The 144,179-nt window shown below is 40.0% G+C and overlaps 8 protein-coding genes and 1 pseudogene across 16 annotated transcripts in view; 7 read left to right on the top strand and 2 right to left on the bottom strand.

The window, feature by feature from the left end:
- The window catches only part of nrip1b (nuclear receptor interacting protein 1b), a 35,649-nt gene extending 31,986 nt beyond the window's left edge, over positions 1–3,663 (bottom strand). For all 3 annotated transcript variants that reach the window (XM_038707772.1, XM_038707774.1, XM_038707770.1), the window contains exon 1: positions 3,397–3,663. The gene's annotated coding sequence lies outside the window, so the exon portion shown is untranslated. The remainder of the gene's footprint in view (positions 1–3,396) is intronic.
- Positions 3,664–27,137: 23,474 nt separating this feature from the next.
- Positions 27,138–45,365, top strand: samsn1b (SAM domain, SH3 domain and nuclear localisation signals 1b). Of its 4 annotated transcripts, none has more exons than XM_038709488.1 (15): positions 27,138–32,995; positions 34,607–34,741; positions 35,670–35,713; positions 35,899–35,939; positions 36,144–36,224; positions 36,518–36,615; positions 38,142–38,277; positions 38,378–38,772; positions 41,199–41,276; positions 41,435–41,587; positions 43,079–43,205; positions 43,477–43,628; positions 44,101–44,301; positions 44,416–44,566; positions 44,938–45,365. In XM_038709488.1, exons 1-15 carry the CDS (start codon positions 32,972–32,974, stop codon positions 45,129–45,131), a joined length of 2,010 nt encoding a protein of 669 aa, XP_038565416.1. In that variant the 5' UTR covers positions 27,138–32,971; the 3' UTR covers positions 45,132–45,365. The 4 variants fall into 4 exon arrangements, with proteins under 4 accessions (XP_038565416.1, XP_038565415.1, XP_038565413.1 ...); XM_038709487.1 differs by having other exon boundaries at positions 27,138–33,285; positions 41,435–41,560; XM_038709485.1 differs by having other exon boundaries at positions 27,138–33,285.
- Positions 45,366–46,556: 1,191 nt separating this feature from the next.
- Positions 46,557–72,894, bottom strand: gdpd5a (glycerophosphodiester phosphodiesterase domain containing 5a). 3 transcript variants are annotated; one of them, XM_038708928.1, is made up of 16 exons: positions 72,572–72,894; positions 67,268–67,441; positions 62,261–62,364; positions 61,944–62,037; positions 61,795–61,854; positions 61,610–61,708; positions 60,694–60,787; positions 60,151–60,296; positions 58,054–58,136; positions 55,971–56,121; positions 55,202–55,432; positions 52,501–52,646; positions 51,026–51,173; positions 50,569–50,651; positions 48,911–49,023; positions 46,557–47,927 (listed from the first exon to the last, which is right to left on the bottom strand). In XM_038708928.1, the coding sequence occupies exons 2-16, from the start codon at positions 67,382–67,384 to the stop codon at positions 47,836–47,838; spliced, it is 1,761 nt and encodes a 586-aa protein (XP_038564856.1). In that variant the 5' UTR covers positions 67,385–67,441; positions 72,572–72,894; the 3' UTR covers positions 46,557–47,835. The 3 variants fall into 3 exon arrangements, with proteins under 3 accessions (XP_038564856.1, XP_038564854.1, XP_038564857.1); XM_038708926.1 differs by having other exon boundaries at positions 72,577–72,894; XM_038708929.1 differs by having other exon boundaries at positions 55,211–55,432; positions 72,577–72,894.
- Positions 72,895–79,456: 6,562 nt separating this feature from the next.
- On the top strand, positions 79,457–83,745 carry serpinh1a (serpin peptidase inhibitor, clade H (heat shock protein 47), member 1a). The gene is made up of 5 exons (XM_038707897.1): positions 79,457–79,630; positions 81,085–81,706; positions 81,788–81,886; positions 82,419–82,651; positions 82,759–83,745. Exons 2-5 carry the CDS (start codon positions 81,109–81,111, stop codon positions 83,059–83,061), a joined length of 1,233 nt encoding a protein of 410 aa, XP_038563825.1. The 5' UTR covers positions 79,457–79,630; positions 81,085–81,108; the 3' UTR covers positions 83,062–83,745.
- An 814-nt stretch (positions 83,746–84,559) lies between these two features.
- On the top strand, positions 84,560–96,214 carry acer3 (alkaline ceramidase 3). Of its 2 annotated transcripts, none has more exons than XM_038707899.1 (11): positions 84,560–84,703; positions 87,810–87,920; positions 88,129–88,181; positions 88,407–88,459; positions 88,917–88,998; positions 89,109–89,144; positions 92,318–92,376; positions 92,487–92,588; positions 92,940–93,044; positions 93,130–93,175; positions 93,309–96,214. In XM_038707899.1, exons 1-11 carry the CDS (start codon positions 84,601–84,603, stop codon positions 93,318–93,320), a joined length of 762 nt encoding a protein of 253 aa, XP_038563827.1. In that variant the 5' UTR covers positions 84,560–84,600; the 3' UTR covers positions 93,321–96,214. The 2 variants fall into 2 exon arrangements, with proteins under 2 accessions (XP_038563827.1, XP_038563826.1); XM_038707898.1 differs by having other exon boundaries at positions 93,267–96,214.
- Positions 96,215–100,147: 3,933 nt separating this feature from the next.
- On the top strand, positions 100,148–111,000 carry LOC119894759 (matrix metalloproteinase-18-like). The gene is made up of 10 exons (XM_038707425.1): positions 100,148–101,476; positions 104,886–105,142; positions 105,707–105,855; positions 105,946–106,071; positions 106,916–107,077; positions 108,022–108,151; positions 108,283–108,419; positions 108,566–108,725; positions 109,994–110,094; positions 110,351–111,000. Exons 1-10 carry the CDS (start codon positions 101,345–101,347, stop codon positions 110,482–110,484), a joined length of 1,488 nt encoding a protein of 495 aa, XP_038563353.1. The 5' UTR covers positions 100,148–101,344; the 3' UTR covers positions 110,485–111,000.
- Positions 111,001–112,448: 1,448 nt separating this feature from the next.
- On the top strand, positions 112,449–116,654 carry LOC119896105 (collagenase 3-like). The gene is given in 11 exon segments (XM_038709589.1): positions 112,449–112,593; positions 112,814–113,061; positions 113,150–113,298; positions 113,545–113,673; positions 114,427–114,588; positions 114,735–114,864; positions 115,443–115,576; positions 115,693–115,852; positions 115,958–116,061; positions 116,158–116,226; positions 116,229–116,654. Coding segments are annotated over 11 exon segments (1,428 nt in total). The 5' UTR covers positions 112,449–112,494; the 3' UTR covers positions 116,273–116,654.
- A 7,477-nt stretch (positions 116,655–124,131) lies between these two features.
- Positions 124,132–126,973, top strand: LOC119895926 (annotated as a pseudogene).
- A 4,740-nt stretch (positions 126,974–131,713) lies between these two features.
- Positions 131,714–135,528, top strand: LOC119895928 (collagenase 3-like). Its single transcript, XM_038709344.1, has 6 exons — positions 131,714–131,837; positions 132,365–132,522; positions 132,660–132,907; positions 132,996–133,132; positions 134,277–134,400; positions 135,093–135,528. The coding sequence occupies exons 2-6, from the start codon at positions 132,427–132,429 to the stop codon at positions 135,127–135,129; spliced, it is 642 nt and encodes a 213-aa protein (XP_038565272.1). The 5' UTR covers positions 131,714–131,837; positions 132,365–132,426; the 3' UTR covers positions 135,130–135,528.
- Positions 135,529–144,179: the final 8,651 nt, after the last annotated feature.

Genomic DNA, 144,179 nt, shown 5'->3' with positions numbered 1-144,179 from the left:
CATGCAATCTGGCTCGGTTGTGGCATCCAGACTTGCACGAACGATACCGCGGTCAACATATCACTTGTGTGTGTTTGAAATCCATTGAGCGGTAAGAGGTGTGTAGGAGGAGGCACAGGGAAGTGCAAGATGCTAAGTGCCAACATCCTCTAATTAGTAAGATACTGAAAGGTGATAATTTCAAACACACTGATGAAGTACAACACGGACTAGTCTTGTATTGGGTTTTTTTGTTTTTTTGTCTTGCCAATTGGAGATTGATGTTTTAGTCCGACGCTGAAATTTACAGCATAATTGTCGGGGTGTAAATCTCTGCCCAATAACAGCAGTAGTATCGAGGATTGTTATTAGTAGAGAGTGTCTACTGAATAAACAAACAATAAAGAAAACAATAAAATGATTTGGCTTAATGCATGCTCCACACAAATATTATAGAGCCCAAACAATTAGAGAAATGAGCTTGCGGCCAAAAGGTCTGCGGGTTGAATCCTCAGTGGGCTGACAAAGTACGAGCCTGTAAGTAGATGAGAAATGCACTTCTATTCCTCAACATCTACTGTCAAAGTGCCCTTGAACAATGTTCGGTGGCCAACAACACAAGTTCTGGGCAGCTCCCAGGTCTATAATAAATCAAAAACGCTGCAGTAAATGCATGACACTTGTTCTGGTAGATCGCACATTAGTTTTGTTTTTTGACGAGTATCTCAGCGATCAAAAGGCATGATGCCGCCCTCAATTTTCTCTATGCTGTGTCTCATGCCATTGTGACTGACAGCTTTACAAACAGTGGGGTTTGCGTTGGCACAGTGGTAGTAGTTAGAAAGGCTGTTAGTAGAGATAAGTGCCTGGGCAGGTACTCCTGCATCTGTGGCATCATCCCTGTATGGAAATACACAACTTCATCACATTATTTAAAGGGGGAAAGGAATGTCACTGAGTGGGGACAAGCAGTGTGATTCTGTCATTACTCCGTGTTTTTTATGCTATAACAAAATATATCATCTATAAAACAAGTGCAAAAAAAATGATGCGGAGAACACACCTGAATGAGCACAATCACACACACACACACACACACACACACACACACACACACACACATCAAAATATGCCACTTTCATACAGCAGCAGTGTTGTTTTGATGGCAGTTAAGATTTGCTGTCATGAAAGGCAGCGACTGGATAAGAGAGTAGAGTGCAGAGTCCGGTCTTGTGACTGTTCAGCAGCCTCGACATCATTTGCATTTGGCCATTTGAATGTCCTCTGGTTCTGTTGCAGGCTACTGCACATCACTCAACAGCAGCTCCCTGGACAATAGCAGATGGCCCAGTCAAATAAAGCTACATCCAATACATATGATCCTTTGAGTTACACCACGCTGGCCAGACCACTGAAACAAAAGTGCTTTTAAAGTGCAACTTTAAAGTCGGGCAATAAATGTGCAGGTTTTAGTTATCTGTGGCAAAAGAGAACAAGCTGAACTACCTTGAACATCTTGTGTAAGTTCAGGTCAAATAATTAAGCAGCTTAAATGCTCAACAAAAGAAAGGCTAAAAGCCAGACCCCCAGACACAGACAGTATTTAGAAGGCTTTAGAAAAGTTTGACTTTTCTCCACATTACTTGAGATTGTTAGTCAAAGTTACAGTGGTTCTGTGAAAGGTAGCACATTAACTGAACATGCTGTATATATATATATTTTTTTGCCTCGTATTACGACATCCAAACAGGTTGCTGCTAGGAAGCTTTGTAAATTGCCCTTTTAGAACCTGAACTGAAGATGTACTCTGCCCTCATTCCTGTAACTCGCAGCAAACTTCAGCCCCTGACCTTTTGCCTCCACACAGATCCAAAGTCCAATGAAGCAATAGGACATTTCAGGAAAAGAAACACCAACGCAAAGGCCATTCAAAAAGCCTTCCTGGCAGTAAGTGGAAAACATCCAAGTCTTTGAACTCTATCAAAACATATCTGACATGATGACACAGTGATGTGACAGGCTGAAACAGACCAACTTCAACCAACTGCATTTTGGTCTGCAGACTGAACTATCTTTCCAGAAACTTGGGAGGGACTAGCCAGTGGTTACAGACAAGTAGATTTTGTTTAGGATGTGGTATAACAAGGCAAAACAAAACGACCGTTAATGGGGATCATTAACTAAGCCATGAATCCAGATTATGGCTGTTTATAGTACATTAAAAGGCCAAATGTTGCCTTCATACTGATTGTAATATAGACTTGATGTAACAACAGACAGTGGGACAATGTTTTGTAACATTTTTATCTATCTTCGTCTTCGCTGTATTTGCTGTACATTAGTACCACTGTCACTGAAAATTATATTGCGGACAGCATCTGAATATGCATGGGAAACGTAAGACTATTTCAGACAGTAAACAATTTATAACCAAATTTCAACCCCAAATAATTAAGAGTAGAAAGCTCACAGTGTGTGTGTGTGTGTGTGTGTGTGTGTGTGTGTGTGTGTGTGTGTGTGTGTGTGTGTGTGTGTGGATAACAAGGGAGGTTTCTCATTAAGTAGCCTAACGCACCCAGGACAAAGCTATATTTTAACACCTTGAGCCAGCTTTTTAAGCTCAACATACACCTACACCAGTCCTTTACAAGGCCTTGAGGTTCATTTAAAAACCTTCCCAGATCTTTTTAAGAAGCAGCACTTGCCAATAGTAATTTACAGAATAGTGCAACTGTGAAGTGCTTCCCATTGGTGGTGCTAAAACTACTTCAAAATAGGAGGCTCTTTTCTGTTTTGACCCAATGTGATGAACGAAGTGATACTAACGTTACATTACAACTCCTTTGATATGGACAGCCCGACAGGGTGTAATGTCATTACATTGGCCCACGGGGTGCCATTATTCATTGAGTCAGTATGTGACAGTGGCGTTACAGTAGCCGAAAATACACTTCGAAAATGAACCGGACTGTTTCATTTGATTCAGCCGCGGTCGCTCTGTGTGTATGAGGATAAATGAACTAGAATTGACATTCATGTCAGCAGATTTTCACACCGATGAATACCTCTGGCGTAGGCCTAATTTACTGTTCATATGCTGGCCAGGGAATACAGGCAGTGGCCTTTATTACTAAACGACTTTGTGGGCTGAAACAGGAGCCTATAGCACCGCACACAGCCAGGTCTATTCTCCACTTCTTTATGCAGCGTTTTCAGCGCTATATCCATACGCGCCTCCGCTCGCTGTACGACACACAGCCTTCCCTGTCATCGAAAAAAAAAACACACGCTACAATCTAGTATATCCCTCGACACCGCGTCCCTTATACCCTGGTATATTTTCACCCCATGTTGTGATATTAATTCTCCAGATATGACAGTGCGTTTATCTATAGCACGTAACGTTGGAGCCCCTACCTGCGTTGTCCACCCCACACTCAGCCGGAGAGGCGCATCGTTATTATTCGACAGGAGGAGGCAAATCCAATTAAAATGGTCGCATCCGTCTTGACACTCTTTGGCAGGAAACACAAATGGCGAGGCAGGCTTTAAAAATCAAAATTTTAGTCCAAAAAAAATGCCTCAGGTTTTTATTTTATTTTATTTGCGCTACGACTGTGAGCGAGCTGTGTAGCGTGTAGTCTGTGGGAATTGTTTATTCTCAGAGTCCCCTCGCTGTGGAGAAGTGAGCGGAGACAGCCACACTCCTCCTACTCTGCCTGCCGCTGACACCACCCTTAAAGGAACAAGCCTTCACTCTGCTGCTGCACAAACAATAATAACATTTATATTATTAATAATAGTAATAACGTGCATTAATGGCCAATTTATTGGGTAATATTTTTACATTAATTTAGGTGTTATTAATCATAACTAACTATTTTGTACGTTTTATTGTAAATTTATTTGTTTTATATTGTCAAAATGAATAGTAGTGGTTCCAGTAGTAGCAAAAACTATGACAGGGACACTACTAGTGGGAGCAGTAGTAACAATGGCAGTTGTAGCTGGATTAGAAGCACCAGTATGCTGTATTTCTGCCCTTTTTTAAACATACAGGCAAATATCAGCAGGACAAAGAGTCAAACAAGGCACTTTTGAAAGTTCTTGAGTTTACAAACAGACAAAGATGCTAAAGTGTGTGTGTGCAGTGGAGTGCAGCTCTGGAGGAACTTTCCAAAGTCTGAAAAAATAACCCTGATGACATCAGAGATCAAAGCCTGGGTTGGACATTTACCAGGCAGGGGAAGTCCAAAGAACAATACTATTAAGTTGCATTATGGGAAATGTAGGAATCAGTGTTGAAGATCAGTGAAGATTTACCCATTGTGAAGAAGGCTAAAAATCTAAATATCTGTTTTGACCATTTGTTTATAAAAGTGACTTTCACAAGTATCTTCACCGTGTGGACGTGTAATACTAATCAGAATCAGAATCAGAAGGAGCTTTATTGCCAAGTAGTATTTTACATTTACAAGGAATTTGCCATGGTGACTAGGTGCTACACGTAGACAAACATACAGCTGACATAAATAGATGTAAAAACATATAAATATGGAATAAACAGATGCAAATTATAAAAGAATAATAGAACAATGCGTAGAGGTAAAACAATATGCCAGATATTTACATGTGCATTACTCTGGGTTTGCATTGTGCAGATATTATTACAGGAGGAGAGGATTTGTATTTATATATAAATTGATAAAATATAATAATATAGAAGAGTATGAGTGACACTTGGCTGCATATTTTTAAGGTCTGCTCAAATCTAAAATTTACTGTAACCTGAATATTAATGTCATATGCATGACACAAGTAATGGAGGCTCATCCTAAACCCATGATTCTTTTTATTTCTGGAATATAGATCGTTCTTCCTTGGGTCAACATAAAACATAATGGTGGAAAAATGTACATAGTTACCACATAGTACCATAGTACCACAGTTACACCTTTGTACACAATCTCCATGTGTTTGGTCTCGTAACAAACAGTCAAATACCACTTAATAGGCATTCAGAAATCAAAAACCTTAATGGAGTGTATATAATAATTCCTTAACCTATCCCCTTGTGAAAAATAAAACATGTGTTAAAAAATGGACTTTATTTAAATAAAGAATTATGTAAGAAGTGCCCCAACCAACCTTTTAGTCAGCATTTCTAAACAAATCATTAGGTCTCTCCTTGGATGACGTCCAAAATATAAGAGCTAAAAGAATTTATCTGCCACAGTACTGGAGATTTACTACCTGCCTCCCGCAGTAACCAAGTGGAGAAAATGAACAACATCAACGCAACCGAGGTGCCCTTGAACAAGGCACTGAGGCAGCTCCCAGGTGTAACCGTGTGTCACTGAAGTGTGAAGCCGGGTGTCATTCACAAACAGCAGATGGGCCTATGCAAATTACTAAATTACTTAAAATATAATTTCATGTTTTTCTGTCATCATTATGAAGAAATGTTTTTTTCCACAGTAGATCAGTGTAAATCTAACCTTATGATTGTGCACCAAATGCTTCTAAACAACTTTTTTTCTTTCTTTTCTGATATTGTGTGCTAATCTGTGCTATCAAGTTCACTGGCCTGCAGTCTGTCTTCTCACCGTGGCCTTGAACAAAATGTCTCTAAGGACCTGGGGAACATCAGAGTTCTCATGAATAAGAACACAACAACATAACCTACTTCTACCCATCCCTGTCTCTGTTTCCCTTTTCAAATCCAGAATTGGGGGTAGTGTGTGTATGTATATATGTTTGTGTGTGGGGTGTGTGTGTAGCTCCTCCTCCTCCTCCTCCTCCTCCTCCCACCACTGCTCTGCCATCACATCATGCTGTGTTATTGGCCACTTGTATTCAGCCAGTTGGATACTGTGCCTTCTAACCTGCTGTAACCCCACCGCGGTGTTTAAACAGTAATTCAGTTCATTGCCAGTAATATAAACAGAGGCGGCACTCAACATGTCAGTCAGGTAAATTGGATAGTTTTTTTTTACAAGGCTGTTGTTCACAGTAGGTGTTACCTGCAATTTGCATTTTGAGCACAACAGCAGTTAAAAGTCTGATCAAAGTTCTCGCCAAAGTGCTATTCATAAAAAGTTGATGTTGCAGCGTTTACTGTTGTTGTCTGATTGCACCACGAGTGCTGCTCAGGACATTCATTTTGTGTTTGGCCTGAAGTTAGATGAGCAGACTGGCTCAGCCATTTGGATGGTATCTCACCTTGTAACCTCTGACCTGGAGTGACCTTTAATCTTTGAACTTTGACCCCAAATGCCACATAAATGGAGATACAATATCCTCCCTTTCATTCCTTCCCCCAACCAGAACGGGCTGAACTTTGCTCCTGAAGCTTTCCACAGAAATGCGGTTCTGGAAACTCTTTGACCTGAAGTATAGGGACATATTGTTGCTAACAAAAAAGTTAGAGGCCTTTTTTGGAAAACATTTTGTCACATTCTGTGAGGAACTGTGGGAAAAAAGGTCGGGTACAGATGTTGGCTGGTGTTTGGCTTGCTGTGGCTAGTGACAAAAGAAGTGAAGAAAACGGAAAAGGGGTGTTGCTTTATGAAAAGGGAAGGTTAACAAGCCTTTGAACATCATTATGAAACGGATGTTGATGTTTAACAAGACTGACTTTTTACAATCTTGTTAACACAGTGTCATATTAAGTGTATAAAACAGTGCCAGGGTGGGATTTTGTAACTGAACAACAGAAAATGAGAAATTCAAATTCCAGGTGTTTTCTTTTGACAATGAGAGACATGAGAAAGGCAAAATTCAAGACTTAAGAAAACACACGAGTCATATCCTCACGTAGAATACGGTTTTCTCTAATTAAACAACGTCAGACATAGGGATTAGGGATCATAGCTAATTAAAACAGAAGAAGTATTTTGTGGAGCAACGTCACTTAAAACAGAAACACTTCAGTTGACAAACACATATTTCAAAACATTGCACTCTGTATAACAGTATGATATAGCCAATTCATCTGTGACTCACCTTTCACGTCAGCATGAGTTCACTGAGCGGTTACTGTGACAGATTATCATTCAAATCTTTAGAAGTGATATGCAGATTTTATTTGTTCCTCCATCTAAGACTGACCTCTGTCCTCTTTAATATTGGTTTTCTATACACTTATACTGTACGCCGCTGAATATTTCAAGGTAAAAAAAAAACCCAGATAGATGGAAAACATATGAGTGCGTGGGCAGAGGTCAACTCTGCAGTGGCGTTCTCTTGGCCCAGTAGTGCAAACAGTGGAGAGTTTAGATTCAGACGCCTGATTGTCTCAGAGGGAGGGAGCCAGAGTGTCAGCAGACATTAACCCTCCACCTTTGACCCCTACTCCCCAATTTCAGCCACAGTGACTCCCAAGGTTTGGAGTGAAGGAGGGCCCTCTTGGGCAGGAGGCAGGTGCGAGCTGCTGTGGGAGGGCCTGCTGGAAGTCACACCATACTGTAACCTTTGAACTAGAACGAGTGGGATGGTTGTGACATTCCTCACGTATACAGCTGCAGGGAAGGTTCTACTACAACCGTGTGACGCAGCAAAACCTGCACACAGAGAAACAGATGTGGCGTATTTGGATTCTTCAACTGTTTTGCTTGAAGAAAACCCTGCCAGGGCCACACAGTTAATTCCACTAAGTAAATAAAGGAATAAGCAGGTAAATCGACATTCATTTTTTAAAGTAATTGTGACAAGGTCAGCGCCGGAACTTGAAAAACATTGAACAACGTCATGAAAGTGACATCTCTTTACAGCCTTGTGATGAGTGGATTATTCATTAACGAGTGAAACGGTCTTTATTGGTGCCGCAAACTATGGGCAGAGAAGAAAATGCGCGACCTCTGTTCAAAATAAACAGACAAGAGTGATTATGACTGGATTATGGCAGACATGCTAAACAGCCATCTCGGCCGCCTCAGTAAATATTCCTCTTTTGTCCTTGAAGGGTGTCAGGGAGATGAAACTGTGTCTGATAGACAAGCTAGATAATTCCAATACAACACAGCAGTGCGCTTAGAAAGGAGATACATGAATGTCACAGCTGCCACTTTCACAAAAAGGTGTGCAAAACTACTGATTCAATATGATGACCCCATCTCTCCAATTTCACATTATTTTCTGATCAGACTCACCATCAGTACATTCTGTGAGTTATTTAAGTTTGCGCTGCCAGGAAAAGTGCTCCAGGAAAGCAACATTATATTTGACTGAGGTCATCATGGGACATTGAGAAATATCTTCTGGGGTTCTGACGCGCGGATAGTTGATACTACAGTCACTGTCCAGGTATGTCAGTGTTAGTTAGTGCAGCAGCTCCGTGTTGAGTTTCTCTGGGGAGCCAATGATCTGATTGAAAGGATCCATGCTCAGAGCAGCGCCCTGCGAAGGGATATCATGATGTTAGTCTCACAATGGGGATGGTATCTGCTTTCTTATTCAACAGTTTCTTCAGTCTGCTTCTGGCACAGAGAAGAATAGGCTTTGTAAACACCTATGTCTTCCAAAAAAAAATTTTAAAAATCTCCAAGGCCATCTTGCCTGGAGCTGTTTTTTAAAGGTGCGACTACAGAAATGCTATTCAATAGTCTGCATGACCTGAGCACACATGGAATGTAAAGTTTAAAAGTTGCGACAACTAGTTTGCTCCAAAAAGGACATCCTCACTTATTAAAACTGTTCATTTCATCATTTTGCTTTTACCCACCAAAGCAAATATTCTGCCAGGGAATCAATTGTAAGGCTGCTGACAGCAGTGGGAATGTTTACATCTCCCTACGCCTGTCCTCATATCTAATGCTAACCCATAACCACTTGCTCTGAAATAGAAAAATCAAGAGGAATTTTGGAGTTGTTTTTGGATAACTGTCAAAGTATGGGAAAACAGGTCACTGCGTACGCGTGGCTGCCTCTGTGTGAGAGCATGGAGTTTATGTGTGTGTGTGTGTGTGTGTGAGAGAGACATGGTAGGAATAGGATAGGCAAGACTAGGTCGACTCCTATGTGGGTGAGCTGCCTCACGTCCCCCTGTACGTGCACTGGCCCTGCATCTTGTTGACCTAGTTGGTGCTCTTTGACTAATCCCTGACGATTCTGCGGGTGGTCTGGGAGGAGCTCTCCTCCAGTTTCCTCTGCATTTGAATATCAGATGGCAAAGGCGGGGCCTCGTGAAAAAAAAAAAAACACATCTCAGAACTGCCAAGGGATTTGACTGGAGCGCCTGCCAACACAACACGCAATGTTTTTTTAGTGCTCCCTGCACCTCCTCTCTCTCTCCCTCTCTTGTTTGCTATCATGGGTCTTCCTCTTTCATCCACTTGTCAGACATAAAAGGCACCCATATTTTCTGCCCATGCTGACCCGCTGGTTCAAAGTGACACTGATACTTTCATTGTGTTTGTGTGTCCAAGTGTGTGTGTGTGTTTTTTCTGAGCGATTAGAGGACCGGGTTGTAGTCCTGATCATGTAGCCGTCCACATTACGCTATTCAGCTATCAGTGCTGGTGTCTCAGCTTACACGTGTAACAGGAGTTTTCCCACAGACACACAGCTGACATGCTCTCTTCTTGTATGAGGTTTTATTACTTATGTTTGGGTGATCCAATTACTCTTTCACCTTGTGGTTTATGGCTCTTCTAACCCACTTGTTCACCCAGTATGGGCCATTTGGAAGCATAATGAGTCACAGATATGCTGTTAATACATACACTGCCATATTTCTGTGAAACAATGTCAGGATGATGTTCGGCTGGGAGTGAAAGTGTAAAAACAAGCCTCTAAGCCAGGTTTCTGGCATCAGTTTTTGATATGATAGTGGACATGTATTGTAAAATGAGCATATTTGTTTAACATGTGTGTGACAAATGAAGCAGTAGAGCAACGACTAATCCGAAGTCAAAGCTGCTGTGTTGATGTTGGTTTTACACTAGACGAGCTGCTTTGTTTGACTGAGGCTTTACTGGGAGGACACAGCGGGGGCTGAGCTAAAGAGTCAAATATCAGGGACAGAGGCACCTTACTGTCCCTGCTGCACTCTTACACATGCACTCACACACACACACACACACACACACACACAGATGGCGGTGAGCAAGGACAGTGAAAACACAGCTCGGTGTCCCTGGGCCCTCGTCCTTCCTCCACCCATCCACCACCAGCCGTTCCCACGGGGCCGTTAACATCCTATTGACCCTGCTCACTCATTATCAGATCAGCATGGAACACACTGGGGCACTTTAACCCACTCTGTATACACATACACACATCCTCGCACTCCACGTACACGCTGGTCGCAAAATGCTCTGCTCTCAGAACAGTGTTTTGGCCCACTGCTTCATAGCAACCCTACCCTCAAACCCACAGTGGGGCACTAAGCTAGCTCCAGCGATCACTCCTCTGTGTTGCTGCGTTATGACAGAGTGCTCCACTAGGAGCTCAACGCCCACTGGTACGTCTCCTCCACAGATGCTGGCTGGTCCCGTGGGATAGGCACGGTTTCCCAGCATCCCCCCACTGATTGTCAGTAAACGAGTTGACATAAATGTAGTGTGGCTACTAATGAGCTGCCACCCACTGTCAGTTCCTTAAGACCTGTCAATATAAGACTGAGGTTGATTTGAGCTCATTACAGTAAGCTGTCCAACAATAGATTAAAGCATAAATGCACTGTATTTTATTCTTTTGATGGCCAGATCATCAACATGGAAAATATCTCACCAACATTAGAATGCAGTGTGGACATGTGTAGTCTGTGATGGCCCTTTCTACCAATTGAAATTCATGACAGGTCTGAGGTAGTGTGATTCTCATGCAGGCACAAAGCCTGCACATCTAATGTTTATTGATAGCAAAGCCTACATAGGCTGTTATTATTTCAATGCAGTATGGGAAGGCTTAGTTTTAGTGTCTGCATCTGTGTGCGCGTGTGCCGCCTGTGTGTATGTGTACACGGCTTCAGTGTTTGTTTGTGTCACACAAAAAACAGATTAGTGAAAACACTGAGGTAAAATAAGCAGCCTGACCTTGCTCTGAAACTGAAAGGCAATCCTCTGAATGATCCGCGGGTCAGTAGCTTTGTCCTTCAGACAGTTAAAGTCTATCCTTCTCATCCCCTCCCTCCCCCTGCCTGTCTCACTGTTTCCTCCTCTATCCCTCTCTCTCTTTGCCTTTCTTCTACAGTAGTTCCATTCACGTTAAATCCCTCTTTTTTCTGCACCTTATATAAAACTTATTCTCCTGTATTCTCCATCCTTGCAAAACTGTCTGCGTTAATGTGACACACACACACACAAGAGCGCTCACACACAAAAATGCATTCAGAACTCTTGATATGCATGTCATCTTTTCATGTCTGGTCTTTGAACACGGCTGTTTGTGTTATTTCAAGACGTGATTGTTCATCATGACAAGCCGTGATGGCACTGATGTGTCTGATCTGCCGCTACACCTCAAAGGCAGACGAGCAAGACGCAAAGGCAGCAGCAGATACTACCAGCCATATTAAAGACTTCCCCCGCAAACTCTTTGAGCTGTGAAATGTTTGACGCTCTAAGAGTGTAGCCAAAGCAGGTTGCCAGGTGAGTGCTGGCAACGCCCCCGCCCCCCCTGCCCTCCATCCCTTCATGTATAGGATGCCTCAAGAGTTGCTGCATTCACTGGAAAATGCAAGTGTGTCAGCAAGTTCCAGATGTCAGTTATGCAATGTCTAATTACAGCAAGAAGCATGGCTTGTTGTGTTACTTAGCAAGCGTTTGTGTGTCTCTGGCTCTGTGCACACATGCATGTTTAAGTGACAGCTCACTGGAGATAAAATGGACAGGCTTGTTTGTAGGGCCATTGCTTGAATGCCCTATTGTATTTTTTTGTTAGCTGTAAATGTGTTCCAACAATGTTTGAATTTGTTAGGGTGTGCATGTTTGTGCCCTGCAAAACTTCCAAAAGGCAGTCTCATAGAAAACTATTTATCTAGATAACAAGGCTAAAGATTTACAGATACACTAGTGGCTCTCTGAGGCTGCAGCTTTTAACTAGATACTAACATTTTCATGTGCATATGCTAGCATGCTCATAATGAGATGTTTAGCAGGAATAACATTTAATATGGTCACCTTATTAAATTACTTAGTGATACACGCTAACATCTGAGGCTGATCGGAACACCATTTGCTTTGCAGGTATTTGCTTATAAACCAAAGTATTAGACAAATTTAAGGGATCACAAACATTATTACAGTTCATTTTGAGGGGAACATGAATTGTATGGCAATCCCTCCGAAAGCTGTCGATACATTTCACTCTGACCCAAAACTGTCAACCTCATGGTGGGGTGAGATGAAAAGTCAGGGGATCCCCAAAGTCTGCAGGATTAATTCCTCTGGAAACAATAAACTTGTGGAATAAATTGAATGAACCACCCGGCAGAATAACATTGCCATTCATAGAACTCTAATGCTTTAGATTAGTTTGCGACACACTGTGAAAATTCAACAACTGAACACCGTCATTCAGTTAAATTGTGTCATCTCAATGGCCAAGCTGGCCCTGATGACATCACCAGGGTTATCTTTCTCAGAGTTGACAAAATAGCTCCAGAGCCCCAGAAGCCATCATACATTTTCCCAGGCTAAATTGCATCACTTATAGTCTACTGACCTTAAAGTGGAAATGGGGGAGTGATTCTCCCCCTTAACTAATAACAAAGTAACAAAACAATAGTTTGAACAAAACAATAGTTTGAACTTAGATAGTTTCTAAATAATCTTCTGTCATAGGTGCCGCAAAACTGAAAGGAAAGATCCCAAACCACTGAGCTGCAGATATACAGGGCAGGAAGATTACCACAGATTCTGGAGTTAACCAGGGTGAACAACTCATTGAAAGTTTAATCTCCAGATCATGAAGGAACATTACCTTACTTCAGCTAATTCTGTTTCATGTGATAAAACCAGCTAGAGATGGATGGACAAATGGATGGATATCACTGCCACCCAGCATCATGTAGATATGTCATTCATTTTCAGTCGTATGCTGATGACAATCAACTGTATGTTTACGGACAGCGGCTCCGAATTGTGCCTTTATTTATTTATTGATCAGGAACAGTACACAGTAATTAACATCAGTGTGAAGTAAATGTGTCAGATTAGTTTAAAACCAGGAATGTCAGCAAAACCAAATGCTTGAAACAGCAAATATGCCTTGGACATTATGTGTGAAGTTACCTTAGTTACAAATCTGACATTTATTGCTTTTAGGGACACGTCTTGATAACTAACGAATTGCCATTAGATTTGGTTCAGACATTCATGTTCTCCTCAGGATGATCTGTAATAACTTTGGTGATCACTTAACTTTTCATCTAGCCCCATCATAAAGTCAGAATTTTAGACCAATACTTTGATTATGACCAAATACCTGACATTCCTATCAGTCTCAACTGGACTTGTGGTGTACTGACTGTGTGTCTAGTGCTAATAAACAAGTGCTAACAGGCCAACATGCTAAACTAAGATTTTGAACGTAAGCATTATTATTATTATCAGCATACACTATTTCAGGTGTTATTTCAGGTTTGATCATTTTGTTACTTTCCAGTGCACATTCCCTTGTAAACATGTGTGACAGAGGACACAATGGTGTTGTGCGATTTGTTTTGTTGCTATAAAAATACAGCATATTTACAGAACCTGTGCAGCCTTTAAAAACATATTTCCATTAATTGGGAACTGACACAATTGACTGTATTGCACATTAAATTAGTGAACCCCTTCCTTTTGTCCCGACCTGGCCAGACAGGCATTTCTTTTCTAAGCTTGACCTTTAGCTGTGTCCAGTCTGCCTCCTTCCCACAAGAATAGCTCTGTGTGGACCATCACAAACAGAAGGCATCCCTCATCTTGAAATGCAGAAAACAAAAACAGACACGGTTTAGATCAGGCATGTACTTCTGCATGAGGCATTTGTTGAACATTTGAGGGAATCATATTCAACAGAGCTCTTCGAACACAGTTCAAGCAATGTGTTGATCAAATACAGGGTGTCAGTGTGATTATAAATACAGCTGTGTGTGCTGTAATGTTAAAAAAGGCGATTGTGTTATTAGAGCACACTGACCCCCCCCCAACCCTCCCGGCCAACCCCCAATCACCTCCACCACTGCCAGAAAATGACGGATCGATCGAAGAGTGACAGCAGTGAGGAAATAGAGAGAGATTCAGGATTTACATCATCCTCTGACATGCTCATATAAACGCCCCCCAATGATAAAGAGACTACACTACGACAAGGACACCAGTCCTCGTTTAGCAGCTCACAAGTTAAAAGATTTGCCATCTCCCCTCCCTCTTTCACTCTCTTTCTCTCTATCTCTCTCTTTTAGCAGATTTCAGTGCAAAGCATATAACCTTTGTGAATTATTTAGTTTATTGACCTCTGCGGGGATTTAATATGAAGGTCGTTTCCTGCTGGCAGAGCGAGCGCCGGCGGGGTCCTCAGGTGACACGGCCAAGGTCGCCCGTCTCCCTCCAGTTAATAATATATTTGTCACACGCAGTGTGTTAGCCCCCGACACCGCACTACTGCCTTCCACTTGATTAGTGCAACCAATAAGGACTGCCAAAGATAATAAAGTAGACATTGGCTTAAGGAGATGTGTCAAATGTCCACAGCATCTCTCTCTATCTCCCCCCACACAGATACTCTGAGCACGAACACACACACACACACACATTCACACCCTCTCTTTCCCTCCTCCTCCTCTCTGTTCTTGTTTTATTGTTTCCTAGATGAAGGTTAAAGGGAGATGCTGAACAGACAGAACAGCCTGAGGGCCGTGGAGGGCCTGGCTGCCTGGCTGCAGCAGGCGGTGCTGTGGGTACCAGCAGCAGCCAACCTCTGCACCTTCCTCCGTCCCTCCACAAGGCCATGCAGTGCACTGGTGTGTCAGAGGGGCAAGAAGGTGAGTCGCCCAGAGCCACAGGGGCAAGTGGGTTACCTCATCTGTTGTACAAGGGGGGCAGTAGAGAGCTGCTGGGCCCTGACCGTGCCTGTCACTGATAATAATCACAGAGAGCTATGGAGCCTTATTAGCACTGCCGTTTGGCTTAGACAAAATGGCGCCCCATAGGTGAAACCCAAGTGAATTATGGCGAGGAGAAGGAAAGCATTGCAGCAGGGGTGGCAAATATATTCTGGCACGGAGCTGTAATGAAGTTGGTGGAGTCTGTGAGGATATAAAGCAGGGGGTTTAAATCTTTAAGGGGTGAACAAGCCTTAAGTGCAACATTATTGATTTGATTGTATGAGTGCTGGTGATAATGGAGGATACAGGAGGCCCAGCAATGACAGGCAGATGATGGTGGTGGAAAAGGTGTTGCAGTCAAGGCTGGGCCACAGTCTGTCTCCTGTTTGTCCTTTTCCTGGAATAGTTTACATCAGGAGGTCACTGCAAGGTGAGTCTGACAACCATATAGGGCAGACACATGTGAGATACTGAACATAACACGCTGACAATGTGATGAGTAAGGTATTACAGACACACATACGGGTTGTACAAAATAACAATCATTGTGCAATATGGTCCAATATAAGAACACCAAAAACTATAAACTTAAAAATAACCATAGATTACCAGCAGTAAGTGTCAACAACCAGTGTCAATAAAAACTGAATTCCAGTTTATTTTACCTCATTGCAACACACATTCAGTTTGTGTTGGTTGAGAAAATATAATCTAAAAATATAAAATAATGCTGCAGGTATTGTTTTTAGTGCCCACCCACACAGATATTGGACCAATTATATTACAATACCAACATCATCAGTAGGAACTACTAATGTAGGGACTGGTAAATGTGTCATTTACCAAACAATAATGAAACATTTTTTTGATGTTCCTCAGGCAATGCCTGCAGAAATGTGCACCCAGTAGTTTTGTTCTGCTTTATTGGAGTTTCCTGGAAATCAAACAACAAAAACAAAGCCCCATTGAAATCATCACATGTAAGAGTGCGTCAGCGGGAGTTGATGAAGCTGATATCATCCCAAATTAAACAGAGGAGCGCAAGTCAAGATGGGAGGTGAAATCTGCCAGAGCATTAGCATGATCTATGATTCGGCTGGTGGAAGGACACAGAACATTTTCACAGAATGAATAGATTTGTTGAGTCTATTAATGACCTTCTATTCTAGACCTTTTTCTCTATTATCTGAACTGCCCAGCGCCATCCATAACTCGGCCGATCGCTATCTTATAAATCATTGTTCCTATCCCCATCTTTGCTCCATCATGACAATTAGGCTCAATGCTAGGATTCGTGTTTGTTAAATCCAGATTAACTCATCCCACCACTGCATCTATAGAACATATGAGGAGGATTAATGGATACAATGCGCTCCATTATATTTGAGACTGTCTTGTGTCAGAAGGAATTAAGATTAGAGGGACCTTAATCGCTGCTGTTAGCCCTAATGCTAGAAGGTGACACTAGGACTTTATAAAAAAAATCACTTCCCTTTGCAAGTATTACTCCAGCCATGCCCTAAAATTGCTGAACACAACACTAACGGCCCGATATACTGGATAAAGTGGTCAGTTTGAGCATGTTACTTTCAAATTTGACTCTGTGTGTATGTAAAGATAATGATCCCTTCCTTTGGGGATCCCTCCTGCAGGGCTGCTCCAAGCATATGACTGGAGAGGTCACCAGTGCAGACACTTATTGGCCTATTCATTAAGGCGGACTGGGGCAGAAGTCTAGGGTAAGGTCTCCACTTCCAAAGTAACTCTGTGGCTCAGACCTCATTTGCAATCAGACAAGCCTATTGTAACAGCAAATAAAACAATATTGATTTTGCAAGTGGCAACGGGGCTGCATCTTATTGATCAGGATCAAGCACTTATCACTCTCCAGACCCAGAGTGTGCCAATGTTAAGCGCAGGTCTCAGGTCTTAATTACGACAGTGGCCTTAACATGGTTCCTCGCCTAATGATGCTCCAATAACACCGCTGCTTTTGACCTTCCCTATCAGCTGGGCAGACAAAGATGCTGTTCCATTAACACAAGAATGATTTTACTGTTCAATCATTTTATAAACAGAACTGACCTATGTGGGATTTTCATGTTGCATATCTAATATTTTACGTATCTCCTGTTGTATCTTCTTACACTGTTCAGTCACTCTGTCTGTCTATAGATGAGCAGGTGAGGTATCAAGATGATGTGTAGTTTGTGCGTCACGTGGTTGATCACGGCAAGGCACTTAAACCCATGTGGAAATTAAGTAAGTAAATTAACTCAAATAGTGTGGTAGTGTACTTGTACTCCACTATATTTCAGAGGCAAATGTTGTACATTCATCTTGTAGTCTACAGTTCTTGCTTTGCAGATTAAGATTTTACACACAAAATATATTTTCACATTCTACAATATGATATATAGATTTATAGATTTCGCTACCCAACAGTTTATAAAATAGATACAATGGCCTCAACTGTGACTAGCTACAACATTAAAATGCTACTTCATTTATGTCTCCGAAAAGAACCATTCTGTCTAACAAATACCTTTACTTTGGATACTTTTAAGTACATTTTGCAAATAAAAGATGTGAGTACTTCTTCCACATTCCTTAACCCCAATTTGTTCATTCGTGGTTAAAGGGTAAATCTTGTTTGTTACAACATAGCTTGTGTCAGTAATAATAGCATTGTTATCAATTACTTGCAAATGGAAAATTGCAAAAAAAAAAAAACACAAGCAGGCAGACACTTAGACAGGTTTTAAAGAAATAAAAGAAACAAAGGCAAATTGTAAAATTGTTACCCAGACTGTCAGTCTATAAACATCCGTCACCGTTTACAGACTGACCTGCTGGTTACCACAGCTGTGTATGCAGCTTTCTTGCGCAATGACTGACACTTGGGAATTTTTAATAATCTAGGAAAACTGTTGGTTTGTTTGCAGCCTGTCTGATCCGATTGTCCCTTTGTACAATGTTATAACCAACAGAAAGGATTGAAAAAAGTATAAAGAGTATTTTTTTCTTTTGCTTACTTACTAAATAAATCAGAATTGTTCTTTATGTCGCTTAGGATCCAAACATGATGTAAATGCTTTTCTTTCTTACTGCCAACAAATCCCATGAAAAGACCAAAACCAGCAGTACCTTAATCTGTCTCCCAGTACATTCTGACATGTCTGAAGACATAAATGGGTTACAAGTATTTCATTTTTTATAAACTAAAAATAATTTCCTCCAACTGCAGGCAACTCTAGTTTTTAGCTTAGCTGCTCAAACAGCAGTAAATTGTGGATTTGCTGGGGACTATTTCTAACTGTGGATTAAACACAATTGTACGGGCTAGTGAGTGTTTATATACTACAATGTATGTAGGATTGACTCTAAATAAACTACAGTGTGTGTGTTAATGGTAAGGAAAGAACATTCAAGGCAACGGTGTGGCTCATTGATGTGTTTAAGTTTGTGGACAACAATGAAGAATAATATATATATGGCTTTGGCAGACAATACTATACTGGTAAGATCACTTCATTTTTTGTTTTGTAATGGGACTGGGAATGGTTGACAACAACAACAGTAATATATAATATTACCAGAGATGTCCCTTAAAATGTAAAACCAAAATGAAAAGGCCTTGGGAACAGATTGCAGACACTCTTTTGCGTCTATAAAGCACTAGAAAGTGCCACTGTGTCAACACAGCAGTGAGTATTCAAGCATTTCTAAGACAAATCAAGCTATTTGCATGTTGCGGTCATCAACTTGTTGTGCTAGATGCTCTCACACGAGGCTCTGTGACTCATCTCACTTAAGTTCAACCCAACCTCTGAGTCTGCTGTGGCTGAAGCCTTGGCAGATGATCGCCCCCAGACTGAGATAAACATAATGAGAAAAATAAAATGCAATTATCCTTTAATAGACACTCAGCCATTACAGATACAAGCCCACTGTAGCTTATGGTAATGACATGCACCTTTTGCATATGCGTGTATATTATCTGCCTTGGAGGTAAAGAAGTATGGTTTTGATTCTGGGCGATGTCATGCTGTCTGAAAGATGCACTGCATTATGAAAATAAAATAAACCATTCAAAAACTCATGAATATATTTACTCAGCCCTGCCAGGTCAACAAACCTTGATAAGACCATGAAAGAAACAAACACACTGCATGCACAACTAACCATAATGTGCAGTAAGTAGAATATATTCCCAATATGAAAGATGTCTTAGACATAGTTAAGATCTTCCTAACGGTGTATCCAACGTGACAGCGAAGGGTTTTTACAAGCACAGCTCCAGATTTGGCCTCTGTCCGTAGGGATATATTAAACAGTACTCCCTGAATGTACCGGGGATCTCAGTCATAGATTAGCGAGCTACCAGGGAGCATTGCCACTCAAGGTTCTGCTGCCAATCGTTGAATCTCGATACTAGGTCAATCAATGGTTCCTCTGCCCTCGCTCCACCTCTCTTTTTTTTTCTTTTTCACTCTATCTCTCTTTCCAGTGATCTTCTCAGATCAGTGGAGGAGGGAGAAAAATCAATGGAGTAAAGTAATCACTTGGCGGAAGATACAGCGAAGGCCCGCGGCCCGCCCAGCTACCTGAGTTCCATTTCACGCATCAGCAGCTGCAACACAAACACACAGCGCTAGCCTGTACTCCCATCTTAAACAACATGAGCTCCGCGACGCTCTGTACCCCTTGTGACCTATTCCTCCCCAGAGGAAACTCCCAGATTGCACTGCAGTACACCACCACCGTCTACCCAATAGCTGGCTATTGATCTGCAGTCCTACACACTCTGGCTCTGACAGCAACGGCCATACCACATTTCCAAAATGCCATGTGGCAAAAATATGCCTCCCTGCCTTTGACACTATCGGCTAATGCGCACAGGGCATGTCATGTCGAGCCCATACGGCTGCTGTTCAATAATGCAATAGTTTTTCAGCCCCACGTCTACAAAAAGGTGCAGTGAGCCATTTAATAAATTAAACAAAATGGCTCCATTTGAATTGAGTCATTCACCATCAAGTTGAGGAGTCTGGCATGTGGCTGATGATGCAAAGCTAGTTAAACTTTTAGCCCTTTTTTTGAGTGTTTCTTCACTCATACGAATTATTCAACCTCTGATCCCGCTCTCTCTGGCTAACATTTGGAGCAGCCTCCACCGTATGCCTGCTATTACCTTTGGCTGGCTTGAGAGGAGAGTGGGTGGAGGGTCACAGCGGGTGGCAGGGAGAAGGAGCCATGGGTGGGTATTTGTTTAACAATTCTAAAATGCAAATGATTGAAGAGCTGCTGTGCTAACAAAGGACCTGAGGGAGAGGTCAACAGTGTTTCAGAAGGTTTGGGCAAAGGAGGGGTGGCTGCTGCATTAAATCCTAACTAGACAGATTTCAGCGTGTCCCTAGGTCTCAGCACCCATGTTGTATATGTATGGGGTCAATATAGGCCACTAATTTCTGGTGGGGTTATCCATTTTGAGCTGACCTTGATCAGCTTTAGTAGCTTTATTAGTTTGCATAGGAGCAGAGGGGAGGCGGGACTGCAGCTGTGAACTATGAAGTAGTCAGCTTTTAATATACTTATCCGACATGGCAAAATATTACTTTGAGGAAGAGGATAAATAGGCACTAGTTAGTGTAGAAAGTGGGATGAAAAGGGCATTGAAAATAATCAAATGCAAAATACTGAATTTAAATGACATGTTCAAAAAGAAAGGGGGGGGGGGGTGAACAATTGTTGTGTGAGGATGAGAGAACGACTGATCACACAAAACAGCATGCCGGGATTCCAGTTTCAGTCTTACATTTTTATTTGAAGGATAAATGAAATATCTGGTGATATGCTATATAGCTCTTACTATCAAGAAATCCCAACACTGAATTGATTCTAGTATTGCCTATCCAAAGGCTGATACACAGACATCTTTCATCTGTGCCTTTGCTCCATTATTGTCCAACAACTATTATAAACTTCAATCAGTGAGCCTCACTGTTGCACTGTGTGACATATTCCTTTATTACGGTGAACATGGGCATTATAGTATATTTTAAGTTTATCCCACATTAACTATTTCCTCCTGTTTGGGTAACTACAGCGTCCAGCTGCTTGACGTAATGATTAAGCATTCTTAAAGTGATGTATTGACCCATTTTTAAAGATTTCCATGTGTTTAGTAAAACAGATGGGCTTGGGGTTTAGTTCCTCTTTAGCAGGGTGGCAAACTAATGCATTGTTGGTTTTGTTCTTTCCGTGGTATTTATTGACAGTAACAACAAGACAAGAGTCTGCAGCCATGCTAGCAAAATGCTAACAATGACAATGCTAACAGGCTGACGCTAAGCTATAATGCTTACCATGTTCACTGACTTAGTTTACTGTTCTAGCGGAAATTTGCTCAACTTAAGTGACGCCATACGTCATGTGCATGTCATTTTGGGCTGGACTGGATTCATGTAAGTAGGGTTCATTCTCTGGCCACCACAGATGTCTGTATAAAACAATTAATTCTGATAGTTGTTGAGATACTTCACTCTGGGCCAAACTGATGGCCCAATCGACATACCAACATTGTGAGCCGTGCTGCTAGCATGTCTAAAAACATAAATATTGCCAGCTTTATTCTTTATCTGATGACATTTTGTCACTTCTCATGTGATAAAGCAACTTAAATAATTCTCTACATATTTGTTAGGACCATATGTTTTGGAGCGTGGTCTTTTGGGATTAGCTATGCTAATTGTGTGGAATATAAACTGTGATTTTGTTAAGGGCTACCACGAAAAACTAAAATTCTCAACAATGAATTCATTTATTTGCTTTTTGGTGCTCTTTGTTAAATGTTGCACCCTTGCTTCTGAAGATGTCATTGTTACCAGGCTTTTTTATTATCCAGCTGAAGGTTTATTGTTTGTAAAAGTGTTAGTCTGGATGTATGGCCATTTATTGAGGACAAGCTGAAGTGCTGCCTAAATGCTAACAGTCCCTGTGACCACAGACCGTTCTGTCCTTTTTGTCACAGACTAAGGCACATCTTGATCAGGTTCACTCAATTTAAGTAAGGTATTTGATTTGCTTTGATGGTAGGTAGGCTCAATTAAACCTGACATATATCAAAGCAAGACACCATCTGCTGTAATGTTTTTGTAAGTATGCTTCCTTAATCTCACCCTCTCTTTGGCACCTCCATGGAGAATATTTTCTCTGTGAAGTTCCTTTTGAGACTTCTTCAGGCTAGTGAGCCCATTGTCTTTATAACCTTTTACTGTATGAGCTTTCAGGGCAGGTGTATCTCATTCTCTGCTGTCCACTCAGAGATACTTGGCTAAACATTTCCCCAAAACATGCTTCTTCTGTACTATATCAGGCAGAGTTTGTAGAGCGGTGTGGCCCTACGCTGCTGGAACATGGTCACTGTGAAGGCCAAGTCCCTGGATGTTGACAGCGGAGAGATTACTCAGTGGCAAACTTTAGGCTTCTCCTGTAGCTTATAGGCAGAACATGTTCCTGAGTGGCGCAGGGTCACCCTGATCTCTGATGACTCTCCCCCTCCTCCTGCTCTCTCCCTCGTTCTCCCTCTCCTTGTCTGTGTTTTTTTTTGTGATGTTATCTTTTCACTCTCCTCCCACTCACTGCTGTTCCCTGAAGCTGTCTCGGGGATGAACGCCTCATTGTTTTTGTCCTTGCACTGCTTTCCAAAAGTGCGTTACTGGATGTGGATGTTGAGCGGCTTCATACTCTGTTTGACCTTTTTGTTTTTAAGGGGCGGGGGAGGTCATATCTAGGCCAATTACACTATGCAATTATACATTTCACTTAGAATTTGTCAAAATTGTCTTTCATTCATGGGGTTTATTACTAGAAACAGTTTGTTGCCTGTCCATGAGCTGTTACGCACGTTTTTCCATTTCTCTCTTTAACCATGTTTTGCTATATTCGACGTATACTTGTGCAGTTATCTGGTTCTGTACAATTATTACATTTAGGAAATGCACAGTATGACTTATAGAGCACCATATTGTTTTTGACAACTGCCAAGTTACTAATCAGTTGCCTTTCAGTTGTTACATGTTCTCTGAAGCCGTCTAGTGCCACATGTTGAGGTGCTATCCATCTGTTTACCCAGGTTGTGTCTGTTTATTTTTTATTCTGATCATGCACGGCACCAGGTTTCACACAAATCAAGTGCACCTTCAGATGTCGTCTCTCCACGGGGGGCTGAGTGATCGAGGAGGAGACGCGGTGCCTTCTCATGAGGGCTCTAAAATTGATGTGCCCTTTTGGCTATAGTGAGGGTGACCTTAAAAAATCAGAAACACTCAGCGAGAGACACAGCCACTGTCTCACTGCTGATCAATCTCAATCCTCCACTCAGCTCTCCTCCACGCTATTCAGACTCTGAAGCAGTCAAAGACCAAGTGCTCATGTGCTTAAAGTCTTGTTATGTGCAGGCAGGTTGAGAGAATGCCACACAGCCGTGCAGTCAGATAGTGTGCGCTTTGTTGAATATTGAGTGAATGTCTTGTGCATAACTACATTATGTCAGATAGTGAGACAGCCACGATGGAAAAAGAAAGCTATTAGAGAGGATGTGTGAAGTAGCAGATGGTCCCAGAATTCAAATGGGGTAGGCCCTGACTACGACTGACAAGTTACCAGTATCTGACATTGTCTCAGAGTAAGAATATTGGGGGGATTGTCTTTTAAGCCCAAAACAAAATGATGCAATCAAACCTTTTTATTAACGCTGGGCTCAGGAATAATTGTTGCACATTGGCTGGCTTTGCATTTAGTTATTTGATAATTGCTGTTGTCCCTGGAGATTTCTCATTAGGGTGTTGACCTTGGGGAAGTGCACGCACCATTGACATCTTAACTATAGACTGGAACATGCTTGCATAATGCACATGGAGGGACACTCTGATCGCATTGTCCGCTGAGAGCCAACTGGAGCGGAAAAGGCAGTGGAAGTTCAGGAAGCGTGGATAAAAAACTGAATGTGATGAAGTGCTGCAAGGGCAAGACGTCTTCAGCGACCCTTCTCCCCCCCCCCCCCCCAACACACACACACCCACACACACACACACACACAATTGGTATTTCAAACGTCACGACACACATACACGCTCCCTATAGCCTATTACCTCAACCTGCCTCTCCACCTCCCCCTGACCCTGTCACCACCCCCCCCACCCACCCAACTCATTACTCCCTCACCACCTATCTGCCACTGCTCTCCAGCCCTCCACCTGTTCTCTCCCCTCGTCTCATTCTCGCTCGCTCCCCGCCGGTCGGCTCTCTGTTGATGTCAAGGTAGGCAGCGTGGTGAGTAATTCTCCCAGTGATACCAGGCTTCTGACCTTTCATTGCACCTTAAGGAAAGAGGGATTTCTCTCCCTCCTCACCAGCGTCACTCCTCATCGGCTGTGACGGCTCCCGGTGCATTCTGGGGCTTTCAGCCTGGCCCTGGACTGGAAGGAGGACGGGGGGGGGGGGAGAGTTTGTTGGGGGGTGCTTATGCTGTCACAGCGCAGAGTGTCAGGCCTGACCCCCCAGGTGGCCTACAGGCTGACAGCAGACAGACCTGCTATTTGTTGCCTGAAACACCTCTGAGGAAGATGTCAGGTGGCATCACAGCCGCACATTACCTGCCCCTGAGGCCTCTCCATGCACTGCGCCTTCGCTTTTATGAACAACCTAAATCCAAACACTGTACAAGTGGCATACATCACATCCATTGTGTCCATTCAGTTGCCACAAGCTTTTGAGCTTTGTACGATGGCCTTATTTGGAGTTTGATCGAAATCCTTTTCCATCCTTAACCGCAAAATCATCACCTTAAAGATGAAATCTGTTTGAAACTCCTTCTCAGGAAGCCAGACGGTGAATTGACCCTCCATGCCACTTGACGATAGACATAATCCTGTGTTTAGTCTGAGCTCTCCTGACAGTCAGCACTGTTGTTCAGAGCTGGGGGGGGGGGGGGGGATCTAGTGTTCTGTGGTTTGCCATGAGAGAAAGGTGTTTGATTTCCTCCCCTGCCAGCATTAACGCTGTAGAAAACACAAAGCCAGAAAACACATTTGATAACATGCCATCCCGTGGAATGAGATGAGATGAGAAAACTCGAGGCGAAACCAGGAGGTGTACAGGGAGCATCAGCGGCGGTTCAGTCCATGCAGGGGTTAGGGGATTCGACAGAGCTGAAGTGTAAGTCACAGTAATAAAATATGTACCAGGACTTAATTTGAGATCCTGTCTATGTCCTCCCCTCCTTCTGGCCTTCAAAGCCTCTTTTCTGCAGCTTTTCCTAATTTATACCGAGCCAGAAGAATGGGTAATTGCTCACCAGAAAACAGGTTTATTTTGCTATCCTATTAAAAACACACATGGTGACAATGTCCTTCCTGTGCCGCCATGCGATCAGAGAGGCAGCACTAATGCTCTCTGCTTCACACACTTGAATGCACACGTAGGGGTGGGAATCTCAAAATTAGAAGTGGGATCACACCGGTCTTATAACAAGCGACAGGTTTTTTTTATATACTTTTTTTTTAAGTGGGTGTTGGTTGTTGTACAAGCCTCTTGCTCAGTCCTAATTTCCTCATGGTCCCACAGTGACAAACCCTTTGTCAGCGACGGGGGCTTTGTAGATACATACGTGCCTTGGGGAGCGAATTTTTTTCATTATTATTATTCTGAACAATGCAGCTCACACAGGGACAGAAATGGGTCACAAATGGATTATCTATTTTGTGTTTGTTTGTTTTTTGACACCACTTTCATTGCATTCCATATTTAGATGTTGTGAGCAAGCGTTTCATTATTGGGCCTTTGATAAAGTGGTGGCTGAAACGCACAGGACCGCTTTAAGTGGAAACACAGAAACTCCTCTGAAGTACAACTGAGTTTTACAGTGAAAAGTAAACTCCCTCAAATCATGTAAGCCTGCGAAAGCCTGGGAAAGATATTGACAGGAAAAAAAGAGAACTATGTATATCCGACAATGCCTGTGCTGATAATTAAGAAAATGTTCTATACCTACCACCATTCTGTCATAAAAAGCACTGTGCTCCTGTAGCAGCTTTCAAGCAAAAGATGCATTTCTATAATGCAATATAATTGTGAACATATATCACGATGCTCTTACAGTGGGAGCCGGAGCGCCCATGGGCAACAAATACACACTTACGCACGCAGGAGGTAACAAATTATTTTCACTGTAACAGAGTAACCTGCACTTTTTTAAAAAAGTTATTAACCTGTCACATTTTGCTCCAACTTAAATCACAGAGAATACAGATTTTTTAGACCAGCACCACTTCAGAAACTGGCCAGCCGTAAATATATTCATCATACCTGTATGTGACTGCGTTAAGTTAAATGAACTGAATATTAACATGAAATCATCACATGTATATGTGATAGAAGCTTAGTTAAACCTGCAAAAACTGACTTGGTTGGCCAAGTGGGCAGCAGAAACAAGCTGTGAACTAAACACTATCCACAACAAATCATCACCGTTTAAGTTGATATGGTGAACTTGTTGCTTATTAACACATCCAGCAGATGCGGTGCAAAACTTGCTTTCCTTGTTTCTTGCAGCTTGATACATTAATGGGTAATTTCTGTGAACTGTAGCCTCAGTTTCCTGTTCTTAGCTGACAGGAATGGCACCCGGTGTGGCCCATCGGCTATTCTGCACACCTCGGTTGTAACGAGTGGGTATTTGAGTTGCCTTTCTGTCACCTCGAACCAGTCTGCCCATTCTCCTCTGATCTCTGACATCGACGAGGCATTTTCATCCACACAACTGCAGCTCACTGGATGTTTTCTCTTTTTCGGACCATTCTCTGTAAACCCTACAGATGGTTGTGTGTGAAAATCCCAGTAGATCAGCTGTTTCTGAAATACTCAGAGCAGCCCGTCTGACACCAACAAAGCATGCCAAATCCTCTTTCTTCCCCATTCTTATCCTCAGTTCGAACTTCAGCAAGTTGTCTTGACCACGTCTACATGCCTAAATGCTTGTTGAGTTGCTGCCATGTGATTGGCTGATTAGCTGTTTGTGTTAACAAGCAGTTGAACAGGTGTACCTAATAAAGTGGCCGGTGAGGTTCTGTTCACTCACTTTGCATTTTGTTAATTGATAAATATAATCCTTTAACATTAACAACACACTGTTTTTGAAAGCATTTTACTTTAGAGCATTTTTTCCACACCCGCCATAAACTTTTGCACAGTGCTGTATAATGCTCACTACTGCCCACACCTTACAATCATTAGTGAACAAAGAAGACAACAGCACCAGTGCACCACTAAATGAGCATCAACATTACAGTGCTTTGTCATCCTACAGCCATAACTTCTTTTATGGCTCTCACAGGCACACAGTGTGGGTAATTAGCCTGGCTGTCACCACACCAGTGGGAATGAAAGGGCACCTCGTGACCTCTGGGTCATGCTGGATCAAAGGTCACTTTAGGGCCAACGGTAAGACCGGTGAGCACACATGAGCCTCATTATATTTTTCAGTGTATCTTTGAGTTTAACGACCTACAGTGACACAGTAGATTATGTAAAAGAGGAGTAAACAGCAGCCTTAGAGAGCCGGAGACGAGGTCTGGCTGCCCTCTCCTCTTTGCAGCATTACTGTAAGGTTGAAGGGTGAACGTGGCTCCGGGGACACGAGCCAGTGGATGGTGATGGGCTTACTGAGAGTGACATTTAAGATAGAAATGACATCAAGTGTGGCACCGCTGTGCCCTGTGGCAAGCCACCACATGGAGACAATGTCAGCATGATCTGACTTAGCCCCAGAATGCTGTGGATCCTCTACCCCTCCCACGCTGTACACACACCCACACACATACACACATATCTCTTACACATGTCAACTGCATCTCATGTCAAGTGACAGTTAACAAGACCTGCCACCTTCCAGATGTGGATGTGCTGTTCTTGCCTTAGGGCGGATTTAGCTGCATGAGATTTGTATGAAATACACAATAAATGTTCTCCTATTTTGGGGCTTTTTTTGGGATATTCTATTTTTTAGCAGTGGGAGCACTGAAGCAAAAATCTCATTGCTGCATTTAAAATTGTATCTATCCAACTCGGCTCTACCTAAGCTAAATGTGCTCAGGATGAGCAGAGGCGTCTTACTGTAGCAGCAGTGTTCAAGAAAATAGATTTCATAACATATGAGAGCAAAACAGGGGGTGGGGGGAATGAATTACAGTTGTTGGGATGAGTGGCTGCTTCCCCAGTAAGCTCTCAGTATCCGCAAACCTCAAAATTCAATTATCTTATTCATACATGGCACAATGACCTTTGACTTAACATTCAAATGGTCAATTTCAGTAGAACTCACAGAGCCACAGGAGGCATGAGAAATTGTTTATCCTTTTGCTGCAAGCTTATCTTGAACTAGGGTTATATTTTACAAGAGATCTGTTTTGTGTCCTACATAAGTCATCAGAACTACAACTCCCAAGGAGAATGGAGATCAGATAGGGAGGTCCGGCACCAAGGACAGGGAAGCCATTTAAAGGTGACATTTCAGTCAACGCAGCAGATGCTGCCAATCTGTCTTTCCTCTGCTCTATCTCTTGCCCTTGTTTTACATCCCTATCTATTTCTCTCTCCACCTCTCCCCGCCTCTCTAGCTCACTCTCTCTTCTGGCTTTCTTTTGCTTTCCTCCTCTTTCTCATTTTGCTTCTCCTCCCTCTCCTCTCCCTCCTCTCACCATCCCCCGCTCTGTGGCGCGCTGACGAGGCAGTAGGGAGGAAGCAGTGTAATAAAAGGAAGCGCTAATGAAAGGTTGAGCGGGGTCAACGTACTCACATACCTTTGCCGGACAAGGGGAAGAGAGGTCATTTATTCCAAGGGGACAAACTGTTTCACTTTTTGACTGGGGGGTGATAAAAGTTCAAAAGGTCGTAATAAAGGACAACAGGTCGTAGCCTCTGGGCTGAGATTCTGTGTCCTGGGGTCAGAGGTCAGCGCAGGAATGCTGGGTAGATGGGAGGTTGAGAGCAGGGTCAAAGGTGTAGTCTCCATCCCCTGATTGTAGGAACACGCCTGAGTAAATTGTGAATTGTACTGTGTTATTCCTGAGACTAGAGGTCAAACTGTACCTACAGCAGCAGCAGGTTTAGGTTGAAGGTGTAACTGTGATTTAATATTATAATTACACACAGCGGAAGGCGTTTAATAAGAGCTGAAGGATCATATTATATTCAGACTGTCAAAAGAAGAATTACGGCGTTTAATTAAGCTTTTCAAGAATAACTGTCGCTGCATTGGATACAATTTATGCAACTAATATAAGATCCCATGACAGCCATTCTTCCAAGGCTCTTGCATACTCCGGCTTATTACAAAACTGATATTGAATAATTTAAATAAACACGTGTAGAATATTTAACATTGTGGAAGATAAAGCTAAAAAATTTCCATTTTCATTCTTTGCTCCTTGACATTACTAATATGAAGTACTGGGGTAGGGCACCATATTTCTGGTCACCTATTTTTCACTTGGTATAAATGTCATTTTCCATGGCTGCTTCTCAATAAAAGCAAACTAAAGACCATTAGGGCTTATTTTACATACAAACATTTTAACCATATGCAAACATCATAATCTAACCTCTGTGCACCGCCATACCACGCAGAAAGACTAAACAAGTTACTATTTCTTTGCCACCCCAAAGGGAGTACTGACCTCAGCCTGGCCACCCCTATGTTAGGTCTGGCTCCGCCACTGAATGACGGATGAGAGAAGATCAGAGACACTTTGAAATCAGTAGGTGTGACGCTGCCATCTACAGGAGCAATATAAAACAGCCAGACTAAAGTCGGCGTTCCAGTTCCAGGAAATGATACAATGACTGACAAGAGGTTAATGTGATGATTAAGATCAAAGCAAGAAGACTCTGGCAGAAGTGAGTGGGTATATCTGAAAGAAAAGGGATTCGTGGTGTTAGTTTAATTAGACTGCACAGTAAATTACAGAAGTTTGACCTGGTGATTGTTCTCTGTGTGCGAAGGGCTCAGACACTGAATTGCTCCTTGGGCAGGGAAGAGTGTCAACTACAGTAAATAGCTCAAATCTTGCAAAGTTAAAAACATTGTTAATAGCTCATGATGCATTGTGATGTTTCACCGTGAGGCTTTTTCTTTACTGTGCTTCAGTCTCTTCTGGACACAAAAGACAGCGGAGATTATTTTTGTCATTGCTGATTATTGGGTAGGAACACTCAGGGATTAAAGTGAGGCCTGCTGACTCTGTAAACATTTAAACATGTATTCCTGACCACTCCCAGTAGAGGGCAGTACACTGTTCAAACCACAAAAATGGCCTTTTGATGAGGGGTAATTATTTTCTAATGTGCATAGGATCTCTACATGATGAAACTGGTACAGTTTGAACACGTCTTGTGGAGGAGTGTTGCTATTTCAGATCTCCTTCGATGGACCCAATCATAATAATCCAACGGAAAGTGTGTTTGCATTTCTTGGTTCCTATGGGCAACAGTGAAATCACTCATTGTTTTTTCAACTGAGCACAAAGTCTGAGTGAAACATGAGCCTCCACCAAAAGGCTGTGATATCCATTTTCATATCCAAGTGTTTTTTCAACAATCTGCATACATTTGCCTCCATTTAAGTGAAATAATATCACTTATTTAATTTGCATGGACAAGAGCAATGTGTAAAACTTGTGAAATAAAAACATAAACACGTTATTTAAAGACAAATAAATAAAATGAATAGCTGTGGGGTGGTGCAACAGCTCATTTTTTCCTCTTTTTGTTTTCCACAAACCATTGCTGCCTTGTACCCAAACACAAGAAGTATTTCTTGCTCACTTCAATTTCAATTTTAATTCAACACACTTTTTTGGCAGTGGTGCTATTCCCCCAGTGATCAAAATGAGGTGGTTGAAGCCACAAACAATTCTGTACTTAAATCTGGCGAATCTTAGCAGTGTCACCATGATTTCACTGATCAGGCGCTGTATGTTTGTTAAAAATATCTGAAAATCACATTCATATTTCAATAAATATGCATGAAACAACATAAGATTGATCACATTGATGACACTGTAAACCTTCAGAAAACCTTCTATTGCAAGGTAATGTTCAGTTTTGGTAAAGAATTGTTAAAACACACTATGAATGGACATTGCAACCAACTAAGTATGTTTTTAAAATGTCAACAGACATTAATAATAATGCAGAGTATTTTTTTCTGCCACTAGAAGGAGGCCACCTGAACAGGTTTGGTCATAAAACTGCAAAGCACTGTTTGGATGTTTTGGGGCCTGACATAATTCAGCCGAGTTCTAGAGATGGCTCAATCAGGTTGACATCAAATTTTTAAACATGATATCGCAAATCAGTACCTCATCTCTACCAGATGTTCTGCAGCGCGTCACAATCCAGCAGCAGCAGCAGCAGCCGTAACATATAAATTATGCAGCCATAACATTTGAATATGCTGCAGCACTAATAGCTACTTAGAGGCTTGTGTCTTAAGCCAGATGAGCTACAATGGGCTCGAGGTGAAAGGTAGCCCGGAGGTTAGACAGACCATTACAACTGCTGAGTTGCGCTTGTAGTGGGCGGCATCCTGAAAATAGCTTTCCTGTTTCATATTAATATGTGAAATCCAAGGATTGCATCATTATCATCAGATGCTAGTGGAGTGCACTAAGAAAGGTGAAATATTAGGGACCCAAAGTCAGAATCTAGGCCTCTGCTGCTTCTTATTTTAATCTGTCCTTCGTCAGTGTCCAGACTTTATGAATGTAAAATGCTACATAGCTGGAGCACCGCTTTAATCACAAATTTAAATATGTATATACAAAATTGCTATTCCAGATTTAATTTGCATTGCAATCTATAAAATGTCATTTTTTAGTAAAATGAAACCCTTCTGCAGACACTGTAGGATAAATAACAGAAAGCCTCTTGAGTGAAATATAGGTAGCATATGTGTTTCTTATTACCATAGAAACATCGTTCTCATTGTCTGACCTAATTCTGCAGAGGAGCTCTGATCACAACAACATAAAAGGTCTTCTTTATCTCTGGATGAGAGACAAAAAAGACAGACAAGAGAAGGTGTAGACAACTGTACAGGGGAGGGGGGGGGAATCAAGAGAAGATTCACATTGAGCCTGATATAAATAATCATTATAATTATGTTATTTTCAGAAGCCCGCTCACTGGGACCACCGCCTTGAGAGAATAAGAACCGGAAGCTCAAAACTTGAACTCGTGTTTATCCTCAGAATAGATGGAAAGAAATGACTGTAATAAGAGGTTTGTATTTAGAGATTTATGGGATTTGTCGGAGTGAAACACAGATATTTCCTCAAGTATCACTACTTAGAGAGCAGGTAAGTGTGTCTGCAGCTCCCATCTGGAAACACACACACATTTGCACATTTAATACCATGTGACAAAACCTCAAAGCATATTTCTTTTCTGCATAATAACTGAAACTCATTAGTAAATTAGTTTTTCAGTAAACACAGCCACCAGAAGTTTAACCTCACTTAGTGGTTACTTAATCTCTATCAGGTCATTATCATAACCATTTCAGACACATACCAAACAAAGCTGGCCCGTGCTGTTTATTGTCTTGTTGTCACGGGTGACCTGGCTCTTCCTGAGGCCAGCGCTGGACAGCGATGGAACACTGCAGCTATTGGATTACGTGAGGGATTTCAAACAGGGATTAGGCCACTGGGATGTAGACAGCATGGGGGCTGCGTGAGCTTTTGCATCACAGGGGTGTGTTAGGGTGCATGTGTGTGTGTGTGTGTGTGTTTGAGTGGGAGGGTGGTGTGTAAAAAGTGTGTTGTGCATCCCAGAGGCCACAGTGTGCAGCTTGTCTCTACTTGGCTCCATTGTCTTTGGCACGGACCCTCAAACATGAACCTGTTCTGCCTCTCTCTGGTAAGATACATCCTCTTTTGAATTCCTGTGATTTTTAGTTTGGTCTGTCAGGAGCACTTGTGTAGTCCCTGCAGCCTTAAAAGAGGTGGTAAGCAGAGGAAACTCAGCGTGCCGCTGTGGGAGAGACTTGTGATGTTATTGTTGTTGACAAGGATCTGAAATGGACTCTCTGGGGAACGAGCCAAAATTGCTAAACAACTTTCCCTCTTTGTTAGATTCATTAGGTTCTTTAGATGCAGTCTTCCTCAGCTGCGCCTGCTGCATTGTGTTGGCTGCTTTCAACTGTAAATGTAATAACTTATCATAAGTGTAATTAATCATTATATAATGTTATAATAATCCTATTAACCTAACACATTTTCCAACAATTGATCACCTTTCTAATGTTATGTAATGTAATCACAGTTACGTATAGTGCAGAAGTAGCCTACTATTTCTTAAATTTCTTATCACCTAATATGTAAGAAATAATGAATGTGCATCTGCTTGGTCTTAACATGACAAGCTCAACAATGTGATAATTAATAACACAAGAAAATAAATCATAAAAAGAGTGCAACTTGTGTGAGATGGAAGGCGTTTATCAATTTGTTATAATAGTGGTTTGTTGTTTACATTTACAGTTGTAACACGGTTGCATATGTTCAATTAGATAATGAGTGACCATTTATAGTGGTGGATGGTAATACCATGCTGACTCCTCTTCCACTCAGTGCCAGGTTTGGGGCTTTACTCCAAATTTAGCGACACAAACAGTACAAATTGTCATCAGCCTTGTGAACTCAAAATTGTGATAACACAATAGCATAAGATGTTCTGTTCACCTGAGCAAACCAGGACAGTTATGTCAGTGGTTACACAAGTGGTCTCACTAATTAAGGTTGAACATGTCTATAAATATATGTGATTTAAAAAGAGGAAAGATAACAACTGAAAAAAATCAGATGCTTTATATCCAAAACATTCAACCTAAAACATATCAAAAGTTGTCATATCCGTATCACAGTCTCGATAGTCTAGTCTAGTTTAGATAATTGGGCTTCTTGCCCATCAGTCCCATCCTGTTCTGTTCATAAACATAATTGCCGATGTAGCTGATCCTGCAGAACAAGGAGCCAATTCACAAAGAGCAGTTTGTATCAAAAGTTTGTCAATTATTTGAGGTTGTAGCCAGGATTTTAGAAATACTAAGGGCATAAATCTAGATCCCCCCCAGCAGAACCCCACAATTAGACTCTGTTAAAATGTTATGAATACTTTATTTAAAAGAACATAATCCAGCATTTTCTTTTCACATGGCCAGACACTGACTACGTCAAGGAGTTAATGGCAGGCTGCTGACAAAAAGTACACCAAAACTATGATTAGTATTGATTGTACATGTTTGAGTGACACGCTGTGCATGTATAATATTCACACCAGTGTAGATTCCAGACCGTGTTCATCTTTGGATGATATAAGGCATTCCATTGATTTTTTACTATTCCTCCTTGATGAGCCCCAGCAACAGCATATATTCACTCTAAAACTTAGTATAGAAAGAATCAGTTGGTGTAGTATTTAAACCAGGCTGTTGTCACCATGCAGACTGATGACTGTTTTTTATTCCAGGAGGGCTCCACAGAAAGCATATATAAACCAGCCTACAGCCAAACACTAAAGGAAGTTCTACCCAAGTACCAGTGCAGTCCTGCTCTTCTGAGGCGTAAGCCTGAATGGGGCGGCTCAGATCCATCTATCAATTTTGTAAGTTTTATTATCTTCAAGTTTCACTGACCTAGTAGATATTACATCCAACAAACATTCAAACAGATATGAAATCGCAAAGTTTGAAGACACTCCTTAGATCACTTACTGGCCGCTGAAGAAGTGTCTGTGTGATACAGGATGAAAGATACTCTACACAACCACGGGTCAACCTCTGGCAACCAGAAAGAGGGTTAACAGTGGTATTGATCAGGCATGTTTTACTTATATACCGTTAGACCGGAATTTGTTCCTGCACAGCTGATGCAGGTACAAATGCAATGTAATTAAAAAGGAAACACTGAGAGTGTACAGCCATGCTACTAGTTACTAAATGCTAATGTCAGCATGTTTGAAATGGCAGTCCTAACTTGCTGATGTAAAGCAGGTGTAATGTTTCCCATGATCACCTTCTCTGTCATGGCATTAGCAGTTAGTTTCTGAGTCATGCACATACAGTTGAAGTGGTGAAACATTTGTCAAACATTAACAAAACCTCTTGCATTTAGCCTAACATCACATTGCTAGATTGTCAGGCAAACAATGACAATGCTAACATGCTGATGTTTAGTAGGTATAATGATACCATGTTCACTATCTAAGTTTACCATCTTAGCATGCTAACATTTACTTATTAGCACAAAATACAAAGTACAGCTGAGGTTGAGGTGAATGCTGTTAGACTTGCAGATATTTTAGTCTGGACCAAAGTGGTGGACCGACACTGACATCTATTGAGCTTCTTTCTTCTTTTCATGGCTAAAAAAGGCACAGCAGACACCTGCACACTCACTGTAACAATAACAGTATCCAGATCAGTTAGCCAGTGGCAAGTGCATCCTATTTATTGTTCCTATTTGTTTCTTTCCTTTTTATTTCTTTCCTTTCTGGTTTTGCTTTAAGTTATTTCTGTTTGTGTGTCAACAAGGGCCGGCCGCAGAGTACAGTAAAAGTAAAAAGGAATAACAGAAGGTATGTGAGTTTAATTAGCTCATTCTGTACAGTAATATGTTTTAAGTAATCACACACTGCACAGTGCATTTCTTAATAATCGTTCCTTTAGATTTTCTGTAGATCTGTTTGTATTTCACTCATTAAAAACCACTTATTACCCAGTAGGAAATTAAATTATTTGTCATTATTATTTGTCATTTTAGGTCATGCGTGCCAACATCACCCATGGACAATAACACATTAGGTTGGTACAAACTTATCACAATCACTGATGTTCATATTTCTAATGTTTTGAGTTTTTTTTTCATCAGATGGTATGGACTTGCAAAAGTAACTTCAGGCTCACACCACTCTTGATCCTGTATTAGGCTACATGTTGAACCTTTTTTTCCTATAGAGTTACAATGTGACAGCTGTTTCTCCTTCCCCTCCACCGTATCTGTTGCAGACAAAGACATTAATCATGTCTGCTGGATGTCATCAGGGGACAAGAAGGACTTATCTCATCAAATGAAAGTCCAGAACAGAGGTAAAGAAATATGTCTACCTGAGTAAAACCAAAGTGCTTATACCTGGAAACCATGGTCCACTGAGGTTAGAGATTAGACTGCAGAAGCAATTAATGTAGAATATCAGAGAACTTATCAGAGTGTGTGTATGACAGCTGAAGGAAGCCAGATGAAAGTACAAAATGATAAAGGTAAGAGTAGCTGGTGTTATTTACCACATATCTGGGAATCACATTATTGATGTTTATGTTTGACAATATATGATTTAGGGGGGAATAAAGTGTTGTCTGACCTGTGTGGGTTGATCCTACAGAGATGTGTAAAGCTCCCTGTCAGAGCAGGATGTTGACAAGAGATGACAGAGGGAAGGAGCTGAACTCTGACAGGACGCAGACAGATCTACAAGCTCAGGTAAAACCACGTTACTGTCACCTTATATAAAGTTCAGTTCAGTTCAGTGTGCTTTATAGGCATGAATGTTGTATTTAAACAATGTTGGCAGAGCAGTTTGCAACAGAGGTTTACATTTAAATATGACCTAACAAGATGAATCGAAGCATTTTAAACAGGCGGGTAGATAGCTGACACATCTGGAGGATTGTGCACATGTTAGTGCGTGTGGGGGAAATGTCAGTGGTTGTTTATCTTTGCTCATCTCCCACGCCCTGCTTATGTAACTGAGGAAGACTGGTAAAAAGTGAATGTGAAGTAAACCTGAGGGAGGTCAGTTGTATGTCAGCCAAATCAGATCCACTGTTGACTTTAATCTCCTTTATAATCTGTAATCTCCTTTATAAGGCCCTTTTATATCTGCTCTGTGTTCTTTAGGACACCTGGATTGTGTACTGTTTGAGGCTTTTCATTCTAACAGCTGATAGTTGAGGGGGGCATCACAACAGGAGAGCAATCTCATCCACACAAAAGGGAGCAAGTGACTGGGCAGTACCTACATGAGAGAACCTCATTATATAATTATATATTCATGACTGTGTAAGAAGCATTTCACTGTTGTAGCTGCTCGATCTGGAGCTAGTTTTAACTACTTTATACAGTTAGGTAGTTCAGGTGTTCCCATATTTGAGTTTGACCTCTTTGGACCTCCGGTGCCTTTAAGAGTTTTCTGAAAGTAACACATAGAACCTTTGAATGAAACCATTTATATCACTATGGTGGAAATGCTAACAGCTCAGGCATCTAGGCATCAGAGGGCCCTAACTATACACTGTCAGAATAATGGGGAACCACTGGTTTAATCTAGAGCTGGTCTATACTTCAAAACATTATAATATGTTTGAAAAATCTATGTCTGTTTTATGTTACTTCATACTTCCACTACATTTGGGAAATATTGTACATAGGCTATATTGTAAAAATGCAACATATTTGTGTATATAACTTAGTTAAAACCAACTCTACTTCAAAGCTGCTCACACATTGATGCATCAGTATTATCAATGTAATATTGTAAAGTCATGTATAACAATCCATCTGTCACAGGGTACGTTTTACTACAGAACGAGTACTTTTACTTGATGATACTTTAACTACATGAAGCCAAGATGTCTGTACTTGTCTCTTACTTGTATTTTAGTTACTGGTACCTTATGCATCAATGAGTAGAATTATAAATTTGCATAAAGTGGAAATATACTTACTTTCTACCACTAAATGAAGACCACCAAAATTTTCTAAATGAATAAAAAAAGAACTTGTGGTACTTCATATGCTGAATTACAAATAAATCTGACATTACATGTAGATACATTTGGCAGTAGGGGATGGGCACAATTAGAAAAGACTACTTTATCTTTTTCTAGTAATGATAGAGGACAGTAATGTTTATAAAAACTCTATTCCTCCACTTTTATAAAGCAATAATCGATGCAGTTAGTGCTGAATGTGTGTACACTGCAATGAATGCACTTATTTTTTTACAGGGGGGTGAAACTGCAGCTGACACAGCAGAATCAATACACACCACTGGAAAACTAAAAAAGTTACAGAATCTGGTGCAAACAAAGAAGGGACATCAGAGTGGAGCTGGAAAAGGGAAGAGCACATCTGAGAATAATGGTGAGTTATTGTGGATGATGTTCTTCAGCCTGTGCAAGAAGCTGCGTTGAATCTGTTATTGTTAACAGCCATTTCTGGTCATCTTTATAACATCAAACAGATGCATTGAGCAACAACAATCCAATGCTGACCTGCATCGGGCTGGGGAAGAGATCAGAGAAGAAGTCCTCTAAAGCCGCTCCGTCACCACTGCAGCAGCAACAACAGGCCAAAGATGTCCATGAAGATTCAGAGGAGGAAGGAGTGTGGATCCCACAGGCTGGACATTATCTGTGGAACCCATTTGAGTGCCCACAGCCCTGGACTCCCTTACACCACACCTGTCACCAACCTCAGCATGAACTGATGGTCGGCGGTGGCACCTTGTCTCTGCCCCGGACGACAGAATGGGATCGTTTCGAGAGTTTGATACAGGAACTGGACAGTAAACAGTCTGATCTGTCTCCTCCACAAAAGATCTGCTCCATCACAGATCAGCAGCTCTCACAAAACACAGTAAGATGTGCCTTGGTGTTGTTACTATCAGAAAATGAGACCAGATTGACAGCCTCTAACCAGCTAAACCAGCCGCGTTGTCAATGCATAGTTTTACCTCAAAATCTAGCACATTATGTTGCATATTAATGGAATTGTTCAAATCCACTTCTTCGCGTTGTGGCGGAGGTTTACATGGAAGATTGACACTACGCTCATGTCTGTTAAATATGAAGCTACATTATAAAGCTCTAAAGTTCAATGTTTTGCTTGTTGAATCCATACAAAAACCTTACTGTAAAAACAAGTTGAGCTCTATAGTCTGCTTATATGCCGGACTATTTCTTGGCTGGGAACAGTAACTTTCTGGAGTCTCCGGTATTTACCTGGCAACTGCCCCCAGCCAAGAAATAGTTCTGCACAGAACCACCATTTATAACTCAATTACACTTTGATTTCTGCACGGATTAAACAAACGAGATATAATGTGTTAATTTGTGAGCTTTAGAGTTCCTCTAAGGTAGATTTTGTTACCTTCAGACAGCCAGGCTAGCTGTTTCCACCTGTTTCCAGTCCTTGTGCTAAGCTAAGTGGCTTTCTCTTTAGCTTTATTGAAACATGGTGGAAGTTATTGCTCCATCAGCCTTTCACTCCTTCTTTCAACTATTATGTGACAGTAAACCAACACTAAGGCTGCAGTCTATGATGTCTCTCACTATTTCTGTTGTTGTCATTTCTCTGGAGCGGTCTCGCAGGTCTCCAAAGTATCATTAAACTGTGCTTTGCAGGGCCTGATTTTCTAATTGCACCTCAGAGCTCTTTAGGGAACATTTAGACTAACTGAACTGTAATTGAAATTTCCAGCTAATACTTTTAAGATATTCTGAACCAAACATTTTACAGTTTAATTTTCAGCCTCAGTTAGCACCACTAATGCGTCATAAACTTCTTTTTAATAAGATAATCATTATGAAAACAAAACAGACATGATGACGTTACACACGGCTGTATTGGAAGATGGTTGACCGTCCTGCTGAAAACTGGCAAAGGAAGTTCTCTCAATTGAGATCCCTTAGGTAGGTAGGTAGATTTATTTTGTCCCAATACAACAGGTTATAGAGTGAAATTGAGTTTGTAACTCCCTTCTGCTACGTACCAGACAATATACATCAATATAATATAATTAGAGTTCACAGATGGAGTTTGGAAACCAGGAAATAAACGGTGGTTTTAGAGCTGAACGTCAGGGAGATCCAGGAACGATTAATGAAAAGAGGCTCATGCCTGAAGAACTGATCTTGACCAGTACTAGGGAGTGAAAGTCAATTTTGACAATTAATTTTCTTTTGAGTTCTCCAATGTTATGGAAATACAACAGTAAATTACAATTTGACAAACAGCCTACATTATTTGAAAAGTAAGGTTTTCCGCTATCGAACAAGAAAGCCTTCATAAATGACAGTATTACAGTACGTGACATTTAATACAGAACTGTATAAGAATTTCCATTTTCATGACAGTGCCATGCAGCAGCATCCAGAATTAGTGTTGTACAGCTGATCTCAGGCAGGTCTGAGTAAATATGCCCAACTCATCAAGGGGTAATAAAAAGCTTCTCTGACTTTATTACAAATCCCTGGGGACTGTAGCAGCATCCCTAAACCCAGCGTCCTCTTCAGTTTCTTCTTCCTGATCACAAATATCAACTTGCTTTTTATTAGCTCAGTGATTCTTCCCTCACTAGTGATGGAGTTATGAACAGGGAGGCCGTGTTGTTGAATTACTGACTGAAATGAGACTCCACACATCAGAGCACATGACTGCATGTTTCAGAGAGAGACATTAACTCAGAATTTGTATTAAAATGGCCAAGGTATCACACTATAGGGAACAATGCACTATGGATAGGGAGGACAATGGTATCTGCTGTTGCTTATCCAACCAATTAGAGCGTGACAGTGAGGCCTCACTTTACCAACGGTCAATGTTGGGAAATAAGCCAAGAGTAAGTGTAACAGACATTCTGAGAGGAGCACTGAATGGCCGCTAGACTGCACTCATACCGTCTCCCCTTTAATGACTTGCACGACTGTAAAAAGTAACAACATGGAATAAACTGTTAAAATATATTGATAAAAATAAAAGTGAACCTTTCCCCACATACTACTAAAATAATACCTTTTTAACATAGAAAATAGTACAAAATCAGTGCAACATGACCATTCAAATACCAGACACAATATTTTGACTCGGGATATAAAAAAATATGCCATATCTAAGAACTGGATGGCTGCCAGGGTTTAACCTAATTCAGAACACAACTCATGAACAGGGAGTAAACACAAACTGTTTATGTTGATGGGTCACAAGGAGAACACACACAGTCAGATAATATGCCCATCTGTCACAAGAAAACACACATTTTAATCTCTTTTTTACCCAAACAGTCGACCGGATTTGGGAGATTTGATGTGTTCAGACAGCGCTCGCCTTTAATGAAACCCCAGGATGATGGAAGCTCTCTGGTAAGCGAACCAATCTCCTCAATCTGTCAGCTTGTCCATCTAGGAATTTAGCTTTCTCAAACATCCTGCGCACCACGCCAAAACACAGAAAATGTACACCATGTTTATTTGGCGGTTGTGGGCGAGAGCTCTTTGTACAGTTTGCTTTGTTTTTAAAGCAAAAGCCGGAGCAGATTGGTGATCCAACCAAAGTGAGGCTGCAGAGGAGGGAAAAGGAGACCTCATCACATAGTGACAGGAAGCACGTCAAGGCGTCGCCAGAGAAAACGCTGACAGCCATCAGTGTATGTCATGCACTCCACAAAGCTTATGTAAATACATCCAGTTTTCAGTTCATGCTACCTTGCATTTGCTGTGGTTCACACCTAATGAAATAACATCTGTTACCAACCAGACACTGCTGTCAGCACCACACCTGTTCTGCCAGACTGCAATCACTTGCCATTTTACAGATAGGGTCTTTATGGACTAGCGTCAAAACTAGCACTAAAAGTACAGCAGAGACTGACAGGTCCAACACGCATGCAGATGTTCAACTAGATTAACACATCGTGTTTTTGATATCTCCAGTACATCACTAATACACTTCTGTTTGGATGTCCATTTGAGATACTTCCACATGTATTTTGCCTTCTTTTAACATACAGATGACATCCCACCATCCAGCCATTTTACCGCATCTTGACCACACTGACATTACACACATTTGCAATTCATGCGTGACCAGTCAAAACATTAATTCATTAAAATGTTGAGTTGCACTTTATGATAAGAGAGAAGAACACAAGCGTTAAGTGATGCATAACTAATGTCACGATGATTTAATGCATGAGTAAATGGCGGGTGTATCATGAATTGAATTTGCTCACATAAACATCCACACATGCATTCACTAAACTGCATACATGTCGTCTGTATACTTTCTAATAACCTAAAAGCTCAAGAAGACTACTAAAGATGTAATTAAATATAACTTAAATTCATGCCTCAACTAGTCAGAAAGCTATTAGATATATCACAGGTACATTTTTAGATTTCGATTTTTAACTGATATCTGTAATGTGACTCCCATCAGCTAGTAGATGATAAAACTGCCATAATATGACAGCACACTGTCTACGCCAGTGAAACATACACGATCAATGTGTAATTCTGGCCTCTTGAAATGTCCTCTAGATTAGAGCATTAAGGCTGTTTTTCAAAAAATACATATATGTAGGCAGTTTAAAACAAAGCAATAACTAAGAGTAAAACATGCTCGTCCAGCATCCTTCACTTATACGCACTGGTAAATTGGCATACAACCAAATTATTTCTCATCTCTGGGTTCAAATTTCAGAACCCGATCAAAACAAATCATATTTTTTGTAAGATCCATACCAGTACAGTTAAAGTACAGTCCATCCCAAATCTTAAAGTGCGCTATGATGGACTGATGCAAATATGGTCCATGTGTGAAGGTCCCTGCACAGGAACAGGAAGTTAAAAGCTGAGCACAGGTAGTTGGGGATTAAGCTCGCCACACACCTCCTAGGTCTCAGCTATAAAAAGCAAGGCAACTCTTGCAGGATTAAGTATTTTGCTTGCCAGAGGAGCTGCGTGTCCCAGCATAACCTGGGATACTGAGCCGTTCCATCACATGAAGAATCAAACACAGCAGCTTAGGGCCCTGACTCAGCTTTCTGGTTGGTTAGCTTTCTCTTTTGTGTGTCTGTAGTGGAAGATAACAAATGACAAAAAAACCAAAAGCGTATATGGCAGAATAAAAATGCAACTTGTGTTTTTTTTTTTTTACTGTGCAGAACGGAAACACGCAGAAAGATGAAGCACAGAGGAGGGAAGCTGGTGGTGGGAGACCATTTACTAAAGGACACAGGCTGTCCTGTAACTCTCTGGAAAGCCTCTACAGTGGACAAAGCTCCTCATCAAGTAAGCACCTTCAGGCACAGAGCCAAGCGTACTCTTCACACCACAACCTGATGAATTATGCAATCCTTGACTGTACATGCAAGTATCCTGTTACTCCCCTTTAGATGCACTAATTTGTAGAGCTACACTGACCTCTGACAAATCAAAAAACCAAAACCTCGACTCAGACTTGGGCTGACTTATTACTGACATGTGAATGACTCAATTAGAAAATGACAGAATGGAGCGCTTGCCCTTTATTGAACCCTCTTGTTTCTCTGCTGTTCTCCAGGTGGAGTCACCAGTGGGTCAGGCTGCTCCAGTAACAGAGACAGTCTGAGGCTGGATGAGGATCTATTGTACACAAAACTGTTCTGTGGAAGAGCCAGAGTCCATACAAACTTTGTGCCAAGTCCATATGACACAGAATCCCTCAAACTCAAGGTAAACAAGTCTGGAAAGTAGATGAAAATGAAATAAACTAACTGTATGACTCAGCACTTCAAATCTAGCCGATATCTTAGTATAAAATTAGTAAAATGGAATTTTTCTAAGAAGACTATAAGTTTGGAAGATCTTAATTACCCGCTGAATCTTCATATTAGCTGAATATGTTTTTTAGCTTGACGCGAGCAATGTGGATTTTGTATCCCATCACTTATTTTGGAAGCGTATTAGGAATGGATTTCTTCATTGCCAGTATGCACAGTAGGAATGTTTACAATAAGCAAAACCTTAGTCCAATGTGTCTTGTACTAGTTCATGACTATATACCTTCAAACCTAATAAGATTCACACACACTGAACATTTATTTATTTATTTATTAGCACTAAACACAAATTATGATGTGATTAATGCCTTTTTTTGTCCATGGTCCCAGTAAAATCAATGCAATGAAGCTAAACTTTCATTCAGGTGGGAGATGTGATTGACATCATCGCCAAGCCCCCCATGGGAATATGGACTGGCATGCTGAATGGCAGAATGGGAAATTTCAAGTTCATTTATGTGGATGTGCTAACAGAGGAGAGTCCTGATACACACAAGGACACACAAACCCACAGAGTGAGACAGAAATCAACTGTCCAGGAAGTGTTAAAGCGCCTCAGTTTGGAGGTATTGTGATCTTATATGTGTGTTGGACCGATCTTAATGTAGCAACAACCGTCTTCCATACAACATGGTGTTCCTTCACCTTTTGAATGGTGTGTTGCTTTCGTGTTTCCCCAGGAGTATTCCTCGTCTCTGCAGCTGAACGGTTACCAAACAGTAGATGATTTGATGAGGCTAAGGGAGCATCACCTGACGGAGCTGAATGTGACTGATCCAGAGCACAGGCATCGTCTGCTCGCCGCTGTCGACTCCCTGCAGCAACTGCGCTGTGAGTAATGGGGAAGCCAGAAAAAGTCATCCAAGGGCAGTGTCATCGCGCACATTTTAGTGATGTGTGTTTAAAGTGGAGAAAGATGCGCTGAGACGTTTGGATTCAGAAAGGAAAAGGGACAAGTGACATTGCACCTCACACAGCAAAGACTGGGAGGGTATCTGGCTCACAGCTAAAGAGGTTAAGGATAACAGGATAACCCCAAAGAGTGTTGCTGAGAATAGAGAGGACACACGAGGATAGTAGCAGCAGACAGAGAGGCCGTTGAGCCTTAATGCGTGGCAATAATGGCTGTAAAGGATTACTTACTGCTTATCCATTCAACTCTGTGACGGTACATCCAACCAACGCGTCTTCTCTGCTTACAGCTGATAGGCAGTTGGAGAATGAGGCCAATCAAGAGGCCAAGACCCCCAGAGAGAACACAAAGGCAGATATGAACAACTGCCCAAGAGACTCCGGCTGCCACATGCCATCTGACAGCCCCGACAACAGCACAGAGGACACAGACCTTCACTGTATCTCTGAATACCCTCCACCAGCGGAGACATCAGCTCCCTGAGAATAATCCTTACTTTCCAATGCCTGTTTGATTCCTCATGTTACTGTTAAGATGACTTGTGAACCAAAAGCTGTTTTTGTTTTTTTTATTTCTTGCAGCTGTGTAATTTTTAATTATGTTCAATAATATGCCGTTGATGAGCCTTTACCACAGCTAATCCTCAACTCCACTACTGGACATGTCTATAACTTGTAAGATCATTTGTTTCATAAAATAAAACATTTATGAATTTGTTTTCTTTTTAGCAGAATTATTTTTTACTTTGGCCTATAACAGTCATCAGAGATGATCACCATGAAATATATGAATGCACTCCAACGTTATGCAACGTTACAGGTAAATTGGTTAACTGCACTGACAATCCTGTAAAAAGTAGGCAGTTTTACGTGGTACAGATGTCTAGGGCTGACACTAACAATTCTATTCATTATGAAAAATCTGCCAACTATTTTCTTGATTAATTGTTTGGTCTATAAAATGTCATAAAATAGTGAGAAATACTCATCACATTTTCCCCAGAGCCCAAGATGACATTACTGTTGCACAAAACAAACAGGAAAAAAAAGCACATTTGAAAAGCTGGAATCTGTGAATTATTAATAAATAATGATAAACAAAATGCCTTAAATGATTAATTGAATATTATATTTGCTGCCGATTAATTTTTTTCTAAATCAACTGATCAACTAATCGACTTATCGTTTCAGCTCTACAGATCATCATTTTGATACTACTTAGTGTAATGATGCAATTTTTAGTTTATCCTAATCATTTTTAAGGTTATACATGTTTGAATGTATAAAGTGTTGAGTAAGACATATTTACTACAAATTTTCTGAGCAGCTAACACGTATGTAATCATAGTGACAACATTTGATAAAAGTTCCAGTTACATTGTCATTAGTTTTGCTGGTCTTGATTATAAACCAAAGTGGACACATTATGACACATTAACACATTTTGATCTGATGATGGTGCTAGATGAAAAGTCAGAGGATCACCTTATTGTAATTAATCCTGAGGAGCAAATGAATGTGTGTACCAAATAGCAATCCATCCAACAGTTGTTGAGCTGTTTCACTCAAAACCACAATCGTCAACCTCCCAGCGGCACTAGAGGAAAGGTCAACTCACCAAAGTCAGTGGGATCCTCTTGAGATCACAAATATTTAGTACAAAACTTCAGATCCATCCAGTGGTTGAGATATTTCAGCCTGGACCAAAGCGGTGGACCGAAACACGCTGCTATATTCATTTCAAATGTCTTAACGATTAGGCACACAGTACTGGCTGCATGCATGAAAAAGCAACTGTTAAATAAATAGTTCTGTTGTAAGCGAATCCAGAAGATTTTTTTATTTCCATGTTTAGCATTTACTTTTAGTGTTTTTACATTTATTTGTTCTTCCACAAAAGACAACCTGCACAAGAGAAAATATTCCTTTTATTGAACATGTCTGCGGCAAAAGTAGTTTTATATTACCAATCACTAAACTACAAATACTATTAGACAATATTCCACTAGTCAATTAATTTAACAAAAAGGCAGCCATGTGAAAGTTGTACTAGCTAATATGACTATAAAGTAAATCAATCATGGCATGACAGAAAAGAGGCAGAAAAAAGATCAGACCACTGACCACAATATACTCTCCCCAAAGCCCCTCATCCCACGAAACTGCAAGAAAATACGTTTTCACATGTGCCCTAATCTGTCTTTCACAATTAAAAGAAGACATCAGTCTTGTGATAATAAAACCAAACATAAAATACACAATTGATTTAACCAAACCATTGAAATCCTCTCAGAGGGAAGAAAATAAAAACACGTGAAACAACTCATATTTACATCAGTTTATAATACAGGACACTACACAGCCTGTTCCTTCTGTTAAAAAAAACAACAGTGAAGTAAATCCCATGGAAAAAAACAACATTACAGTCTTTATTAGCTCAAATACAACTTTTGAGAAGGTCACTCAAGCGAACAGGGATTTTTTTCTCATAGTAGTCAGATGTCTTTGTGGCCCAATCACCACGCACATCACCACATTTGTCTGCTGAATGAGCAGCAGTCATCTTTTGGTTCCAAGAAGACGAAGCCAAGAAGCTTCTACATTTAAATGTGATTTGAAGTTGTTTTAAAATGATGATTCAAATGTTTTGATGGCAGAGAAACACAAACTCCAGTGTCACCTGCTCCATGGATTCAGTTCTGACGGAAATACCATCTGACTCAGACATTTGCCCAATGCTTAGCTAACCCCGTAAGTGATGACAACACGGACAGATACTTGCTACACTTACCAGCGTACACCTTTAAACATTGAAAGTAAGAAAATGACTTCTTACAGCAACTTTAAAGGTAAATGGCAAACTATTTTTGAGGAATGTGGTTGACACTGGCAGCCTGATGTAATAACATGGAAAAATTACACACAAAAAGATAGTACACACATTCATATTTTACATAAAACTGGAAAACTAAAAGAATAATGTGTTCAATAGGCCAAACAGAAGAAACTTTCATTGTCCTTACTTTAGACAATATTTGGTATCCATGTTGTTTTCACTTCCAGGGTAAGTTGACTACTAGGTCAGTTTCTCTGACGGGCTCCTTTTTCTTCCGACATAACCTTCAGTCAGTCAAGCGTGGAAATCAAACTTTCATCCAAGATTTTCCAGCTGTGGCAGTGTGTTAAGTTTAGCGACTGAGGCCTCCATGAGAGTATGTCGCATAACCGTTCTCAGGATACAGAGAGAGCTCCTCAGTACTGCTGAGCCCATTGTTAACTTCTGAAAAAGACGACAGAAGAAAAAAGAGATTTACTATAAATTATTACTCTCCCTACTGAACGAAATGTACCTATTTTCATGTGCTTGATTTAGCTGGAAATGATTTAGTTGGATTATAGTAACAGCTGGCATTTATATACCGAACCATCAGATCCAGTACAGTAAAAGCCCCCATGTGAAGAATTTTCAAATGTTCAACTTTGGCACCCCCAAGTGGTACTATCATACAACTCTATACTCAGGCTTCCCCCCACCTATGTGACTTGCATCCGCTTCATTATTGGGTCCAGGTGTAAAAGTCCTGCATGCAAGTGTGTATTCATGTAGCATAAGTGTGTGACCAGAGAGTAGGTGCAGGTACGTAAGAAGGACAGAAGAGAATAAATTATAGTAATAAGATCTTTAACAATATCAGATATGCTATATTATTATTATAAGCAGTGTTATAATGATGAAATAGATTTTTGATTTTAAGCAATAACCAGCTTGGGGGGGAGGGGGGCTTCTGCCATAATTGTGTAGTGTTTGGACTTGAATAGTAGTGTTGCAGTTGAATCTGAGTCATAAACTTCCACTCCTTCATTTCATTTTTGTTGATTATCGTCAGATGTATCGCCAGCTTCTAGATGCATTACCACCAACACCTGGACTGGTGTTGCACAGTAGATCATGGTGCACTGTGGGATACTCCGAGCTCTGACTACTGGTGTTGCATAGTAGTATGTGTCAAGTGTGCGTTTCAGATGTGAGACACACTTGCCTCCTACCTGGCGTGTAAACGCACATCCTCAGTGAGTCTTTGGACAGATCTTGTCTCATAATGGGAATCCTGGTTAATGTGTGCCCACCACAGAAGCTGATTTGCATGTTTAGAACCTCAAATTTTCATGGTTGTATTTCCACCTGGATTTTATGCATGTGTGTTCTGTCCAGTTACAACCTGAACCATTTCTTTCCAGGTGTGAATGTAGCTAAAGCTGCACCTGAGAATATGAGCCTCTCCTTCATGATGTTGACGTCCCGACTGGACCGACGCGTCACAGCGCTCAGCATGATCTGTTCTGGGTTATAGTTCTGCATCCCGCTTATCCTCCACCTGTTACAGCACACACAGATACAAACCATTACAAGCGCATAGAGGCAATGATTCCAACCGTGTCATTAAACCATACCAATTCAATAATGATGGTGCCAGACTGGGTTTTTAAGATACTGATACACATGAAATAATACATACATTTACTGGAATGCAGACGGAAAAAGAAAGTACAGTGAAGGAAAGGAAGGAATGGCCTTGAGGTGTCGGGCAGAAAAAGCACAAGGAGGACAGACAAGGAGGCAGAAACAAAGGCCAAGGCAGTCGCAGCAGTTACCTGATCATATGATAGCTGACAGATGCCAGGGGGCAGCAGAGGAAGGTTGCATGCAGATCAGGCAGAGCACAGGACAAAGTAAGAATGTCAAAGGAGAAAGAGAGAATGAGAGGACAGAGAGGACAAAGAGAGGTTACAGCATGGAGGAGAATCACGGAAACAAGACAAAAGATAGTAGGAAAAGAAGAACAAAATAGATAAGAAAGATAAGACTGAACAGTCCGTGTAGATGCAGCGGCCTGGACACGGCTCGGCTTAGGTCCAGTCAGACTCAGAGGCTTGTGTTAACACTGTGCAGTCACAGAAAACAATTCAAAACCTTCAGCTTCTTTACATTTGAAATGTTAATATATTCAGATATTTGCTGCTCCTGCCAACATTTAGATCACATTTGACCGAACACGTACTGAAAGCTCTGAAGTTGCTAATGAGCTGAAGAAAAACACATTTACTGTATTTCTGCAGGACATTCAGCCTAACTGTGTTCACTAAAAGAGATAACATAATTAAATATTTAAAGAATACTCAGCCACAAGAGGCTTCTCACTGCATGGAAAAATAAGACCTCATGAGTTCACCCAAAATGTAATGGTTTGGATGCACTCTACTCTTCTAGAAAGACATTCTGATGTTGAATATAAACCACAAATTAAATTGCATTCCATTGTATTGGGGTGGAAGCAGAAGTTATAATAAATAAAACCAATACTATTAGGGTTTAGGGTTAGAAACCACTAGAAGAAACTGAGAAAACTCGCTTTCATTGTAATTCAGGTGAAATAATCCTTTAAGGACACATGAATAAATCACTTGACTCCAGTGTTTTTTCGCTTGTGTTCCCCGGAAAAAAATGCACGTGTGTACTGGTTGTGGCTAATTTGACCAAAGAATAATATTTTGCTTTTGAAGTTCTATAATTCATAAGAAAAAAAAGCAAATATTAGAGTAAAGCCTGACAAAAACAAACATGATTTAATGTAATGTAAATATGTTTTTTCTTTATTCCTCTCCAGTTAGGGTTAGGGTTCCAGCTCTTCTCTACCATTACAAAAAAGTAAATATATGCATTATGTAAGTGCTTTAAACAAAATGCTATGGTGCTCATTTAGAATACCCAAGTTGGGAGAATAAATAAGGTGAGTGTTCAACGAGATTCTGTGTTTGATATCATTTTTCTATGATAGGTGCTTATGCATTCAGAGCGTTTGTTGCAAATGTCAATGTATGTTTGTCGTTTTCCACATGACAACAGTCCAAACTGTACTTACTTTTGCAAACAGAAAATCCCTATGACTATGGCGAGGGAGACCAGATCTGAAGTGATCCAGATGAAGTTGTAAGCACTCTGGCTCTGCAAGGAAAGAGAAAAAAAAGAAATGTAGTTTCCAGTCAACGCCGGCGGATGTCACCATTAACACGCATGCCTCCTGAAGCTAACACAATGTCCTGACCAAGGCAAGAGCCTGCTAGACAGCTGCTTTTTAGTTCAGATCTGTGCCCTTGTCTCAGACTCTTTCCCAGTGTCCTGTTGTTCTCTAACGCCACGCTGAGCTAAAGTCGGCCGCTGAGCTCCCTCATATTTCTCTGCGTCCTCGCCCCCGAGTCTTGCTGGGCCCTCGTCAGTCTCTGTCCTGTCTCCTGCTGTCCTCTCGCCTCGCTGCGTGACCTTGTCTGTGTGTGTGCGTGTGGTGTCAGATGAGGGACAGAGAGAGGAGAGCTGTTTACCATGAGCCAGATGGGGTAAGGCACCTTTTGGAGGATTTGGGGGGCATCGGAGGACACAGAAGGCACCCCGCTACACCACAGAATGGAGTAGAGCCAGGGCTCATTCACTGGGTAGACAGTCACGCTCACATTATTGGCCAGATACTCCCTGGGGAAAGGAAAAATACATGTCAACGCTGATGGGAGAAAAAAGCCCTCTCCCTTTCACTCCTTAGCTTCTTTTACTCTCTTATCACAGCACTCACATGACCACTGTGCAATCACAGGGAAATAAAGTCACTTTAAATGTTTTAAGCATCATAAATGCATGCACTGTGAAACACTAACCCTATATTTGTTAATCTAAAGATGCTATGCTAAGGGTGAGTATCCCAGTTGAAGGCAAAGTATGTGTCACTAGAACCTCCTGGGTCCGCTGTATACCTGTAACTGCCAAAGATGGTAAAATGTACCTGCTACTGAATGCAGTGATATTGTGATTATTTTTGCTTCATGTTGGACCTGAATATTATTTTGAAAATTCAATAGAACAGCCACGGGTAAATTTAGCCATTGGTGGTTCTAGTGTTAAAGGACCAAAACAGTGTAATTTTGAGATTATCCCTACCCATGTGAGTACAAGTACGCTGTGTATACATTTCACATATGCAATAAAGGCCCCCGAAAACATCAGCTTCTTATTGTGAGTGATGTGAGTGATAGGGTCAGTGTTTAGTTGTTTTGTCTGTGCTCTTCTCACTAAGTTGAAGTACTGTGGCTGAGGCCCAGTTGGGAAAAGGTGATGTTGCACGTTATCTCCATGCACCAATCACAGTCTGAATCAAAATCTGATGATAGCTGATGTTTGCAGGACACTATTCTGGCCAAACCACACCCACATCGTCCAGATGAAGTAATAACTGGAGTTCTTTTTTCTGAACTGTAACTTTGAATTTAGCTCCTTTAGTGATTAATTTTTAACAGTACAGAGAAATAAATGAGATTTGAAACCAAGTTTTCTCCACAAGTACTCCACCGCTTAAGTATTGCGCTCCTATAACATTGTCGACAGTTTCATCAGACTTCTCACAGCTCCCTCAGGAGACACTAAAGGCTTTATATGACTTTTATCACACATGCAGTACTTCTTCAAGACCTGGAAACATTGGAGGAGGTCCTCGTCTTTAGCAAATCTCTTTTGCTTTGGAGGAGATTTGAGTTGAAATTGCTCCTATGCTTGTTAACCTCCTTATGTTTTCCACATCCACCCAGCCAGCTACAGGCGTTACTTGCAGCTGGCTGTTTATTAATCCAGAAATAAGAAGGAGTTGTATTAAAGTTAAACTTTGCTATAAATATTTTAGTCAAAGTTACACCAGAATGGTCCTTTTGAAGTATCTTTTTTTCAGATAGTGTTGAAACAACAGACAGAACTCCTCCTTCAGGATTTTTCTGAGCACCTTCCTTGTTGCTAGGCAGTAGACGCGTGCTCTTACTGTATGTCTTTGTGGCTGGCCTTGCTGTAGCGGAGGGTCAGGCTTGTTATTCCCCTCTGCCTTATCTCTTGCATTGACAGCTTCTCATTTGCGGTCTGCTGAAGCCCTCGCACCCTCCCCCTGTCCGTGTCGGGGGTCCACGTCACCTGGCACAAACACATATGACATGGACAGACCCTGATCAGAAAGAAAATTGGCATGTGCTTCATATGCAGCGATGTTACACTTTAACGGTGCTACTTGTAGAATTTAAAATATTAATATGATGTTAGCAAAGTCATTGTGATCTCTTGGTGTACAGGAATGACAGAAGCTTTTGTTGCCAATATGGCACACTGTTTGGCATTTAAAGGTTCAGTGTGTAAGATTTAGTGGCATCTAGTGGTGAGGCTGTGAATTGCAACCATCTGTCCAGTCTACGGCCCAGTCCCAGTGTCCACCCTCACAGACTCACAGACTTCGTCCCACTGTCAAATCGTCAAGTGCGCGAGGATTTTGAGCCCTTTATAGACCCTTTTCGTAAGTTCACATTTCTGCAGACTTTGCCTGAGGGAATTGCCCACAGTTCATAGCGGTCTTACGTGAAACATGGGGGTTACCAGGGGAAGCCCGGAAGCGAGTGAAATATCATGGCAAATCCGCGTTATAAGAGAAGAAGAAAACAGTAAACAAACAAGCATCAACACCTACGATGATGTTAAAATTGTTGAAAGTTTTCTTAACTTAAGATGGAGCATAGAACACGTGAAGTCAGAGGAATGCAATCACCTTATTACACACTTAGTATATTCAACTATTTATTTAAGTTTTTGCTTAATGATGCTGTTTGACCAACAATAGTGTACTGATTATTGACAAGTATATCTTGACATTTATCTCTCCTCCACTCTGTACGGCGAGAGCCTGCAGGCAAAAACATAAAATGAAAAGTGTGTTACGTGTTTCAGCGTCGTCAAGGTAACGTGATAAAACGGCAAAGGGCTGTCCCGTTCCTGTTTACAGCATTTTGAGCCCTTGCAGCCTCTTAAACTCAATCACTTTCCAAGAGACGTCAGTAAAGTCTGTGAGGGTTCAGGGCTTAGGGGGGACATTGGGATTGGGCCAATCACTGCCCCCTAACCTTTCAAATAGCCCAGGACAGCTACGGTGGCTGACACAGCACAAAAGGTGTCTCTTCTGAGACAGCAGACAGAGGCTTCTTTAGGTATATTTATTAAGAAATGATATTTACTTAATTATTCAGTAAAACCATATGTTATTGTGACTTGGCCACTGACAGATAACATGGAAAATATAAGCCAGTGTGAAACACTGTCAGTGTTTCTGCACCACAGTCCATTATAAAGTTTATACAAATATTGACAAGGGAAGGGTCAGATTATGGTGCTTTGATAGAGACAAAAAATATAAATAAATAAATACTTTTATCACGTGCTGAAATAGATCTCAGTCATGGCTGCAACAGTTAGTCACATAATCACTTCCTCTTTTGCCTACAAAATAAAAGTGTGAGAAGCTTGTTTACTGTAATGCAGTACTGCAGTTGAACTGAGCTTTTACATGAAAAATTCAGAATGACATTAAAAGAGTTTGTAGCCTGCTTGACAGACCTCTGAAAGAGCCATCAGAAAATGTGATTCCCCTAAATGTCCTCTGCCTGGAGACACTGGGGAAATGAAAAAGCGTCCATAGGTTGATGGATGAGGATCAAACACCAAAATAAAAACACTGCAGCACATGCTGTAATGTGAGCATAAGAAACACTGCATAATCCATTTGTTGAAGAGAGCAAAAAAAAAAAAAAAAATTGTCCCAAGGTAGTGTTGAACATCCAACCCTTGGGTTATGAGCTCTGCACTTTATCAACTGAGCTAATTGAACAACATGTTGATATTATGGCTTATATTCTCATCCACCATTTAATGGTTGAAAATGTTACAATACGTATTTATAGACCCCTGCAGTATATTATTACTACTTCTTCTTCTTCTAAGTACAGATTCAACGTAGTGATGAGTGTCTGCACTGCTTGAATTGAATTGAACCTTATTTATTCTCCCAACTTGGGTATTCTAAATGAGCACCATAGCATTTTGTTTAAACACGCTCTGTACCGCTGTTTGTGCATTTTCAGCTACTGTAGAAACATGACGATGCAATGTGGCAACGTCCATGGAAGGGGGACCCGCGGTTATGGATTTAAATTGCTTCTTCTAAGGTAATAAAAACACAATGGTTTATTATGCAAGGTCTTTACACACCACTGAAAACATAGTTATGGATCTTACATTGCATTTCTGTCGATAGATCCTCAGAAATATTACAAACTGAACCTTTAAGAATACATTCCTTTTTGGTGCTATATGTCCTTGCCTCTCCCGGATGTTACTAAACGTGTGTCTAACTTATTAGGCCTGATGCACTATGTTGGAATAGATATTTACGCTCGGCTTTCAATCCTTGCAGCAGTTTGTAACAGCAGAAAGAACAGTATCTGCTAACTGTCTGTTAAAAGCAATCCTGTAAATTTTCCACAGTATTCGCCATAGTAACACACTTTGTAAAAATCCTAATACTGTAGGACAACACCAGCTGCCAATCTCAGTGACAGCTGTTAATGTACTCATGATTTACTGGGGTCACAGTACTACAAGCAGCACCTTTAATAATCAATCAAAGGAACAAATATGGAGGGACCTACAGTCCTCACCCTCTTCTGGGAAATGCCTGCCTTCTGCACAGCCCACAACGTGTCCATGAACCAGTTCCGGTAGCGCGGGTGCTCTGGTGGAGGCTTCCGGATGTTGAGCAGCGCTGAGCTGTTGGCCCTGGCCGTCAGACGCAGCATTTCCACCAGACTGCAAACCGTCTGGTTGCCTATTCTGCTCCGTTCCCTGGCTGTAAGGGTTTCTACTGTCCAGTAGGGGTCACTCTGGAAGCAGAGGACAGACACTGAGATGTAACATACACAGTGTTGTTCTGTCGAATGGTTAATACAAAATGAAGAACAACTGGCATTCTAAATGAAGTACATGCAGCTAATTTGTGTGTACTGAAAAGAAATTAATCAGCATGTGCACCCAGTTTGTCGTCAAAAGATTTGATTACATAGACCTTCATCAGCACTGTTCCACTGCACCTATATTCCATAACCTCATGTTGCTCATCAGAAAAGGTAATTCATTTCTATAGCCCTTGCACAGGAGATTTCTTTTTAACATGTTCTAGTGTTTAAACTGGGTTTCACTACATTTTATAGTCTTGCAGCACATTCTAAATATAATTTCACTGCTAGACAAATTCATCGTACAACACAATACCTGCATAATTCCTCCAGGAATCCTTCAAAACTGAAACATTTTATTTTCCTAAAGGACTTTTGATGTGGCATCATTGAAGGGCATTTTATAGTGGTCATGGAATCTGCATGAACAAATCAGGGTGAGTTGAGGTGAAGTGGGCTTCAGTACCTCCAAAAACCACTGGCCTGCGTTCAGAGAGCGAATCTCTGTCCAGTTGAAGAAAGAGGCATCGTCATTCTGTCTGACTGGGAAGACCTTACTAACATCCGTGGTTCGTCTCATGGTGTGGTCTCGCATAAGGAAGGGAACGCCGTCCGCACTGGAAGCGACAAAATGGTCAGAAAATGTTGTACTTCAATTATGATTTAGTATATTCTTTGGTATAAGGAACTATAATAATTAGCAGATGTGGAATGTGCTGGAACATTCCACATCACCAGACATTACTTCATTCAATGACACTTGGTTGTATAAAGAAATGGCTTTTATTAAATTTAAATGTTTCTACATAACAACCTACAGTATGTGTCGGCTGTGGGATTTACAGTGGGTACGGAAAGTATTCAGACCCCTTTAAATTTTTCACTCTTTGTTTCATTGCAGCCATTTTCCAAAAATCAAAAAAGTTCATTTTATTTCTCAGTAATGTACACTCAGCACCCCATCTTGACAGAAAAAAACAGAAATGTAGAAATTTTTGCAAATTTATTAAAAAAGAAAAACTGAAATATCACATGGTCATAAGTATTCAGACCCTTTGCTCAGTATTTAGTAGAAGCACCCTTTTGATCTAATACAGCCATGAGTCGTTTTGGGAAAGATGCAACAAGTTTTTCACATCTGGATTTGGGTATCCTCTGCCATTCCTCCTTGCAGATCCTCTCCAGTTCTGTCAGGTTGGATGGTAAACGTTGGTGGACAGCCATTTTCAGGTCTCTCCAGAGATGCTCAATTGGGTTTAAGTCAGGGCTCTGGCTGGGCCGTTCAAGAACAGCCACGGAGTTGTTGTGAAGCCACTCCTTCGTTATTTTAGCGGTGTGCTTAGGGTCATTGTCTTGTTGGAAGGTAAACCTTCGGCCCAGTCTGAGGTCCAGAGCACTCTGGAAAAGGTTTTCGTCCAGGATATCCCTGTACTTGGCCGCATTCATCTTTCCCTCGATTGCAACCAGTCGTCCTGTCCCTGCAACTGAAAAACACCCCCACAGCATGATGCTGCCACCACCATGCTTCACTGTTGAGACTGTATTGGACAGGTGATGAGCAGTGCCTGGTTTTCTCCACACATACCGCTTAGAATTAAGGCCAAAAAGTTCTATCTTGGTCTCATCAGACCAGAGGATCTTATTTATCACCATCTTGGAGTCCTTCAGGTGTTTTTTAGCAAACTCCATGCGGGCTTTCACGTGTCTTGCACTGAGGAGAGGCTTCCGTCGGGCCACTCTGCCATAAAGCCCCGACTGGTGGATTGCTGCAGTGATGGTTGACTTACTACAACTTTCTCCCATCTCCCGACTGCATCTCTGGAGCTCAGCCACAGTGACCTTTGGGTTCTCCTTTACCTCTCTCACCAAGGCTCTTCTCCCCCGATAGCTCAGTTTGGCCGGACGGCCAGCTCTAGGAAGGGTTCTGGTCGTCCCAAACGTCTTCCATTTGAGGATTATGGAGGCCACTGTGCTCTTAGGAACCTTAAGTGCAGCAGAAATTTTTTTTGTAACCTTGGCCAGATCTGTGCCTTGCCACAATTCTGTCTCTGAGCTCTTCAGGCAGTTCCTTTGACCTCATGATTCTCATTTGCTCTGACATGCACTGTGAGCTGTAAGGTCTTATATAGACAGGTGTGTGGCTTTCCTAATCAAGTCCAATCAGTATAATCAAACACAGCTGGACTCAAATGAAGGTGTAGAACCATCTCAAGGATGATCAGAAGAAATAGACAGCACCTGAGTTAAATATGAGTGTCACGGCAAAGGGTCTGAATACTTATGACCATGTGATATTTCAGTTTTTCTTTTTTAATAAATTTGCAAAAATTTCTACATTTCTGTTTTTTTCTGTCAAGATGGGGTGCTGAGTGTACATTACTGAGAAATAAAATGAACTTTTTTGATTTTTGGAAAATGGCTGCAATGAAACAAAGAGTGAAAAATTTAAAGGGGTCTGAATACTTTCCGTACCCACTGTATATGTGGATCTTCATTAAATATAAATAACCCAGGATTAAAATGATATTATATATACTGTGGTTAATAACCTGATCGTGACGTCTGCCTCCAGGGAGCTGGCTCCATGCTGCAGGGCTCTGTTGAAGGACACTATGGTGTTTTCTGGAGCCAGCTAGAGCAGTGAGGAGACAGACAGGAGGACTACTGTCAGTCACGGTGTGAAGAAAACACACATGAAACGTAACAGAATTATCTAAGAACATTCAGATAGGGAAACATGATGATATGATTCATGCTTTATTTAGCTTTTTTGATGTATTACATTTTATATGTTCTCTCTTAATATTTTTGGGCTGTGCCATGTCATGCCATTTACAATATATTGGTATAATTTTAACATGATAAAATATTAAATGAAATTCATATCGTGATAATGGCCATATTCCGACTTGATGTAATGACATCATACCATTACATGCTGCAACAACAAGCATGGATAGAAGTGGAAGTAATGTTGCTACCGGCTCCAATGTTCATTCCAAGATTAGTGAGGAAGTGTTTTGGTTGCAAAAGATCAGATGTACAACAAACCCCGGTAACGTGGAAGAAGTGCAAGAAATCTGTAACATCTAAAGGGTGAGAGCAGCAAAAAAAATAAATCCAAGGAGGACAGCTATTGTGAGTTCTAAACCAAAAATATTTTGCAGTATTTTGTCATGTTGTTTGGCCATCAAGAATATCTCTATCCTAGAAATACCCTGAAATAACATGATTTTACTGTAGGGCAATATCGCCTGCCCCTATATGGTTATTTGACAATGCCTGAGGAAGATCTCTGCTCTCGCTCTGTTAAATTAAAATTCTTTTGCCTTCAGTTTGTTTATTTGGATATCTGTACATACTTCTGCAGAGCATATTTTTTATGTCTGTTTACAATGGTGAAAAAACCTTGCTAAACTCCTGCTAAAGGTAACTAGTTTAGCAGAGCAGCAGCAACTCTAGGGGAATCTATTCTATCTTTGAATTAGAAATTTAAATGTGAATTATATTGCTTTCATATACACATACATATACTTATACCTTCAGGCTACTAGCAAAACAGATTTAATTCATGACTATTAACTATTAACTTAGGTTTATCACTAAAATTTACAAAGTAGTACTAGTAGGCTGTGAGAATTGTCCAAAGAATGTGTGCAGTATTGCATTTTTTAGGTATAGCGGAGGTCTTATGGCAGTGACGTTTTAGGGAATAAACTAATCAGTATAAAAAAATCATAAAGTTAAGACATTACAACCTTTATTTAACAACCGTAGAAGTTTGCCAGCCTGAAAACTTTTAGCCCTTTTTTCTCCACTTCACTGCTGCTGTATTTGCTGTCTGCTTTGGTGCAGGATACATTGCAATACACTTCCCAATAGGTAGGCAGAAAAAAACAAAGGAGCCATGAAGTCCAATGAATTAATTTCCATATTGCTGACAATGCACAGTCTTTGACTTGTGTTTCCAACGCTATTTCAGCTTTATTCAGTCATCTGTTTATAGTAGGAGGTGATCAGTGAGCGCCTCCAACTCTACAGAATCTCTGTCTATCAGGTATGTGCATAACTTTGTGGAACATAGTAATATGTTTTTAGGCATAAAAAACTTTTGGCCTGTGCTCTGTGATTTATTTAAAACCTCCACACAGCTCAGGTCCCTTGCAGTGTGTTTAGGTGTCTACTGTACGTGTACATGAGTATGTGTGTGCCTTTAAAGAGCAGGAAAACAAAGCTCTGAACATCCCTGTGCATTTGTTTATAGCTAGTCATCTGGAAAAGTATTTGCTTGCCCAGCTGTGAAATGACAGTTCAGAGTGTTGTTGACTCTCATGCTTACTGAGCCTGACAGCAGGCTCACATGCTGGAGCTGCACACCACTCTGCTCTGTAAAATATAGTGCAGGGGCATGCACACACTGAGTCTGCACAGAATTGCTTGATTTATCAGCATAAGATGTTGATGTAGCAATTCTTGGGAAGAAAAATGAGTCAGTCAAAACGTAGGCCATTTTTGCCACGTTTTTTATCATGCAGTAAATGAACACCTGACATATGAGCATATGTGCTGTTGCATATGAGCTGCACATCATCCATCTGAGCAATTAACTGGCTCAGACAGCGAGGTCTGGCAAAGCACCAACTCACCATAGGAGCTCCCCGTCGGCCAATGACGTCTGGTCGAGGTTTGAGGTTGTGGCGGTCCATGATGCAGGGGCAGTTAAATGAGAGCGGTGCCAAACAGAGAGCCAGGAGGATGATAATGTAGATCACCAACACCATCACCTGGAAGCCTAAGAGAGAGCGATATGGAGGAAGGAGAGTCACTTTATTCATCTTCAGCTCATCTACTCATCATGAAAAGAAATGTTTAGCTTTGTCTGTGTTGGTTTGTAGAGTTGTTAATCTGTTTGGAATACCAGAGGGTTGCATTCCTTGAAGGGGAAAAATCAATCAATCAATCAATGAGATGTAGTTAAACACCTTTACTGTAGCACACAACATCTTCATGTGGTTGATCAAAATATAAAGCACCTTGTCATGGAAACAGGTGGATAACTATAGCTTTATTCTCAATAAAATCATAGAAACGATCCAGTCCTAATCACTCTGTTACAGCTAAATAAATCAAAAGCAGAAATCTGCCCTGGTGATGACAGGGATCTTTACTCTAAATACAAGTCAACTTACTGGATCGCTCTCTGCGGACCACATATCCAGCTACCAACCAGCTGATAGCTGTGACTGTTGCCAGGGCTCCAATGTGCAGGAAAGGTGCTGTGGACTGGTAACAAAACAGATATACAATCCCGGTGTAAATTGATGGTTACTTATTAGAGAGAACTATTAGAGAATAGAACAGAGAACAACTTAAAGGGACCTGTAGATAATAAATAAATGACAAAAGTAGGTAAACAGTGTGTGTTCCGGGAGAAAGAAGAATTTGGCAAAAGAATAAAGTAAGGCAGACGAACAATCACACCAGATTTTATTTTGCATGGACCAATAATAAGCTGGGACTGTTACTGAATGTAACACGGGAGTTAAAAGCAACTGTGGCAGCGGAAAACAGACTGGGAGTCGTCGCAAAGTAAATACGACGACGTGCACAGCGCAAGTGTAGGCACAAGTGTTTTTTGCACGATGCAAAATATTTCAATAAAAATACAGGGTCAAAAACTCTGTCAGTAGAACTCTGCTTCTGTTTCTGCTGTGAATGACTTATATGACCCAATTAGAGCGCTAAACATGAGCATCTGCATCATCGTTTCTAAAGTCCTCCATTTTCTGCCTGTCTGCACTAAAACGCTACCCGGAGTTTTAAAACAAAAAACGGGGTAGCGTTTTCAAACTTGTCTGTTTTAGGTCTTCATTGCTGCCGTTTTAGTCTGGACGGGAGGCGCAAACGTAGCAAAAGGTCTGTGTTTTAAAACGAAAACGCAGTAGTGGGCACGGGGCCTAATTCTAGGGATCAATTCATGGAAAGTTTAGTTGCAATTTATTAATCTTCCCTTTAACTGTCACTATTCTACACTGCATATAATCCACAACAGCAAAAACAAGACACAGAGTGAGCAAAGTCATGTCCTTCTGAATCTACACCAACCTGTAGTGATACAAGCAGGATGTCCCACTCATCTCCCCATATATCATCAACAGAGACAACACCAGAGATAGTGGTGAGCAGCGTAGCCAACACGCCAATCTGTAGAGACGAGAAGGACAATGAGGATTTCAAAAGTGTGTGTGGTGCAAACCCATGGTAAAAATTTAAGATGTTAATCACAGCACCTTGTGAACCCAGTACAAGTTGAGCTGCTGGCCCAAGGATATATGGAAGAGTGCTAAAATCTGAAAAAGAAGCAAGATGCAGGGAGTTATACTGTAACTGAGAAATAAGCAAGTTTGCTAGCATTCAGAAGTTACCAAAGGACCGTTACCATTAAGAATGTGATGTAGCTGAATCCCACGGTGGTGGATGCGAGGATGGGGATCGTCTCATCCTTCCACTCTCCAGAGCGGTTGTATACCGACCTGGGGTGTGAATAGGTAAGGTTTGAATGATCTATGCTGATGGTAAGACTAATTCATGCCAATGGGGTTCGTTCTTGATAGGTTTTCAAAATACACATGTTGGCAGGTCTGGTTGCTGCGGTAACGTCAGCACCCAGCTGTTCATAACCTCATCCATCCATCCAAACATGCTGGTCACAAACAGCTTGTCACTTCCAGTGACACAGTGGGATGACTGACTTACCAGTTGAATTCGTTGAAATCATTTCGAGCCACCAACCAGAAGTACGCCCAAAAGAGAAGCAGAAAGAAAGAGCTGCACAAGATGACGAACCATGTACACTCCCACTGTAAAGGAAAATACAAACAACAGTTTACTTTTACAGATTCTATACTGACACTATTACATCCACTTAAAGGATATGAAGAGTGTGTTTTAAGAGTGTGAGTATGTCTTAATAACATACTAGAAATTACAGAACAAACTCTGAGAAGGAAAGGAAGATATGAAAACTGGTATAATCAATATTTGTTATCAACAACGGATCAAATGATGCATCTAAGGTGAAAGGGATTGGTCATAGAGACAAACCCACAGATAACCACCCCACTCTGTCACCTATCTGAGTGGACGTACTGTACGTCTCTCAGACCACTGAACTGGTTTAACAGTAGGGGTGTGACAAGACACTTAGCTCAGGAGACGAGACACAATACTGAGTTCACTGGATCGACACGAGACAAGATTTTAACACTAATTTTAAGAAATCTTCAATGCTAAAAATTTTTAAAAATTGTTAAAACTCGTTTAAAGTTTTTAACAAGGAACTTTTAGTTCACACACAATGAACTTGAGTTTGCTCATAATTGATTTTACTACTTTATACTAAGTGTAGACCTATTTGGGGACTACAGTAATTATTGGAGACAATTTCTTAATGAATTAAGCCATATATTTACAAGTGAGATATCACTTAACATATCCTTGAAATATCTCTTTGTTTGAGATTCTCTTTTATTTTATGTAGGCCAACTACCCACTTCTACAACATTTTCACAATCTGATGATTTTAACCCCTTACTGTGCGGTCTTCTGGCTTGACATGTGGGACAAAGGTACAGAGGAGAGCTTGTGCAGCAGTCAAGGACACTTCCCTTCAGTAGTTAACAGGATTAGGAATTAACGCTCTGTTAGGAAAAGTGTAGAGTATGATAGGCAAGTCAACATATCCTGAGCACTGATAGGCTTTGCACCACACCGTGCCTGGACTCACCATTTCCAAGGGCTTACGTAAGAGGCTGGGAGATAATTAGATGTTAGATGTGCAGGGAAAGAGCAGATGCACCGATGAAGTAGTTGAGTTTACACAGGACGATGAAATGAAAGGTTTCAGGAACGGAGAGGGATGAGAGGGCATGAATATGAATCAGGGAATATCTTCTGATGCAACCAGTAACAACATTACAGCAGAAATTGGGAAATGATGAGCACCAGTGGCTGTTTTTAATTGGTTTACCTGCTACTCACAGGTCAGTTGACTGTACATGACTATGGGGCACTGAGCCTGAGTCACATTGTTAATTTACCTCGAGCACCAAACAACAGTGGGAATAGTGTCCTAGATATGGACTCACAGAAACACAGCATGAAGTCAGACCACTTCCCAAAATGTGAGATTTATGTCATTCTGCCCTTGTTAGTGTTCTACATCCTGGTTTCCACTCAGAGTGGGCTTACACTGGAGGGAAAAAATCTGAATCCAACTTTAAAATAAAATGTAGTTTACATTATTTCTCAAAAAGTCATAATATTATAAAATTTAATTCCTCATTTTGCCAGAAAAATTAATCAAATTCCAGATTTTTGTTAATTAGAAATTCTCCTGTGTTCATTTACTTACCTAAACTTTAGCTATCATGTACGAAAAACACAAAAGGGATCTACAAAATGGTGCATCTGTTTTTTAAAAACAAGGTCATGAGAAAATATGTTTGAGGGTTTGTCATACATGTCCATGGCTTCTACTAAACACATTTACTACATTTCATCCATTCATCCAAAGTTACCTCCATATGACATTTTCCTGCTTTTAGCAGGCAACTCTCGATGTGCTGTAAAAGTCATTTTCAGGGGAGCTATGTGAGACTTGACACTTTTCTCCTGAGTGCTACATGGCCTTCAAAGGTCTCTCCACCTCTCCAATTAGAACTGCCAACTTCTGACAGCGCCCATAAATCCTGATCTATGTGTTGATTTCACTGACATGACAAACGTCTCCCTCCTTCTTTCCTCTGCTGATAAATTCTGTACAGAATGGCCTGTATCAAACAAGGTCAATGTCAGCTGAACATGGACACAGTAACAGATAAAGAATAATAATACAGAATGCAGATATGTATAAAGTATGAATAAAGTACCATATAAATGGTATGTGCAATGGTAGAATGGTTTGCACACATACTGTATCCATTTTCTTGGAATTTCTATATACTGTTGTGGGCCACAGTGCAAAGAGAACATTAAGCCTCCTTAATAATAACATCAGTCACACATCACTGTGTTGCAGTGTAAACAGACGGCATTTAAGCGCATGAATTGAATGAACCTCTCTGCTTATGTGTAAGCACTGCATGTGTGGCTACATGTAGCTTTGCAAATGGAAAGGGGCAGCTGTGTGCTTGCATTTTCTCCTCTTGGTCAGCACATCATCAGTGCCCGGCTCACACATTCATTAAATGGACTAATTTATGGCTGAGCCACTGGCTCTTTGTGATAAAGAAGACATCCAACAGCAGTAGCTGTGGCTGCCCAGTGGGTTTCCAACACAGCTGGGTGTCTGGCTCTGTGCTTTACACATCCAAACACTGCACTGATTCTGGTACTTGCTTTATTGTGAGGATCGTTTTCCCCAGTTACTAGGGCCTGGTCTAGAAGTCATTTAGGAATTCAGTGAAAGAAATTGGGACGACATCAACTTCTAATGGATTAGCTTTGGAAACAAACTTTTTTATTTAAAAAGATTCCTAAAATTCCTAAAGACTTTCTAAAATGAAGCTTAAATGATTGAAACTACAAATTAATTACCTTACAAACACCTTAGAAAGATAAACAAATGTTAGACTAGCATTTCATCAGTTTTTAGTGAAGCACAATTGACACTGCCCAACATCTGACAAACATGATTTAAATCCAAAGAAATGTATTTCCAAAGCTCAAAGTGGTGAACATGGTGATGCATGTCTGTAGCACGATGTCTGGCATCTAAAATATTTCCATTTGGGGTCTATCCATTTAATCAGAAAATCCAAACAAAATTTTGTGATAAAAGACTACACTAACAATAAATGGTACCTAGGCCATTTATAGATAAAAAAAGGAGGGAAACTAAGGTGAAATTCAGGGTACAAAAGCAGCCTGTAATGCCAAAATCAAAATGGACAAATGTGCGTTGCAGTTGTGTAGTTTTGTGTTGCCTTTCACAAAGCCAGACTAATTTCTTTTTGGCCTTCAGAACAACACAATGGAAAATAGTTAATATATTCCTGAGGTGTGATCAGGTTTCTGTGCAGCCTCAGCAAGACTGTGTTGTCTAATTATCAGCCTCTGTTTTGCTCTGCTGCACACTATATACAGTAAGCCAATGGCCACACACTCTCCTATTTTGCATTATAGGGTGCCTGGATGTAAGTAGCAATCATTGAAATAGAGATAAAAATATCTGTTTCCATTACTTTTGTTCTTAAGGTTTCATCATACAATCATTTAGGCTAGGATCATGTACATACATACAGTAGATGTATACACACATCAGTCATGTTTCTTGTTCTTTCATCATTACAACCTATAGGACTGCAACTTTTTATTTTTTATTTTCTTCATGCAGTAGTGTAAATTTGCAACAGTCCAGCGGGCTGATGACTGAGTTGTAATACAGGTTCCAACTAGAACAGCATCAGCATTTACACTGCACTGCAAATATTATGGCAAAATCACCTATGATTAACATAATAACCATGGTTCTCTACTCGTCCCCCTACTACAGTTACTACAGTAGTATAATAAGCAGCTGAAAGATGACACTCAAGTTCAGCTTTCTTTGTCTACTTTCTCTTATTCTGTGTCATGACTCATTCATTTTAGGACTAAAACTTATCACGTTACTTGTAACATGTTACAGTAATGCAATTAGTGTACTTTTTTCAGCAACAAGTTGTGGATTACAATTTAAAATTTTGTAATAACTTTACAGTTACTCTGTTACAGTTGTACTGGGAGATGGATGGTGGGCTAATATTGGTTTGGTCTCCGTGTTCAGTGGACAGACTGGTCTGTGGGGTGGTTCACCTCTACCAACAGAGCTGAAATGCTACTTCCCGTAATTCCAAAGTTGTCTTATACACATGTTGTGTGTTGTTCTGGACAGCTAGGTGCAGTCGCAGAGGCTAAGCTAGCTGTTGATGGCCAGTAAATCCCTCCAAAATTGCAGGATTTGTTCATTCACAGTGTCTTATTTTCTATTTCTACATGAGTTAAATTCAGAAGATGTGACATGAGGGTGTTGAAGATTTGGAGTTGTTTCAAGGCACCTTTGACAGATCTGAACTGAGTAACAAAAGTAAAGAAATGAGCAATGGCAACGCATTACTTTTACAATTCACAATTTTCAAGTAACTTGCCCAACACTTGTCCCAGCCTACTGATAATTTCAATATGTCTGAAAGACACACTGTATAATAGGAGAAGGCTGTGTTTTGGTACTGACAGAGAAGTGTCCATAGCACCAGCTATTGAATTGAAGATACGGTCAGATTTATAGGCTTGTAATGCTTAGATATAATATTTCATGATTTAAATTAAAATTTTGCCAACTCTTATACTATTTCATTACAGCAACATTCTTGCACTTCTGTTTAGACATTTAACATTTGAGACTCATGGCGCTTTTTTTTTGTTTATTGAAAAGTGTCTCGTAGAAAAACATGTCGACCATTTTTAAAGAAAAATATCTAAAAAAGTATTGATTTGGAATAAAATTCTGTATTGTATTGGCACAAGTAGTAATCAAATATTGATAATTTGATCACTCAGCGACAACAACTTGCCAAGATGCATCTACATACAATAATAATACTATAGTACTACAGTAATACGATACGATTGTTGTTGATTGTTGTTGATGTTATATATTTGAATTTTATATAAATATATTATTATGATACCCATACTTAGTGATCATTGGTATTGTCTTACCCTGGAGCTGTCGTCTTGGGAACGCTGGTAGCGTTTCCAGCGGCAACCATAGATCCCAGTGACAAAGGACACAAAGACCTGCTTCTCATAGACCTGCAAGGGTTGGTGTTTCACCATGCTCCTTCAGCCTCAACGCGCCACCAGTCCGTTAACATCCCACACAGGACTGGGAACCTGAAGAAGAACAAAGTGTTACTAAACACAACAAGCCTTCATCCGATTAGTTCAGTCTATACAATTACATTTTTAATCAACATTCCATGTCATGTCATGTTGCTGAGATATATGTACACAAAACACAGTGAATATGTTGACACTCCTGTGCTTTGTTTGGAGTAACATCACCTGTGAGAGGAAGTCAACACACTATTTAACAGTGAGTCATGTTTGGGACAGACATAATAATATAGTATATGTTTTACAGTCACACATCTAAGGATTTGACTGTGGAAATGTGGCAAATAAGCATCGACAGGTAGGTCTATCTATGGGTATGACTTGATCGTTGAAAGAGAAGCACATCTGTAGAAAGGAAAGAATCAGAAGGAGTCAGCACGCTGCCCTAAAACTCACTTCTGCCTCAGACAAAAGCTCGTTGCCTTGGTGGCAGGTAAAAATGTCTTGGCTCAGAAGGTGTTGTTTTTTATGGCTCACTAGAAGAGACGGTGTTCTGCCTTGTGACTTTTTTCAGGGTGCCTTATATCTCAAAAGAGTGCTTGTGTGTCCTTCTGACTTTTCTTTTCCATATAATTTCTGTATGGAGTATCTTACAGAAAGAATTATGGAATTCCAGTAGTTAAGCTCATGTAACCTTTAGTGTGCTATTTATATATTGTCTAAAAATAAAGCTGGATACTGGGAACAAGCTTTTAGTCTGAGCATGTGACCTTTGGAAACACCTTGTTCTGGTGAGTAACAAAGTATAGACTCTCTATGGATGGCAATGGCATTCCACCACTTTGGTGCCGACTGAAATGCCTTGGATGGCTTGCTAAGCATTTTTTTTTTTACAGACATTCATGGTCCCCATAGGATGAAGAGTTTTCCTCTAGTGTCATCACGAGGTTGATTCTTGGATAGATTGAATTTTTTTACAGATATTCAAGGTTTCTTGAGTATAAAATCTCATGACTTGGTGATCCTCTGACTTTTCATCTAGCGCCAGCTTCAGGTCAAGGTTTTACTTTGCCCAATTCTTTGGTTCATGACCAAATACCTGCAAAACTAATGACAATCCCATCAGCCTCAGCTGTAGGCCTACTTTGTGTTAAGACCATTCTAGCATGCTAACATAAAACTAGGATAGTGAACCTGGTAAGTATAACATAAACATTAGCATGTAAGCATTGCCACTGTGAGCATGTTAGCATGCTAATGTTAGCATTTAGCTCAAAGCACCACTGTGCTTAACATTAAGTACCGCTTCATAGCTAGCATGGCTCTAAACTCTCAGCTTAATTTAAGGCATTTGATTTATTGTTGGATCACATGGCTGACTGACAACACTGCAGAAAGGGCTAAATAAAGATAATAGTCCAAACTGCAAGTTCATAATTAGGGGTGCAAGAATTTCAATTATTCGTTTCAATAACGGTTAGATTAATCGACTATCAAAATAGTCGTTAGTTGCAGCCCTATTCATAATACTCTGATTTTCATGCACATACAAACTCTGCACCCAGTCGACTCAGGGTAAGCCTCTGCCCCATCAAGAGGGCAGTTTACCAAGCTAAAGGAGCCATGCCTTACAAATAGTCTTGGATCCAGGGATCCAGTTAACTGTAGAAAAGTCATTGTGATCACCTTTTTAGCCTTATTTGGTTATGCTGATCTTCACCTGATTATGGTAGATGTTGCTGCTTAGAAGGGAGGCAAGTTAAGCTAATAGGGTTATTCCATGGCCAGGGTCGGTCCACTTTAGCCGCTCAGAGCCAAGCCGTGAGACATGCGTTTCCACTACTAACTCGAAGCAGGGGCCGAGCAGAGCCATGTTATCACAGCCACAGGATTGGCTCAAGAATGTGTTGTCATCCAGTACAACAAAGCCGATAAAAAGAATGGCAAACACACAAAATGTGTCGCTCTGTAGTCAGACTGACGATTGCGCTGTGTCAAAAAACAAAGCCTCCTCGTTCATTTCAATGAGGCCTGCTTTGGTACAGCAGGGATGACTGCAGAGGGCCTGGTTGGGAAATTTAACTAGCCCACCCCTGATCTTGACACCACTTATGAAATCAGAACAATTTATTGCTGAAAGGCCCCACTGTAACCTCTGTGTCTCATCCTCTAAACCGAAAAAAGTACAGCTGAAAATAAAATGTTTTGTTTATCTTTTTTTATAAAAGGTGGCAATGAAGAGCAATATCCCGGTCAAATAAAAACAGATAATGGCATGTTTCCTGGTCAACGATCCTTAACAAAACAAACTCCTCCTTTGGACTTCTCTGAGCCGCGACATGAAGGGGGGACTGGCCTAAATCTGTGTCTAGCTGTGTCTGTGTCTTTGTACAGCAGCTAACACTGTTTCCATGTCACAAGATGTAAAACAACAACAAAATTAAATCCAACTGCTTGTTAGTACTTGAACTGTGTATCCTAAAGGTTATTCCCAGGGATAAGTGTGAACATGTCTTTAGGATTCACTGCTAACCTAAATCTTTACAACAATCTTCAAAAGAAATTATTATGCAACCACCTTGCAGAGCTGCATCTTTTGTTTTTTGACTGGTTATTATATGGGAACTTCCAGGCCTGAGGAAGCGCTCTCCTGGATTCAGAGGAATTGGCAGATGCCCAGCATTCATATCCTGACCCCATCCTCAAACAAGGGCCAACTGGAGCTGAAACCACAGGGGCCTTATTCCAGACAGGTTGGCCTATTGTCTCACGGTGGCTTTCTACCAGGATGCTATCGTCACAGAACTGTGGTCATGAGGTAAACTAGGGTCAGTCAGTCTGGGTTGAGACACTTCACTCCTCTGTTGCTGCCTCATTTCAAGCTTCTTTACAGTGAACTGAAAATAACTCCAAAAGTTTGCCTTCCCATATTCACCTTTCTTTTCCACTGGGTATAAACTGGGTAAAGCAAATAAAGCTTATTTGGTACGTAAGGTAGATAAAAGTGTTTCTGTCTGACATAATAATGGTTCATGCCATTATAGTCAAATGTTTTGAGGGAGGTGTGCAAACAACAAAGGCAATGCTCCTGGCAACAGAAAATATCATAAAACAGATCCAAGGCAAGGTACAGCAGGATTGGAAAATGATGCAACATATTCCTGGATCCAAGACTTCCATCAACACTTGACAGGAAAGATGTGCTAATAAAATTATGCGCAGCATAAACTAAGTTCTGTTGACAGTAAAACTGTGAGCAGCCACACACGGACTGGAATTGTCAGAACACACAAAAGCCTATGACCTCAGTGAATGTGAGTTTTAATGATGAAAATACACATTGGTGGTATTATACTTTGCTTTGTTAGAGGTTCTCTATGGTTCTATATGGGCTGTAAGGAGTCAGCAGTGTTAGCTGACCTGATGGTGTACTTAACAGCAGCATGAACTGTACAGTTGATTGGATTGCCATACTCTCTACAGTACTGTTTCAGGGCAAACTTAAGAATTGCACTTTTTAAATCTGATATTGCTGCGTTTACAGCCAGCAGCTTGCAAATGTGTGAAGAAGGGAGCTCTCCAAATCTTACTCTACTTCACCCAGGTTCACCAGTACTAAGCCTATGACAAAACTCGCTCCTATGTGCTTTCAGCTGGCCTGTCATTCACCTGGTTACAGGCCAGTTTCCTCTCATGAACCTGCCATTTACCTGTGAGGACTTTACTACTCTCCTCACTGCCTTACCAGCTTCCAGAAGTAGCCAGAAGTAAATACTGTCAACATCCCTCCAAAGTTGCAGGCACCTCGCTGTGTCAAAGTTGTCAGTGGGTGAGTTGTCAGTAGAATCATGGGCTCATTGAATAATAATACAATAATCCACTAAGTCTCAGCCAACCAATCACCACAGAGCCTCTGCCATATCTGTCTATTATTAGCCTTTATCTCGGTCACTGTCGCCTCTTTCCAGGCTTCCATCGTTCACTCCTTCATTAAATTTATATATGCATGCATTAATTGTATCCTAAATCTTTCAGTGGATTTAGCCAAAAATAGAGTTTCCATTAGTACCCATTATCCACACAGGGAGGAGTATGACAGCACAGACTGGAAACAAAGTTGCTGTTGAAGCCAATGAGTTTATTTCAGTAAATGCTGGTTTTTCGTAGCCCTGCACAAACCTGCATCCATCAGGTTGTCATAAGACACGAGCTTCTGCTTGTTTAAGTGAAGCCATAAGGGCTGGAGATTCAAGACCTGCCTGTTGTGAGGCAACCTCTGATTTATTAAAGATGACTGAAGTCTGATAGATAATGTAAGTGGCGCTGCACAAAGGCCAGGCCACAGATAGAGATGAAAAGTGGTAGTCTGTTATGACTTCTGCTAATCAGATTTGGACGGACCAGTGTGATTAAAGCTGGATTCATTTGCATTGCAATGATGATGGTCACTATGGTTGTCAGATTTTTGTGTCAAAAAAAATCACTAAAGGTCAATATGCTTTAAATTCCTTAATTACATATTGACATTCAGTCAAGAAAGTATATATACATGCAGTTTTGTCAATATTTCCAGTTATAATTACCAAAGAGCTTCTACATCAGGCTGATCTACATCCTCAGTTGAGTGTGTAGCCAACCATGTCAGAAAAATTATCTCAATTACAATATCTTGGTAATTGAGATAATTTTCAGGTCAAACTGTCACTTCAGTGTGTGTGTTCATGTAACCATTTCTTATTTTTGTGTATGATGTGTATGAACGCTGGTATTGCTTTTCTATTCCAAAGCTTACTTACACAACACCCCCCTCTGCAGCAGGCGCCACTTGTTGCTCAGGTAACACAAGCAGTTTCCCTTATTTCACACCTGTCAGCCAACCGTCGTGCAGGAGAACACATGCAAACCAATCATCCCACTGTGTGTGTCCGAAAAAGTAGAGCGATGTTAGACGGTCATAATGCTGCTGCTGACAGCCTGTGCTGATTGGCCACAATAGGATCTAAATCTTTGAAAGAGGTCTGATTGGGAAGAAAATGTATGAATGCATTCCCGCTTGTAAAAAGCACCCAGTGAGGACAGATCACTGAAATCAATTCCACCAATTGATCACAAAACTAAACACAGTGCCAAGTGACAGTTCCTCAGATTATACGAGGATAATCCGATAAAGTGCGCACAAACACTAACCTTACCTCCACGACCGCCGCTGTATCCTGGACAGTGAAACGTCAGAAGCTCTCGGTTAATCAGTTATTTCCACGGATGTGGACATGATGTCGTCTCTTCACACTTGGACTTTACGGATTCATATAAGTCTTTAAAGTAACTTTCAGCGGCAGTCTGAGACAGACCGAGGGCGCACATCAGCCTATGATCCGCACGAACAGCGACGGCCACGTTTAACGCAACAGCTGGAACGTTTTAAAAAACGGATGTTTTAATAAACCATAACACAGTTTCTCCTTGAACAGAGACGTGCCTTCAGTGTTCATAGAAGAGTTAAAAACTGTAATCTGTCCGACACGGTGTGGGTGGAGCTGTGGGCCCACTGCAAAAAGTATTCCAGCTAAGCGGTTTTTAGACCAACCGCTGAACCAACTGACGCGTTGAAACGGGTACTTTTTATAGTGTACTCGGTATGTGTGTCAGAGGTGGATGGACCTGGGCAGCAGTACTGCAGTGTTACTACTGGTGGACATGAGGAGACCGGCTTTTGTGGCTGTTGTGTGATTATTCCTGTTTGTGCGTGAGAATCGTATTATGACCCTAAACACATTATAGAAGGCCTATCCCTTTCTAATAAGTGGTCCTTAATAAACGGTTGGCTATATTACTGGCTAATAAATGAAAAATCTAACACATGGTCTCTTACTTTCTGGAAAGGGCTGCAGGGACTCACTTTCAAACTTGCTTCATTTGCTTCAGGGACCCTCTAAAAACTAGATAGGACTTGTTGTCTAGACAAGGTAATTACTTTGTGTCAAACAGTATAGACATGTGAAGTCACCTAAATCATAGAATTCTGAAGACTTGTTTTTTGAAGCCACTCTACTTGATAAACTGTGCAGTGATAGGAAACCTCACTCCATATGCAAAAGTCAGTTTCACTCTTTTCTGCAAATCCTATGCCATGAATTTGGCTTTGCGGATATTCAAATTGCAGAGAGAGAAGAGGGCTGAAACAGAGGAGGACACAAATGAGAAATGATCTGGAGTGAGCTGAGATTTGTACCTCTTCCTGTTGGCTGTCTCCAGCCTTGATTGTTCCATTTTGAAGGTTTTAGACATCTGATGGACTTGTTAGACAGGGAGGACACATTTTTCTCATATTGAGCAGTGTAATGAGAGGGTAAATCCAGTATGTTGCAGGTTTTAAATGTGGGTGGGGATGTCAGGAGGGAGAGATCAAAGGGGGATAAGAGAGAAATAATTTCATTAAACTTCTCTGTGGGGAGGCTGAAGTTGCCAAGCGCTGGCATCTCTAGGAAATGTTCGTCTTTCCTGGAATTTACTAAGTAGAACTACAAGGGAGGAGGTGAAGAGCTTTGGAAAGGGTTGATGGTGTACCACACTGTGAACAAACGCAAACTAAAAGAACAGATGATGTGTATGCTGCAGAAATTGGGAAAGAGATCTCACAAATCAGATTGGTTTTTTTTGTTTTTTTTCATGGATGCCTACTATTTTATAGCCACTCTGATTTGTAAGATAGACTGGGAGCTCCAAAAATTATTATAAGGATTAACTTTCATTTTTAAATTTCATTTGACTGTTTTTCCGAGCCTGGTTGTCTCCTTATACAAAGTTAAATTCAATTCTCCTGGTGAAATCTCCTTATCTCCAGAAAGCTATAAGGAAAAAACAATCTTGCATTAACCGGGTTGACATAATATTTCTGACACCATCCAGTCCCTTTGAAAGGTTTTCATCAGCCTAAGTGGTCAGAAAAATGCTCTCAACATATAGAAAAGCACGGATTTTTAAATGTGTTGATCACAATGGGGTTTGAACATGAGGATGCTGTGCACTTCTCTTCACTTTAGTGCCAGTAGACTATTTAGACATTTTAATTGACTGTAGTAAAAATGATGTAACACTCAGTTGTACATCACTGTACAAGAGCCGGGAGACTGCGTGTTAATAACACCTGGCAAAGAGATAGAGCAGATGAGTAACGTCTTGTAAGAGATCTATTCCAGGCCCAGCAGTCAGAGATTAACCCTTGGCTTGGGATAATTACGTCAGATCCTTTTAGTCCCAAACAATTTAGCAGTGGAAGTGGCAGTCCTGTCTCTTAGAGATGAAATGCATGCTGGTCCTGTGTGGAAAAGATAAATGTCAGGAGTGGAAACATGTCAGGAGAGGCATTTTAGTGAAACCTAAGGGTCATTCTAAATCTGCTTTATGTGTTTAAATTTGTAGGCAACCTGTAATTCAACTAATCACAGTGTAACTAAAATAATATCATTCCTTCCAGGTATGATGATGATAACAAAGGTATTGGTGGTGGTGATAGTAACCTACCAGTGGCACTAATAACAGTATTAAACCAGACTGCTATTTTGCCTCCAGTTTTAGTTGTTAGCTCTTTGTCTGCCTCTAGTGGTCATGGGAAGTATAGCCACTGCACAGCTGAGACTCAGCGTTTCAGCCTGCAGAGGGCACCTGTACCCACTGTATTGTTGGTCACTTCTGGCTCTTTTTTGTTATGAGCAAAACATGTGATCCTATAAATGCAACTGTCAATCTGGGTATTGTAGTGCTGCTGTGTAAACAACACCCAGAGAGTTGTTGACTTTCTACATAGCAATAGTTACTTTGAGGATTTTCAGTCAGGATTTAGTTCATCATAGCACAGAGACAGCACTGAAGAAAATTACTAATGACCTCCTTATTGCATCAGTCAAAGGACTTGTCAGTTATATCTATCGATCAAACCAGATGAAACTCATCAGTTAGCTAAACTTCAAATGTGCCTTCAGGATGTTAAAACCTGGATGACCTGTAATTTTCTAATGTTAAACTCAGATAAAACTGAAGTTATTGTTCTGGGGCCTAAGCACCCCCGTGAGGCATTATCTAAAGATATAGTTTCCCTGGATGGCATCGCCCCGGCCTCCAGCACCACTGTGAGGAATCTTGGAGTTATCTTTTATCAGGACATGTCCTTTAACTCCCACATTAAGCAAATTTCAAGCCTTTTTTCACCTACGTAATATTGCGAAAATCAGGAACATCCTGTCTAAAAATGATGCAGAAAAACTAGTCCATGCATTTGTTACTTCTAGGCTGGATTACTGCAATTCCTTATTATCAGGCTGCTCGAAAAAGTCCATTAAGACTCTTCAGCTGATCCAGAATGCTGCAGCACGTGTTCTGACAGGAACCAGGAAAAGAGATCATATTTCTCCTGTTTTAGCTTCTCTGCACTGGCTTCCAGTAAAATCCAGAATAGAATTTAAAATCATGCTTCTTACCTACAAAGCTCTTAATGGTCAGGCACCATCTTATCTTAAAGAGCTCATAGTACCTTACTACCCCACCAGAGCACTGCGCTCCCAGAATGCAGGGTTACTTGTGGTTCCTAGAGTCTCCAAAAGTAGACTAGGAGCCAGAGCGTTCAGCTATCAAGCTCCTCTCCTGTGGAACCAGGTTCCAGTTTGGGTTCAGGTGGCAGACACCATCTCCACATTTAAGAGTAGGCTTAAGACTTTCCTCTTTGATAAAGCTTATAGTTAGGGCTGGCTCAGGTAGTCCTGAACCATCCCTTAGTTATGCTGCTATAGGCCTAGACTGCCGGGGGATTTCCTATGATGCACTGAGCCCCCTCCCATCCTTGTCTCCCTCTTTATGGCTAACTCTCTCTCTCCCTCTCTCTCTCTTTCTCTCACCCCCAACCAGTCGAGGCAGATGGCAGCCTACCCTGAGCCATGATTCTGCTCGAGGTTTCTGCCTCTTAAAATATATTTTTTTTTTTACCTTGCCTCTGTCGCCTAGTGCTGCTCTTGGTGGGAATTGTTGGGTTTTTGTAAAAGGCCTAGACCTGCTCTTTTATGAAAAGCGCTATGAGATGTTTTTGTTGTTGTTGTGATTTGACGCCATGTAAATAAAACTGAATTAGAATTTAACTGAATTGAAAAGGTGTGTTTCAGTGCAGGAAAGAAAAGCTCAGGTGAGCGTTTATTCCCTTTTTATAGACTGTGGCCCTAGAATGGATCCCAGTGCTAGATTTCCAGCTACATGCCCCATCATATCTGTTACAGCTTTATACGTACCAGTAAAATGTATGTTTAGTCACCTCGGCGCTCTTGATAAACTCATTATATATGAACACTATAGCCATGATTTACTGAGAGAAACGGAGGTGTGGGGATGGGTTTGGGTTGTTTGTATTATATAACAATAATTTAAAGATTATTGTTTTGATGTTACTGTATCATCGAACTGTTCACAGTGAAAAGAAACAAGAAACACAGAAGTAAATCTCACCAAATATGATAGGGACAGGACATACATTGCTAAAATGGTTCTAGTTGTTCTGTGCAAAGTAAGAAACAAAATTAAACCTGCAATTAATATGTTTAAGTCTGAACTATTGTATCTTATCATATCTGGATTTGTCATGTCATAGAAATACAACTGGAGCAGCACAGAAATGGGTAAGATGATAGCTAGTTATGTAGTTGTAAATATTGCAACAGTGAATTAAAATCACTGGTCATAGATTTTGAATTTAGGATTTGCTAATCATTATGTTACAGAAAAACAAACACAGTCAGATGAATTATTCAGATTAACTGCTCAAGAAATCCGTTTCTTTATCTCCTGCCTATTGTGAGACAGTAATGGCAGAAAGACACAACAAAATGATACACTTTTCCTGCTTTAATAAATTAAATTCATAATTCTTTGTATGTCAGATAATATGTTCTGGATGCATTTATGAATGTTTTTCCATCCAGACCTAATGACAGCTGTATAGATATAATAACAGGGGCAGTTTTACACCGGACATACATCCGCTTCTTCTGTAACTTCCTGCTGCCTGATCCACTTCCAAACACAGAGCAACTCCCAAGCAGGGGGAGGATAAGACCAGCAAGAAGAGAAGCATGCATTCATGGGAAAAAATGCATCCAGAGCATTCAGTTTCCTACTCCCTTCACACCAAGGACTGTACTGATTTTTAATCATGCATTTAAAAATGTTTCTATAATACTGAACATATCTGCCAAAGTTACTGATTACCAAGCTTTCCTTTGTTGCCCTCTTTTGTTGTGGAGAGCTAGAATCAAGCTCCCACAGACAATAAGGGGACTGATAGAGTTACCAGGAAGAATCGGGGAGAAACTAGACCAGATCATGTCTGCCTCTCTAATCTCTCTAAAGTGTTCACTGGCAACAAAAAGCATACCGCCTCTGCAGGTTTAATGAACATGTGGCTGCTAAATTCACCACATTTGTGTTAGTGGGGTGCTTAATCTGGCCAATCCACTTGTCTGACACAATCACCCCTAACGCTGAGGTTCAGACATGTGGCTTGAGGTTATGTCTCATTCATGTTATTGTTAAATGGACTGGTAACATCCTGTTTGTGCGTTCCACCAGTGGTATGGCTGTGCAGCTAACATAATGTAACCTGATTTCCCTACAGAGGTCTCTGGTTTAAAAACAGCTGTACAATGCCTTTCTCATTTCTTAAGTCTGAGTAAATAACCGCGGCAAAGTCATCAGGCCTGAGACGTGCTGAGAATTATGAACTGAGGCATGAACTTTGAAAGACGAGGGCATGAAAGAGGCAGGGATGGTCTCATAAAAGAAGCTTTTGAGTTGCATTTTGGGAATTGTAAGATCCAGTGTTTTTGAAGCTTGGCTCATACTAGGGGATAAAAGCCAGGATGTCTCTGCCTCTGCTGTTTTGATTTTTGACCATTCTTTTGTAAATACGTCTCTTGCAAGTCCTCCAACTTTGTAGAAGTGCAAAACTAAATCACTGGAGTGCCTCTTTAACATGGTGAGTGTGCAAAATTATACTGGGTCAGAGTTAATTTTGATATGATTTCACAATGATGACTGATCACCAGAAAATGTTCAAATTAGTAAATGTTTTGTTTCTTTGTTGCTGTTTAATACATGTATGTTCTAGTCTTTCCTGGAAAAAGACTGTTTAGTTGCAGGAAATTATGCCTTCCATAATTTAGTTTGAAATAAAAACAAGAAGACAGGATAGCTTAGCAAGTAGAGCTACTGTAAAGCCACCATTGCTATAAGACAAAGAAAACAACAACCAACAACACTATACATTTTAACAGTAAGTCCAAGAAAAGAAATCTCAGCACATTACTGAATGGGAAGTGAAGCTACAGCAATGACTTTCTGCATCCATGTTGTTGCCAAAATAGAAATTAGAATTCCATTTGAGGCTCTTCAGGGATACTCCTTAAAGCTTGTGCATTTAGTTAATTCACTAACTTTAAACAGGACCTCAGCTACCCCCTCTAGTTTCTCAGAGCTGGATTGCAGAGGTGCAATTACAGGGAGGGGGAGGAAAGAAAAAAGGCAATCAAAACAAACAATAAAAATCATTAATTTACACTACTTAAACTAAATACAAAAAAGTAGGAGTACCATGAATTTTCCCCAGAATCTTTTCTTTTGCCTTGATCAGTTGCAGTAGTGAAGCTACCATAAAACTGGAATTTAAAAGCATGTGTACCACCAAGATACCGCCACGTTGGGCTGTATTTCATGTATACACAAACAAAACATGTCCACAAAATACATCATAACAAACGGAAACACCACCTTTACCTTGTGCATCACAAATACAACTCTGTACTTTATTGTATGGATGAGCAGAGAAAATACTGATGAAACTGTATTGGATACTAACAGTCTTTCAGTATAACCATAATCAGTAAGTAATGAGAGGTAGCTTTTTATGGATCACTGGGTTTTAGGCATCTCAGTGCTCCAGCTGGGCTACAGGTCCCGGCTTTAGGACCTGGAGGGGGAGGATTCTCTTCCCACTGCCCCTGCATATGGGCGGGACCGGCCTAGAAATAAGATTCCAGTGCAGAGATTTTCATGCACTGAAAACCGGGCATGACAACTTCTGCAACTGTCTCATACAATTCAGTTTCCGACCATTAAACACATTAACTTCACGTAGAGCAGATAGGGGCTGTGATCTGTTTGCAAGCAACTTGAGGAAGACCTGCTGATTTACTGAAAGAGCCTAATAAGGTAAGACACGTATTTGAGGGGGGGGGGGGGGAGTATCAGGGCAGTGTTCAACTGGTGGGAAATGCCCAGGCATGTGAAAAGAGGCCACAAAGTCAGATCTGTGATATGAGCCTGAAGACTCCATTGTGAATTAAGCAGTGGGTTCCCACAAGTTCTTGGAGAGGTTTTAAAAAGAGATTAAAAAGTAGAGGTAAATGTAAAAGTATGTTTGAGACTTTGACCTGATTGCATCTGCGACATGGGACATCTCTCTTTCATTTGTCTACATATCACACTGCCAATAACATAATGTTTCCAAAACACATTCATTTAATGATGATATATGCATACACAGTGTCTCAAGTGCATTAAAAGTACACAGAATTTCTCATCATTCATTCATACTAAGTCACAAAGATGAAATTTTTGAATGGGACAGACTCAAAATTAATGGCTTACATAATGGGAGTGGTCAAAACGTTATGAAGCCGGTAAGGATCTGCCGTCCTGAAGAACATGAATAAAAATACATACAAACCAAATATACCAATGTTCGTCACTGGGTCGTTTAAGGAAACATCATGATTTCTGAATGTCAGATGCAGTGTTACTTTTCAAGTGCTATTGAGATTTCATCGTCAGCATTTAATAAATGTATTCATTCTTATTTATTCCGTTCTAAATGTGCTAGCAACACAGAAAAGTACTAATTCAAATACCACTAAAGTAGATCTCAACTTTTAGCATTTTAATAAGGATCTCTCTCATACTGAGGTCAGATATTTTTCTATCTCTCTCTGTGGGCCTGTGTGAGCCAGTAAAAACATGTCTAGAAAGCTGCTGAAAAGAGATTTGTGTTGTATAACATCTTTTTTCTCTTAGGTAGATTGTGGTTTCCTTCATGGATTTTATTTAGAGGCTGAAACTTCTGTGACTATGCACAAGACCTCTTCTGAAAGCACACATCCGCTCTACATACGTGGACTGGAATAAATACCTCCATTGGTTGTGTGTGTGTCAGCACGTGGTTCTTTTTCCACACCACAAAGAACGAATCAGCATCCACCAGACTCATTCCTCTGTAGAGAATTTTAGTAATCTTAAATCTTTTGTGCTGCCAAAACATGCAGAACTCAGACCTATAAGAATGGCCAATGTTTTGTCTTAGATGCATCCTGCAGCTGCCTACGTGGCTGTTATGTAAGTCTTGCCTTGAGTCTTGCCTTGAGGTCTACTGGGAGAGATTTAATCTGAATGGCATTGGTTAACCCTGCTCCCCCTGCTATTATCTTTCTGCAGAATATGCAGAGTAAACCCTAAATAACAAAATGGCCTTCCTGAGTTTGGAAAAGTACGGTAAACAAGATATTTTAAGTTGAAAGTGAACAAACATCAATCCAGACATGATTTGGTCTCTCTTCGTAGGTCAGCAGATTATATTAATGACTGATGTTTGTCTTCATGTCTTCTCACAGGTTTTCTCTGATTAGCATTACACCATGTGGGTGATAAACTTGGTAGCCTTGGTCCTCCTGGCCACTTCAGCCTCAGCTGCCACCTCGGCTTCAGCAGACAAAGTCCTGAGTAACCACGCCACCATCCTGGCTGACAACAGCGCAAACTTGGCTTTCAGTCTGTACCAAAACATGGCTAAGGAAAAAAATGTTGAAAACATCCTCATTTCCCCTGTGGTAGTGGCCTCCTCTCTGGGTCTTGTGGCTCTTGGGGGCAAAGCATCCACTGCCTCTCAGGTAAAAACAATTCTGAATGCAGCCAAAGTTAAAGATGAACAGCTGCACTCTGGTCTGGCTGAGCTCCTGACTGAGGTGAGCGACCCGAAGACCCGCAATGTCACCTGGAAGATTAGCAACCGCCTGTATGGACCCAGCTCTGTCACCTTTGTGGATGATTTTGTCAAGAGCAGCAAAAAGCACTATAACTGTGACCACTCTAAGATAAACTTCAGAGATAAGAAGAGTGCTGTGAACTCCATCAACGAGTGGGCGGCCAAGTCTACTGATGGCAAACTGCCCGAGGTCACCAAGGATGTAGAAAAGACTGATGGGGCAATGATCATCAACGCTATGTTTTTCAAACGTGAGTCTGAATAAACCTGGATATGTGCAGTATTACTCTTTCAAATGCTCAAAATTAACTGATTTTTTTTTTATCTTGCAGCTCACTGGGATGAGCAGTTCCATCATAAGATGGTGGACGACCGTGGATTCATGGTCTCCCGTAGCTACACTGTTTCAGTACAGATGATGCATCGCACAGGTAGGTGGAGACTGTCCTGTTTTGAGATATATGATTAAGAATAAAAACAACCTGCGTCTGACATCACTACTTATTTACAACATGCACCCTTTTCCATAATCCCTAGCTGTAAACTTGCTGGTAGGCATGTTTTTTTTATCATCGGACAGAGCCAGGCAAGCTGTTTCCCCTCATTAACATTCTAAATGTAAATCTCAGCTAACCAGCTGCTGGCTGTAGCTTTCTTAATGCACAGACAGGGGTATCAATCTTCTCATCTAACTCTGTATTTCCCAGTATTTCCCAAAATGTTACTTAAAATTTGCAGCAGATGTTGGTCATAGAAACAAGAACTCCTCCCTAACAGCTTTTAATGCACTCCTATTCATGCCCTGTGTTGGTTGCATGTAGGTGTACATGCAATACTAAATTTTATCTGTAATACAATATCTGTAACAGCAATGCAATAAACATACAGGGCAAAGAGAAAGAGTCAGTATATAAAACAGCAAATGGTTCACTGATTTGCAATACCTTTAATTTCTTTCCTCAGGTCTCTATGACTTCTATGATGACAAAACCAATAAAGTGTCCATCCTGAGCATGCCTCTGGCTCATAAGAAGTCCACTGTGGTGTTCATCATGCCCTACCATGTGGAACCTCTGGAGAGACTTGAGAAGATGCTGACCAAGAAGCAGCTGGATACGTGGATGGGCAAGCTGCAGCAGACAGCAGTAGCCGTGTCTCTGCCCAAAGTCAGCATGGAAGTCAGTCACGACCTGCAGGTAAAAGATGCAGGAGACTACAAATGACAACACCTCAGTCTTAACTTCTGCCTCAGCTCCTTATTTATATCATCTGAATTACTCCTTAATGCTCTGCTCCCATTTAGAAACACCTCGGGGAGTTGGGCCTGACGGAGGCTGTGGACAAATCCAAGGCCGACTTGTCCAACATCTCTGGGAAGAAGGACCTCTACCTGTCGAGCGTCTTTCACGCCTCTGCAATGGAATGGGACACTGATGGAAATGAAATTGACACCAGCGTCTTTGGCACTGACAAGCTGAAAAACCCTAAACTGTTCTACGCTGACCACCCTTTCATCTTCCTAGTGAAGGACCAGAAGACAAACTCCATCCTGTTCATTGGCAGGATGGTCAGGCCAAAGGGCGAAAAGATGAGAGATGAATTGTAACCACATGTTCACCAGAGTGTCTAAGTTAAATGCCTGGTTGTGTGTTTGAGTGTATATTTTCTCCTGCAATATGCTGAGAGTATTAGTAAATGAGATGTACGGTTTGATATTGCTCAAGTGCATTCCTTTACATCACGTGCCAGCAGCATTCCACAATACATGACAGAAGAGATGTGTTTGTCCTGTGTTTTAGTCAGCAAACACTGTGCACACCCTTGATTTTTATTTTGAAGAATAATTGATATCACTATGTGGCTTTTTTTGTCATGTATCGGCAGATCACATTACGGACTGAGGACTTACATTAAGTATGATTTCCCTGATTGATGCCTAAAATGTAAATACACAGTTTTACTTTAATGGAGGAGGAGCATACCTGTGAAACATTAGGATTAGTATATGTCAGCGCAAAAGGGTTTCTGTTGTAAGCCTTATGGTGTTCAATAATTTAACTTTTAGAAAGATTTTGTGGTGCTTGCTGTTTAATTTAACAAAATGTGTTTTTATAAGTCCAAGGATCTGAATGCACTGGTCTACACTGGCAAACAAACCAAATTATGTCTGATTTAACAAGAATTATCTCTGTAACAATAACACGTGGTTTGACAATATCAAAATATCAATGGTTTTAGACTGTTACAAATTTCTGGGGAGTTTTTGCAATAAAAGTGTAAAAAAAACAAACAAGTATCAGCTTAATTTTGCATTTAGTGCTGGCATTTTCCCTTATGTGCAAGAATGTCTGTTTGCAATAGCAGTTTTTAGCCTTGGGAGTCAGGGCTCCAGTGGGAGTTCCCAGATGACATGAGCATTCCAGCGAGAGTATGTGCAACCTCCTGGTAGAACTGAATTGGCTGAGAAAACACATGACAGTATTTTGTATTGTCATTGTGTCGGTGTTCTGGGACCCTTTTCAATGAGTATAGCACGCCACCTAGAGGAAATCTGGATTTACACAGAACAGTGAGGTGTAATACAGATGGTAACCACTGTAACATAGGAGTAACAGATTTATATCAGTTTATTCGTGTGTTATTCGTAAAACACAATAGTTGGTAAAATGCTTAGAATGAAAAAAAAATCAGACGGTGTCCCAAGTATTTGTTAGGATTGCTTTATTATTGTGAATTCAAGATATTTATATTGCAAGTCATTTCTATGAGTCAAGTGAGTGCTTTAATCAATTAAAATTCTCTTGAACTGTACAGTCTGAATACAGCACGTCTTTGTAAAGTGTGTTGCAATAGGCTACAGTAGCCTATTTTTCAAGGGCTTTCCTCGAGTGCATTCGGTTATTATTCGCTTAATTTTTCTGTGTAAGAACCCGAACCAAGGAGAACAATTTACAAATTCATCACGAAGTATAATGTATTTATTTACTTGGTGCTAACACTGTGCTGTACTATCTCTGTACAGTTGGACTGGACTTTCTTTTCTGCCTTTCCGTCGCTCCTGAGGAGGAGGAGGAGGAGGAGGAGTGCACGTGCTGTGATGGGACTACAAATCCGTTAGTACCCCACAGCCTCCTCCTCTTCCATCATGGCTCCCTCGGCAGACAGGCAAGGATACTGGGGGCGGCCGACCTCAACGCTGGACTGGTGTGAAGAAAATTATGTCGTCTCTTTTTACATCGCTGAATTTTGTAAGTAAAATAGAACGGCGTCATTTACACTAAATAAAAATGTGAATTTGTGGTGCGTTTAAGGAGACTTCTGGGGAAGACCGCCATTGTGTACAGTCGCCCCTGAATAACGTAAACAAGAAGAAGCAGCAGCGGGTGTAAAAAGCATTTAGTAAAGTCGTTTGTGTTATTGTGTTAGCTCTGCTTTCATGAATGCCCTAGTGTAAACTGCATGTTAGCTAACACGGCATTTAACCAAGCAAACAGAACAAAAGAGGAAAAGGAAAAGGTGTCGAGCTCTTGAGCTGTTTTACATGCAGCCTAACGTTAGCTTCACTCTAGGTTATTATACCAGCAGTAACGTTATGTGTCAGCTAGTTACGTTATCATAGACACAACCCAGTTTAACATTATTGCACATTACCACTAATTACATTAACTTATTTGTATCAAGTCGACTCTGGAACGTGGTCTTGCCTGTTTCACTTCACAAGGTGCATAACTCAAGTCATTCACGGCACCGCTTGTAACGTGATAACATATTTTCTCCACGCTATCAGGTCGCGTCATTGCTGTGTCTTATGATAAAAACTGGTCTTTATCTTAGATTTAAACTAGGGCGTAGGTTTAGTATCAATGATAGGGAGGGACACAATATTTCAAAGTTAGGTATTATAGAGGCATTTTTGAAGGTGAACAAGGCAAATGTTATATATTAAAAGACAGTCCTCCAGTCCTCTTTCAGCTGTGATTCATACACCCTACACATTCTTTTATGTTTCATTGTATAATGGAAAGTAAACTCTATGGAGCACAATTTAGGTTATTGTCATGCCGCCAATGGTGCTCAAGATATTAAGTGATGCAACAGTTACTTACAAGGAAAGTTAAACTCAGGCCAAGTGGGTCAGAGTTTACTGCTTCTCTTTATCTCTATATGTTGTCCACGCCTTTGTGGTGCTAAACACGTTGTAATGTCCTCAAATTAGTCCTTTAAGCCACTGTAATTGTGGAGTACATGTTTTAGTCCTTCTGTATTCTGCTTTCTGTATTCATACTGTAACATTGGCATTGGTTTAAATTCAGCATGTCAAGGACACTAAAAGTTTAAGCTTTGTTTGCACAAACGACACGCTGGCCTGGCTTGATAGTTGTTGGTGATTCATGTTACAATGGCTGGAATGTGGCATTGTATATATGGAAAAGAGACACTGGCATGATTTTAATCCCCATTTTGATGAGTGCTTTTGTGCATTATCTTTCTTTTTAAAACCCCAGCACGTGGTGACAGCAGAAGACTATAAAGAGTGTCCCACAAAAAGGGTCAGGTGTCTCATCACATTCAGATGTTTGCCATGTTGCTGAAATGGGAAAAATACAAGACTCCAATGCTGTAATATTCTTGCCGTGTGATGCATTTATTATCAGTACAAGTCCACACATTTTAAAATGGTCACTATGCCTTGATAAAGGCATAAGTGTCATGTTGGTTATGAAAAAGCAGTATAATTTTTTTAACTACTTAATGTGCTGGTAAATCTAAATGTTTCCACAGCACAGTTTGTACATCACCACATCTAGAAAAGGCAACGTTAGGATCACTGCTGAGCTCTGTTTTATCAGGTACCCTGTGGGCCTGATAATAACTGGTAAGTACACAGCAATGGCCTGTGGGAGGGAGGTTTAGAAAAGAGTGAACTATGCCCATCACAATATCCAGGAGCCCAGGGTGACTTCATCAAATGTCTTATGTCCAACCAATAGTCCAAAACCCAATAATATTCACATAAAAATGTCATTCTTGAAAAATGACTTAAGCTGGGGTAGGCAATTTAGTTCAGAAGCATTTTTCTCTCAGTCCGAAAGAAATGATTTGCTGGCCTACTTACCTGCACGCTCTCTGCCCGTGCACGCACTGCGCATGAAAATGTGTTTTAGCGGAGTGACTTTGGAGGGAGGCCTGAGGGGGGGGGTGGGATTTTTTCAGTTGGTTACTTTGGTGTCTCTTGCTAGTTTTCCGACATCGCCCACGCAACTTTAAATAGTTGCTGATTCATTTTGTGTCAGTAATTTAATTAATTGACTCATCATTGCAGCTCTAAGCAAGGGTGTCACTTTGTGCTGAAATGTGGTGGGGTAATTTAAGGGCTCAGATTAGGGGTGCAGTGATACACTTGCTCCCGAAACATAGAAGATATTAGAATAAATATTCTCTACTGTGATATATGATTTGGGGATCTGGGGGTCCTCCCCCAGAAGATTTTGAGCATTAAACACTTAATTTCCTGCATTCTAGAGACATTTTCCGGACCAATTTATGATTAAAATGTCTTATATATATATAAAGGGAAATGCAAAATTCAGGTGTAAGGTGACAATACAAAATATATAAATATAAAGTAATATAATTAGTAGTAATCAGAAACTTAATTTTTTTCAGCTTAAGTTACTTTCTTGGACAATGCACACTTGTTTCTTCTATATTTAAATTGTATTGCATGTTTCTTATTGTGCAAATAAACCTTTCTAAAAGAATTCACATTTGTTACTTAACATTTCTTGTTGCAAGCAATTGATCAGTACCAATTTAACAAATACTTCAAAAAGTGGTGGGGACAAAATCAGCCATTTCAAAAAGTGGTGGGGACATGACCCCAGTGTAAATGACACCTATGGCTCTAAGAACTATTGAAAAGTAACACTGCTGTCCATCCATTATTTACTATCCGCCTGTTTATCTGTTACCTGTATGTGTAATTATAAACCCAAATACTACCATATACTACTGTTATATACTACTAGTTAAAATCACGGTTGCACAGTAATTCAAGTATTTCAGTGCTGTGAATTCCTGTGTAATATTCAGGTAATACAATAGAAAATTCACGTGTGGTGGCAGTGAACATAGCAGCAGAAGGGTGTGCGTGAACTCCTTGCAGTGATCAGGTTTCTGTAATAAGAAACCATTCATGCTGTTATTATAACGACCATAATATGTAACCCAGGCTGTCTGGCTGAACTCTCGCTGCCGTCATGCCACCCAATCTCAGAGGCCTTTGGAGGTCTTCACATATCACACAGGTCATGTCATCAGGTTGTAATTTGTCTCTGTTGTCTTTTTTAACAGGGAACACTGTCAGCAACCTGATTATGATTCTTCCTCCAATTTGTGGGGCCATCCAGACATTTCGTGACGGCCTTGAGTTTCGCTACATCTGCTCTTTCCTCGGACTGGCAGGTTAGTCTGTTGAAGCCATAAATTTCCTGGCTCTATAGTTCATTAGTGGCAACACTGTAGCAAACACAATCTTATTTACACATCGTTTTTAACAGCCTTACCGGTTGTACAGTGTTAACTGCTGATACCATCAGTCATGTTGTGAACACGTGAAAATGTCCTGACTTTCATTTTTAATATTTCGTGTGGTTGTCTGTGCGTCGCCCAGCTGTTGGTGTCGGTTCCTGGTGCTTTCACATGACGCTGCTATATGAGATGCAGGTGGGCTACAGTGTTACATTGAAATCTCAGTATTTCAGCAAAAAGTGTACACACATAATAATGATAGGGTATCTTTTTTCCCCAATAATCTCAATTTGTTGCTAAAATGGCATGAATGAAATTATTTGTAATTGAAATATGAGGTCAGGCACTGCCTCGTGTGATGCTAAATTATGCTGAAACAATGTAATCCTATATTTGTTTTCTCTGTATTTTCATTTGCAGTTACTGGACGAGTTACCAATGATTTACAGTACATGTGTCTTTGTCTACTGTCTGTAAGTGGCTCAAACTTTGGATTTATTGCTGTTGATGCACTTAAGACTGATGGCCAGTGAGAACATATTTAGCGTGATTGTGGCTGTAAAATAAACCAGTCAACCCCTAATTGAACACTTGATCCATCCACAAAAGTACAGTGTGATATCTTCTTGTGGCTGTAGAGTGCACTGTATGTAATGGAACTATTGATTCTTAACTGGACTAGAGTATCTCATTCTTCTTTAGATCAGCTTGTTCTCTTTTATGTGGAGACGATCTCTCCACACTTCAGATTTCAGACGTACAGGGACTTACCCCACGTGGCGTCTGACGTGGGCACTCTTTAAGATCACCTGTGGTGGCCATGCCATGTGGTTGTTCGCAGCACCACGTGTCTTAACCTTGTGTTTCTCTTTATTCTTTATAGTTATTTAAGCTGAACATGTAAGATAAACACATTTATTTATTCTGCAGATATGAGTGCTTCAAACAAGAGAACAGCATCAGCTTATTTCCTATTGCATTATTATTAATCTTCAGCATCTCAGTCACTGTGGTGAGTATGCACGTTCACTATAATGGTGAACATTTACATGTATACCCTATTGTAAATGACGCATAATACCCCCATACCGCCTTGAGTAGTTTCTGTATTTATTTTTGCAGGTATACTTACTGTGGAAGGAGCCAGTCTTTCACCAGGTAAGGGCGTGCTCTGGGTTATGCTGACCTGGCTCATATTACTCATTGTTTGCTATTAGGGCTCAGTTTGCCTTTAGTCATTCTTACCTTGTGTAAACACAGAATGCAACACACATTATGCGGAATGCCCGTTGTTAAACATAAAATAGCATTTCATATCAAAGCAGATATGTAAAATTCCTTTAATGTAAACTAACTGCTTGATGCTCCGTTAAGTGTTTATTAAAGTGTAGCATAAAAAAAAACACAGATACCAAGCCCTAAACTCAGCACTAAATCCTTAACTATGGGCTCAAACCACAGTTAACGTTTGTTGCCAAGAAGAATCTCTGTAACCCTAAACATATACAATAACCACATGCACATTTAAAGTCAAGCACAGCCTCTTCTGTTATAGTAACTGTGCCTGGTTAGAGTCCCACTTTGTGTGTGTGTGTGTGGGTGTGTGTGTGTGTGTGTGTGTTGCTTGACAACAGTAAGGAAAATGTGAAAAAGCTGCCTTTGTTTACTCTTTGCAGCTGACTCTGCTAACTGATCACACAGCTCTATGGTGGTTCATTACAAGACTGATAATGTTGGAGCACGGTGAAATAGATTTACATAGACTTAGGTTCAAATGGCGACTTTGTGTACGAGTAGTTTTCTACTTCCTCAAATAGATTGTACTGAATTCATGTAGCCCTTTGTGTTGGTTTGCATACTTTGGTGGATTTGAGGAATGTAGCAAAGCAACAGATATACACTTGTACGCTTACTGTAATCAAACACAGAGGTTCCTAAACTTTTTGGCTTTCTTTGAATGTAATTGAACAAATACTATGTACTATGAGTCTACTTGCTTGATTATCAAGGAAAATGCAAAAAAACTGACCAGGCCAGGTGATTCAGAAAAGTTGAATTTAATTGTGTGACAGAGACTTTTTTTTGTGTAGTCTTTTAATCTGGTGATCCCCGTCCCCAGGTTGGGAAACACTGATTTGGACTGAATTGCTAAATTATAAATCATATAATTAATGCTACTTTATCAATTTGCTGATTAACCAGAGGAGAACTGTTAATAATTCTAATAAAAGATGAATAGTAGGGGTGTGACACTCACAAGATGAGAGGAGACATGATATTGGGTTCACGAGACTGAGACAACAACTACCGTTAACACTGTTTTTAGAAATCTTAAATGCTGAATTAAATGAATATTTTGAGCATCAAACAGTTAATTTCCTGCATTCCGGTGAATTTTTCTGCCTAAATTTATGGTGGAAATGTTTTTATTTATTTAAAGGTTCAGTGTGTAATATTTCTGAGGATCTATTGACAGAGATGCGATATAATATCCATAACTGTGTTTTCTGTGGTGTATAAAGACCTTACATAAGGAACCGTTATGTTTTTATTACCTTAGAATGAGCCATTTTTATCTACAAAACCGCGGGCACCCCCTTCTATGGAGGTCGCTGTATTTTGTCGTCATGTTTCTACCGTAGCCGACAACGGACAAACAGCGCCACAGAGTGCGTTTTGTCTTCACGGCTTTCTTCTTCTGCTTGTATAATTCCGGTAATGTAAACGGCCGTCACTACATTGAATATGTACAAAGTAATAATAATAGTAATACACAGTCTCTGATAGTCTTCTGGTTTATTAGAAGAGAAGTGACATTTGGACAAATGAAGGAGCACACGTGTTATTTAGCACGAGAACCGACAGCTTGTGGATCTTTATACCATGAAGCCAGACGAGTCGGGATAGATACAAACAGCTGACGGCAGAAATCACGGATGTTGTGGATTTTCCCAGATGGAAGACTATAATGTGGGACAGATGTTTTCAAAGCGGAGCTGAAGCTGTCTGTTTTCTGCTGGACAGGTAAATACGTTTGTCAGACTTTTGCGATGCAAAAGAAAGCTGTTGTTTGATAGCTTTAGCTGTTAGCTGAGACATGTTTCTCAGATGGAAAACATGTAATGTTTGCTAATGGTGATATATAACAAGACCATGTGCCTATCAAGTGACCAATGATGAATACTTTGAAACCGCCTACCATACTAGTAGTATGTACTGATTTAGCCCAAATGTAGTATGTAGTATGCAGTATGCAAACAAAAGCAAAATCTACAGTATGCCAAAAATGCCTGGATGGCGTACTGATTCGGGAAAATGTGTCCAGCAGCAACGTGAGAGTAAAGACTCGCAGCTGTGGGACAGTTTAAATGTTCATACCGCTGTTATTCTGTCTTTACATTCTGATTAATGTTGTAACGTTTTAACTTAAATCAAGAGACATCTGGCTTGTGTAAGGTAGAAGCACTTTGATAAAAAAAAATAAACAATAGTGGAATAAAAGGGGACTTTTGGCGCTTTATTATTATCATTATTCTAAATAGACATTACATTGTTAGTGTAATGTTACAGTTGTGGTTATAGTACTTGCTTTTTATTTGCATTTATTTTATATAATTCTTATTTATGCACCAATATACTGAAGCAAACATCTGCTACAGCTCGGCTGCAGTCTTGTTCTCATATATAAGATTTAAAAGAAGAATACGTTTTAAGCGTCCTCTTATTGTTCCGATTTTGAAAACCGGAAACTAGCAAAGCCTGGCGTAGCATGCTGCAAAATAAATCTATTTAACAGTTTCATACTACATACTATACCTTATACAGTATGCAGTATACAGTACATACTGCATACTGCGGTTGCCAGTAGTATGTAGTAGGCAGTTCGGAATACAGCTTTGGATAGGGGAGGGGGGGTGCAACTCGCAACCCTCACCACTAGATGTCACTAAAACACACTGAACCTTTAAAGGGAAACACTTTAAAGTTAAAATATTTTATTCTGTAAAATGACTCAACGTCTTTAGCGCTAGTAAGAGCACTTACTGTGGTCACTCGCCTTAAATGCACACTACACTCAAGGAAAACATTGTTGGATGGAAGAAAATTTGTCAACTTTGCTTCTATTGGGAAAGCTATGCTAGAATACTATGGCTATATTTGCATTAATCAATGTACAGCTTGAGATTGAGGCTTCCTGGAATTCAGCAATGGAAACACTCTGGTGACTTGATAAAATATGTAATTAGTTAGTAGTCATATGTTGTATTTGTCTTGCCCCTCAAGCCCTTGCTGTGTTTGAAAGCCAAGTCAATAACTGTGTCTTCTTCTAGGTCATGTATGGTGCTCTAGTCGCTTGTCTTGTGATGCGATCTGTTTTCATTGTTACATGGTAAGTTTGCCAGGAAGACTAAAAACAGTAGCCTAACATATCATATGAGTGTTGTTCATTAATATTCAATGGAGTAACAACTTTTTTGTCATTGTTGTTTTTGTTTCAAGGGTTTACCCATGGCTCAGACCACTGTGTTACACCTCCTTAGGAGTCTTTATGTTAGGGTTTCTACTGTGGAACATCGACAATATCTTCTGTGACACATTAAGGTGAGTATTTGTAATGGAAAAAAACTAAGGGCCTTGTTATTATGTATCAACAACAAAGTTACTTTTGGAATTCTGAGAGCAAAGTTAATTATCCTCCTTTCAACAGCAGTGGTGTGGAAAATGTTCACATCAACAGTGACATTAACCTTAATGTGACATCACAATGTTAATGTGATGTACTTTTGTAATCTCAAGGACAATACAAGACTCAAAGTAATGTCAAAGCCTGTAAAGCCACAAGTAATGACCTTTTAGACAATTTATTAGCACCCTCCTCTGGAGAATCTCATACTGTAGGAGATAGCATTTTTGTTTTGTTGTTGTTGGGTCAACACTTTTTTGGTCTCTCAGAGCCAGTAGACAAAGACTTCCCCCTGGTGTTGGCGTAGTTACACAGTTCCATGCCTGGTGGCACATCTTAACCGGCCTTGGATCATACCTGCACATACTTCTCAGGTAAGCTCCCGTAAGTAATTAACACGAGTCAGCTGTGGTGAGACAGGTTCATTTGCATTCATATCTAATGTTCATCTGCTTTTAGCCTGCAGATCAGGTCAACCTACCTCAAGTACAGACCAAAAGTAAAGGTATGTCTAGCCCTTACTCCCATACCTTTTATTTAATTGTATTCATTCATTCTTATATTTATTTGTCCTGTCTCATCCTAACTTTGTTCAGTTTCTTTGTGGCGTTTGGCCCACTTTCCACATTGAACCACAGAAGACGAGCTGAAACTTAGGGATGGGGACCAGCTGAAGGATGGTGAGATATCAAGACACCATTGGCACAGGGACTTGCCATTGTCCACTGCTGGGAAATCAGCCCACAGCTAGGGGGAAGGTAGACCCCAAGGCAACACCCCAGGGACCCTTCGGTTCTGCACTGTGGGGATTTACTAAGTACAGTATAGCACCGAGTCCAGTTTTAAGACATTGAAGATTTTTTCATTAATCATAATTTATTAGACTAGCTTTTCTTTAATTTTATTTAAGTGTAATAATTTAAATTTGCTCACACATTGTCAATGCAAATCTGACGTGTAGTCCACTGTGGTGATAAATGTTGAAGGGGTTTTAAATGTTATCTTAATTAGGGTTTGGGAAAAGGGAAAACTGTCATTAATTCAGAATTCACATTAGCGTATTTATGGTTGTATTTTTGATTCTGTGGAAATATGAATCTCCTAAGCCTAGAGATATTTGATCATCCAAGTATAACTAATGTTGTTTGCTTATGTGTAGTTTTAAAGGGAGCTCTGCTTTCAACATCGAGTATCACATTGTCTCACTACATCTGGGATAGTAACTGCTAAAAAGTGAAGGTGATACTGTGTTAGTGTAGCTGAGCTGTCTTGCCCACAGGCTTCATGTTTACTTGAAATTTTCCATTGAAACATGCAAAGACTGGAATGATTATTTTCTGTTTTTGTTTCATTGCCAAAGTTGCTCTGGGATTTAAAACAGACATGTAATGTGTGAGACACATTAATCTTGTTAGAGCCAACAAGAGATGCAATGCTTATAGATTTGTTACACATCCTTACACAACAGAATTTTAATTTTGTATAGGACAGGGTTAAATTTTACCAGGTTCTGTACACAAAGAAAGTGGAACCACTTTCTACATCTCAAGTTTCTGTGGTCAGAAAAAAACGCTTTCATAGTCTTTAAAGTGATACTGCATACATATGTGTGCTCTGTGAAGGGTTAGAATTTTATCAGAATCACAATGAGCCTCCCTTAGGATGTATTATGTTAACAAACCCCTTTGTTGGGATTTTACCAACATCTGGAGGGTCTGATCAGACACAGATAATGCAAACATGCAGAAAGATCACTGGGAATACTTCAGCTCAACTTGCCCATAGTCTGTCTGACATTATCATCGGCATGATTATAGTGGCTGATGTGTACAGCTAGTACAGACAGCAGTTAAAATAAGTTCAAATGCTGACAGTTTAAAACCCAGCTAACAACCTGTTTAAGAGGAAGATTTCCTCTTTGTAATTGTTAACATTCAGTCAAAGGATCAAGTGAATGAATGGAACCTGTCTGAGTCATTGCATCTTTATAACCTGCAGGGAATCAGGTACTAAACATTTATTTATTTTGTTACACTAAATCTTCTTAAAGGGTAACTTTGGAATGTATCAACGTGGACCTTATTTTCCCTTGTTTTTGTTTCTGTGTGACTAATTGGGATAACATTTTAGAGATTGATCAAGTTTTTTTTAACCCTTTAAAAACAACATAGTCACACAGTAACACAAACAAACTAACAGACCAAGGCAGTGGCAGACCAGCAGCTGTAATGTTCTGCAATGTAAAATTACTGTATTTTTCAAGGGAGTCTGGTGGCTTTGATGGGAGCAATATAGTGAGTGTTTCTGGTTAAACTTTACTCTTTGAAAAGGTCTATCTCTGTAGGGATCATTTCCACAATGTTGTCAGACACAAAAACAATCGGAGCCTGTCAGTGACAAAAACAAAGATTATGTAGCAGCCCTGTTTTGCTGGACCAATTCTCAAAGAATTTGTCCCAAATAGTCACATAGACACAAAAACATGGGAAAAAAAGGTTGAAAAATCCCCAAAGTACCCTTTAATATCTGTGTCACGCTAGAGAAGATTAATGGTGGTTGACTGTCTTTCATTCTTATTAGGATTAAATGACCCTTTAACTCTTTTTTTTGTATATTTATGCCATAGCATCAAGGTGAAGAGTCAGATGGCACATGGACACCTTGTAGAGGAAAAGCTTTGTGAAACAGTCTGTGATATAACCACTAGGTGGCATACATTTCTAGCTTATTTCAGACATTGCCAAGCACGCCAGCGTGCATGGAAGAACCACCACGTACCCACTGTAGAAGTTTTCATGAACTGGATCTGTAACGTGAAATGAAGGGCTTTTTATTTACAGTGTTTGTTTTGCTACTGTGAAATGGTGGACATGTAATGGTAACAATAGAACCTGGAGCTTGAAGTAACTGGTTGAACTGTGGAAGATGCATAACATTATTGTTTGGACATATTTGTATTTGTGTGGCCTCCTAAACTGCTGTGTGATGGATGATTTCCTGAGACAACACGTAATACAGTCACATTTCATTACGCCTACATGCTGTCACTAACTCTCATATGCTTAGGTATAACAGTTCCGTTAACCCAGTGTTGCAAACATTCATAAGCATAATGTATTAAAGATAAGTATTAACACTGTTCAAATGTCTGAGTGGAACGTTCACTGTATGTTACTTTGAAATCACTGCTTATGAGTAGAGGTGAGCAGCTGTCAAAGAGGGTGCCTTATTGTTATCCTTGCAGTGTAATCCAAGTTGCCTTGATGTTCATGATAAACCATTCAAATAGTTTCTTGTGTTGTGCAGTGTGCCCTTCCACTGATGATCAGGAGGACAAATGCCTGATTCTTTGGCCTTCCATTCGTTCCATGTGTCCAACATGTTCGTTGCATTTTGTTCTAATGATGTTAACTGTAGCTGTAAGTGATGATACTTAAGTCCAGCCCAGAAGAGCAAACTCTGCCAACATTTTGTTAAACTTTGATCATGTGCCAGTCTTTAATGATGTCCTGTATTGTCCAATAAAAGAAAACGTGTCGTACAATTTGCCTACAGAAGAAGTTTGTTTTGTCTTTGAAGCCACCCACTGTATTAACCAATGACTCCTGAATTCTTTATCTACAGTGTTGTGGATCTTATCACAAATAATCCAATGTTAGTTGTTTGAACTGAGTCGTGCAATTCCAAGGTGTGGCATTCACTGGCTGTGCAAACACTGCAGGCACCATATTTCAGTATAGCTCCTCACAGATATAGGGGTGGTTTGCTCTTTCCCTGTGTTTGAACTGCGAAGCTGACATTTGTAGAGTGGGTTAAGATATTTTCGCTCAGAGTACTTTGAGGAAGTACTGTTTTAATCACTACACCATAAAAATTTGCAACACACTGTAGGCTTGTTCCAGGCTTGTTTGTGTTGGACACAGCTCAAAGTGTGTGTGTCACCTGGACTTTTCATTCAGTTACTGATTTGCTCCTTTATACTAGTGCAGCTGGAAGTGTAGCATGATGGCACAAAGACATGTCACAAGGACCATGCACAATAGCAGAGAAGTGAATATACTGTGCACATTAAAAGTGTGAACCTTTAGACAAAAGCGCATTTATCTGAAATCGGTTCTCGCTGTGCAATCTTTAGACCTCTTTCACAGCTTAGCTTCTATCAAATGATGTGATGTAGAAACATGCATGTAGAAACACATGCAGTACCGGGCTTGATCAGACTCCCATATCAATCACTTCGTTTGAATTTTCTGTTGAGGACCTCTGCTGACCAGATATTAATTTTAAATCCTCTTGATTCGTCTCTCTCTCTTCTTTCCTAAGATTTTTCTAATAAAAAAAGTTTTAGCAACATTATATTCAATTGTTTTGTTTTTGAAGTCTCAATAAAGTACCTAACATATAAATGTTAACAGATTTATTATTATTTAATGAGCGGATCAGGATTTCCCCAGATACTTTTTTAGTTTTTGGCATAATGTATACAGAACACTGAATGAAGAACCTTACTCAGTGATGTTTGGTGCCATGTACCTGTTTAAGATAATTTGTTAATCTTTGAGTATATTAAAAGAGTCTATACAGTACTGCATTTAAATGAACACACAAAACACAAAAAAATAAACATACTAACAGGGTTCCGTATTCAGCAGCAGGTCATTTGTAGAAATGCCTAACTAGCCAGACACCAGACTACTAACACGTGTTTGAGCGGACTTGAATAGCATAATAGAATAAGTACTTGTCTGTATTTTCTTTGAATGTCTGGATATCTGGTGTTGAGTGTTGGTTGTTTTAGGACAGAATTAAAACAAAGCAAAACAAAACAACATAACGCATTCTGTAATGTGGTCTTCAGCCCATTGCTAATCCTAAATTTGTCAAAAGGGGACCTGAAAGCTCACTGCAAAGAGGACATTTCCAACAGTTTAAAACACTTCTGAATCTCTCATTTCCCTGATTTCCCTAGATTTATTTATTAAGTATTTGTACTGTAACTGAATCAGTATAACAATTTAAAAAACAAAAACTGTCCCTTGCATGTTGTTCTCCTTCATCTTGCAGTACTACTTTTTCAACAGCAGGAGGAATCAAATCACAACATGTAATGTACAGCAAGTACTGTATATGGACATACAGTTTGTACTGTCTATAGTTTAGCTGGGCCTCTTGACGTGTACTGTAATAACAGCAAGTTCAGACAGATTAATTCCAACATCCATAGGCTACAACACATTCCTCTCTGGGTATTGTACAGAAGCATTGTTATGTAAAGGCAGTTGATGCTAAATGTTCCATAAGTGCATAAGGTTTTTGCCAGTTACTGTATGAACACAAACACGTCGTTGTCAACAGGATGTCAGTATTCGGTATGCTATAGAAACACAACAGCACACACATCTATCAGGCTTTGCAGAAATAGTATAATATACACACACACACTGTCGATCAGAGTATGCAGCAGGAAGGTATCCTGAACATAACAGAGATCGTAAACTGTAATTACTCAAAACACAGAGCTCTGGCTTAAACTTGTCAGAGTTTTTTCAACAAACACAAACATTCCTCACCTGGCCCTTGTTTGACACAACTCCATTGGTTTATTGAGAAAAGAGGGAAAACACCCCTTCAATGTGACCAACCTGTAAAAAATCCCTGCCTTCTGGCATATTTTATCATTAGATTATTACTTTTTCATTAGCAGAAATGTTGTAGCTGGTTGAGGTAGAGTAATTTCTTAGATACAGCTACTGATAATTTTCATTGTTCGTTAATCTGCTCGTTATTTTCTCAATTCATCGACAACTGGGATTGCTTGGTTTATAATAATTCTGAAAATAGAGGGAATCGTGTCACAGTCACCCAGAGCTCCAAGTCGCATCTTCACAAGGCTTGCTTTGTCCAGCCAATAGTCCAAAATCTGACATTATTACACATTTGAATGCAAAACTCTTAATATGTAAAGTCAAGCTGATAATTGTGAAGTAAAAAATAAATATTTCCCTTTAATATGTGACAAAGTAGAAGCAGAAAGTGACATGAAAACAAAAGGCTTAAGTAAAGTACAAGTACCTTAAGTAAATCTTATTTGTTACATTCCACCACTGTTGCACCAGATAGTAGTAGCAAAACAACAGTGGTTTTATTTGAATCATCAAATCCAGCCTCAGCCGGCCGGGTCCATTAAGGTAGATATTATGAGTCAGTGTCAAGCTGTGTGTAATAGAGCCCTAATAAGTATCATTAGCAGGTTTTAGCCAGTCACCCCACTTCCTTTGACTCAGTGTTACTTGTATCTACTGAAACCCGTCACTAGATTGTCTTCAGGCTTAGAGGTGCATGTCACAGCTGTAAAACAAATTTAATCTGGGAGAAGCCGTGTCAATACACTGAGCTGACTCATGCTGGGAATGCCTGAGTTGCTGAAGAGGGTGAGTAGCTCAATGAAAGCACCTACGGAGAGGCTGCTGGTTCTGACGTCACTGCTGGCACACTGGTATACTGTTATTAGTTGGCATACGTCCTTGTTTTTGAACTTGTTACTGTATATTTTAAGGTAGAATAGCTATGCATTTGTGTATTTTAACCTTAATGTGTCTGTGCATAAATAACTCGGCTTTAGGTTGGTTAACCTGTGAAAACTCAAAGACATTAACAAGACCAGAGTCTACAGCCATAGCAGCTCTGTGAAGCTGTACCTGAACACAGCAGTGCTGAGAGCTAAATGCTAACATGATGGAGATTTTTAGCAGGTATATTGTGTAGGGTTCTTTTTAGCACTGCAAACAAAGTACAGCAGAAGCTGATGGGAATGGCATGTGTATTGTAGGTATTGCGTCCTAAACCAAAGTATTGGACAAATTTAAACTTTGTCCTGTTGATGGATAGGGGATCCCATATCCATCAACAGGACAAAGTTATTAAAATTCATTCAAAGAGGAACATGAATGTATGGAACAAAATTCTGTAGACATTTCATCCTGGACCAAAGTGGTCAAGCAACATTGCCATCCATAGAGCTATGCTGTTAGCTTATAAACCTTAATAGTATGTTTATTTACCACCTCAGCGAGGTGATCTAATTTGAGAACTAAAAAGACATTTAAAATTTAGAATACAACGTTGCTAATTAAATGTCAAACGATCTAATTGATTGATCAGACTTGATTTTGAAACAATTTAAAGCAGAGTGTTGCAGTGCACTCATAGTATTGCAATACACATCCAGTCTAGACTGTACAGCGTTAGCAGTGTATCAATCAGACAGCTCTGCGTAAGCATGCCACACTCCGGCCTTGTCGGAGGTAATGACCACGACTCCTGCAATGTTTTGCCACTAGACTGCTGAACAGTCATGAGGCGTGAAGAAGAGGCAACCAGATGCTAGAAAATGGATGACAGTTGATCACGCATTTTTCATTATTTTATATTATACCAGCTTTTTTTATGTTGTCTCTTTAAAGTAACATTATCACAGTAAGGTAAAACCTATGCGTTTCTTTGGCTCCATGTCATCAATTATACTTTAAATGCCTCTATCCTTCAAACCACATCAGTTCTTGACTTTATTTGATTTATTTTCTTCATCCCCAAAAACATTATTATCTTATTTGAGAATTGCCTCATTTGGCAGGATCATTACCTAAGAAAAAAAGAAAGAATGCAGCACAATAAATCTGCCCTCGTTCACCTTGCAGACAGTTCAGTAAAGGTAAAGACTATGATTAATGTATGTCTTCGGGCTATAACCCAGAGTGCCTATCTAAGTTTTTTAACCTCTCAATTATCGTTTATCATAAAGTGACACTGTGATGTTCTGTAACACTTTGAATATAAAAACCCATTGTGTCATGGATGGATAGCTATATTTTACTTAAATGACACACACAAATTAAATTAAATTATATTAAACTGCTTACAGACCAGATGTTTTCTTTGACCCTTGCTGCTTCACTTCATGGCCCAGGTAAATCTTTGGCACCTGGACCTTTTGGCCACAATATTAAGCATTGTATGCAACCAATTTGTGTCATCCTTTTATAATGTAATATAGAGCTGGGGAAAGACATGTAGTTTTGGAGCTTGCAATAGAAAGGGCTCGGTAGTTCCATGTCTATTTTCGAAAGCTTGTGAATGTGATTCAAGGTATGTTGTCACACAAATATGAAATGAAAGGAGGGAGGTTTTCTGTGGAGTAAACAAATTCATGTAGATTCCAAGATTATCCCTGACAGGATCATTCAAAAGAATTTTGAATTTAATCTTTGTAGCATACCGTGGTGTTATTTTAAACATCCCATGTATATGCATAGCTTGCTGTTTTTGTCACTCTCCACTTGCAGGTTAGGACAGCTCTGCAGTTCCCATGAACTGAATAGAGATAGGGGCAGTTCAGTGATAGATTGTTTTTACTCCTAAATCTGAAAGTAAGAACGTTTCTGAGAATTTTGTACCAGTTATGACTGATTTCCCACTCTGACAAGCTTTATAAATAAAAGAAGAGAAGAGAGACATTAAAAAAGACCTTGTTATGCAGGGAGCCACCAAGCTGTTCTTGTTGGGACAGGAACACTCATACATAATTAACAGGTGGTCCCCACTGCAGCTTAGTATTAGCCCCGAGTAGCTGCTGAACAGACTGACTTGCTGGGACTCCTGCCTGTCAAACACGAAGATGCTGTGGCTGTGTTTTGTGACTCTTATGGTGACCGGCCAGACTCTTGTCACAGCCTTGCCTCTCCGAACTCCAGACCTGCCAAGACAACTCCATGCAGAACCACCTGAAGCCGACCAAGAGTTTGCAGAGGTATTTACCACTTAAGAGCCATGTAAGAAAGTATGAAATAGAGCCAGCCAGATAAACAGGTCTCTGCTCTGAGACAGTGTTTTATGAGAGATTCACTCTAGACAGCTTTATAGCCCCATTACTTTGACCTGAGTGGAGCTTTGTATGGTTGATATTTGTTGGTTCAGTTAAGTGCTGGATTTCCCCAAAAGCTTCTTAAATGAACTCATTGTTGACCCACTGATAGGATCTGTTTCTCTTTCCAGAAAATACTGTAAATGACTCCAGATGTCTTTTTCCACAGGTCCACACATTATTATGGCAACTAACACTGTTTGTAGAATTGTTTTTGTGGGGATATAATGTTTAATAAGAATAATGAAAGAAATCATCCCATGTAAACAAGTTTAGTTTAAATGTTTTAGTCAAACATTGTTTTTCTTTTTCATCACGATAGTCACTGACGGAAGTCAAATTTCCCTTGCATTTTGTCACCAGTACATTACCAGTCAAATCCGTAAGATGAGCGAAACCATCTTCAGCCGTACTAATGTTAGTTAATGCCTTGATGGATTAAATACCCAAAGTGTTTAGTGAGAACCCGTCATAACTGCTGTTTTTCATTGTGGCGACAAATCGAGTTCAAATCTGCTACTAAAATAAGAACAACATATTACTTATTGTATATGAGAGATTACTTGAAATGTATCTCGATAAGTGTATCTCTTGGATGTCTTTCATCCTCTGAAACCTCCAGTAAGTTCAGTTCTGGATGCTCGTTCTGCTGGAAGTTGACAGCTGCTGCGGTTGTTCATCACATTGTTTAATAATACAAAACTTTGATTACTTATAATTTGAAGAGAACAAATGAAATCTTGATATCATAACTTAATTAGAGACCTAAATCATTTCTGCCCCTGTGAAACCTCGGCTGAAGTAAAATGTGATTGATTGATGCATTGATAATTATCCTCCTTCTGAATGTCTGCCAATTGGCTCCTCTATCAGTCTGACTAGACTCACTTCTCAAGAAGGCTGTAACAAGGCAAAATGTGATGTCTACAAAGCCAGCGTTATCTTGTGCAAACGGATAATGAAGTCTGAAGATAACAGCAAAATGTGTAGCCACACAGAGTCACTGTTAGTGCTAAGATTTATCAAGTGAAACATATTTTGTGACTGCCAATCCTGTGTTTAAATATTGTTGTCAATGTTGACAACGATCTTGATCTTAAATGTCCCAAATATAACATGTTCTGATAAATCATAAAATGGTGCTTAAGTGGGATGAGGTTTCACAGGGCAACCGGCTTCTTGTGTGGCTTAACGGAGTGATACGAGCAGCGTTGATTTTGCATTGTATCTTCAATTGTTTTTCCATATTTGATATATTCAATGCAATTTATATTATTTCGAAATGCTGTTTCAAAGCCTTCTTCACACAGACAGGAATTAAATTCTGCAGGGTAAATTCAGTACATTCTGAACACCAAATGACTTTTAGGTAGCATCGACTGCCTGGTTTTGAAAGTTGGTATCATATTTGACATATTTTGTTAAAAAAAAATTTTTAATTATAAATGTTTATATTTCCCAAAATGAGGTATTACAGTATATGGGCACCAATCGTTACCCAATGAAGAAAGAAAATTCTTAGTCCAATCATACTTTGTACATTTTGTCTAAACATCATCAGCCTTACACTGAATGATTTACTGATGTCCTAAGATGGATTTTAATAATAATTTATTTGTTTTTTTCTTTCTTCACTTCCCTTGTGGTTTGTTATTTCTGTATTGCACTTTTCGTTTTGGTCTTGTACAAAATAAATCACATACAACCAACACTCACATTATAGCGGTGTTACAATAAATGGAACATTTGGCCATGGAGGTTACTGTTTATATTTTTATGGAGCTGCAGCAAATACTATAAGTCAGAGGCTGCAGTATCTTTATGCCCTGTGTGACACCTACAATTACATGAGTGCAGCAGCGTTACTGCACTGTTATATTATTAAAGGTTTGAGAAAATGTTTGGAATGTTTGGAACTTAAAGACTGCAAGGAAAGGCAAGTTTATTTGTATAGCGCCTTTCAACAACAAGGCAATTCAAAGTGCTTTACACAAGACAAAAAGGCATTAAGAAAAGATATAAGAGGAGCACAAGGCAATATAAAAATAGGATGTTCACCCAGGAGACGGTGGTTTGTGTCCCATGTGAAGACTCGTGTTTAGATGAATTTTAGACTAGCGGATGGTTTGCAGCTAGGTGAAATAGGGCGAAAGGTCTCCCCATTAAGACAGATGCTGTATGCATTTACACACAAGGCACAGCAGTATACCTTCATTGATCATTTTAATCTCCCAGTACACTTCTGAGTGTTGCTTTTACAGGTCCCAGGTGCCCCAGCAACATCTTTTAACCATCTTCAAAAAAGAGTGAATGTGAACGTAGGATAAAAGCACTTTGAGTGGTCGGAAGACTACAAGTGCAGACCATTTACCACAATAATTTAAAAAAAGATAATAAAAAAAACAATATTATCTTAATCTGAATGCTTTGTATCCATAGATATTTTCTCTACAATTAACACTATATTTCAACATTTAAGACAGCATGACAGAGAGTTTTGTACATTTATGACTATAGTCATTAAATAAAATGTGCAATTTAAGTGAATGTATTCACTTAAATCATTTCTCAGCAAAAACGTTTTCTAAAACATTTTATTTAATTTTATTAATTAATAACATTCCATTTGTTAGACACAAACTGAATGTAAGCCTGCAAGAAATACAATTTCTTTATTCTCCTCATAGCATGCAGCTCCTTCATTCAAACTCTTTTCTTTCCAGCCAATTCAAACAAAATGTGTGACAAATGGCTTCCAGAGGCCATTAGTGAATCTGTGTCTGTTCCACACACATATCTGCTAATCAAATACAATCCTGTACAGCAGAGGAGTTAGTTGCTTGAAGGGTTTTATGAATTTTCTCCGTAACTGAAGACATTTTACAAGTATCTTTTAAAGGAATTTAATCAAATATGTTTTCCACATTATCCCTGTAAATCAGATTTCAGGAGATTTCCAGGCTACTCCCTAGTCACTACACCCCTGAGCGTTACCGTAGTCGAGCCAGCAGTAGATGACCATGACTACACCTTGTTTTCTGGCCTGGTTTGTGGTCTTTGATGTCATTTCATGAGAGGTTGCACATTTGTTTTATAAAGTTTACCCATTGCAAATTGTTTTCAAGCTGCTTGTGTCAGCATGTTATTTCTTCTTGTTTGAGAGATACAACAAAGAAAACATTAAAAATATAAATTTGTGTTTAAGTCTAGTGTTTGAATGGCTTACATCAGGTCAGCATACATTCAGTTGACAGTAACTCACCATCTTGCATACTGACTAAATGATCATGTTCAGGAATATCTACGGCACTTCTATGGCTTCAAGCCCAAGTCAGAGAGACAGAAGAGGACTACAGACCCAGATGAAGATGCTGATTGGACGACTGAATTCTGTGATAACGTCCAGAAGATGCAGCGCTTCTTTGGTTTACCTCCAAGTGGAGAGCTGACCAGAGAGACTCTGGCAGTAATGAAGAAGCCGCGCTGTGGTCTGTCAGATGTGGAACGATTTGGAGAGTCAGTTCGCTGGAAGAAGAGGACCCTCAGCTACAGGTTTGAAATGTTCAGAAAGCAGGGCAGTAAAAAATGTCTGTAATGTGATTTGGTATTTTGGAATACCGTTAGTTCTGCAGGTATTTGGTAAAAAAAAAAATTCTGGAAATTCTGATCTGACGGTGACACTTGAGGAAATCCTAAGGGATTACAAACATTAATATATCATAATTCATCATGGGGAGGCCATGAACGTCTGTACCAAATCTTATGGCAATCCATTTTATAGTTGTTGACATGTGACTCAAAACACCAAATGTGAACCTCTGCTGGTGCTACAGGAAAAACCAGGGATCACCAAAGTCCGTAGGACTTTTCTTCTGGGGACCATGAATGTTTGTACTAAACTGTATGGCAATCCATGCAATTGTTGTTGAGATATTTCAGTCTGGACCAAGGTTTTGGACCGGATGACTGACAGATGGACACTGGCATCCATAGATCCACACCACAAGCCAAAATTATTATTCTACTCTTCTCCCTCACAGGAAAGAAAACATGACATTTATCAGATAAGTAAAGATGAATCAAATTAAGTAGTAAAATTCAATCTTTGTTCCTCAGGATTGCTGGCTACAAGTTCCCTATCCAGGCCTCAAAGGTTTCCAGAGTCTTCAGAGCAGCATGGAAACTCTGGTCCAACGTTGCGCCGATGAAATTTCGCAAGCGGGGCAGGAAAGAGGCTGACATTGTCATCTCCTTTCACCATGGCGGTGAGCTCTAAAATTTGATTTGCACAGTGATCCTGACAAATAGCATAAAGATTCACTAAGTATAATGGCCAACTGCTCTGTTTGTTGCAGACCATAAGGACGGCTCACCTTTTGATGGCAAAGGAGGAGTCCTGGCTCATGCCTTTATGCCCGGGTCTGGTATTGGTGGAGACATACACTTTGATGCTGATGAAGATTGGAGCTTTAATTCTACTGGTACAAGAGTTAGCAATCCCACACACACACACACACACACACAAAAACAAACACTCACGGTAGGATTTTATTGACTTTAAAGAACAGACTTTTCACATTTTGCTGATTCACTTTCATGCAAAGTTAGATTAGAAGCTAGATACCACTTGCATGTCTGTACGATAGAAGCAACAGCCACGTGACAGTCAGCTAGCCTGGCTCTGTTTAACACACAAAAATGTCTATCAGTACTGGACCTCTGAAGCTCGCTAATAAACACATTATATGTTTTTTTTAACGACTACAAAAACTGAAGGGTAAAAACAAACAGTAGTGGTTGGACAGACAGTTGGCAGGCAGGATATATTATCTCCCTGCTTCTAGCATTAAGATAATCTAATTGGTTGCTGGCTATAGATATTTAACGGACAGACTTAGTGGTATCCATCTTCCCATCTAATTTTAACAAAGTGAATACTTGTATTTTGAAATTTTGAAAAAATATTTCTTTAACATAATGAGAATCCTCACTCAAATGTAAAAATTATGCATACAGTATATCCCGTTTTGTTGGGGAAACACACCTTCACACTATTTGCCCAAATGCAATAAAAATTTAAGGTGACATGAGGTATCTTGAGAACATACAGCCACAGATGGGAGGTGACAAGTCAGAATTTAAAAGAAAAGAATTCAACCAAAAATACTTTTGAGTATTAAAGCAGTATCGCAGGTCTGAAAGATGACCTGATTTCTATGTACTGAAGTCCTGTTTCTCTCACTGACATTTATGTACACTATTTTGTGCAGCCTTGCAACCGCTCTGTGCAATAAAACCCTCACAAGGTTTGTGTTCCTGCTCCAGGTATCAACCTTTTTGCTGTAGCAGCCCATGAATTTGGACATGCACTTGGCCTGCCCCACTCATCTGACCCCGGAGCTATCATGTACCCAGCATACAACTTTGCCCCAAATAATGAACCTCAGCTCTCCTTCCGCGATGTCAAAGATGTCCAACACCTGTATGGTGAGTTTAGCTGGATTCAAAAGATGAAACATCATTGGACTGCTTGGATTCCGAAAGCTTGCTGATTCTTTTTTCCCCGTGTCTGTGTGGGTTTCCTCCGGGTGCTCCGGTATCCCCCACCCTCAAAAATGTGTAAATGACTCTATCTGGAGTTGGGCGCAGCACAGTGGCTGCCCACTGCTCCCTTGAGGGATGGGTTAGACACAGAAAAATGAATTTTGCTATGTGACAATAAAGTTTATCTTACCTGAGAAACACCATTTGAAATAATTCTAGTCACATCCACATCAAATAAACACCTCTGTGTACACACATGATGAGGCTTGTGTAATCAAACTGTTATTTGTTGCAGGTGGGATTATTTCTAACTAAAAACCACAACATCCTCTTTCTAATGTATCATCATAACGCTGAAATTTGTTCAGTGAGGGTAACGTCACAAGATGACGACAAACCTTTAAGATTTATTTAGTCTCCACTTCTCACAAATCTGCATTATAAAATCACAAGATTTTATAATAATAGTTAGATCACATTAAAATATACAGTCTGTTGCAAAATACGTTACATAAAGGTGTAAATGACTGTTTTAGCTGACAAAAGCAGCTCATTAGGAAGAATGAATGGTGGCAGAAATGATCAAAACGGAACGTAGATGGTGTGTGTCAGTGGCTTCTGTCCAAGTTTTGCAATAAATAAAGTTTGATGAGAAGCATAACACACTACACACTATATTTATCACATAAATGTTCATATCTCTTACTAAAGCACGCATACGTATTAGACTCCATGCAGACATCTGTGACTTCGGCTTGTAAACAGATTATATTATTTGCTGATGGTATATTCTTGGAAATCACAGTATTCTTGCACTGATCAGACAGCTTTTATTTGACTTTGTCTGAGCAGAAAATGCTGAAACTGTTTGCTTCTGTTGCCTGCAGGTATCAGTCCCCGTTTTGCTTCAGAATTCTCAAAAAAACCTCCTCCAAGAACACCTGACAAATGTGATCCAGAACTGTCCTTTGATGCTGTAACAGAATTACAACAAGAGGTCCTGTTTTTCAAAGACAGGTACGTAAACTGCTCCAGTAGCTGTGTGTCAGACTGACTTGCTTCTCACCTGGTGTCTCCTTGGTTCAAGGGTAAAGGAAAAAACTATGACTGAAATGATGTTTGAGATAACTTTCTGCCTTTTTTTTTAGATTCATGTGGCGTAAGCATCCTATGTTTGATGAAACAGGAATCACCCTGATTAGCAGTCTGTGGCCGGACACAGTACCCCTCTACTTAGACGCTGCCTATGAGAATGTGGAGAAGAATGTTATTGTGTTTTTCAAAGGTAAAATAAAGTAAAGACCATCATGAGTTGTGCACTATGCAATTTAACTGACTTGTCTAATGACAAAACACGTATATCTGAATTGGTAGTGGATATAGACAATATAATGTGTATGTAAATGTGAGACAGTAGTGTTTTTGTTTCAGGTCGTCAATACTGGATGCTGAGGCAGTTAAAACTTGAGGAGGGTTTTCCACGAAACATCTCAGACTTGGGCTTCCCCTCTAGAATAAAATCTGTAGATGCTGCTCTTCACTTCAGGAATGACCGCTACACTGTGTTCTTCACTGGCCATGAGTGCTGGAGGTATTTAAGATTCTACAGTTTCCTACAGCTGGCTTCCCCAAGTTTCCAGTCTTTAAGCTAGGCAAGTTCCCAATGGCTGTATGCTGAATGCAAAGATATCTTTCTCGAGGCAAGAAAGCAAATAAGCACATTTTCCAAAATGTCAAACTATTTCTTTAGCAATGTAAAAGGGGATGAGTCGCTCAGGTTTTATAAAAACTTTGTACTTCATCACATTTATATGGAGCAAAGTTCAGTATTCAGTGTCTTCCCAAGTTTAGTGTTTACCTGCGGTGCATCTTGAGTTAGCATGAGTAGTTTGCGTGTAGTTTAAGCGTGTTGTTTTCTCCTTGCTGCCAGTGAGTCCCAGACAACTTTTTCATATAGCACACTGTGCAGTTACATGAGTAGTAGTAGTAGTATAAGTGTATGAAAGGAATGAAGATATAAGATGTGTTATCATGGGTTCTTAAGAATTTAACCCAACTCGCCCTATCACCATACAGTACAAGTGTGAGATGATAGAGATTTCCGAAGAATGTCAATGATGACAGAGCAGGTGAGGCTCCTCCTGCTGGCACAGAGGGGATTCTCTTGTGGTGCTGTACATTTAGTATCCTTGGCAATCCAGCAGTCATACAATGGCAATTAAAAGCTTCATCTGGTTTGTTTAAGTTGGGATCAGTTTCACATATTAGCTTCAGTTAAGAGGTTCATAGATAGTTGTCTGTTTTTGTTGTCTATCCTTTTTTTCATGTCTCCATGTTGGAGACTTGTTTGCAGATCCATATTCTTCATATATGTTTACAATCTCTCTATAATCTGTATGGTTTTGTCATCCTAATTGTCCATACTGTAATTTTACTTAATGTAATTGTTGGTGTACTGTATTTTGTAGACTACTACATGTCTGTCTGTCCGTCCTCATCTGTTGCTCATCTATTCTTATTTTTTTCCCTGTTAAAGGCAGACTTTCCTTATCCAATCAAGGTCTAAGGATAGACGGTATAAACTGTACAGATTGTAAAGCCTCTTGAGGCTAACTTGGGATATTGAGCAGTATGAATAAAAATGATTTCACAACTTCCTTAAGTGTCGACGTAATGACAACTTACAAGCTTCCTGTGTGTAAAGCAGAGTGGTTTGGTGGCTTTGCTATTTCTCATCCAGTGTCGGTTTTATCTTATTAATGAGGAAGGAGGAAGACTTTGCTGTTCTCATGAGAAATAGCTGACTGTGGTTTACCATTATTACACATACACTATGTTTTGTTTGTGTACGATATCCAGGTACGATGAGCAGCAGAAGATGATGGAAGGATCACCGACACTTATAGAGCAGCAGTGGCCCGGGATTCCAACTCCGATAGATGCAGCCGTCATCTATGATGGTAGTTTCCTCACCAAATGTGCTATACGCAACATTTAAACATGCATTCAATAAATAAATATTCATTTTAAAAACTGCAATGCATTTCACATCATCACCAAGTGTTTTTCTTCATTTCAACCACAATATAATGAAAAACTGCTATTAAAGGCTCAGTACAGTAAACGCAGGGTATGCAATATATAGCAACTTCAGTGTGTGAACTTCATATCATGTTCATTTTATATATAACAATGTCGGATCTTCATTCCTAACAGGCTTTGCGCACTTCTTCAAGGGAAACATTCACTACACATTTGACTCCAGCTCTAAACGTGTGGTCTCCACCGGCCCTGCTAATGATCTGCTGGAATGCAAGGAGAACAATGAAATACCGACAGAGAGGAGATAATTGAAAGACTGTTCTTCATGTAGCTTGATGACGATGGTGCTGTGTACTTTCTCCATGTGTATACACAAGTGTTACAAAACTGTATATTAAGCAATAACCACAATGTACCTAATAACAATTTGGGAACAGATGAATAATCCAGGGAAGTGGTTAAAAGTGTTACCTCAGTACGTAGTACAATGTTGAAATAATGGCATTTGTACCAGTTTGGCAGTTGTTCTGTAATGTTGATGTTACAAATGTGTTTTTTAATGTTTGTATTTTATTCAAATGTTGCTGCTAGATGTGTGTATTTGTTTGTTTTTGTGTGTGTGTGTGTGTGTGTGTGTGTGTGTGTGTGTGTGTGTATTTGCTAAATAATATTTGAAATATCTTCACATGTATTGCATGTGACCTACAGTTCTTCTAAAGACACCTGACAAAATGTAAACTGTATTTTATGGTTCTACCTTTGCATCATCTTTTGGTGATGATCACCCAATTTTTAATTAAAATAATAGTATTGTTACTTTTTTATTGCAACAACACCTTTGTTCTCTTTAAGTGTTGCACACATTGCATCAGACTTTCCTGTTAGGTAACAATGGAAAATAAGGTAGCTTTGAAGTAACATTACTGTACAAAGCTGTTTTAGATTATTACAGACAAATGTGGATGGAAATTAACCACCTGTTGATTCACACAGTTCCTCAATCAAGCCTTATGTTTTCTATGCAGTGCAGCACACATTGATAGAATAAACTGATTTTAATATTCTTCTTAAGATCAATGAAAGTTACAGTTGAGAAGATAATTAAACCAAAGAGATTAATGATATTGTGATTCTCCCCGACCTATCATAACATGTTATTTGAAATATAATCAGGGCTTTTGTTCGTGATGATGTGAAACAACAACATTCCTGTGTCTGCTTTAAGTGGGCACTCACGCTCACAAAAACACACCTAAGCAAAGTACTAACATAAATTTCCAAACACACAGAAAATGGCAAGCACTGTTAAACTTCATAGTCACATACATATTGTTGAGAATTAAGTAATACACAGATAAAGAAGTTTTTGGCTCCCTAATCATCATTCATTTGACATTTTATTCCAATATTTAAGTACCTAATATTTAACGGAATTGAAACATCTTCATTTTCAGCTGTTACCTCTGCAGGTACCTGATAAACATGTACCTGTTTACATGTTTATCTATTATTTCTTATTATTTTAATTTCACTATTTTTTTAATTTACACAGGTTTCAATTAAATTATGAGATGTGACTATGAATATTGCATGAGATGACCCCAGGAACAAATTATTTATTTTTTGCAGATTAATTCCCAGATTCAGACATTTTGTTAAAGGTTGACAAAAAATGTCATCATTTGGTCCGTTTAGTAGCAGTTCTGGAGCTTTCAATCACATCACTAAATATTCTGGAATTTATGTTTTAAGGATTCCTATATTTTTTTCTAAAGTTTTATATGAAATATTGCAGTTAGCTGACTTCTACCACATGCATGTCTATAACTGTTTTCAATCATTTGAGGCAAATCTGGATCCAGATTCAAATTAATGATTATACATGTAGTTTTTGCTTGTATTCATTTTTTTGTGAAACACAGATTTAAGATGCCCCAACTAGCAATAGAACCATTCCACTGACCAAAACTGTTGGAAAACTAAAAAAAACTAAAAGACATCTTAAAACTAAACCTTCAAACAAGTAGTACTTTTTATGGCAGATTTATGACATTCTTCAGGTCTTTATTTCATAAAACAAAATCCCAAGCATTGTCTGTTACATGTAACAATCCTACACGTGTCATGTCATCATAATTACAGTATCTTGTTTTGGGAAACTTTTTTGTTGTATGAGCAATCAAAGCCAGACTTCCTTTCTTATCCATAAAAGGAATATTGAGTCACTGACTCAAGGTGGTCATTGCTCAACATGCCCTGTCCTCAGCCTTTATAACCACTGCCTCCAGCACAGAAACACCAGTTGAATTCAACGAACCATGAAGACTTTCAAACTCTGCATTGTACTAAGCCTGGCAGTCGCAGTTTACTGCGTGCCAGTACCGCAGGTTACTGTGCAAGATGAGAATTTTGCAGAGGTATGTATGTTTGCTTTGCCTTTTGATGCATTTATTCTGACAATTTTGAATTTCGGTGCATGTGGAAACTTGTTCTACGAATCCTGAATGTTACGCTGTTATAGACAAAGGAAAAGAGTTAGCTGCTTAATCTCTGCAGTAAATAGCTAAATTTAAGTGTATTATGTACGTTCTGTTGTTGATGTACATTCAAGTCTCCAACTCTTGTTCTCTTTTGCAGAGCTACCTGAAGAAATTCTTCAACCTAACAGAGGAGACAGGTCCAACAATCAGACGGGGGATCAGCCCGGTGAGCAGGAAGCTGAGTGACATGCAGCAGTTCTTTGGTCTCCAGGTCACTGGGACGCTGGATGCTGATACCTTAGAGATGATGAAGAAACCCCGCTGTGGCGTTCCAGACGTCCAAATTGCCAGTTTCTCCACTTTTGGAGAAAACCTCAAGTGGACTACGAACAGCCTCACCTACAGGTGAATGATCTGAAGAGAGAAAGTGTGTGAAACAGTAATTGTAGGAAGTCTATCAAATAATGTTCTTGACTATTTTTCTGTCCTACAGGATAGAGAACTACACACCTGACATGTCAGTGTCAGAGGTCGATGACTCCATAGAGAAGGCACTGCAGGTTTGGGCCAAAGTCACTCCTCTGAGATTCACAAGAATCTACAGTGGCACCGCTGACATCATGATCTCCTTTGGCCGCCTACGTGAGTACAAAATTATTTTTCCTGTGTCTTTATCGGTTACAACCTCTCCCTATGCTCAGTTTAATGGTTGTGATGTCCCATAAAGCATTTTAACTTTAACTACATGTGTTGCCTTTGTCTTCAAAACATTAGAAAGCTAATTAATCCTAGCAAGAAGTTATCTGAAAACCCAGTTCGGATGTGCTGTTTAACACATGAATTTGGTTAATGGCTTGTAGCTTGACATGAAAACGTTCTTGTTAACAGAGCATGGTGATGGTTACCCTTTTGATGGTCCTGATGGCACTCTTGCCCATGCCTTCGCTCCAGCACCTGGCATTGGAGGAGATGCTCATTTTGATGAAGATGAGACGTTCACTTTCCGCTCAAACAATGGTGAGTTTGTTATTTATGCTCTGCTTTGTGGCTCTTTTACCTACTAACCACTTTGTCAGTTTGTGTTTTTATGTGATATATCTGCTCATCATCAAGAGGAGCTGGAACTGTCCTGTAATTACGTGCTTTCTGCTGTAGGCAGACCTTTCTGGCTTTACATGTGTTGCTGGGTTTCATGTTTCAGATGTGAGTTGTTGGCAATTATACCAAAGAGACATTTACCCCTAAACTTCTGATTTGGTTTCATTTAAATAACTGTTTAAATGATCTATACTATAAATATATTTCAGAAAAAAAACAAAGATCAGAGTAGAGTCCAAAAATTATTACAAACCTGTGTAGCAGAACTTTGTTCTTTCTTTTATCCTCTCCCATTCATCGTATCATGATAAATCATCAGATTAATCTTGTGACCATTAGTAGGGGGCCGACCCCTAGATTAGGAACCACTGGACTAAACTGCCTGTATAACTGTATATAATTAGTGGGAGTTGAATCTAGAAATTAAAAGCTGTAAAACCTAGTCAACAGTCAAATAACACTTCCATTCATCAGTATTAACAATCTATTATTGATGTATTCAATAACATCAGTCACAGTTGATATCTTTCTGCTGAAATAGTGATTTTCATACCCTAGTTTTACTTTCCACCACTGGCATGGGAGGAAATTTTAAAGAAAAACTCCATTGTGTGTATTTTGACATGAAAATGTAATCTAGAACAACTCTACCTGTACATGTTTCTGCTGTAGGCTACGTCCTCTTCATGGTGGCTGCCCATGAGTTTGGCCACTCCCTGGGCTTGTCTCACTCTCATGATCCTGGTGCTCTCATGTACCCTGTGTACTCATACGCAAACCCCGACACCTTTGTTCTGCCCCGGGATGATGTCAACGGCATTCAGTCTCTCTATGGTCAGTACTAACTGGCTGGATCATCCATGCCTGTTTGCACAAATAGCTAATAACATGACCAGAATCCTTGAATAAGCTCCTGCACAATCTTGGATAATGTCACACAACTTTGTTGCAATGAGATGCTGACTTTATTTAACCTCCAGGTCCAAACCCAGACAAGGACCCTGTTAAGCCTGGACCTGAACCTCCAACCACCCCTGATGCCTGTGATTCAACCATGGTCTTGGACGCTGTCGCCACCCTGCGAGGAGAAATTCTCTTCTTCAAGGGCAGGTATTGTAGACATACAGTAGAACACTCACTTATCTGAAAGTCTGTTGAGAGTGTTGTCTCTTCACACAAGAGCAGATTTATATGTCTCCTCATGCCATGAACTGAGGACCACCAGTGGAAACTCAGACTGATAAATAATTGTGCTAATTTACAAATTATTATTATTATTATGATTGTTTGATATTTTAGTAATTGTTACTTATTTGTATTTTGTTTTTAAATTTCACATTTGAGACTGATTTTTTAGTTTTTTTTTTTATTAATTCGTTATTTGTTTATTTTTTGTCTTTTAATACACACACACATTACTGTTTTATTTATTTACTTTTATTTTTAATATTTACTTTTACATAATTTTTATTTGATATATTTTTATTGTTATTATTTAATTTTTTGTTAACACACACAAACACAACTTTTACTGTTTTATTTACTTATTTAATGAAATGTATGAATTTAATTATTCTTATGTAATTTATTTGTAGCTTTGGCAATATTGTTGTTATACATTCATGCCAATAATGCTGATTTGAATTTAGAATTTTTATGAACTAACGTCTGTTGTTGTGTGTTCTCAGTTTCTTCTGGCGTAGCTACCCCCAGAGTGCGACACCAGAGCAAAGTCTCATCACAAACTTCTGGCCAGACGCCCCCATCAACATCGACGCTGCTTATGAAAGCCATGAGTCAGACAGTGTCTTGCTCTTTAAAGGTACTTTACTTGTTCTCTGTTTCTACCTAATGCTCCTAACCTGACACTATATTTAAGACTGAATTATTTCTCTTTACATGCAGATACTAAAATGTTTTCTTTTAATCTGTATACAGATCGTAAAGTGTGGGCTTTCAGTGGCTACGATCTTGTACCTGGCTATCCTAAGTCAATTTCCAGCTTTGGTCTGCCCTCAAGTGTGAAGAAAATTGATGCAGCCCTTTATGATGTGGAATCTGCCAAGACTCTGTTCCTTGTAGACAGAAATTACTACAGGTGTGTTCAAATACTGTGACGTGAAATTAATTCAGGTGACTGATTTAGGTATGTTGACGGTTTACAAATGGTGAATCAGTCTAATTACTGTCTGTGTTTCTTCAGTTATGATGAGGCCAAAAAGGCTATGGACCCGGGATTCCCCAGGAGTTTGGATCAGGCCTTCTCCGGCCTGACCAGCAAGGTGACTGCAGCTTTTCAGTACAGAGGTGAGTAGCATTCAAAGCTTATCGGAGTTTTCCAAGTCAAGACTACTGACATGAGAAAAGTTTGCACGAAACTAACAGTGAGCTTCTGTTCTCCAGGTTTCACGTACATCTACAGTGGAACCAACATGTTTGAGTACAGCCTGAGCAGCGGCACATTGTACCGTGTGTGGGGAACAACTACTTCTTGAGATGCACTTCTAGAAGAGTTTAATACCTAGGTCATTTTATGTAGGCAATCTGAATGACAATGAAGGCACCAAAGTTAAACAGTGTCCATAATATATAATAATATATTTTTTCCGGGTATATACTGGATATATGCCCTTCTGAGAACAGCATCTAATGTTTTTTTAAATACTTTTATATTTTTGTGGTGTCAGCTTCTGCTGCTTTTTAAGTTAAGTAATTAACTCTCTTTATAGCTTATCTTATTTATGTCACATGTTTTTGTCTTTAATGAAGTTTAACTATGGAACTCTGGAATGTGTTACATAAATTAATTTTTATTTTATTGTTTGATTGCATATGTTAAACACAGATTTGTAATGTGAAGGAGTGAATATAAACACAATAAACTATAGTGCTTGTACATAGTCTCAACAAGACTAACATTTTTTATTTGGCCAGACACTTGGCTGTGTGATGTGTTATTTTGAGGGGAAAGCTAATTTACACTGCTTTACAAGCTGTACACTCACTACATTACATTGTAGCAAAGTGTCATTTCTTCAGTGTTGTCACATGAAAAGATATATCAAATATTTACAAAAATGTGAGGGCTGTACTCACTTTTGTGAGATACTGTATATCAAACATGCGTGATTACGATAACTGTGTTTCAACAATTCACTACCACATTGGAGCATATAAGTCCCATCCCTGTGAGCATAGGCCTACCCGGCTCTCGTTGTTACAGAGCGGAGCAGCATAAGGGTCTGGATAATATTAGATCATCCGTTATTCGTTTGTAATTCAAAAATGAAAAAAACAACAACTGTTATTTGTTTCAGAACAAAAAAAAAACCCAATCAAAAACGGCCCATTTGTTTTTTGGCAATTCATTTCATCATTATTCCTTTTGTACAAAGAATGAAGACAGTGTGTGAACTTCAGTCAATTTGTTTTTTGTTAGAAACCAAGAACGGAAGTCACATGATCTATTCCTTCTTTGGAAGTGGATGTAACAGGAAAACATTCAAACTAAAAGATCGCCCTTTTACTGTGTAGTTAGCAAGGGGATTATAGTTAACTAAAACTAAACTAAAGTAAAGTTGTTTTTAAAAACTAAACTAAAACTGGATGTGGAAAAATAATATTGGCCTATTATTCTGGCTGTTAACGAAACATTCGTAAGATCATATTGGCGTCCTGTAACTTCAGATTAAGATAACATGAACTAGTGTAATATGACATTTAGGAGTACTTAATATTTTAGTTTTTATTATTTAATTTATATTTTTGATTTATTTCAAATATTCATACTTGCTATGTGGAAGCTCAACCAGCAGAGGTCACTGCTGCCCCCTGCTGCAGCGCCCAGAGGCAATCTTGTTCTGACTTATGTATATATCAAAGAGCAGGTTAGCACTGCTACCACAGGAATCTAATCACTGAGTTTCAAGCCAGAGGATGTGAAGAATTTTACCTGCCTTTGAGCTACTCTTTTACTGGCACTATCACTGTTAAAAACTCTCTCAGATTCCACAATCCACTGTTATCCCTTCTGCGAAAAAAAAAAGTTTTCCAAAACAAATGTGTGGAGTGTTTTCTATTTTTGCAATTTTAAGACTTAAATTTGCCAGTGTAAAATATAATATTATGTTAGTTAATTAGATTTTACATGCAGCCTGTTGTTCTCATTAGTTATGTAGCACTACCTCTATGTGAAGCCTGGTGAGCATTAATTTGATTTAAAAAATTATTTCTCTAGGGCTTTTAGATCTTTTACAGCCTTTTTTGGGTTTACTGTTTGATGAACCATCAGGGAAAGGCAGTGCTCTGCATTGTTACATCATACCTGTGTAAAGTAAAATAAAAAGGTTGAGTTGTGTTGTGTTTTCTTTGCTAGTTATGCTTTTGATATTATTATTATTATTGATTACCCTTAGTTAATTTTAGGTAGCTTTGTCTTGTGCAACATGTTTTGTACTTTGCTTATATATTATGTCTTTGTCTATGCTCCTTTGTGTCAGAATGGCCTGATCAGCCACTATATAAGGTTCCCTCATGTTTCAGTCTTGTTAGGTCTGTTTAGATGACCTCTTCCCCTGAAAATGTTGAGAATCGATCACTTAATTTCCTGCATTCTGGTGAAATTTCTGCACCAATTTCTGCCTTTTCAGTCTTACTGACACAGAACTGAATGAGACAAGCAGGTGATAAAACTATGGAGAAAAAAAAAGAAAGGCTGATCAGGCAGACATCGCAACACAAATGTTAACTTCAGCAGCTCAGAGTCCATCTCTTAAACAGAGCAAGTTTGCACCTCAGTTATTATTGCAAAACCACCAGAAAAGTTACTACTATGGCTTAGACTGCAGGCCAAAGTGAGCCAAATCCATTTTTCTTGCTCATATGTGACTCAGATCTGATTTTTTATGACAGTGTGAACAGCCCAAGTCACATGGAATTCTATCTTTTCCAGTTTGGATTTGGTCCACTGTCATATGCATTTTACAGCACCAGAAACAGTAAGGAATGTCATGGAAAGGACAGAAAGTTGTTAACATTTGTCATAATTCGGAATAGATGTAAACCGGGAGTAAACCGTGAGAAGGCAATGAAATACGTGAGTCTTCCGTAAAAATCGAAAGGGTTAGCAAGTAGGAGCTAACCGGGACTAACCAGAGCTAACCTCTGTTGCTCCTTGTTTACTTTTGTATGACAGCGTGTGACGTTTTATACTTCTGTGTATGCGGGTCAATTTCAGGCTCAAAGCAACAAGCACTACACTCTGTTCACAGTCAGAGGTCACTTCAAATGTAAATGTTCAGTAGTTGTATAGCGCCTTTCTAGTCTTTTCGACCACTCAAAGCGCTTTTACACTACATCTGCATTTACCATTCACACACTGAGCCTAAGTGCTCAAACAGAAACTAACATCCCACATTCATACACTTGTGGAACAGCCACCAGAGGTAATTTGGGGTTCATAGTCCTTCGTGTGCGTCCACGGGTCCCCCTTTGGTTAACAGAAGGCTGCTGCTAATAATTGCTTAATTATTTTAAATCAGTTTAATCAATCAATCAGTCTCAAATCAAAAGGGTGAATCCTCCGTCCAGACACACACACACACACACACACACACACACACACACACACACACACACACACACACACACACACACACACACACACACACAGTTCCTGTGATTAAGGTGAAATTTATTAACTAACTAATGTGAATACAAAGTGAGGTTAAATATATCAGAGAAATAAAACAATAATGACTAAACAACCGGGATGCAATCAGTGAGAGTAATAGAGTTTAAGGTGAATTTAGTTGGTCTATTGTGGAAAGAATTTGGGAATAAGAGAACTAATGAACGCAAGTTATATGATAAAAAGTTCATTTGCCTAGGAGTTTCAGGACTAAAGCTAAAGATAAAGGATTATAGTTAAAGGACATCACTTGATCACTGCTTGTTGGTTTCTTAGCCGGCTGGTACTCAGAAGGCCTCACGACTAGCCCTCGGGTCCTTGGCATCCATGGTCTCAGAAATACCCTTCCACAATCAACTCTTTAATGTCATAAACAGTTCTTAGTTTTAAGCATTTGATAAAAGGAAAGGAAAAGCTATTGTTAATCGTCCATAACAATTAGAATGGTTACCATTTAAAACATTTCATAATGATCATAGCAATTGGGAAGAACATCTTAAATACTTCCAGGAGAATATTTATTGTTAAAGTTCTTACTTAGATATATAAGGAGTTATAAGAACATGGCATCAGATTACAAACAATAAAATCTGGCATCTTGGCTGGCAGTTCATTAGTTTGGCAGATCGGTGTGAATAGGGAGAGGGTAGCTTCTGTGTGTGTGTGGGGGGGGTCAGTTAAGAGTTTTATGACCTCTGTCAGTAGAGGTCCTGACAGTCTGCATCAGGGCGAGGTTAGTCTCTGGACAAGGTTAATATTGTAATTTTAACAGTCATGCGTAGAATCTGAACTTCACCAGAGATGGTGGGTTTTATGGTCAAAACTTCCCAAACAGCAAGACACGGGTCTTGAGGCCCATCTGTGATCTTTCACTGTTCAACAAGAAGTTATGGAGAGACCTTTTCACATGTTGACAGTACTAGTTAGTCTGACAGAGGCGCTGATTGTTCCCGCTGTGGTGATTGTATCTTGAAATGGTTTGCATTGGTCGAATCACGAGGACTTTAGCTTTCAAATGGTGTATCATATAGCATTTATGGGCACATAAGGAGAGCTGTCATCAGGACCTGTTACTGTAATGTTTAGAGGTTTTCATATAAAGTTAAAGTTACAACAGCACCAAACTGCAGGCAAACAACTGGGCGTAGCTTAAACTTAACACTAGCTTTCTACGCGTTAAACCAGCCTACAAGTTAGCTAAAAAGTCACAGTCACGCAACGTAACGTACCTTTCTTTATAGGTTTTATTTGGACGGATGTGGCAGGTGTCGTGTCACTGATTTTTGAGTGAAAATGAATGAATGTGGGAGTGAAAATATATGTAGGCTATGTGAAAGAAAAATGTATGTATTTGAGAAGGCCAGAATATATTTATGTAAAAAAAAAAGCTCCTTTACTTCACATGCCAAGTTTGTTTACCTTTAAACTAGTTGACAACATAAACACGTACTAGCAACACACAGTAACATTAGCTGCTACTACATTGAAATAGGTGCTAATATTGTTAGCTCGTGAATGCGCTAATTGCAATTTGCAACACCACTACATCATGATGAAACAGAACAAAAATACAAAGACAGAGGTATTTACTTTCTGCAGGTTACAATATGCCCGTTACCTGCAAAATAAAACTCTTAATGGGCATAATTAAAGGTTCAGTATGTAAGAATTAAGAAGATGTATTTGCATTACTCTACTTATTTATCTATTTGTAAGCTGTATTTGATGAATTGGTCAAACGGTGTTTTCATTGCAGCATATAAATAAGAATGTAATAATAGTAGGGTTGTATTAACACATATAGGTTTACACACACACAGTACAGTGCATTTTCACACTTAAGTTTTTAATGCCTGTTTTAATGTTAGAATGTAAAAGTTTACTCAGATATATACAACTAATAAGATTTACCTTAAAGAGGTGGTGTTATGCTCATTTTCAGGTTCAAAATCCTATTTAGAGGTTGTACCAGAACAGGTTTACATGGTTTCATTTTCAAAAAAACACCATATTTTTTGTCATACAGAACATTGCTGCAGCTCCTCTTTTCACCCTGTGTTGAGGCTTCGTTTTAGCTATGAAGTGATACATCTTGTCTCTAAATGATCTTTGTTGGGAGTTGCACATGCACAGTTCCTAGTTAAGGACTACTAGCCAATCAGAAGCAGAGAGGGGCGGGCCAATGAGAAGCCGGTAAACAGGGCTTCGGTTCAGCTGGACATGTTGCCGACCAGCTTGGCAACGTGGACTGGAGCAAGAGTTTCAGAGTGGTGAGTTATTAATCTGTAACAAAAGTATCTTTCACCCATAAAGTTTTAACTGAGCTCTGTCTCTACATCACCGTAACAACTTTATGTCCACTGACTGCCTGGAGGGTAGCTAGTGTTTGGAAGGGAGAGGAGAGGTGTGTGCTGCAGCTCACTGTTTTCCCACCTGTGTCGTCACAGGGATGAAAGGGAAACGGCTGGACAACAAACGAGCTGTTTCCAGGCAGTTCAGAGCAGAGTTTTCTGTGGGAGATGGGAACTCCCTTTGGGCTTTTTCACTTTGCAAACCTATTACATGCACAAAAAAGAGAGATAACTCAAATAAAGGAGGGAAAGGACAAAAAGCAAAAAGCATAATACCACCACTTTAAAATTCCAAAGAAATACATTAAAATGTTAGTATGGACATAATCCTTTAGATAATGAGCTACAAAAACAAGAAACAAATGTAATTTGTCATTATTTACATTTCAAATAAAATAACTCTTTGTTTGTTAAATTTACAGGTAATGTCAGTAATTTTACAGAGTTGTGTATATCATTTTAAAAATGTAAAACTGCTGTAAAAATTGAAAGTTATTTTCCAATAAATTAGGATTTTTTTATTTATTACAACATAAGGTGTGTGTGGTTGTTTCACTTTTTGTGGTTAATGTGTTGCATTAACCACAAATGGAGAGTCACTTGCCCTGATTGTGCAAAGTCACTAATCATGTTTTGGGACCACTGTAAAGGTGTGTTCACACTGAATGCAGGAAATTAAGTGTTTAATGCTCAAAATCTTCTTGGGAAGGACCCCCAGACCTATTTAAATATATTCTTGTCTTATTGTCATGGCCCCAATCTTGTGCAATGTCACGTCTCATGGGCCAAGTCGTCCGTCACACCCCTAATCTGAGCCCTTAAATACAAGGATGGTGTATGGGTGAGGGTGTCCGACCGATTTTAGTGGGCCACCTGGGCCAAAAATGCCAGGGCCAATTTTTTGTCCCACTCCAGCCCTGCTCTTAGGTAACAATGAAAAGGTAGCTTTCCAGTAACATTGCAGTACAAAGTTGTTTTAAATTAATACAAACAAATCTGGATGGAAATTAACAATCTTTTGACTCACACAGATCTTCAATCAAGCTTTATGTTCTCTATGCAGTTCAGCACCCATTAATGTGTTAGAATAAACTAACTTTAATGTCTTTCATAAACTGCAAGTTAAAGTTGAAAAGATAATTAAGCCAAAATGAATACTATTCTTATGAGCAATCCCTAACCTGTCAGAACTTGGATGGATGGTAACAGAGCTTTTTGCTCGTGATGACGTGACACAACACGCCTGTGTTTGATCACAATTCACGTCACTGTTTTACCAGAAGCAACAACAGTGTGAGAAGAGACTTTGTGAGTCAAAAGTCAGACTACTGATGTGACTTGGAAGAATCTGAGGGTCAGGTCGTCACTAACACTCACAAAAACACACCTAAGCAAAGTACACAAAACATAAATTGCCAAACACACATGAAATGGCAAGCACTGTTAAACTACATTGTCACATACATATGTTTAAGAATGAAGCAAAACACAGATAAAGAAGAAGTTGTTGACTCCCTAATCATCATTCATTTTACATTATAGTCCAATATTTAAGTATCTAATATTTGAACATGTTCATTTTCAGCCGTTACATCTGCAGAGGGTTAAATTTTTGGTCCTCTTTAGTTGTTCATCCAATATTCGTTATTATTTTAATTTCACTGCTTTACAGGTTTTAATAAAATTATTAGATGACCCCAAGAGCAAATTATTAATTTTTTGCACATTCAGACTTTTTTATCACAGGTTGACAAAACAATGTCATCATATTGTCCATTTAGTTGTAGAGCTTTCAATCATATCACAAAAACTTAAAGCTGAACCAGAAGGAATTTTGGCATTTAAAATAATTTCTATAATTTTAAATACATTTAATGTGAACTATTGCACTTACCTGACTTCTACCACATGCATTTCTATCACTGTTTTCAATTTTGAGCGAGATCTGGATCCAGGTCCAAATATACAATTTCTAAATGATCATACGCATAAGTGTTGCTTGTATTAAGATGCCCCAACTAGCAACAGAATCAAGTTTTCCATGAGCAAGTACTGTTGAAAACTGATTCCGCTATATAATAATAATAATAATAATAATAATAATAATAATAATAATAATAATAATAATAATAATTATAAAACACATTTAAAAACTAAACCTCCAGGTGGCAGATTCATGACATTGTATAAAAATTTCATAAAAATCATCCCAAGCATTGTCTGTTACATGTAATAATCCTACATGCGTCATGTCATCATAACTACAGTATCTTGTTTTTGGAAACTTTTTTGTTGTATGAGCAATCAAAGCCAGACTTCCTCTCTTATCCATAAAAGGAATATTGAGTCACTGACTCAAGGTGGTCATTGCTCAACATGCCCTGTCCTCAGCCTTTATAACCGCTGCCTCCAGCACAGAAACACCAGTTGAATTCAACAAACCATGAAGACTTTCAAACTCTGCATTGTACTAAGCCTGGCAGTCGCAGTTTACTGCGTGCCAGTACCGCAGGTTACTGTGCAAGATGAGAATTTTGCAGAGGTATGTATGTTTGCTTTGCCTTTTGATGCATTTATTCTGACAATTTTGAATTTCGGTGCATGTGGAAACTTGTTCTACGAATCCTGAATGTTACGCTGTTATAGACAAAAGAAAAGAGTTAGCTGCTTAATCTCTGCAGTAAATAGCTAAATTTAAGTGTATTATGTACGTTCTGTTGTTGATGTACATTCAAGTCTCCAACTCTTGTTCTCTTTTGCAGAGCTACCTGAAGAAATTCTTCAACCTAACAGAGGAGACAGGTCCAACAATCAGACGGGGGATCAGCCCGGTGAGCAGGAAGCTGAGTGACATGCAGCGATTCTTTGGTCTCCAGGTCACTGGGAGGCTGGATGCTGATACCTTAGAGATGATGAAGAAGCCCCGCTGTGGCGTTCCAGACGTCAACATTGCCAGGTTCTCCACTTTTGGAGAAAACCTCAAGTGGACTAAGAACAGCCTCACCTACAGGTGAATGATCTGAAGAGAGAAAGTGTGTGAAACAGTAATTGTAGGAAGTCTATCAAATAATGTTCTTGACTATTTTTCTGTCCTACAGGATAGAGAACTACACACCTGACATGCCAGTGTCAGAGGTCGATGACTCCATAGAGAAGGCACTGCAGGTTTGGGCCAAAGTCACTCCTCTCAGATTCACAAGAATCAACAGTGGCACCGCTGACATCATGATCTCCTTTGGCCGCCTACGTGAGTACAAAATAACTTTTCCTGTCTTTCCCAGTTATAACCTCTCCCTGTGATCAGTTTATTGGTTGTGGTGACCAATAAAGCATCTTAACTTTAACTACATGTATTTTCTGTGTCTTGAATCACATTGGAAAGCTGGTCAATCTTAGCAAGACCCTATCTGAAAACTTAGTTCTGATATGCTGCTTTTTATGGCTTGTAGCTGTAGTGTATTTGGTTTGCAAAGCTTGACATGAAAACGTTCTTGTTAACAGAGCATGGTGATGGTTACCCTTTTGATGGTCCTGATGGCACTCTTGCCCATGCCTTCGCTCCAGCGCCTGGAATTGGAGGAGATGCTCATTTTGATGAAGATGAAACGTTCACTTTCACCTCAAACAAAGGTGAGTTTGTAATATGCGCATTGCTTTGTGGCTCTTTTACCTACTAATCACTCTGTCAGTTTGTGTTTTTATGTGATATATATGCTCATCATCAAGAGGAGCTGGAACTGTCTTGTAATTACGTGCTTTCTGCTGTAGGCTACGTCCTCTTCATGGTGGCTGCCCATGAGTTTGGCCACTCCCTGGGCTTGTCTCACTCTAATGATCCTGGTGCTCTCATGTACCCTGTGTACTCATACGCAAACCCTGACACCTTTGTTCTGCCCCGGGATGATGTCAACGGCATTCAGTCTCTCTATGGTCAGTACTAACTGGCTGGATCATCCACAAACATCTCTGAATAAGCTCCTGCACAATCTTGGATAATGTCACACAACTTTGTTGCAATGAGATGCTGACTTTATTTAACCTCCAGGTCCAAACCCAGACAAGGACCCTGTTAAGCCTGGACCTGAGCCTCCAACCACCCCTGATGCCTGTGATTCAACCATGGTCTTGGACGCTGTCGCCACCATGCGAGGAGAAATTCTCTTCTTCAAGGGCAGGTATTGTAGACATACAGTAGAACACTCACTTATCTGAAAGTCTGTTGAGAGTGTTGTCTCTTCACACAAGAGCTGATTTATGAACTAACGTCTAATGTTGTGTGTTTTCAGTTTCTTCTGGCGTAGCTACCCCCAGAGTGCGACACCAGAGCAAAGTCTCATCAAAAACTTCTGGCCCAACGCCCCCATCAACATCGACGCTGCTTATGAAAGCCACAGTCAGACAGTGTCTTGCTCTTTAAAGGTACTTTACTTGTTCTCTGTTCCTGCCTAATGCTCCTAACCTGACACTATATTTAAGACTGAATTATTTCTCTTTACATGCAGATACTAAAATGTTTTCTTTTAATCTCTATACAGATCGTAAAGTGTGGGCTTTCAGTGGCTACGATCTTGTACCTGGCTATCCTAAGTCAATTTCCAGTTTTGGTCTGCCCACAAGTGTGAAGAAAATTGATGCAGCCCTTTATGATGTGGAATCTGCCAAGACTCTGTTCTTTGTAGACAGAAATTACTACAGGTGTGTTCAAATACTGTGACGTGAAATTAATTCAGGTGACTGATTTAGGTATGTTGACGGTTTACAAATGGTGAATCAGTCTAATTACTGTCTGTGTTTCTTCAGTTATGATGAGGCCAAAAAGGCTATGGACCCGGGATTCCCCAGGAGTTTGGATCAGGCCTTCTCCGGCCTGACCAGCAAGGTGACTGCAGCTTTTCAGTACAGAGGTGAGTAGCATTCAAAGCTTATCGGAGTTTTCCAAGTCAAGACTACTGACATGAGAAAAAGTTTGCACGGAAACTAACAGTGAGCTTCTGTTCTCCAGGTTTCACGTACATCTACAGTGGAACCAACATGTTTGAGTACAGCCTGAGCAGCGGCACATTGTACCGTGTGCTGGGGAACAACTACTTCTTGAGATGCACTTCTAGAAGAGTTTAATACCTAGGTCATTTTATGTAGGCAATCTGAATGACAATGAAGGCACCAAAGTTAAACAGTGTCCATAATATATAATATATTTTTTCACGGTTATATACTGGATATATGCCCTTCTGAGAACAGCATCTAATGTTTTTTTAAATACTTTTATATTTTTGTGGTGTCAGCTACTGCTATTTTTTAAGTTAAGTTAATTAACTCTCTTTATAGCTTATCTTATTTATGTCACATGTTTTTGTCTTTAATGAAGTTTAACTATGGAACTCTGGAATGTGTTACATAAATTAATTTTTATTTCATTTAATTGCATATGTCAACACAGATTTGTAATGTGAAGGAGTGAATATAAACACAATAAACTATAGTGCTTGTACATTGTCTCAACAACACTAACATTTTTTATTTCTTGGAATATGTGATAAAGGACATATAAAACACAATTTGATTCCCCTTTTATATCCATGCACCCTTGAACGTGCATGCCCCAAGGTCATGGCTTAGTGCAGGTCTAAGCCCACGTTGGGGAGAAAGGAAGGAAGAAAGAAAGACCAAACAAAGTTACTACTGCTTAGTCAAATATATTGTCCACTTAAATTTAGTAGTGCAGAGCAGTAGTGTAGATACTTTTTTTATTGATAGAAAAAAGACAAATGCAGTATTATACAGTATCTGTAATGTATTATAGAAGTCTGAAGGAAGAACCTAAATGTGTGAGAAACAAACAGATACAACTGGTAATGCTATACAGATGTCAAGATTCACACACACGCTAATACCTAACTGTACTGACAATTCAGCATATACAGTGTCAAAAGTGAGTACAGCCCTTACATTTTTGTAAATAATTGATTATATCTTTTCATGTGACAACACTGAAGAAATGACACTTTGCTACAATATAAAGTAGTGAGTGTACAGCTTGTATAACAGTGTAAATTTGCTGTCCCCTCAAAATAACACATCACACAGCCATTAATGTCTAAACTGCTGGCAACCAAAGTGAGTACACCCCTAAGTGAAAATGTCCAAATTGGTCCCAATTAGCCATTTTCCCTCCCCAGTGTCATGTGACTCGTTAGTGTTACAAAATCTCAGGTGTGAATGGGGAGCAGGTGTGTTAAATTTGGTGTCATCGCTCTCACACTCCCTCATACTGGTCACTGGAAGTTTAACATGGCACCTCATGGCAAAGCACTCTCTGAGGATCTGAAAAAAGAACGGTTGCGCTACATAAAGATGTCCTGGGCTATAAGAAGATTGCCAAGACCCTGAAACTGAGCTGCAGCATGGTGGACCATAATGCGGTTCAACAGGACAGGTTCCACTCAGAACAGGCCTCGCCATGGTCGACCAAAGAAGTTGACTGCACGTGCTCAGCGTCACATCCAGAGGTTGTCTTTGGAAAATAGACGTATGAGTGCTGCCAGTATTGCTGCAGAGGTTGAAGGGGTTGAGGGTCAGCCTCTTCTAAAGATGATGCACAAGAAAGCCCGCAAACAGTTTGCTGAAGACAAGCAGACTAAGAACATGGATCACTGGAACCATGTCCTGTGGTCTGATTTTAGTTAAGCATTTTTATTAGCTATTGGAGATCAGTTATTTATTCGGGTGCGCACATTTAGTTAACTTGTCAATTTTGCTAATATTAGGTTCATTATCTTTAACTTTGAATTCCATTCTATGAAATTAATACTTTTTTCTGGAGTTACCAGTTCCTGCTGCTGGGGATCTCTGGTTGACTGGCAAAAGGACTACCAGCTGAATCTGACCTGTTTAAGTAGGGCGAATGGATGAATGGAATGCACGATGTTCTCCTACATCATGATTCAGTCTTGCTAGGTCTTTTTAGGTTGGTGTTGTTCAGTTCATGTTGTGGTTATGTAGCCTAAGTTCTGTTTAGCTGACCTCATCCCCCTGAAAATTTTGAGAATCAAACACTTAATTTCCTGCATTCTGGTGAAAATTTCAGCACCAATTTCTGCCTTTTTTACGTCAATTTATTGTGGAAAAGTATGGATTTACATAAAGGGAAACACAAAATTCATGCCACAGGTGAAAATTCAAAATATAAAAAGTGTTTAGGATATAATGCAGAAAGGCTTTCAGGCATTCTGTAGCTATTGCCTTTAAATATGTTTTCTTCTGCAGATCAACTTTTCTCATTCAATAAAATACCTGCTAAGTCAGCACACATATTTATTTTTTCATCTGTTGTGTCTTTTCTTTGGGGAAGTTTAACCACTTTAAGTGTACAGACCTGGCACCTTTTCACACCAATGATTAATTATTTCATTTTAATAATTATTATTAACAATGTTCAAAATTTTCTACAAATTCAGAATCTCTCCTACATCTGTGTTCTCTGACATGTCCAGAAAAAAGTCTTCTTACGTCATCATTTAATTAGAATATATATAATATTTTGCCTGCCCTACTCTGTGCATTAGCCTGTGTTACTGCTCGGCTGATACAGTCAGACCGTCTTACAGACAAAAAACTGAATGAGACAAGAAGGTGAAAAAACTATGCAGAAAAAAAACAAAAATTTAAACTAACTGAAACACTTGTGATCAGGCAGAAATTGCAACACAAATCCACACAAATGTTAACTTCACCAGCTCAGACAAAGTGCAGTTTGCAAGTTTGCACCTCAGTTAGCAAGTATGAGCTAACCGGAGCTAACCTCTGTCGCTCCTTGTTTACTTCTGTATGACTGCGTGCTGTATGTGACGTCGTTTTATTCTTCTGTGCGTGTGGGTCACTTTCAGGCCGTGAACAGTACATACTGGAGTCTGATATGGGCCACATTTAAACAGTAATGTGAACTGTCAAACCAAAAAATCTGGGGAAAAATTGGAATTGAGCTTTAAAGCCTGCGCTGTGAACGAAGCCTATGTCACAATCTGGCTGTGACTCACAGCACAGAGTTGGGTGCACTTGGTTACTATCTCAGCATTCGCTGGTGTCGCATCAGCTGGGCAGAGTTGATTCGCATCAAGTCTAAAATATTGCTGCCAACTGGAGTTAGAAGATGATGAAGAGGCTGATAACCAGGTCAGCTGTGACAGTTGTAGGAGACCAGCATAAACTTTCTGGGTGAGCTTGGATTTTGTCCAGCACACCTAGTGTTCTATTTCATATGGGCTTTGAGAAGCACTGAGAAAAGTTGTCTTTGCCCACACAAACAGTTTCAAGACTTACCAAGACCTTCGTGATGATACTGCCCAATCCTTCTCTGATCCGACAAGTGGAAATCCTTCTGCAGATGATTACCTGAAAGAGGAACAGAAAATACAACAACAAGCACAGAAGGACAGCTTTGGTGAGGACCTGGCTTGTGTCCAATCACATAAACCACTGCAGCCCCAAAGCCACTTACTCTGTCTGTCCCCTGAACTCAGCAGTACCTCGGAACTCATACATGTTGGAGGCAGGTTGCGGCAAAGCAATCAACAAGAATCTGAGTCAGTCCATCCAATTGTACTTGATCCTGCTCATCATGTGACTAAATTGATCATCCAGGACTATGATGAAAAAAATCAGAAAGGCTCTTCGCTGAAATACGGCAGAAGTTTTGGATATTGAGAGGACGCCGACATCAACGGTACTGTGCATCATGTCAAAGGTGGAGAGCGAAACCAAGCATCCTAAAGACGGCTGATCTGCCTGCTGCTCACCTAAAACCTCCCTTCTACTCTACTCTAGTGTCAAGATCGGCCGTCTATCTGAAAAGCGGTGGGGCGTAATATTCAAATGCCTCACAACCCAATGTGTACACCTTGATCTTCTCAATAACATGGATACTGACTCTTTCCTCATGGCCCTTCAACGATTCACTTCTCGGAGAGGCACACCCTTTGAGATCTTATGTGATCAAGGTACCAACTTCAAAAGGAGGAAGCAAAGAATTACAGGAAGCCTTCAATAACCTTTCCCCCTCTCTCAAGTCACTACTGGCAACAAGGAAAATCCATTTCCGTTTCAACCCTCCACACGCACCCACTTTGGTGGCATCTGGGAGCGTGAGATACGCTCTGTCAAGAATGCTCTGAAGGCAACCATTGGTGCACAAATGGTCACTGAAGAGGTTCTGAGGACAGTGTTGACTGAGATTGAAGGAATTCTTAATTCAAAACCACATGGATATGTGTCTTCGGATATCGCAGATGTGGATCCAGTCAACCCCAATCTTCTTATCATGGGACGACAAGATGCATCACTCCCTGTAGTGTCCTACCCTGATTCTGATCTCCTTGGCCGAAGACGTTGGCGCCATGTACAAAGATTAGCTGATCATTTCTGGAAACACTCCAAAACTGGCACAAATGGCAAAAGGACAGTCCAAATCTGCAGTTAAACACTATTGTGATGATTGTCGATTCTTTGCTACCAAGATCTCTGTGGCCTATAGGAAAAGTAACCCGCCTCCTACACAGCAAAGACGGCCGCACCAGGAAAGCTGAAGTCACAGTTAAAGATAAACCCTATATTAGACCTGTGGCTCACCTGATCCCACTTCCTGCCCTGCCTGATGACACCCCTTAATTATGGTTGGGTATATTCTCTCGCATTTCTCACTAGAAATTCGGGGGCGGCTGTAGTAAAGATCCTCAATTTATCTTTATTTTTATTCACTTCCTTTAGTTCCTGTTCTTATCACTGATTGGCTCCCGCTTTCACCTTTCATTCCTCCTAACTGACTTGATTGAGTTCACCTGTTCACACTATTTAAGGACTGCACTCCCTTTCACTTCCACATGGGGCGACAGTTCTGATTGAACAACTTATGTGAGCCTTTTTTTCCTTGTTATGTTGACAAATGCATCTTGCTTGACAAATGCTTTTAAGATGATGCAAAAATGATTCATACTGACTCACAAAGATAACCCAGTTGTTACAGATGTTAAGTTGTTGTTACGTGGTTGGTAAGTAAAGTTGTACAGCATGATGAGCAATCTGTGGCATCTACAAATACTCCATAACCTGTTGGAATGGACACGACACAGCTCGTCTGTGTTTGCTCTCTTGTCACTTGCCTCGTCTTATCAGTTGCAACAGTAGCCTGAGGGTTAGAAAAGGCAGTTTGTGAGTAAGGATCTTTGAATTTATGACAGACAGCCTTAAAAACCTAAGTAGTGATATCACAATATCGCTCAGAATATAACCGTAAGCAAGTCATGAAGAAATCAGCAAATATGTTTACAATAAAATATTAAAATAAAACAAATGTATGTATGAATATAAAGCAAAGCACCGATAAAGTAAATGACTGGCATTCTCATATTTGTTATGTTTCTTTTGTCAGATAAGATTATTGGTATTTTAACTTATTTTATTACTTATCCAGTTAATGCCTCAAAGATCAATATTTGATCTTAAAATCTGTTGTTTCTGAATGTACATGCCATGTGTCATGTCATGATAACAGTCTTGTTTTGGGGATTTTTTTCAGCTTGGTGGCTGATCCATAAATGGATAGATTGAGTCACTGAGTCAAGAAGGTAGTTGCTCAATATGCCCACTCCCCAACACAGCCGTTCCTCAGCCTATATAACAACTGACTCCAGCACAGAAACACAAGTTGCTGTGCAAGATGAACGTTTTGCAGAGGTAAGTGTTTGCTTTGTCTTCTCATGCATTTAAAATGTGGTAAAGATGTGCTTTTTGGAAACCTTCATTGTGCAAATCCTAAACATTACCACACCATTACTGACATCAAGTTATTAAATTCTCATCTTCTTTTGCAGAGCTACCTGAAGAAATTCTTCAACCTAACAGAGGAGACAGGTCCATCTAGCAGACGGGGGATCAGCCCGGTGAGCAGGAAGCTGAGTGACATGCAGCGATTCTTTGGTCTCCAGATCACTGGGAGGCTGGATGCTGATACCTTAGAGATGATGAAGAAGCCCCGCTGTGGCGTTCCAGACGGCAACATTGCCAGTTTCTCCACTTTTGGAGAAAACCTCAAGTGGACTAAGAACAGCCTCACCTACAGGTGAATGATCTGAAGAGAGAAAGTGTGTGAAACAGTAATTGTAGGAAGTCTATCAAATAATGTTTTTGACTATTTTTCTGTCCTACAGGATAGAGATGCATGGTGATTATTACCCCTTTGATGGTCCTGATGGCACTCTTTCCCATGCCTTCACTCCAGCGCCTGGAATTGGAGGAGATGCTCATTTTGATGAAGATGAGAGGTTCACTTTCACCTCAAACAATGGTGATTTTGTTATTTATACCCTGCGTGGGACAGTGGTGGAAAGTAATTGTGGACATTTACTCCAGTGTTCTTGATGTAGTAGTTTTCCGCCACTACATTTTTTTCAGTTGTAACTATAGTTGTAGTTAGTAGTAACTCCTCAGATTTAGATTTTATATAAAAAATATGATTTAATTGAATTTGTTCCAAACCTTTCTGGCTTTAAATGTGTTGCTGGGGCTTCTTGTCATGTTTCAGAAGTGTGTGAGTTGTTGAAAGTTTCACCAAAGAAACATTTCCCCCCTAAATGTTTGATGTGGTTTCATTTAAATAACTGTTTAAATTATATATACTATAACTATATTTCAGAAAAAAGATCAGAGAAGAGTCCAAGAGATGAATACATCTTTGTGAATCAGCTTAATATGATAAAGCATCAGATCAGATGGTTGGAAACCATTGGACTAAACTATATAACTGTAATTAGTAGTAGTTGAATCTAGTAGTTAAAAGCAGTAAAAACTAGCTCCCCCTCAAACAGAGACAAGAGTAAAATGCTGTTTACACATTTATGCTAAATCTAATAATGTTATATATAATAATATCCATCACAGGTGACGTTTTTCTGCTGATGTAGTGCTTTTATTTTTAATTCTGTATATTTACGTAATACAGGACTTCTATTTGTACTGGAGTTTTTCTTAACTGTGGTTTTGGTACTTTGACTCTGTGTCCTTCTTCCTACACTGCCATGTGAGAACATTTTAAAGACAAAACTCCATTGTGTGTACTTTGACATGAAAAATTGGTCTTCATCCAGAACAATTCTACCTGTACCTGTTTCTGCTGTAGGCTACATCCTCTTCATGGTGGCTGCCCATGAGTTTGGCCACTCCCTGGGCTTGTCTCACTCTGATGATCCCGGTGCTCTCATGTACCCAATGTACTCACACAGAAACCCCCAGAAACACCTTTGTTCTTCCCCGGGATGATGTCAATGGCATTCAGTCTCTCTATGGTCAGTACTAACTGGCTGGATCATCCGTGCCTGTTTGCACAAATAGCTAATAACATGACCAGAATCCTTGAAAAGGCTCCTGCACAATCTTGGATAATGTCACACAACTTTGTTGCAATGAGATGCTGACTTTCTTTAACCTCCAAGTCCAAACCCAGACAAGGATCCTTTTAAGCCTGAACCTGAGCCTCCAACCACCCCTGATGCCTGTGATCCAACCATGGTCTTGGACGCTGTCGCCACCCAGCGAGGAGAGCTTTCCAGCACAGAGGTGATTAAAGTCAAGTCTACTAACAGGAGATATTCACTTTTCTAACAAATGGATGAATGCTGAGAGTTACATCAATAGATGAAATCAATACTACTCTTATGACCATTTTGCACGTAAAAATACAACAAAACACATACAATTGACATAAATAAATAAAGGAGAAAGGTATATAAATATGGAATAAGCAAATGCAAGTTATAGAATAATAAAATAATAGAGAAAAGTAATACCTATTTGCAGAGAGAAGTAGTAGTAGTTGTCTGGTAAGAATAGATAGAGGACCACATGTGCTGTATTATTTGCACAAGAGTGTGTCGGCCACCGTAGCTTCTCCTATGCACTAGCAAAGGGAGGGGTAAGCGATGAGTGGAACGTTGGTTAAAATTCGCAACCCTCACCACTAGATGCCACTAAAACTTACACACTGAACCTTTAAAGGGTATTTTTGGTATTTTTAAGCCTGGGCCGTATTTTCACATATTTTGATGATGAAATGACTAGAAATACTTTTTGGACTCCGTAATACTTAATGCTAAGCTAAACTGGCTCCAACTTCATATTAAACAGACAGATATGAGGGTGTATTGATCTTCTCATCTAACCTGGCAAGGTAGCGTATGAGTGTATTATCCAAAATTCTGAACTATTCCTTTAACTAGCACAGGAACTAACATTGAGTCTCTGTTCTGCAGGTTTTGCTTACATCTACAGTGGACCCTACATGTTTAAGTACAGCCTGAGGACAGGGAGGTTGTATCGTGCGCTGAGGAACAGCTACTTCTTGCGCTGCACTAACTTCTAGGCCAGTTTACTAGCTAAGTTGTTTATGTAGCCACTCTGAATGAATGGACACTAACAGTGTTCAAATAGTACATTTACATATTTCTATTATTCTAAATATTATATTTTCTACATTTAGTTATATCAAATGTATTTAGATGTGTTCCCATACAGCATTCAAAGTATATATATAAATATAGTAAAATGTGAAATTATTTTTATACTCTATATTGTCTACATGTCTGTATTGTATACTGCAACATTGATGCTGTGTATGACACTTTTCAGTCATCCTGGAAATTGGATATTTAGTAAAAAATTAAATCTGAGAGGCTTCTACTGTCAGGAGATTCTTGATTATCCCTCTGATTAGTAATGAAACATTTTGAGGACAGCAAGTCCATTACTATTACATTATTATTGATGACCTGGAAAGCTTTGCACTCCATCAATAAATGCATCAAACTATGAAGCAATTCATACAAGCAGTCAACATCACAAAGATCAATGTCTAGTGAGTGCACTGATTTTGCCGTTATTGAAGTTCATGCTTACAGTAAAGTATACAGTACTAAAGTGCCTTCTCATTTGTCCTCTAGTTGAACAAACAATACCCCATAATGACAACGTGAAAGAAGTTTCTTTGAAATCTTAAATATAAGAGGCAGAACGAAAAAGGCCCATGTACATAAGTATTTACAGCCTTTGCTCAATACTTTGTTGAAGCACTTTTGGCACCAATTACAGCCTCAAGTCTTTTTGAGTATGATGCTACAAGCTTAGCAGTCCTGGGCTCTGGCTGGGCCACTCAAGGACATTCTCAGAGTTGTCCTGTAGCCACTCCTTTGTTATCTTGGCTGTGTGCTTAGGGTCATTGTCCTGTTGGAAAATGAACCTTTGCCCTAGTCTGAGGTCCCAAACTCTCTGAAGGAGGTTTCCTCTGTACATTGCTGTACATTCATCTTTCCCTCAATCCTGACCAGTCTCCCAGTTCCTGCCGCTGAAAAACATCCCCACAGCATGATGCTGCCACCACCGTGCTTCACTGTAGGGATGATATTGGCCAGGTGATGAACGGTGCTCCAGGCGGGCTGTCATGTACCTTTTACTGAGGAGTGGCTTCTGTCTGGCCGCTCTACCATAGAGGCCTAATTGGTTAAGTGCTGCAGAGAGGGTTGTTCTTCTGGAAGGTTCTCCTCTCTCCACAGAGACAAGCTGGAGCTCTGTCAGAGTGACCATCGGGTTCTTGGTCACCTCCCTAAGGCCCTTCTCCCCAGATCGCTCAGCTCTAGAAGAGTCCTGGTGGTTCCAAACTTTTTCCATTTAAGGATGATGGAGGCCACTGTGCTGTAGAAATCTTTTTGTACCCTTCCCCAGATCTGTGCCTTGACACAATCCTGTCTCGGAGGTGTACAGACAATTCCTTGGACTTCACAGCTTGGTTTGTTGCTCTGACATGCACTGTTAACTGTGGGACCTTATATAGACAGGTGTGTGCCTTTCCAAATCATGTCCAATCAACTGAATTTACCACAGGTAAACTCCATCAAGTTGTAGAAACCAAAGATTATCAGTGGAATCAGGATGCACTTGAGCTCAATTTTGAGTGTCATGGCAAAGGCTGTGAATACTTATGTACGTGTGCTTTTTTTGTTTTTTCTTTTTAATAAATTTGCAAAGATTTCAAACAAACTTCTTTCAAATGTCATTATGGGGTATTATTTGTAGAATACAACAATTCATTTCCAGCTAGCCCTGGTTTGTAACCAGTTCAAACTTCATTTTGTGCTCGCATGGCTCCCTCTATTGATTTCTTCGCTTACTACATCCACTGATGCGTCATCTCCCACATCAGTATTAGTGTATTAAAATATGTTCATTGAAAAGGTTGTAGAAGTATGCAAGTCACTTTTGATAAGCAACACAGTCAAAGCTGATAATCAGACTGTGGTTGCACCGTTCTCTGCTTTTTATACTTCATGACCAAAACACTGAAATGGACTGTGTCAGCAAATACCCAGCTGCATTCCAACTCTACATATGAGCAGAGCCTGATAGGAAGAATAATATACCTGGAGTTATTCCTTCTTCTCTGCAGTAGAAATAAAGAAATCCTGGGAGGTGCGCTGGCTGTTTAAACTGTGATGATAGTTGTGAGACTGTGGAGCTGTGCTCACCACTTCAGCCAGCCAAGAAGAGCTCTAAAGCTCAAAAATAAACATAATATAATATTAAATTGAAATATTGCACAATTGTTGGTGTTAACATATATTTTACATATTATGGAGAGAAGAGAAATCAAATTTTCTGTCATTCTATAAGATCCATACTCTTTCAACCTTGTCAAACAATTATGTTCCACCCTTTTTAAAAGTTGTAATATGAAAAGGAAAAATGTACTTCCCATTTTCAGAAATATTAATTTCCTACCAAAGCCTATATAGTCATTTAAAGTCAGTTTTATGGCATTAAAAATTGGTTGTACTTTAATAATACCTACTAAATATACCATGGTCTCCTCTGGAAAGGAAAAACACCTGTATAGTTTAAAACTGCCTGTTGAGTGCCTCTAAACGTGAGACACCAAGTCTGGAAGTATGCCTGCCTGTGTTGCACATTATACCAGACACTTTGGCTCAGCTTGATGCACAGAACTGAACATCAATAAATCACTTATTGGTTTGGTTTAGGTTTAGGCTTAGTTTGGTTTTCCACTGGGTGGAGAGATTATATCTCCACACTGGCCTGGGAACGCCTTGGGATCCCCCAAAAAATTTGGGTCCCCTGCTGGAGCTGCTGCCCCCACGACCAGATAAGCGGATGAAGATGGATTGATGGATGGTTTGGTTTGTTGTATGTTAGCAGAAATGTTTCCAATGATGAACAATCTGAACCAGCCAACAAGCATTACATTTAATTACAGATTTTCAGCAAAGAAAATGCCCTGTCACATTTTCATTAGATATGGTGTTTTTGTACAAGCTCATACATCGGCCAGATTTCAAACAACGATGAGATTTCATATTGGGAGGAAAATGATAATCTTGCAACCTACTGCTCAACGTCAGCAAAGCTAAGGAGCTGATCACTGATTTCAGGAAAAGGAGGTAAAGACACACACGGATTGTTGGTACCCATCTCCAGAGCATCAGTGATATCGGTGAGGTGAGGTGCCTACGCAGAGCCCAAAGGACACTAAAGGACAGTTCCCACCCAGCCACAGCCTGAGTTACAAACTCAATTTCACTCTATAACCTGCTGTATTGTGACAAAAAAATCTATCTACCTTCCTACTCAAAAGTACATTTCCAGATATGCTGGATATTAATGTGAGTGATTACTGCTTGTCTATAATGCCAACTATTGATCTAACACAGTAAGTACCAGCTATTCAAAATGATAGTTAGAAAAAGTGTAAAGAAAGTTAACTTGACTAAATTTAAATTATTATCCTTAAGATTTCGCCCGTGATCACCGGTGGTAGGAACAAGTGTGGTTTAATACTGCAGGTCCCAAAAACAGAAGATCAGCTAGTGTATCTGATTACAGCACAGCCCCTAATTGGCCTTTTACAATCATGTCGTGAACAACCTCCAATGATTTCAGTGCAAGTACTTTTCCACATAACAGCAGGAAATAAAATTTGTTACTTGGCTGAAGAGATCTAACAACAGTGTGGCTGCTCCTGACTGTTCCATTACCCCCTGAGATATTTCAAATTGAACCACTGAGAAATGCTGATAAAGACTGCTGTCTTGTTTTGGACAAGCATTTTTAATGAATGAGCATTGTTAGTGACACATTAATAAAAGGCAACACGTGTCTCGCCAGTTGAAAACTTTCAATGTGAGGCAGCAGCAGTAGAAAATGTTTGTTTAGTATTAGCATCTTAATCCATCTGTGACACAGCTGTAGGAGAGTGAACAGTAAACAGGGTGATTCATGTGTTCTGAGTCGAGGGTGATTCCAGTGCAGAAACTAACAATGAAAATAACTATATAGAAAAGAAATTACACAAATCTAAAATTGGGTTTGATTTAATGGAAATCTTGTTTTAGGATATAAGTTTGAATTAAATTACAATTTTAAAATGATCTTTTTCACTTATCTTTTCTGCATTTCTGCATTTAAATAACTAAATTACTAATCAGTCAAATTAAACATATATAAAGTCTTATCTGTATGTTAGAATTGTTCATTCCTGTTTTCTTTATCCCGGACTATCTGTCTCAGTTTTTCTCTGATGTGTCAGAGACCCAGGCAGTGTCTGGAGCTGCTCTATAGATTCGTTTGAAGACAAATGCAGGATATATTTGGCCTGGAGGTGACAGGGCAGTTGGACTCCAATACCCTGGAAGTGATGGCTCACCCCGCTGTGGTTTCACAGATGTGACCAGATGTGGCCACTTTGACGTCAGTGGGACAAGACTATGATCACATAAAGGTTCTACACATGATCTCCATGTCTAAACAAAACCAAGGTGGTAATTGCTCAACATGTCTTGTCCTCAGCCTATATAACTGCTTCCTCCAGCACAGTGCATGTGGAAACTTTAAAGTTTTAGGAATTCTGAATGTTATGTTGTTATAGACAATGGAAAAAATCTAGCAGCTGCTTAATCTCTGCTGTAACCAGCTATATATAAAATATGAGTGTATTATGTACGTTCTACTACAGAGCACACAATTTCAGACACACAGTGTCAGGAACAATCCCTGTATAATAACCTACTAACATCTACCTGTACTATTTATTATTATTTATTCTTCATCTGTGTAAGTCAGCAGCTGTTCATATTGTTTATGCTATATATCATATACACTTACCTCATGTATATAATGTGTGTGTGTGTGTGTGTAATACTCTGTGTCTGTTTTTTGTAGAGATTTTTTTGGTTTATACGTGTTCTATGTATGTACATCGAGAGCAATGTAAGACCGGAGTCAAATTCCTCATATGTGTACACATACCTGGCCATTAAAGCTGATTCATGTTCTGATTCTCAAAGCTTGACATAAATATGTTCTTGCTAACAGCACGTGGAGATTGTTACCCCTTTGATGGCCCTTCACTTTCTGTTCAAATGGATGAGCGACTGCCTTGACAAGTTGGGTTAAGAAAGAGAAGGGACAGGATACTCTAGGCCTCTAGCAGGCAGCAACTAAAAGATTTATCTAATATCAGGTATACTGATGGTTTCCCAGACGGTTTACAAATGGTGAATCAGTCTAATTACTGTCTGTGTTTCTTCAGTAATGATGAGGCCAAAAAGGCTATGGACCCGGGATTCCCCAGGAGTTTGGATCAGGCCTTCTCCGGCCTGACCAGCAAGGTGACTGCAGCTTTTTTAGTACAGAAGTGAGTAGCATTCAAACCTTAGAGATTTCCAAGTCAAGACTACTGACATGAGAATCACTTTGCTCAAAACAGTTCTGCAGGTTTTACGTACATCTACAGTGGAACCAACATGTTTAAGTACAGCCTGAGCAGTGGCACATTATACCGTGTGTACCTCTTGCTATTTTAAAAATATATAGCAGATATTGGCAGTTGAACATACCCCGTCTGCTCGTATCACTCCGCAAAGTCCCTCCCACCAAACCCAAAAGTTCGGATGGCAGCAGACGGAGCATGTTGCCCTGCGTAAGGTTCGCTCTCCACTGCGAGAACCTCGCAAAGACCCCGGTCCCTTTCACCTCGACTTGTCTTCCCAATGAAAGTGACGCCCCTCCAATGCTTCATGGCTTCATAGCTCAATCCTTATTACCAGGTGAAATACATTTCAGTGACTAATACAGCCCATATTGCCTATGCAGTTTTGCACTTTCAGTTATGAGCGTTATATTTGAGTTTTGGATGATTATAGCTCACCCGGTCCTTTTAACCTGTTGAAATATCTTTAAAGGACCAATACAACCAGTAAATGCTTGTGCAGACTGCACGACTTTCAGCGTCGGCAGATCGCCGTGCTGTTCACACTACACAACTTGCCGTCTTGTGACGGGAGTCTTGAAGTCGTGGCGTTCACACTACGTGACTGACCAGTGACAGGGGGTCGCGCACTACACGAGCTGACAGCAGCTGACCACCCGACGCTGGTCTCCAAACCACGTTTTGTCAAGAAAACACATGTGAAATGTGAAACGGGAAACAATGCGAACCTACACGAAACAGCTGTTGTTTGTTATTATAAAGATAGCAATTACAAAGACAAAGAATCTGGGTGAAAGAATGGATTAGCACACACAGGTAGCTGGGATTGTCTGAGCTACAGAGAGAGCTGGAGGTGAGTAAAAAGTGTTTTGCAGTGAAAAAGTAGCTGCCTGTTCTCATTGGCTGGATGTGGATGTCGAGTCGGCCGACACCTCCACCGCAGATCGGTTACTGATTTACCCCTGATCACAGCCGGTGGCTGAGCTTGCCGGCAAATCGGGATTAAAATCATGTAGTATGAACTAGGCTTTACAAGTAGTTTTCCACTTGCCAAAAAGTGATTGCAGCCTTGACCTTGTGACTTAAATGAGAAAAAATAGACAACAAAAGTCTGTCTGGTCAGTTGCCGTCTGGTCAGTGTGGAACTGACAGTTGGTTTTCTGAACATTCTAAAGAACCAACTGCCAACTTTAGAATGTTGGTGTTAGTTGGGCGCTGTCTGAGCAGTGTGCAAGCAGCTTTAGCCACCAGGGTATGCATAACTCGCGCATGCAAAATCTTTTACTGTATTATAACTACACTTATATTACAGCTTTTCTCCATTGCTTAAACACTATAGCCAGACTTTTGAACTACAATTACAAAACCACAACTTCGTTTTTCAAAAAGCACACCCATTTCCCTAAACTCTACACACAAATCCCTTCATTTCTCATTACCTACACCATGTAGTCACTGAGAAAGCACTGATTCAATATTGTTGACTCAATGAGCTCAATTAGCACACAGCTACCCAGGTGGAAACACAAACAAACATACTCTGAACAAAATTATAAACGCAACACTTTTGTTTTTGCCCCCATTCATCACGAGATGAACTCAAAGATCTAAGACTTTCTCTATGTACACAAAAGGTCTATTTCTCTCAAATATTGTTCACAAATCTGTCAAAATACTGTACTAGTACTACTACAGAACGAGTCGGTTACATTTTTACATTCACTCTGCTTTTCTATTTTCTGTTGTAGCTCGTTTTCCAGCTGTCAGTGTCACTGTGGTGTGTGAGTGAGATGGATGGGGTGGAGCCGCGTTGACGTTCATATGGAATAGACCAACAGGCCTGGGGAGAAGGTGGGGTTGGCCGCTGTCGCTCAACCTTGTCAACTTTTTCATTATTAGTAAAAAAGTATAGGCTAAGGAAGGAGGCCCATCGGCCTGGAGGTTGGCCGGCGATTTGTCCCGGTACTCAAGATGGCCAGACCGCCACTGCAATAAATACTTTATCATAGAAGCTGTTGATAAGAATCCTACTTAAAGTTCAATTCAATTCAATTTTATTTATATAGCGCCTACACAATATACACACAGAGGTACAAACAGTAAAGGTGATGTTGCTATAGACTAAATGAAAAATGGTACAGATATTTATAGTAGTGTTAATGGTAACAGTCGTAATGTTAATGATTATAATAACAATAATAACAATAGGACTAGTAACAATAGTCGTTGCAGCAGAGGGTGTCGAGCAGGAACACGGGGGCAGCAGGTGACCCGCAACCACAGATCCAGACTCCACAGCTCCAGAGCCAGAATACCTGCAGGAAGTGATAGGAGGAGAGAGGAGAGGGACGAGAAAGCACAAGACTACCGGAAAGGGGAGAAGTTGTGTTAGTAACATGCAATAATGGGATGAGGTTGCATACACAGGGAGAGAAAGTAGAGGAGAGAGGAGCTCAGTGCATCATAGGAAATCCCCCGGCAGTCTAGGCCTATAGCAGCATAACTAAGGGATGGTTCAGGACTCACCTGAGTCAGCCCTAACTATAAGCTTTATCAAAGAAGAAAGTCTTAAGCCTATTCTTAAATGTGGAGATGGTGTCTGCCTCCTGAACCCAAACTGGAACCTAGTTCCACAGGAGAGGAGCTTGATAGCTGAACGCTCTGGCTCCTAGTCTACTTTTGGAGACTCTAGGAGCCACAAGTAACCCTGCATTCTGGGAGCGCAGTGCTCTGGTGGGGTAGTAAGGTACTATGAGCTCTTTAAGATAAGATGGTGCCTGACCATTGAGAGCTTTGTAGGTAAGAAGATTGATTTTAAATTCTATTCTGGATTTTACTGGAAGCCAATGTAAAGAAGCTAAGACAGGAGAAATATGATCTCTTTTCCTGGTTCCTGTCAGAACACGTGATGCAGCATTCTGGATCAGCTGAAGAGTCTTAACGGACTTTTTCGAGCAGCCTGATAATAAGGAATTGCAGTAATCCAGCCTAGAAATAACAAATGCATGGACTAGTTTTTCTGCATCATTTTTAGACAGGATGTTCCTGATTTTCGCAATATTACATAGGTGAAAAAAGGCTGTCCTTGAAATTTGCTTAATGTGAGACTTAAACGACATGTCCTGATCAAAGATAACTCCAAGATTCCTCACAGTGTTGCTGGAGGCCGGGGCGATGCCATCAAGGGACACTATATCTTTAGATAATGCCTCACGGAGGTGCTTAGGCCCCAGAACAATAACTTCAGTTTTATCTGAGTTTAACATTAGAAAATTACAGGTCATCCAGGTTTTAACATCCTGAAGGCACATTTGAAGTTTAGCTAACTGATGAGTTTCATCTGGTTTGATCGATAGATGTAATATATATATATATATATAAGTATCATCTGCATAACAATGAAAGCTTATGGAATATTTCCTGATAATATTGCCTAAAGGAAGCATATATAAAGTGAAGAGGATTGGTCCAAGGACAGATCCTTGAGGAACTCATGACTAACTTTGGCATGCATGGAGGACTCATCGTTAACATGTACAAACTGAAATCGATTTGATAAATAGGA

The sequence above is a fragment of the Micropterus salmoides genome, unplaced genomic scaffold, assembly GCF_014851395.1.
Source record: "Micropterus salmoides isolate LMB-PRFRI ecotype aquatic unplaced genomic scaffold, ASM1485139v1 Ms_hic_scaffold_9, whole genome shotgun sequence".
Lineage (NCBI taxonomy): Eukaryota > Metazoa > Chordata > Actinopteri > Centrarchiformes > Centrarchidae > Micropterus > Micropterus salmoides.
The sequence above is the reverse complement of the archived record's forward strand: the minus strand, read 5'-3'. Positions and strand labels throughout refer to the sequence as shown.

Excerpts from the sequence above, each read along its gene's own strand:
- acer3 (XM_038707898.1), top strand. The coding sequence starts at position 84,601 with ATGGCTCCCTCGGCAGACAGGCAAGGATACTGGGGGCGGCCGACCTCA. Across the intron at positions 84,704-87,809 it reads TTTTTACATCGCTGAATTTT|GGAACACTGTCAGCAACCTG; the intron begins GTAAGTAAAATA and ends CTTTTTTAACAG. Across the intron at positions 92,589-92,939 it reads ATCTTCTGTGACACATTAAG|AGCCAGTAGACAAAGACTTC; the intron begins GTGAGTATTTGT and ends TTGGTCTCTCAG.
- LOC119895928 (XM_038709344.1), top strand. The coding sequence starts at position 132,427 with ATGCCCACTCCCCAACACAGCCGTTCCTCAGCCTATATAACAACTGAC. Across the intron at positions 132,523-132,659 it reads AAGATGAACGTTTTGCAGAG|AGCTACCTGAAGAAATTCTT; the intron begins GTAAGTGTTTGC and ends CTTCTTTTGCAG. Across the intron at positions 133,133-134,276 it reads CACTTTCACCTCAAACAATG|TCCAAACCCAGACAAGGATC; the intron begins GTGATTTTGTTA and ends TTAACCTCCAAG.
- samsn1b (XM_038709485.1), top strand. The coding sequence starts at position 33,229 with ATGCAGTCTTCCTCAGCTGCGCCTGCTGCATTGTGTTGGCTGCTTTCA. Across the intron at positions 34,742-35,669 it reads CAGATCCATCTATCAATTTT|GGCCGGCCGCAGAGTACAGT; the intron begins GTAAGTTTTATT and ends TGTGTCAACAAG. Across the intron at positions 36,225-36,517 it reads AATGAAAGTCCAGAACAGAG|AGATGTGTAAAGCTCCCTGT; the intron begins GTAAAGAAATAT and ends TTGATCCTACAG.
- gdpd5a (XM_038708928.1), bottom strand. The coding sequence starts at position 67,384 with ATGGTGAAACACCAACCCTTGCAGGTCTATGAGAAGCAGGTCTTTGTG. Across the intron at positions 62,038-62,260 it reads GATTTCAACGAATTCAACTG|GTCGGTATACAACCGCTCTG; the intron begins GTAAGTCAGTCA and ends TTCACACCCCAG. Across the intron at positions 50,652-51,025 it reads CTTACCCCATCTGGCTCATG|AGCCAGAGTGCTTACAACTT; the intron begins GTAAACAGCTCT and ends CTTTCCTTGCAG.
- LOC119894759 (XM_038707425.1), top strand. The coding sequence starts at position 101,345 with ATGCTGTGGCTGTGTTTTGTGACTCTTATGGTGACCGGCCAGACTCTT. Across the intron at positions 105,856-105,945 it reads CATCTCCTTTCACCATGGCG|ACCATAAGGACGGCTCACCT; the intron begins GTGAGCTCTAAA and ends TGTTTGTTGCAG. Across the intron at positions 108,152-108,282 it reads GTCCTGTTTTTCAAAGACAG|ATTCATGTGGCGTAAGCATC; the intron begins GTACGTAAACTG and ends CTTTTTTTTTAG.
- serpinh1a (XM_038707897.1), top strand. The coding sequence starts at position 81,109 with ATGTGGGTGATAAACTTGGTAGCCTTGGTCCTCCTGGCCACTTCAGCC. Across the intron at positions 81,707-81,787 it reads CAACGCTATGTTTTTCAAAC|CTCACTGGGATGAGCAGTTC; the intron begins GTGAGTCTGAAT and ends TTTATCTTGCAG. Across the intron at positions 81,887-82,418 it reads ACAGATGATGCATCGCACAG|GTCTCTATGACTTCTATGAT; the intron begins GTAGGTGGAGAC and ends TTCTTTCCTCAG.